The sequence below is a fragment of the Ranitomeya variabilis genome, chromosome 1 (genome assembly GCF_051348905.1).
Source record: "Ranitomeya variabilis isolate aRanVar5 chromosome 1, aRanVar5.hap1, whole genome shotgun sequence".
NCBI lineage: Eukaryota > Metazoa > Chordata > Amphibia > Anura > Dendrobatidae > Ranitomeya > Ranitomeya variabilis.
Genome location: NC_135232.1, coordinates 958,679,811 through 958,823,989, shown reverse-complemented (window position 1 = coordinate 958,823,989; position 144,179 = coordinate 958,679,811).

Sequence of the window (144,179 nt, the reverse complement as noted above, 5' to 3'; positions counted from 1 at the left end):
TCTGGAGCTACGGTGTCCCGTGGGTCACAGATGATAGAATCAGGTGTCGCAATTGTCAAGAGAAACTGCAACATTAACAAACTTAACAGTTAACACAGCATCACCTGCTGTCTGCTCAACACAGCACTTTTCAGCATAAATCTACAGCTTTTACTCCAACATTACAGTCATAACTGCTAATATTACTTACACATAGTCTAACCTCTTGTTTATATCAATATCTGTATCATGTAACTTTGTCTTATCAGTGGACATATTAAATTTTTACTATATGAAAACATTTACTAATTCAAAGACAAAAAATCAGCATCCACTCTAACTGATTTTATGGCACTAAATCTCGCAATTCTGCTCATAGACCTAAATCTCCTTAAGTATTCTGGAATGATATTTTAACATTTTTATAAACAACATTCAAGACTCACAATAATGAAACGTAATCTTCATAAATCAGCAATGATGTTACATTAATAAGCACAAGTAGCATATTAAGACAGGCTAGCTTTCTTGGGTAAAAAAAACTGAGATACTTTGAATTAAGCTTCAGGGCTTCTTTGGGTATTTTATCCCTCACAGTGTATATATGCGGAGCCTAGAAGGTCAAGAGAAAGTAAGCATAAGTCACAGCAAGACTTAAAAAATAAACAGCAACATCTGCTAACCCACTTCCTTTCTGATTCATAGGGAAAGTGCATTTATATAATGTGGTGTGAAATGTTTCTCTTGGCATTTGGAACTTCCATTAAATAGAAATCTAGGGAGGAGAGAATCTACACTGATGAGCAAAAGGGTAACAATGTTTTGATTTTTGACTTTCAGGCTCCATGTTTCATCATTCACTACTGCTTCGAACATAACACTGTCATCATTTTATAGACAATCATCTTGGCTATTTCCTACAGAAATTTGGCTCTCAACTATTTAGCATACCTGAAAGGAGTCTTTAAAAGAGACTTTAAGGTTATTGGAATTCCAAGCGGCCATTAAACCTGGAGGCTGTGAACTCTGGTAACCTTAGTTCACAGCCTCCAGGTGTCCCAGCAGCTGGGAACTTCAGTAACCTTAACCCCTTTACCACAAGGGTGGTTTGCATTGCATGTTAATGACCAAGCCAATTTTTACAATTCTGACCACTGTCCCTTTATGAGGTAATAATTCTGGAACGCTTCAACGGAGCATGGCGATTTTGAAAATGTTTTTTCATGACATATAGTCCTTCACGATAGTGGTAAAATTTCTTTAATATAACTTCAGTTTATTTGTGTAAAAAACACGTTTGGTGAAAATTTAGAAAATTTAGCAATTTTCTAAATTTGAATTTTTATGCCCTTAAAACAGAGAAGTATGTCACATAAAATAGTTAATAAATAACATTACCCATATGTCCATGTTACATAAGCACAATTTTGGAACCAAAATTTTTCATTGTTAGGCTACGTTCACATTTGCGTTGTGCGCCGCAGCGTCGGCGACGAAACGCACAACGCAAACAAAAATGCAGCAAAACGCATGCACAACGCTGCGTTTTGCGCCGCATGCGTCCTTTTTTTGGTTGATTTTGGATGCAGCAAAAATGCAACTTGCTGCGTCCTCTGCGCCCGGACGCGTGCGCCGCAGTGACGCATGCGTCGCAAAACGCAAGTGCAACGCATGTCCATGCACCCCCTTGTTAAATATAGGGGCGCATGACGCATGCGGCGACGCTGCGGCGCCCGACGCTGCGGCGCAGACCGCAAATGTGAATGTAGACTTAGGAAGTTATAAGGGTTAAAAGTTAAACAGTGATTTCTCATTTTTACAACACCATTTTTTTTAGGTACCACCTCACATTTGAAGTGAATTTAGGAGGGGTCAATATAACAGAAAATACCCAAAAATGACATCATTCTAAAAACTGCACCCCTCAAGGTGCTGAAAACCACATTCAAGATGTTTTTAACCCTTCAGCTGCTTCACAGGAATTTTTTCAATGTTTAAATCTTCACAGAAGATTATAACATAGAAACGTAAAAATAAAAAATCATATTTTTTTCACAAAAATGATATTTTTACCCCAACTTTTTATTTTCACAAGGGTAACAGAAGAAATTGGACCCGAAATGTTGTTGTGAAATTTGTTCTGAGTACGCTGATACCCCATATGTAGGGATAAAACACTGTTTAGGCCCATGGCAGAGCTCAGAAGGGAAGAAACACCAGATTTTACTGTTATGGTTTGCAGGTGCCATGACCCACTGGAAGAGCCCATGAGGTGCCAAAACAGCAGAACCCCCCATATGTGACCCCATTTTTCGAACTACATCTCTCAATGAATTCATCTAGGGGTGCAGTGATCATATTGACACCATGGGTATGTCACGGAATTTTATACCATTGGGCAGTGAGGACAAATTAACTACAGTTTTACCACCAAAATTTTGCTTCAGCAAAAGATTTTACGATTTCACACAAGGGAAAAATGGCAACAAAATTTGTTCCACCATTTCTACTGAATGTGGCAATACCCATATGTGGCTGTACAGTGCTACTTAGCCATACGGAGAGACTCGGGAGGAACGGAGCGCTATTTACTTATTCAAGTGAATGGGTCTGTGCACATATCAGTGTATTTCAACGGACCATGTGTCCGTGGGCAAAACACACTGACATGTCCATTTGTAATGCCAGCACAGGCCTTAAAATGTCCCGCACACGTGCATACACATAACACACATGGATGTCATGCATGTCACACGCATCGGCGCCGGGGAAGAAGCATTATAGTAAGTGCTGTTCTCCGGCGCCGGGTGCTGAACACAGCTCTCCTCATTATTCCCTGCTCTGTTGGCGATCGGCAAGACCAGGGGACAATGATGAGAGTTACATTTAAGTAATAAAAGAGACAGCAGGCGACAGTTGATGGGGCTATTACTCCCATGAGCCTACCCCTGCTGCTGCTAATAACAGAGACAGCAGGAGCGGTGGATGAGAGTATTCATCTGCAGCTCCTGCGCTGTAAATTAATATGGTAATTTAAAAAAAAGAAGCGTGGATTCCCCCTATTTTTAATAACCAGCCAGACAAAACTCACAGCTGGGGGCTGAAACCCTCAGCTGTCAGCTTCAGCAAGGTTGGATATCAAGAATAGAGCGGTCCCCATGCTAAATTTTTTAATTATTTAAATAAATGTTTACAAAAAAATGTTGTGGGGTCCCCCCATTTTTGACAACCAGCCTTGCTAAAGCTCACAGCTGTGGGCTGGTATTCTCAGGCTGGTAAGGAGCCTTGGATATTGACCCCTCCAGCCTAACAATAGCAGCCCGCAGCTGTCCAGAAAAGGCACCTCTATCAAATGCGCCAATTCTGGCACTTTGCCCGAGTCTTCCCACTTGCCCTGTAGCAGTGGCAAGTGGGCTAATAGTTGTGGGGTTGATATCACCGGTAATCCTATAGTTGTATGGTAAATAAAGACACAGCAGGAATAAAGTCTTTTATTTTAAATAAAAACAAAACACAGTTTAACATTTTTATTTTTATTCCTAATCCAAACGAAGCCTTTGATCTAATATAAAAGTAAAATAATAAAGCAACAATATACCATACCTGTTCATCGTTGTGTCCCACGCAGTAACATTTCTTGGGGATATACCGTTTTCAACCTGGATGGTGCCAAGATGCGATCATCCCGGCTGAAAAGCACTGGTGAATGAGCTGCTTGGGAGCGGAGCTTCAGTGACTGAGGGTGACATCATAGAGGCTACTACTGGTCACTGGGGTTGAGCGAAACGGATTGTTCATTTTCATTATTCGCCGACTTTTGGCAAAGTCGGCGTCTCATGAAACCCGACCCGATCCCTGTGTGGGGTCGGCCATGCGGTACGCGATCTTGGCGCCAAAGTCGCGTTTCGTATGACGCGTTTAGCGCCATTTTTTCAGCCAATGAAGGAGTGTGGGCAGAGTGATGACATAGGGGTTAGGGGCGTGCACGGCTATCATCATTTTATCGCTTGTGCGCAGTAGGGATTTGCAATGTGTAACACGAGATTTTCTGTGCTGGGACGGAGGGGAATATGGGACGGAGGGGGAGAGAGAGAGAGAGAGAGAGAGAGAGAGAGAGAGAGAGAGAAAAAAAAAAAATATCCCCATTGACGTGCATAGGGTTTCGTGTTCCGGCCGATCCTCGACTTTTCGCAGTAATCGTCCGATTTCGCCCGACTCGACTTTTCAAAATGTCGGGTTTCGCAAAACATGAGTCGACCCTAAAAAGGTCAAGGTCGCTCAACCCTACTGGTCACTGAGCTCCGTTCCCAGCCAGGCTGAGCTGCCATGACTTCTGTGAGATCCCCGCTAGCACCGTGAGCCCTGAATGCTCACAGTGCTAGCAGGGATCTGATCGCAGTTCAGCCTGGCTGGGAACTGAACTCAGTGACTGGATGTAACCTCTATGACATCACCCCTGGTAACCGAAGCTCCACTCCCAAGCACACACAGCCTGGAGGTGTGTTTGGGGTCATTGTCTTGTTGAAAAATAAATGATGGTCCAACTAAATGCAAACCGGATGGAATAGCATGCCGCTGCAAGATGCTGTGGTAGCCATGCTGGTTCAGTATGCCTTCAATTTTGAATAAATCCCCATCAGTGTCACTAGCAAAGCACCCCCACACCATCACACCTCCTCCTCCATGCTTCACGGTGGGAACCAGGCATGTAGAGTCCATCCGTTCACCTTTTCTGCATCGCACAAAGACACGGTGGTTGGAACCAAAGATCTCAAATTTGGACTCATCAGACCAACGCACCGATTTCCATTGGTCTAATGTCCATTCCTTGTGTTCTGTAGCCCAAACAAGTCTCTTCTGCTTGCTGCCTGTCCTTAGCAGTGGTTTCCTAGCAGCTATTTTACCATGAAGGCCTGCTGCACAAAGTCTCCTTTTAACCTTAACAGTTGTTGTAGAGATGTGTCTGCTGCTAGAACTCTGTGGCATTGACCTGGTTTCTAATCTGAGCTGCTGTTAACCTGCGATTTCTGAGGTTGGTGACTCGGAAAAACTTATCCTCAGAAGCAGAGGTGATTCTTGGTCTTCCTTTCCTGGGGCTGTCCTCATGTGAGCTAGTTTCTTTGTAGCGCTTGATGGTTTTTGCCACTGCACTTGGGGACACTTTTAAAGTTTTCCAAACTTTTCGGACTGACTGACCTTCATTTCTTAAAGTAATGATGGCCACTCGTTTTTCTTTATTTAGCTGTTTTTTTTCTTGCCATAATACAATACAATAATACAAATTCTAGCAGTCTTTTCAGTAGGACTATCAGCTGTGTATCCACCAGACTTCTGCACAACACAACTGATGGTCCCAACCCCATTTATAAGGCAAGAAATCCCACTTATTAAACCTGACAGGGCACACCTATGAAGTGAAAACCATTCCCGGTGACTACCTCTTGAAGCTCATCAAGAGAATGCCAAGAGTGTGCAAAGCAGTCATCAAAGCAAAAGCTGGCTACTTTGAAGAACCTAGAATATAAGACATAATTTCAGTTGTTTCACTCTTTTGTGTTAAGTATATAATTCCACATGTGTTAGGCTGGTTTCACATTTTCGTTTTTTGCCGCGGCGTTTTACCGCAAAAAAACGCATGCGTTTTTTTTCCTATATTTAACATTAAAAACGCATGCGGTTTTTTTGCATGCGTTTTGCTGCATTTGACAACGAATGCATCGTTTCTATACTTGCGTTTTTTTTGCGGAAATGCAACATGTAGTAATTTCTAGAGGCGTTTTTTTGCCGCAAAAAAAGTATTGCTCTCTATGTAAACGCATGCGTTTTTAAGCACATGCGTTTGTTTGCGTTAAAAACGCATGCGTTTTTATAGAAAAAAACAAGAATACACACTGATAAGCCACCCCCCACCATCAAGGTGATAAAGGGATCCAAACCCTAACTCTACCCCTAACCCTACCCCTAACACTACCTCTAACCCTAGGGATCCTTACCCCTAACCCTAACCCTACCCCTAACCCTACCCCTAACCCTAACCCTACCCATAACCCTACCCCTAACACTACCCCTAACCCTAGGGATTCTTACCCCTAACCCTAACCCTAACCCTAAACCTACCCCTAACCCTACCCCTAACTGTTGTGAGATTGGATTTTGGGCTCCCCCGGTGGCCACTGGTGGAATTGAACTGGTGTGCATCATCCCCTCTGTTCACCTGTTTCCATCAGGATGTGGGAGTCGCTATTTAACCTTGCTCCTCTGTCACTTCCATGCCGGTCAACATTGTAATCAGAAGCCTTTCTGTGCATGTTCCTGCTGCTAGACAACTCCCAGCTAAGTTGGACTTTAGTCCTCGTTTGTTTTTGCATTTTGTTCCAGTTCACTGCTGTAGTTTCGTTTCTGTGTCTGGAAAGCTCTTGTGATCTGAAATTGCCACTCTGATGTTATGAGTTAATACTAGAGTCTTAAAGTAATTTCAGGATGGTATTTTGATAGGGTTTTCAGCTGACCATGAAAGTGCCCTTTCTGTCTTCCTGCTATCTAGTAAGCGGACCTCAATTTTGCTAAACCTATTTTCATACTACGTTTGTCATTTCATCTAAAATCACCGCCAATATATGTGGGGGCCTCTGTCTGCCTATCGGGGAAACTTCTCTAGAGGTGAGCCAGGACTATATTTTCCTCTGCCAGGATTAGTTAGTCCTCCGGCCGGCGCTGGGCGTCTAGGGATAAAAAATGTAGGCAACGCTACCCGGCTACTGTTAGTTGTGCGGCAGGTTTAGTTCATGGTCAGTTTAGTTTCCATCCTTCCGAGAGCTAGTACTTATGTTTGCTGGGCTATGTTCTCTTGCCATTGAGAACCATAACAGTTTGACCGGCCCGAAAGGGTTAAATTAATTGACAGAGAAAGGAGAGAAAAGAGAAGTCTGCTGAAGATTTTTTTTTTTTTTTTTTTTCCCCTTCCCTTCAGTTCTGAGTGTGCTTGTAATTGAATCTCTTGCAAGTCTGCCTATATTGCAGCCTTTCTCTCTCTCTGTCTCCTTCTAATCCTGGAATGGCTCTGTGTTCACCTGTTTAAAATGGATATTCAGAGTTTAGCTGCAGGTTTTAATAATCTCACCACGAAAGTTCAAAATTTACAAGATTTTGTTGTTCATGTTCCTATATCTGAACCTAGAATTCCTTTGCCTGAATTTTTCTCGGGGAATAGATCTTGCTTTCAAAATTTCAAAAATAATTGCAAGTTGTTTTTGTCCCTGAAATCTCGCTCTGCTGGAGATCCTGCTCAGCAGGTCAGGATTGTGATTTCCTTGCTCCGGGGCGACCCTCAGGATTGGGCTTTTGCATTGGCTCCAGGGGATCCTGCGTTGCTCAATGTGGATGCGTTTTTTCTGGCCTTGGGGTTGCTTTATGAGGAACCTCAGTTAGAGCTTCAGGCGGAAAAGGCCTTGATGTCCCTATCTCAGGGGCAAGACGAAGCTGAAATATACTGCCAGAAATTCCGTAAATGGGCTGTGCTTTCTCAGTGGAATGAGTGCGCCCTGGCGGCGAATTTCAGAGAGGGTCTCTCTGATGCCATTAAGGATGTTATGGTGGGGTTCCCTGTGCCTGCGGGTCTGAATGAGTCCATGACAATGGCTATCCAGATCGATAGGCGTCTGCGGGAGCGCAAACCTGTGCACCATTTGGCGGTGTCTACTGAGAAGACGCCAGAGAATATGCAATGTGATAGAATTCTGTCCAGAAGTGAACGGCAGAATTTAAGACGAAAAAATGGGTTGTGCTTCTATTGCGGTGATTCAACTCATGTTATATCAGCATGCTCTAAGCGTACTAAGAAGCTTGATAAGTCTGTTTCAATTGGCACTTTACAGTCTAAGTTTATTCTATCTGTGACCCTGATTTGTTCTTTATCATCTATTACCGCGGATGCCTATGTCGACTCTGGCGCCGCTTTGAGTCTTATGGATTGGTCCTTTGCCAAACGCTGTGGGTATGATTTGGAGCCTCTTGAAACTCCTATACCCCTGAAGGGGATTGACTCCACCCCATTGGCTAGTAATAAACCACAATACTGGACACAAGTAACTATGCGGATTAATCCGGATCATCAGGAGATTATTCGCTTTCTTGTGCTGTATAACCTACATGATGTGTTGGTGCTTGGATTGCCATGGCTGCAATCTCATAACCCAGTCCTTGACTGGAAAGCTATGTCTGTGTTAAGCTGGGGATGTAAGGGGAAGCATGGGGACGTACCTGTGGTTTCCATTTCATCATCTATTCCCTCTGAGATTCCTGAATTCTTGACTGAATATCGTGACGTTTTTGAAGAACCTAAGCTTGGTTCATTACCTCCGCACCGGGAGTGCGATTGTGCCATAGATTTGATTCCGGGTAGTAAATACCCTAAGGGTCGTTTATTTAATTTGTCTGTGCCTGAACATGCTGCTATGCGAGAATATATAAAGGAGTCCTTGGAAAAGGGACATATTCGTCCTTCGTCATCTCCCTTAGGAGCCGGTTTTTTCTTTGTGGCTAAGAAAGATGGCTCTTTGAGACCGTGTATTGATTATCGGCTTTTGAATAAAATCACGGTTAAATATCAATATCCGTTGCCACTGCTGACTGATTTGTTTGCTCGCATAAAGGGGGCCAAGTGGTTCTCTAAGATAGATCTCCGTGGGGCGTATAATTTGGTGCGAATTAAGCAGGGGGATGAGTGGAAGACCGCATTTAATACGCCCGAGGGCCACTTTGAGTATTTGGTGATGCCTTTTGGTCTTTCAAATGCCCCTTCAGTCTTTCAGTCCTTTATGCATGACATTTTCCGTGATTATTTGGATAAATTTATGATTGTGTATCTGGATGATATTTTGATTTTTTCGGATGACTGGGACTCTCATGTCCAGCAGGTCAGGAGGGTTTTTCAGGTTTTGCGGTCTAATTCCTTGTGTGTGAAGGGTTCTAAGTGCGTTTTTGGGGTTCAAAAGATTTCCTTTTTGGGATATACTTTTTTCCCCCTCTTCCATCGAGATGGATCCTGTCAAGGTTCAGGCTATTTGTGATTGGACGCAACCCTCTTCTCTTAAGAGTCTTCAGAAATTTTTGGGCTTTGCTAACTTTTATCGTCGATTTATTGCTGGTTTTTCTGATGTTGTTAAACCATTGACTGATTTGACTAAGAAGGGTGCTGATGTTGCTGATTGGTCCCCTGCTGCTGTGGAGGCCTTTCGGGAGCTTAAGCGCCGCTTTTCTTCCGCCCCTGTGTTGCGTCAGCCTGATGTTGCTCTTCCTTTTCAGGTTGAGGTCGACGCTTCTGAAATCGGAGCTGGGGCAGTTTTGTCGCAGAGAAGTTCCGATTGTTCCGTGATGAGACCTTGTGCCTTTTTCTCGCGTAAATTTTCGCCCGCCGAGCGGAATTATGATGTTGGGAATCGGGAGCTTTTGGCCATGAAGTGGGCTTTTGAGGAGTGGCGTCATTGGCTTGAGGGGGCTAGACATCAGGTGGTGGTATTGACTGACCACAAAAATCTAATTTATCTTGAGTCCGCCAGACGCCTGAATCCTAGACAGGCGCGCTGGTCGTTGTTTTTCTCTCGGTTTAATTTTGTGGTGTCCTACCTGCCGGGTTCTAAGAATGTTAAGGCGGATGCCCTTTCTAGGAGTTTTGAGCCTGACTCCCCTGGTAACTCTGAACCTACAGGTATCCTTAAGGATGGAGTGATATTGTCTGCCGTTTCTCCAGACCTGCGGCGGGCCTTGCAGGAGTTTCAGGCGGATAGACCTGATCGTTGCCCACCTGGTAGACTGTTTGTTCCTGATGATTGGACCAGTAAAGTCATTTCTGAGGTTCATTCTTCTGCGTTGACAGGTCATCCTGGAATCTTTGGTACCAGGGATTTGGTGGCAAGGTCCTTCTGGTGGCCTTCCCTGTCTCGAGATGTGCGAGGCTTTGTGCAGTCTTGTGACGTTTGTGCTCGGGCCAAGCCTTGTTGTTCTCGGGCTAGTGGATTGTTGTTGCCCTTGCCTATCCCGAAGAGGCCCTGGACGCACATCTCGATGGATTTTATTTTGGATCTTCCTGTTTCTCAGAAGATGTCTGTCATCTGGGTGGTGTGTGACCGTTTCTCTAAGATGGTCCATTTGGTTCCCCTGCCTAAGTTGCCTTCTTCTTCCGAGTTGGTTCCTCTGTTTTTTCAAAATGTGGTCCGTTTGCATGGTATTCCGGAGAATATCGTTTCTGACAGAGGAACCCAATTCGTGTCTAGATTTTGGCGAGCATTCTGTGCTAGGATGGGCATAGATTTGTCTTTCTCGTCTGCTTTCCATCCTCAGACTAATGGCCAGACCGAACGGACGAATCAGACCTTGGAGACATATTTGAGGTGTTTTGTGTCTGCAGATCAGGATGATTGGGTTGCTTTTTTGCCTTTAGCGGAGTTTGCCCTCAATAATCGGGCCAGCTCTGCCACCTTGGTGTCTCCTTTTTTCTGTAATTCGGGGTTTCATCCTCGATTTTCTTCTGGTCAGGTGGAATCTTCGGATTGTCCTGGAGTGGATGCTGTGGTGGAGAGGTTGCATCAGATTTGGGGGCAGGTAGTGGACAATTTGAAGTTGTCCCAGGAGAAGACTCAGCTTTTTGCCAACCGCCGGCGTCGGGTTGGTCCTCGGCTTTGTGTTGGGGACTTGGTGTGGTTGTCTTCTCGTTTTGTCCCTATGAGGGTTTCTTCTCCTAAGTTTAAGCCTCGGTTAATCGGCCCGTACAAGATATTGGAGATTCTTAACCCTGTGTCCTTCCGTTTGGACCTCCCTGCATCTTTTTCTATTCATAATGTTTTTCATCGGTCATTGTTGCGCAGGTATGAGGTACCGGTTGTGCCTTCTGTTGAGCCTCCTGCTCCGGTGTTGGTTGAGGGCGAGTTGGAGTACGTTGTGGAAAAAATCTTGGACTCCCGTGTTTCCAGACGGAAACTCCAGTATCTGGTCAAATGGAAGGGATACGGTCAGGAGGATAATTCTTGGGTGACTGCCTCTGATGTTCATGCCTCCGATCTGGTCCATGCCTTTCATAGGGCTCATCCTGATCGCCCTGGTGGTTCTGGTGAGGGTTCGGTGCCCCCTCCTTGAGGGGGGGGGTACTGTTGTGAGATTGGATTTTGGGCTCCCCCGGTGGCCACTGGTGGAATTGAACTGGTGTGCATCATCCCCTCTGTTCACCTGTTTCCATCAGGATGTGGGAGTCGCTATTTAACCTTGCTCCTCTGTCACTTCCATGCCGGTCAACATTGTAATCAGAAGCCTTTCTGTGCATGTTCCTGCTGCTAGACAACTCCCAGCTAAGTTGGACTTTAGTCCTCGTTTGTTTTTGCATTTTGTTCCAGTTCACTGCTGTAGTTTCGTTTCTGTGTCTGGAAAGCTCTTGTGATCTGAAATTGCCACTCTGATGTTATGAGTTAATACTAGAGTCTTAAAGTAATTTCAGGATGGTATTTTGATAGGGTTTTCAGCTGACCATGAAAGTGCCCTTTCTGTCTTCCTGCTATCTAGTAAGCGGACCTCAATTTTGCTAAACCTATTTTCATACTACGTTTGTCATTTCATCTAAAATCACCGCCAATATATGTGGGGGCCTCTGTCTGCCTATCGGGGAAACTTCTCTAGAGGTGAGCCAGGACTATATTTTCCTCTGCCAGGATTAGTTAGTCCTCCGGCCGGCGCTGGGCGTCTAGGGATAAAAAATGTAGGCAACGCTACCCGGCTACTGTTAGTTGTGCGGCAGGTTTAGTTCATGGTCAGTTTAGTTTCCATCCTTCCGAGAGCTAGTACTTATGTTTGCTGGGCTATGTTCTCTTGCCATTGAGAACCATAACACCTAACACTACCCCTAACCCTAGGGATCCTAACCCTAACTCTACCCCTAACCCTAACTCTAGCTATTTCTATTTATAGTGTGTTTTCTTGTTGATTTTGATGATTGGCAGCTGTCACACACTTCTCAGCATGCGTTTCAAAAACGCAAACGCAGGAAGAAACGCATGTAAATGCGGCAAAACGCCACATTTTTTTACCGCATGCAAAAACGCATGCGTCTAAAAAACGCAGCGTTTGCACGCGTTTACATGCATTTTTTCACCACCTGCGTTTGGGCATCCGCTGCCCCCGTTGTGCGGCGCTTGCACAGTATATGTTGGTGCGCTGCAACCTCGCATTGCGACGTGCAGTGCACGACGCTAGTGTTAAAGTAGCCTAAGGACATCCATGAAGAAGGAATGACTTGTAAATTTGGCCATCATGAGCATCGAGTCAGATATACTGCGTGAATTGGACTTTAGTGACATCATTAGTGATTTTGCAGCACAAAAATCAAGGAAAGTGCCTGGATTGTAAAAAATGAATTATGTTCCCTGAATTACTCTGCGTAAATGATTTTTGTAAATAAACTTGCATTTGTTTCATTTTGTGTTTTTGCATCACATTTTGCAACACCTTGAAAAATGGGCCTCCCTCCAAAATGTGCCCCGGGCCACCCACCTCTTAAATCCGGCCCTGACAAGGAAAAAGAAAAGTTCAAAAACAAAAATTGGCTGCAGAGGGAAGGGGTTGAACGCACAATGGGATGAGTAAGCAGATTTCTTGCACAAGAAAATACAGCTGAAGAGACGCAGTGTAACTTGTTTATGCTACATGGGAACATGGCCTTCAAGTTAAAAGCTGCTTGTGTTGTAAGTAATAAACCTGTTAATGGGATTTCTTAAGCTTATCGTGCAGAACATCTGAAAAAGATGAATTTGTCTTTGATCTTCTGACATAAAAAGGAAAATATTAAAAGGAAATTATGTTGGATAAAATATCCAAACAATATAGCGTGCCAAAAAGCTCACCCTGATGTGATTCTCATGGAAATGTTTCAAAGAGAAATTTACAAGTGACGAACAGCATAGTGTGATACTGTATGAATACAAAATTATAACATTATATGAGCACATATTGGCAACATATTCTGTAGCATGCAAAAAAAAAATATATTACCTTTTCCTTGGCCTGTCAAGGATGCTAATATACAATGCCTTGAAAAAGTATTCATACCCTGTGAACTTTTCCACATTTTTTCACATTGCACTCACAAACGTAAATGTATTTTACTGAAATTGTATGTGATATGCAAGCACAAAATAGCAACTATTCGTGACGTGTAAAGGACGTACGATAACAGCCATGTATGTTAGTCTCTGAAACGTTGTGGTGTTTCAGGGAAAAACATACTTTTAATAAGTGGAACCTAACCGCCCTATTTATTAGTTACCCAGACGGGCCCCTGGCAGCTTCTCCCTGTCCACTGACGATGTTTGGCAAGCTGTGGAGAAATTTAAGACTCATATGACAACAGTATATGGTTCTTAACCAGCTGAAAATAGACATCTGGATTAAGATTAAATGCTGTGTCGTATAGGCAGAGGCTTGCCAATCAGTGTCAGCTTGCAGAGAGAAGCCCCCAGGGAACCGCCTGTATGACTAGTCAATAGCGTTGCTCAGTCCCCCGTGGCTATTAAAAGTATGTTTTTCTCTGAAACACCACAACGTTCAAAGACTAACATACATGGCTGTGACCGTACAGCCAGTGGCTGATACATGCAGCTCATGGTTTGGGCAGCATGAATCAGCTGACAGGTTCCTTTAAATGTGTTTTATTGGGATTATATTTGATATATTAACACAAGGTAGCAACTATTGTGAAGTGTAAAGGAAATGATACAAGGTTTTCTAATGTTTTTAAAATGCATAAATCTGAAAACTGTGATGTGCATTTGTATTCAGACCCCCTTAGTCAAATCTTTGTAGGACCACCTTTTCCTGCAATTATTGCTGCAAGTCTTTTGGGTTATGACTCTATCAGCTTTGCAAATCTAGAGGTTGATATTTTTGCCAGTTCTTCTTAGAAACCTAGATCTCAGTTAGATTAGATGGAGAGCATTTGTGAACAGCAATTTTAAAATCTTCTTACTGATCCTCAATGGGATTTAGGTGTGGACTGTGACTAGGCCATTCAAACACATGAATATGCTTTTATCTAAATTATTCCATTGTAACTCTCACAGTATGTTTAGGGCCGTTGTGCTGCTGGAAGGTGAACCTACACTCCAGTCTCAAGTCTTTTGCAGCCTCTAACAGGTTTTCCTCCTGGATTGGCCTATATTTAGCTCCATCATCTCATCAACTCCGACCAGTTTTTTTTCCTGCTGATGAAAAGCACCCCCACAGCATGATGCCACCAACATGTTTGACGGTGGGGATGGTGTTTTTAAGGTTTATGTGCCATGTTAGTTTCCTGTCACACATAGCATTTTGCATTTAGTAAAAATTGTTCTACTTTGTTCTCATCTGACTACAGCAGCTTCTTCAAAATGCTAGATGTGTCCCCTACATGGCTTTTTACAAACTGCAAATGAGACTTGCTATGGCTTGCTTTCACGAATGTCTTTCTTCTTGCCACTCTTCTATAAAGGCCATATTTCTGGATTATACAACTAATAGTTGTCCTGTGGACAGATTTTCCCACCTGAACTGAGGATCTCTGCAGCTCTATCAGAGTCACCATAGGCCTCTTGACCACTTATTCAATTAGTTCTATCATTGCTTGTGTGATAGCAGGATTTATTTGTCTATCTTGACTTCATTTTAGTTGTGTATACGTGTATCTCCTTCCTTGTGAAATGGAGGAGCTAGTGTGTGTTTTTAGATTAGAACTCACATGGATAAAAAAATACAAAACATTGAGAGAACATATAGGAATGTGAAACTTAAGAAGTAGGAATCACACATAGACCCTTAAAGGGTCTATTAACTTTAGCCAATGATATGTATATATGCTAATGCCAGCACGTATGCAAAGATAAGCTGAGCCAATTATGTTGCTACCATGTAAGTCCAGGCAATGCCTATATAATAGAGTGACAATTATGAAAAAAATTGAAGGTCTGCTTTGATACTTAGTGTGTCAGCATGATTCTTTCCAATGCATGTACTTGGTCTCTGTGATTTAATTTGGTGCAGACACAACATCTCAGAACGTCCCACACTACATGGCGACAACATTGGGATGTCAGCTAAGGTGAATGGCCATGTCTTGGTAGGTTTGCAGTTGTGCCAATCTTCTTCCATTTTTAGCTCATGGATTGAACAGTCCTCCACGAGGTGTTCAGAGCTTGGGCTATTTTTTTTATAACCTAGTTTTTTTTATAACCTAACCCTGATTTAATGTTCTCCACAGCTACAATTGTGTGAAAAAGTGTTTGCCAGTCCTACTTAAGTGATTACTTGAATGAGAACAGCTTTGGCAGTTATCAGGCCTGGGAGTGGCTAGGGACTTTGAACTCAGCTTTCCAAAGATATGATCAGCCACAGTTAATTTATGCTTTAAGAATGGGCATTCACTTTTCCCACAGGGTCCTGTTGACCTTAATTATTTTCCCTTAATAATAAAGACCTACATTTTAAAACTGCATTTTGTGTCTACTTGTGTTATCTTTGTCTAATATTTAAACGTGTTTGGTGCTATGGAACATTTAAGTGTGACAAACATGCAAAAGAATGGAAATAAGAATGGGGCAAACACTTTTTTTTAATAAAACTGTATATCCCTAACCTGTTCAGCTTGATCCTTAGGTTTCATGATGCTGTTTGATCCCTAATGGTTTCAAGCAAACCTCTGAAGCCTCCACAGAACAGTTATACTCAGAATAAATTACACACAGGTAGACTCAATTTACTAATTATCTGACTTCTGGAGGCAATTACTCACTCAAGATTTATATAGGGGTATCGGACTACAGGGGCTGAAGACAAATGCACATCACAATTTTCAGATTTATATTTTTAAAAACATCAGAAAACCATGTATCATTTCCTTTACACTTCACAAATAGTTGCTACTTTGTGTTGTTATATGAAATAAAATCCCAATAAAACACATTTAAAGGAACCTGTCAGCTGATTCATGCTGCCCAAACCATGAGCTGCATGTATCAGCCACTGGCTGTACGGTCACAGCCATGTATGTTAGTCTTTGAACGTTGTGGTGTTTCAGAGAAAAACATACTTTTAATAGCCACGGGGGACTGAGCAACGCTATTGACTAGTCATACAGGCGGTTCCCTGGTGGCTTCTGCCTGCAAGCTGACACTGATTGGCAAGCCTCTGCCTATACGACACAGCATTTAATCTTAATCCAGACGTCTATTTTCAGCTGGTTAAGAACCATGTACTGTTGTCATATGAGTCTTAAACTTCTCCATAGCTTGTCAATCATTGTCAGTGGACAGGGAGAAGCTGACAGGTTCCCTTTAAGCTTGTGGGTGTAACGTGAAAAAATGTAGAAGAGTTCATGGGGTATGGGTATGCACGGCTCCATAGACTAACATTGGTCCGAGCACAATCCGATCTTTTGATCTTTTGAGTGAGAGCTCTCATACCCCAATTGATGCAGTGCACACATCTGCAGACATGGCATAGTGGGCCTTGGCAGTTTCTTGGGTTATCTAGGTCTTGTATCCTTCATTGGATAAACTCTTATGCAGCAATAGCACTAATAAGTACTTTTGCTAATGCCCCTGCCAGTCAGTGCTGAACAGTTAGAATTATTCAATAACTTTTAATCTTTAATCGGATCACAAAAAATATTTGCATACATTATTAATAATGTACTATTAGCTCCCTTCACTATAGTTAATGTCATGATTCTGACTTAGGCCATCGGGATCATTTTACATATATCATCATAATGCTATTTTAAATGTCAGTCATATATTGCAGAACTGACTAATGTATTAAATCTGATAATATTCTACATTATACCCATCTAGAATACTTCCTCATCATACTCTGACCAGCAAATTTCCATTCCTTTTGCAGGACACAGATTCCAGATTATTGTCAAGGGAGACATTCAGATCAGGTAGAAGAAGCCTTTTACAATAAATGAATTAAATATGGGAACACTATTCTTGAGCCTACTACTTACCTGGACTCATGAGACATAACCACTTTGAGACCAATGTGTGTTGTCCCTATGCAACCTGTTCTGATTTTCACTGTAATGAAAACCATCATATTTTTAATTTCCAAGGACAGATTTGTCCAGCCTAGAAGAGACTAGAGCTAGTACATAGACCACTAACTCCAAGTGTCATTGCTGATCCTTTTAATATTAAGTTAATCACAGTTGTGGTGCAAAATTATTTCAGGTTAGGGGGATTGATGCCCTCCACATGAGCATCCGAGGAGGTGATAACAAGAAACTCTTGGCACAAACCGAAACAAGGTGGATCGTGTTGCTGGATACTATGACACCGAAGGGCTTGAGTTTTGCCCCTTTCTTATAGCATCCACTTTTTAGCTGCTTAATGCTTGGTTTCTTCCTGTCTCCCATCAATCTACCCCCCCCCCCCCTCGTTCTCTGCCGGTTTTGTTGTTGCTCTGTTTTTAATTTAGTCTTTTAATCTACTGTTCCTAATGCTTGTTTACTTTGTATTACTAGTAACTTTTGACCTTCTGGGTTCTACTACGACCTCCATCCGCCCTTTTTCTGAACCTGCAAATCATAGCATGTCACCACTTTATCTATTATGGACTTCAGCCACACACTATGGATAAAAACATGATATTATCCTTGTTATTATGGATCACAGCTGCATATTCATATGCCCTTGAGAAAGCGGCACTGTGCTGCCGCGAAACGCGAGTCAGGGTCTATCATCCGGCCTCCCCCTGATCATGCCCTCTCACCGGTAAGCTCTGATCATTCACAGTGTATATTTTTGTATTTATTATGGCATTGAGTGATACTCAGCTTCTTTAGGGAGCCTGTGGCCATGTTACTCTTTTGCTTGAGCTTACCTGGTGTAGATCATCAGTTATTTTGACACATATTAGATCATGAGGGGTTTCTCCCTGGGGTGATTTGGGTGGATTTTCTGCATTTAATTGGCGTTGGCTTGTTACTTTGTGATATATTATGGTATTTTTATATTATATATATATTATTATATATTATAATAAAATTATCTTTCTCATTTAATTTTCATCGGTGCTCCTTATTGTTCTCCTTATTCACATGTATTTTTTGGAGCGGATTGAGCTAGTCTGGGGGTGGGTGGTATTTTCCGCCACATTCCCGGCTTTATAACATGTATTTGGGACCTCAGTTATCAATCCTTTTAATATTAGATGAATTGCAGAACAATTAGCTAAACCGTTAGCATCTAATCAGTATTTCAATGTAAATCCACATTAGAATGGGAAAATTGAGCGACTTTGAACAAGGCATGACCATTGATGCTAAACTAGTCAGACAAGTTTTATAAAAACAGCCTTGTGGGTTTTCTTCTGCAGTAGTGTCAAGAGTGAAGAGTGTACTGAGAGTTGCGTGATCGAAAAAATGCATCTAGGAAAACGGTATCCTGTGAACGCGGGAAACTTGTTGGCAACAGGTGTCCAATGAAGGTATAAAGAATGGATCTTATGAAAAAAAGGATTCATAAAATTGCTATACTGCAACTAACATGTCTGAACACACAACTTGTAATTCCTTAGTGCCGCTAGGCACAAAATAGCCAATGCTGTTTAGGCAAAACAGAAAGTCAAGAGACTACAAAGGGGAAATAATGCAAAAATTGGATGACTGAGAAGTGGAAACACTGCCTTGCCAGGTGATTTTAGATTATGGTTGAAAAATAATGTCAGAATTTAGAGCAGGCAGTTTAAGTCAATGAGCGCTCAATGCCAAGTGTTAACAGGAAGATGGGTGGATAAGGGTGCTGAGCCCTGGAGAGGCCTTCCATATGTACTACAAAAAAGGAAAAAATATTCATCCATCTTTCCCTTAGAAGATTTTAATAGTGATCTATGCCTGGTTTCCTTTTCACTTCCAATGCAGATGAGGCCCTGTTTGGCACATTGAGAGGTAGGAATTACAGTGGTTAGGGACCATCCATATACAAAGGTACACCATGACGTGGTTGGATGCCTTTTGAGCTCTTTAAAAAAATGCTAAGTACCTTACGTTTTTATCCTTTATAGCAATATTGGAGTTTATGTATTCATTAGTCACCATGTGCTGACGCTTCGAGTATGTATATGAATACAAATGAGAGTCACAATTTTCAAATTTATATTTTTAAAATATTTAGAAACCCATGTATAATTTCCTTTACATGTCACAAAAACTTGCTACTTTGTGTTGGTATATCACATAAAATCCAAATAAAGTACATTTAAATTTGTGGGTGTAACGTGAAAATACATCAAAAAGTTCATGAAGCATTTCAAAGCACTGTATGTATTATATCGTGAGCCCATGCTACAATGCCCTAGGTGAGGGGGGACCCATGTTGGCCTTTTCCCTTATTTTATTGTTTGATAAGCATATGTACATGGAGATTTTCCCTATAGGACCTAAACCATTAGCAAACAAAACCAGATTAACCCCATAAGTCAAGGGTATTTATTCCTCAGCGCTGCTTTTTAACGGTGCTGAGAAATAAGTGTTTAGTGCCCCCCAGCATCAGAAAATAATCTCCAGGGTCTCGGCTACTGAGGGTGGCCGAGACCCCAGAGAACATGATTCAGGTCAGTTTTTTACCATCCCCTGTCATGTGATTGCCGTTATTCACTGAACGGTGGTCACAACAACAAAAAAGTCCAGTTTTTCATTCATTTCTCTCTCCTCTGACATGATCTAGCATACCAGAGGAGAGTAAAATGGGGTCCCCCGAGCACCCTCCGGTATCTCCGCCATCCCCGGATCCTCCTGCTCCATCCCCTGGCCCTCCATGTCATCTTTCTGGAAAAAAATGGTGGGTGCACCGAGATCTGTCAACTGGTACCCGGCAACAATAGGAGATTTTTCATATTGGTACATTTTGATCAATGTGATAGACCCTTTCACAGTGATGAAAATAAAAAAATAGTAAATAAAACCCAACTTTGTCATCCCCTTAGTTAGATAAAAATAATATTTTTTTTCCATTCTATGCAGTTAGGGTTTGGGTTGGGGTTGGCGGTTAGAGCTGGAGTTAGGGTTGCGTTAGGGTTTAGGTTGTGTTGGGGTTAAAGTTGGGTTGGAGTTAGGGTTGTGGTTAGGGTTCTGGTTACGATTGTGTTGGGGTTAAGATTGGGTTGGGGTTAGGGTTGTGATGGGGTTAGGGTCATGTTGGGGTTAGGGTTGTGTTGGGTTTGGGGTTGTGTTGGGCTTAGGGTTGCATTGGGGTTAGGGTTGTGTTGGGTTAGGGTTGTAATTAGGGTTATGGGTGTGTTGGGGTTAGGGTTGAGTTTACGGCTGTCTTAGGGTTGGAGTTAGAATTGTGGGTTTTCCACTGTTTAGGTACATCAGGGGGTCTCCTAGCGCGACATGGTGCCCGCCATCGATTCCAGGCAATTTTGTGTTAAAAAAGACAAACTGCGCACCCTCCCTTCTTAGCCTTGCCATGCGCCCAAGCAGTGGATTAACCCCACATATGGGGTATTGGTGTATTCAGGAGGAATTGCAAAACAAATTGTGGGGTCTATTTTCTTCTGATACCCTTGAGAAACTAAAAAAGTTTGGGTCTAAAGTACATCTTTAGTGAAAAAAGTTAAATGTTAATTTTTTTCTTCTGCATTGCTTTAGTTCTCGTGAAGCACCTGAAGGGTTAATAAACTTATTGAATGTGTTTTTTAGCACCTTGAGGGGTGCAGTTTTCAGAATACTGTTACTTTTGGGTATTTTCTGTCATATAGACCCATCAAAGTCACTTCAAATGTGATGTGGTCCCTAAAATAAATGGTTTTGTAAATTTTGTTGGAAAAATGTGAAATCGCTGGTCAACTTTTAACCCTTATAACTTCGTAACAAAAAAATTATGTTGTTTCCAAACTTGTGCTGATGTAAGTAGACATGTGGGAAATGCTATTTACTGACTATTTTATGTGACATAACTTTCTAATTTAATGGCACAAAAAACAAAAGTTTGAAAATTACAAAATTTTCAAAATTTTTGACAAATTTCTATTTTTTCATAAATAAACGTACGTCTTATTCAAGAAATTTTACCACTATCATGATGTACAATATGTTATGAAAAAACTGTCTCATAATCAGTGGGAAATGTTGAAGTGTTCCAGAGCAATAACCTTACAATATGACAGTGGTCAGAATTGTAAAAATTGATTAAGCTCAAAATTGTCTCGGTCAGTAAGGGGTTAAGTAGTACCTGATAGAGGGTCCATTACATTTTTGCTGTGGCGGTTCCCTTACTTTTATGTAAACTCGTACAAAACATTACAATCAGCAGAACTTTCCCAGTGCATGCTACATATGTTTTGCATTGCCTTTTACTGGGGATATTTTTCTTTTTGCTGCTGGACAGGTTTTGATTGCCTTTTTAGTTCTTTTACTACCGAATTAAACTAACACCAGAGAGCTTTTGAAGGAGAAAACAGCTGTTGTGCAACAATTGTGATTTTTAAGTACTCTGCTTTAATGTTCCTCTGCATATGTCAAGTACATCAGAACACTGTACCTCCACTGGTTAATATGGTGTAATTTCCCGGCACTTGAATATATCTATGAGTAATCTATTACATGATTATTTATAGCTCTTTGTGTTTGGAGAACACCAAAGATTATCAAAGATCCAAAAAGTGTACCCTAACTGCACCAAAGATGATATGGGGGAAAAAATGATCAGGCAGGTTTAATTTTAATAATTTTAATATTCTCTATCCTCAATTAAAACATAAAAGCTCTGTCGAGCCAAGAGTGCATCTGAATGGCAGGCAGTGTCAAGAGAGATGATTCTCAGGCAAAGGCCGGTATCACACTTGCAACTGCAATGCGAGAAAATCACGTGAGTTTCTCGCCTCAATACCCGGCACTGCCGCCAGTGGTTCGGACCGGAGCGTTCAGCTACATAGAGATACATGCAGCCACACACTCTGGTCCCGAGTGCCGGCGGCAGTGCCAGGTATTGAGGCTAGAGACTCGCATGAGTTTCCCAAATTGCAGTTGCAAGTGTGACACCAGCCAAATGCTAAGTATTCGTGCCCCTGAAGTACTGTTCATATGCATACAATGCTCCAGAAAATGCTTGTACTCGCATCCAAATATAAAGCAAATGGCATAAACTAAATTTTCTCCTAATACAGCTGCTTTAAAAACAATTATATTAAAGGGAACCTGACAGCTGAAATATGCTGCCCAACAAGGAAGGAGACCCACGGGAAACTAGTCAGACACATTTATGGCTTCTCCATGCCTATTGCCAGTTACAGGACTCTCCCTACGTGCATGTATAGGGAGAGACTTGTTACACCAGGGTAGAGGGTGGAAAAAAGCTGCAGGGGACCTGCCAGTCTCCCATGGTGCTCTGTCCCCAGTGACCAATAAACTATGTTTTTCTCTGAAATGCCGGAGCATTTCAAAGTTAAATATATACGGCTGAACTCAAGAAGCCAAAATCTGATATACTTGTATCTCTTTAGTAATCCTAATTTAAATAGCATCTGCATATTTCACAGAATTTTACATTTAAAGAAATTACGCAGAATTAAAATGGTAAACTAAATAAACAACTCCCTGATCATAAAAGCTTAAAAGCTTTCCGTCTAAATGGAAAGGGTGACGAGACGGACTGGGATTAAAATTCAGCCCTGGCATTTGAAAGCAAACAGGCCCATGTCAGCTTTGTGCCCTTCCCTAGGTTGGGGTCTCTATTATTTATATTACCCTACCTCAAGGAAATTGTGATTTACTACAAGACCTATATTTCCAATAATACCATTTTATAAGAATAAATAATGATAATAAATAATACCGCAATAATAATAATGCAATATGGCAACTACTACCGGTCCTTAATCAAATATTACCAATATGTATAGTAGCAATAATGCTAGTGCAGCGCCCCAGAGTCCTGGTCGTTGCAGTAACATCGCTCTGCCGCTAAGGGGAGTGATGTTACGTCTGATTGCACTAAAGGAGTTCACCTGATCAGGTAACACTCACATTACACTTCACACTCCGGCCACCAGGGGGAGTGGTTCTATCTAATAGGCCACTCCTCACACTCTGGTAAAACTGGGGGTTGGACAGGAAGACAGGGAGAAGTAACTGGGAAGAGCTAGAGAGAGGACCTGTCAGGGATGGGATCCTGGCAGACTCCTAAGAATAGCACAAACCAGTGAGCAACGGGGACACAGCAAAGAAGTGATAGAACCAGAAGGAGTCGTGCTGTAAGATCTAGGCAACATCCTTCTGAGGGACAACAGTCGGTGGCCGGATGTTGTGAATTTGCTTTTTGCTCCCTCTAGTGGTTACTGGTTTTTTGACTCTGGTTTTTCTGTCATTCCTTTTATCCGCACCTGGGTCGTTAGTTAGGGGTGTTGCTATATAAGCACCCTGGACCTTCAGTTCAATGCCTGGCAACGTAGTTATCAGAGCTAGTCTGCTGTGCTCTTGTCTACTGATCCTGGTTCCAGTTATATCAGCTAAGTCTGCCTTTTGCTTTTTGCTATTTGTTTTGGTTTTGTATTTTTGTCCAGCTTGTTCCAAATCTGTGTCCTGACCTTTGCTGGAAGCTCTAGGGGGCTGGTGTTCTCCCCCCGGACCGTTAGACGGTTCGGGGGTTCTTGAATTTCCAGTGTGGATTTTGATAGGGTTTTGGTTGACCATATAAGTTACCTTTCTTAATTCTGCTATCAGTAAGCGGGCCTCTCTGTGCTAAACCTGGTTCATTTCTGTGTTTGTCATTTCCTCTTACCTCACCGTCATTATTTGTGGGGGGCTTCTATCCAGCTTTGGGGTCCCCTTCTCTGGAGGCAAGAAAGGTCTTTGTTTTCCTCTACTAGGGGTAGCTAGATTCTCCGGCTGGCGCGTGTCATCTAGAATCAACGTAGGAATGATCCCCGGCTACTTCTAGTGTTGGCGTTAGGAGTAGATATATGGTCAACCCAGTTACCACTGCCCTATGAGCTGGATTTTTGTATTCTGCAGACTTCCACGTTCCTCTGAGACCCTCGCCATTGGGGTCATAACAGTTTGCCAGGCCAGTATTAAATGTTTAATGCATTGCAGAAGAGGGATTATAAGAAAGAAGATTCTGAGTTTTTTTTTTCTCCTTCCCCTTTACCTCAGAGTGGCTATGCTTGCTGCAGACATGAATGTCCAGACCTTGATTACAAGTGTGGACCAGCTGGCTACTCGTGTGCAGGGCATACAAGACTATGTTATCAGAAATCCTAGGTCAGAACCTAAAATACCGATTCCTGAACTGTTTTCCGGAGACAGGTTTAAGTTTAGGAATTTCGTGAATAATTGTAAATTGTTTTTGTCCCTGAGACCCTGTTCATCTGGAGATTCTACTCAGCAAGTAAAAATTGTGATTTCGTTCTTACGGGGCGACCCTCAGGATTGGGCTTTTTCGCTGGCGCCAGGAGATCCGGCATTGGCTGATCTTGATGCGTTTTTTCTGGCGCTCGGTTTACTTTATGAGGAACCCAATCTTGAGATTCAGGCAGAAAAGTCCTTGCTGGCTATGTCTCAGGGGCAGGACGAGGCTGAAGTGTATTGCCAAAAATTTCGGAAATGGTCCGTGCTGACACATTGGAACGAGTGTGCACTGGCCGCTAATTTTAGAAATGGCCTTTCTGAAGCCATTAAGAATGTTATGGTGGGTTTTCCCATTCCCACAGGTCTGAATGATACTATGGCACTGGCTATTCAAATTGACCGGCGGTTGCGGGAGCGCAAAACCGCAAATTCCCTCATGGTGTTGTCTGAACAGACACCTAATTCGGTGCAATGTGATAGAAAAACCGCAAATTCCCTCATGGTGTTGTCTGAACAGACACCTGATTTAATGCAATGTGATAGAATCCTGACTAGAAATGAGCGGAAAATTCATAGACGCCGGAATGGCTTGTGCTACTACTGTGGTGATTCTACACATGTTATCTCAGCATGCTCTAAACGTATAGCTAAGGTTGTTAGTCCTGTCACCGTTGGTAATTTGCAACCTAAATTTATTCTGTCTGTAACTTTGATTTGCTCACTGTCATCTTATCCTGTCATGGCGTTTGTAGATTCAGGTGCTGCCCTGAGTCTCATGGATCTCTCATTTGCTAAGCGCTGTGGATTTACTCTTGAACCATTAGAAAATCCTATTCCTCTTAGGGGTATTGATGCTACACCATTGGCAGCAAATAAACCGCAGTATTGGACTCAGGTTACCATGTGCATGACTCCTGAACACCGCGAGGTGATACGTTTCCTGGTTTTACATAAAATGCATGATTTGGTTGTTTTAGGGCTGCCATGGTTACAGACCCATAATCCAGTCCTGGACTGGAAGGCTATGTCAGTCTCAAGTTGGGGCTGTCGTGGTATTCATGAGGATTCCCTGCCTGTGTCTATTGCTTCTTCTACGCCTTCGGAAGTTCCGGAGTATTTGTCTGATTATCAGGATGTCTTCAGTGAGTCTGAGTCCAGTGCACTGCCTCCTCATAGGGACTGTGACTGTGCTATAGATTTGATCCCAGGCAGTAAATTTCCTAAGGGAAGACTGTTTAATCTGTCGGTACCTGAACATACCGCTATGCGTTCATATATCAAGGAGTCTCTGGAAAAAGGACATATTCGTCCGTCTTCTTCCCCTCTTGGTGCGGGATTCTTTTTTGTGGCAAAAAAGGACGGATCTTTGAGACCTTGTATTGATTATCGGCTTTTGAATAAGATCACTGTCAAATTTCAGTATCCTTTACCGCTGTTGTCTGACTTGTTTGCCCGGATTAAGGGTGCCAAGTGGTTCACCAAGATAGACCTTCGTGGTGCGTACAACCTTGTGCGCATTAAGCAAGGTGATGAATGGAAAACCGCATTCAATACGCCCGAAGGTCATTTTGAGTACTTGGTGATGCCTTTTGGGCTCTCCAATGCGCCTTCAGTTTTTCAGTCCTTTATGCATGACATTTTCCGGAAGTATCTGGATAAATTTTTGATTGTTTATCTGGATGATATTTTGTTTTTTTCTGATAATTGGGATTCGCATGTGGAGCAGGTCAGGTTGGTCTTTAAAATTTTGCGTGAAAATTCTTTGTTTGTCAAGGGCTCAAAGTGTCTCTTTGGTGTACAGAAGGTTCCCTTTTTGGGGTTCATTTTTTCCCCTTCTGCTGTGGAGATGGACCCAGTCAAGGTCCGAGCTATTCTTGATTGGACTCAGCCCTCGTCAGTTAAGAGTCTTCAGAAGTTCTTGGGCTTCGCTAACTTCTACCGTCGTTTTATCGCTAATTTTTCTAGCATTGTGAAACCTTTGACGGATATGACCAAGAAGGGCTCCGATGTAGCTAACTGGGCTCCTGCTGCCGTGGAGGCTTTCCAGGAGTTGAAACGCCGGTTTACTTCGGCGCCTGTTTTGTGCCAGCCTGACGTCTCACTTCCCTTTCAGGTTGAGGTGGATGCTTCGGAGATTGGGGCAGGGGCCGTTTTGTCGCAGAGAGGCCCTGGTTGCTCTGTTATGAAACCTTGTGCCTTTTTCTCTAGGAAGTTTTCGCCTGCCGAGCGAAATTATGATGTGGGCAATCGGGAGTTGTTGGCCATGAAGTGGGCATTTGAGGAGTGGCGTCATTGGCTCGAGGGTGCTAAGCATCGTGTGGTGGTCTTGACTGATCACAAAAATCTGATGTATCTCGAGTCTGCTAAACGCCTTAATCCGAGACAGGCCCGCTGGTCATTGTTTTTCTCCCGCTTTGATTTTGTTGTCTCGTATTTACCAGGTTCAAAGAATGTGAAGGCCGATGCTCTTTCTAGGAGCTTTGTGCCTGATGCTCCTGGAGTCGCTGATCCTGTTGGTATTCTTAAAGATGGAGTTATCTTGTCAGCTATTTCTCCGGATCTGCGACGTGTGTTGCAGAGATTTCAGGCTGATAGGCCTGAGTCTTGTCCACCTGACAGACTGTTTGTCCCGGATAAGTGGACCAGCAGAGTCATTTCCGAGGTTCATTCCTCGGTGTTGGCAGGTCACCCGGGAATTTTTGGCACCAGAGATCTGGTGGCCAGGTCCTTTTGGTGGCCTTCCTTGTCAAGGGATGTGCGGTCATTTGTGCAGTCCTGTGGGACTTGTGCTCGAGCTAAGCCTTGCTGTTCTCGTGCCAGCGGTTTGCTCTTGCCCTTGCCTGTCCCGAAGAGACCTTGGACACATATCTCCATGGATTTCATTTCTGATCTTCCGCTATCTCAGGGCATGTCCGTTATCTGGGTGATATGTGATCGCTTCTCCAAGATGGTCCATTTGGTTCCTTTGCCTAAGCTGCCTTCCTCTTCCGATCTGGTTCCTGTGTTTTTCCAGAACGTGGTTCGTTTGCACGGCATCCCTGAGAATATTGTGTCAGACAGAGGATCCCAGTTCGTTTCCAGGTTCTGGCGATCCTTTTGTAGTAGGATGGGCATTGATTTGTCGTTTTCGTCTGCTTTCCATCCTCAGACTAATGGACAGACGGAGCGAACCAATCAGACTTTGGAGGCTTATTTGAGGTGTTTTGTCTCTGCTGATCAGGACGATTGGGTGACATTCTTGCCGTTGGCTGAGTTTGCCCTTAATAATCGGGCTAGTTCCGCCACCTTGGTTTCGCCTTTTTTCTGCAACTCTGGTTTCCATCCTCGCTTTTCTTCGGGTCATTTGGAGCCTTCTGACTGTCCTGGGGTGGATTCTGTGGTGGATAGGTTGCAGCAGATCTGGAATCATGTGGTGGACAACTTGAAGTTGTCACAGGAGAAGGCTCAGCGCTTTGCCAACCGCCGCCGCGGTGTGGGTCCCCGACTACGCGTTGGGGATTTGGTGTGGCTTTCTTCCCGCTTTGTTCCTATGAAGGTCTCCTCTCCCAAATTTAAACCTCGTTTTATTGGGCCTTACAAGATATTGGAAATCCTTAATCCTGTATCTTTTCGTCTGGATCTTCCTGTGTCGTTTGCTATTCACAATGTATTTCATAGGTCCTTGTTGCGGCGGTACATTGTGCCTGTAGTTCCTTCTGCTGAGCCTCCTGCTCCGGTGTTGGTTGAGGGCGAGTTGGAGTACGTGGTGGAGAAGATCTTGGATTCTCGCCTCTCCAGGCGGAGGCTTCAGTACCTGGTCAAGTGGAAGGGCTATGGTCAGGAGGATAATTCCTGGGTGGTCGCCTCTGATGTTCATGCGGCCGATTTAGTTCGTGCCTTTCATGCCGCTCATCCTGATCGCCCTGGTGGTCGTGGTGAGGGTTCGGTGACCCCTCACTAAGGGGGGGGTACTGTTGTGAATTTGCTTTTTGCTCCCTCTAGTGGTTACTGGTTTTTTGACTCTGGTTTTTCTGTCATTCCTTTTATCCGCACCTGGGTCGTTAGTTAGGGGTGTTGCTATATAAGCACCCTGGACCTTCAGTTCAATGCCTGGCAACGTAGTTATCAGAGCTAGTCTGCTGTGCTCTTGTCTACTGATCCTGGTTCCAGTTATATCAGCTAAGTCTGCCTTTTGCTTTTTGCTATTTGTTTTGGTTTTGTATTTTTGTCCAGCTTGTTCCAAATCTGTGTCCTGACCTTTGCTGGAAGCTCTAGGGGGCTGGTGTTCTCCCCCCGGACCGTTAGACGGTTCGGGGGTTCTTGAATTTCCAGTGTGGATTTTGATAGGGTTTTGGTTGACCATATAAGTTACCTTTCTTAATTCTGCTATCAGTAAGCGGGCCTCTCTGTGCTAAACCTGGTTCATTTCTGTGTTTGTCATTTCCTCTTACCTCACCGTCATTATTTGTGGGGGGCTTCTATCCAGCTTTGGGGTCCCCTTCTCTGGAGGCAAGAAAGGTCTTTGTTTTCCTCTACTAGGGGTAGCTAGATTCTCCGGCTGGCGCGTGTCATCTAGAATCAACGTAGGAATGATCCCCGGCTACTTCTAGTGTTGGCGTTAGGAGTAGATATATGGTCAACCCAGTTACCACTGCCCTATGAGCTGGATTTTTGTATTCTGCAGACTTCCACGTTCCTCTGAGACCCTCGCCATTGGGGTCATAACACCGGAACGCCGAGCAAGTAAGAGACTACAAGCATTACTTCAAACCACGGCCGGACAGCCAATCATAGGTTGGCTGTCTCACTAAAACACCTAAGCAGACAACGGAGGCAGCTGTGGGAGAGGGGCGACTCTAGAGTCCCGGAAGTACTCCAGGCCTACCCCGTCATACGGGTGCGTCCTAGCCATATCATCTGGGGGACGGAGAGAACGAGCATCAGAGACAGACAGAAGCAGTTGTGAGGACTATCACGGGGTGCTCAGCAGGGAAGGACTACAACACACAGGCGCTAGAAGGTAGACTCTGATTCCCACCTGTGAAGGGGACTCCTGATGTGCCTTCGGACCGGCCGGTCTCAGACAGCCCGGTTAACAGTGCCCTGGATTGGACACCTGAAGCCTTCAGTAAAGAGGTAAAGAGACTGCAACCTGGTGTCCTCGTTATTTACTGCACCGCACCACCACCATCATCCACACCCTATTATTTGGGCACCCCTCAGCAGGGTCACGGACCGGGCCTAGCCACCGTGACAACCCCAGAGCAGAGACTCAGAGGCCCGGTACCGGGTACCCCTTGGCCCTGCGGCAGTGGGGGCGCTACAACTTGGCGTCATGAACAGGATCTACTTAAGCCTGAAGAATCGGGTCATGTGTGCCTTGAAACTGTGATTTATTATACTCGGACTGTGATTTATTGCAAAGACTGTGCTGTGTCATTTGCCGCCAAAATTCGCCATTGCCGCGCACGGAAGGAGGAGCCTTAGCTTCGTGGGCGGAACCGGCCAAAAGAAGCGCGGAACGGAAAAGCGCAGTAAGGCGCCAATCCCGGAAGAGGAACTCCGACCTCCAGCAGGTTAGTGGGAGGAAGGGACAGCCATGTCCGAGTCGGGAGGAGAGGAGGTGGCGGCCGCAGCCGTGGACGCAGGGGCACCTCCGGTCCCCGCAGCGGGCGAAGCCGCGGCCCTAATACCACCACTGGCAGCCCCGGAGCCCATTGCCCCCATCAGCCAGTCGGACACCGCCGCTACCGCAAAGGCTATAATGCCCTTCTCTATGCCATACCTGCCCGGGGCGGCCTGGCTCCCACGATACTCCGGGGATTCACATACATTCACTGACTTTAAAGAAGGGATCTGCAGCCTGCTCGAGTTCTATCCCCTGACAGAGCCTCAGAAGGTTCATCTGATAACAAACCAACTCTTTGGGGCGGCTCTGAGAGAAATGAAATCCTGGCCCGCCGCGGATAAGGGAACTGCACAGCAGGTTTTTGCAAAGCTTAAAGCCACCTTTGATACCCGCACTGCTACCGAAATTAAACTGACTTTCTATGGGTGCAAGCAGAGGCCGCAGGATAGCTTATGGGATTATGCCCTTAATCTCCATGAGGTGCTGCGGGCCATTAAGCAGAGTGACCCTGACAGCATGCAGGATGAGGATAAACTCCTGAAGGAGCGGTTCATTGAGGGGCTCCTGTGCAGCCACCAAAGGGGTCAACTGCACTTCCTGGCCATGCAAAATCCAGACTTGACTTTTGCGCAATTCAAGGATAAAGCTATCCAGGCATGGCAGGAGCGACAGCCTAGCCGTGCAGCACCTTCTGGGCGTCCCGCTCTCACATACCACCAGGAGGTGGCGTCGGATGTTCCAGTCGCCGCCGAGGCCAATGCCCAGAGCCTAGAAGACGACTCCCCTGCCGGACTCCGCCTTCAGATGCAGGGGCTGACTAAGAGCGTTGCTGCCCTGGCCCGGACGGTGCGGTCCCTACAGGAGGCCCCCAAGGAGAAGATCCAGCTGGCCACCAGACCGGAGGATGTTCCTTGGATGCGACCGAGGAGGACCCCGCCGACCAGAGGCCGGTCCAACGATCGCTTCCATGAGGATGGATGACCCATCTGCCGCCGCTGTCATCAGGTGGGCCACCTTGCAAGGTACTGTCCTTTAAACGAGCAACCCCTGGGGCAAAGGGCCAACCCCCAGGAATAGGACGGTAAGGCCCACAGCATTGGAGAGCCAAATACATTGGAGGGCGACCAGTTTTTCCTGTAGTGGTTGACGGCATCCCCCTGAATGCTTTGCTGGACACCGGTTCTCAGGTGACGACTATGCCTTATGTACTCTATAAGCGGTATTGGGAGGACACCGATATTACTCGTGGCCCCGATGACGATTTCACCATAATAGCCAGTAATGGTCAGCCATTGCCACAAGTGGGGTATAAAGAGGCCACTATCAAAGTGGGGCGGGTGGAATTGAAAGCTCAGGGGATTGTGATTGTTGATATTGACTGCCGAGAATGTAATCCCATGATGACTATCGGTACCAATGTTATAGAAAATTGTCTTGCAGAAGTTATTGTTTTGTTGCAACAGGTAGCCGAAACCGCTGGCCACAGCGAACAACGTGCCCTGCATAAAGAAATCAGAGCTCTGATGCAGAGACAGCAGGTAGAGCTGACTGCTGGTGAGATTGGCCGTGTCACTGTGAGTGATTCAAACCCCATTGCGATACCCCCCAGGAGTGAAATGTTAATATGGTGTCGGGCTGCCATAGGCCTCAGGGGAAAGGACTACCAGGCCTTGGTAGAACCCGTGTATTCAGACAATAGGCCTACTATTCTGACAGCCCGGGGGGTGGTCGACGTGCGCCAGGGGAGGGTGCCCGTACGTGTCCTCAATTGTGGGGAGGAAGAGGTTCATCTCACCAAGTATGCCACGCTCGCCAAACTGTTCACTGTCAACAATAGTGTGATAAGGACACCTGAACCCTTGGTCCCGTCAGGCGTGACGGAGGACAATGGTTCTGCAGGGCACACGAAAGATTGGTGTCAGGAATTGCATGTGGGCACTGACTCCACCCCATCCCATCAGAAACAGGGGGCCTACAGGGTGGTTCACGAGTACGAGCGGGCATTTAGCAAACACCCCTTAGATTTTGGACAGGTGAAAGGGATCCAACACCATATCCCCACGGGAGATCACCGGCCCATAAAAGAGAGATACCGCCCTGTACCCCCAGCTCATTACCAGTGTGCCAAGGACATGTTGCGAGAAATGAAGGAGACTGGGGTGGTGAGAGACAGTTGTAGCCCCTGGGCAGCTCCATTAGTCCTGGTTAAAAAGAAGGATGGTACAATGAGGATGTGTGTTGATTATAGACAGTTGAATCGCATTACACATAAGGACGCATACCCATTGCCCAGGATAGAGGAGTCTCTGGCTGCCTTAAAATCTGCTAACTACTTCTTTACCTTAGATCTCACCAGTGGGTACTGGCAGGTTCCCGTGGCGGAGGCGGACAAAGAGAAGACGGCCTTCACGACACCGATGGGTCTCTGCGAATTCAACTACATGCCCTTTGGATTGTGCAATGCCCCGGGGACGTTCCAGAGGATGATGGAGTGCTGTCTGGGACACAAGAACTTTGAAACCATGCTGCTGTATTTGGATGATGTCATTGTCTTCTCTAAGTCCTACGAAGACCATTTGAAACACCTGGCTGAGGTGTTTGAAGCCCTGTCCAACTTTGGCTTAAAGGTGAAACCGTCCAAATGTCATCTGCTGAAACCTAAAGTGCAGTACCTGGGCCATTGTCATGATCTCTGCAGGCAGAGATCATAGCAAGCCTATAGAGGGACAAGCTCTCGGAAGATGGAACTATACTGACCATGAACTAAGCCTGCCGCGCAACTAGAAATAGCCAGGTAGCATTTCCTATTTATCGCTAGATGCCCAGCTCTGGCCTAAGACCTAAATAGCTAGCAGAGGGAAATATAAGACCTGGCTCACCTCTAGAGAAATATTCCAAAGAAGACAGTAGCCCCCCACATATAATGACGGTGAGTTCAGATGAAACAACAAACGCAGCAGGAAAATAGTCTTAGCAAATTTGAGGTCCGCTTACTAGATAGCAGAAGACAGATAGTATACTTTCATGGTCAGCAGAAAAACACTAACAAAACACCATCCAGAGATTACCTTAAACTCTGGCATTAACTCATAACGCCAGAGTAGCAATCCCTGATCAACGAGAGCTTTCCAGACACAGTAACAAAACTTCAGCTGTGAACTGGAACAAATAGGCAAAACAAAACATGGACAAAAGTCCAACTTATCTAGTAGTTGTCTAGAAGCAGGAACAAGCACTGAGAGGCATCAGATAACATTGTTGACCGGCAAGAAACCACCAGAGAAATGAGCTTAAATAGCGACACCCACTACTGATGGAATCAGGTGAAACAGGAAAGAGGATGACAAGTCCAATTCCACAAGCGGCCACCGGGGGAGCCCAGAATCCAAATTCACAACAGTACCCCCCCCTCAAGGAGGGGGCACCGAACCCTCACCAGATCCACCAGGGCGACCAGGATGAGCCCTATGGAAGGCACGAACAAGATCAGAAGCATGAACATCAGATGCATTGACCCAAGAATTATCCTCCTGGCCGTAACCCTTCCAGTTGACCAGATACTGGAGTTTCCGTCTGGAAACACGAGAGTCCAAAATTTTCTCCACAACGTACTCCAACTCACCCTCAACCAACACCGGAGCAGGAGGCTCAACTGAAGGTACAACAGGTACCTCATACCTGCGCAATAACGACCGATGAAAAACGTTATGAATGGAAAAGGACGCAGGGAGGTCCAAACGGAAAGAAACAGGATTAAGAATCTCCAATATTCTATAAGGGCCGATGAACCGAGGTTTAAACTTAGGAGAAGAGACCCTCATAGGGACAAAACGAGAAGACAACCACACTAAATCTCCAACACAAAGCCGAGAACCAACACGACGATGACGGTTGGCAAAACGCTGAGTCTTCTCCTGGGACAACTTCAAATTGTCCATAACCTGCCCCCAGATGTGATGCAATCTCTCCACCACCGCATCCACTCCAGGACAATCCGAGGATTCCACCTGACCGGAGGAAAATCGAGGGTGAAACCCCGAATTACAGAAAAACGGGGACACCAAGGTGGAAGAACTGGCCCGATTATTGAGGGCGAACTCTGCCAATGGCAAAAAAGCAACCCAATCATCCTGGTCAGCAGAGACAAAACACCTCAGATATGTCTCAAGGGTCTGATTAGTCCGCTCGGTCTGGCCATTAGTCTGAGGGTGAAAAGCAGATGAAAAAGACAAATCTATGCCCATCCTAGCACAGAATGCCCGCCAAAATCTAGACACAAATTGGGTACCTCTGTCAGAAACAATATTCTCAGGAATACCGTGCAATCGGACAACATTCTGAAAAAACAGAGGAACCAACTCAGAAGAAGAAGGCAACTTGGGCAGAGGAACCAAATGGACCATTTTAGAGAAACGGTCACAGACCACCCAGATGACAGACATCTTCTGGGAAACAGGCAGATCTGAAATAAAATCCATCGAGATGTGTGTCCAAGGCCTCTTAGGAATAGGCAAGGGCAACAGCAGTCCGCTAGCCCGAGAACTACAAGACTTGGCCCGAGCACAAACGTCACATGACTGCACAAAGACTCGCACATCTCGTGACAGAGAAGGCCACCAGAAGGATCTTGCCACCAAATCCCTGGTACCAAAAATTCCGGGATGACCTGCCAATGCAGAAGAATGTACCTCAGAGATGACTCTGCTGGTCCAATCATCCGGAACAAACAGTCTATCAGGCGGACAACGATCCGGTCTATCCGCCTGAAACTCTTGCAAGGACCGCCGCAGATCAGGAGAAACGGCCGACAAAATTACTCCCTCCCTAAGGATACCTGTGGGTTCAGAATTACCAGGAGAGTCCGGGTCAAAACTCCTAGAAAGGGCATCTGCCTTAACATTCTTAGAACCCGGTAGGTATGACACCACAAAATTAAAGCGAGAAAAAAATAAAGACCAGCGCGCCTGTCTAGGATTCAGGCGTCTGGCAGTCTCAAGATAAATCAAATTTTTGTGGTCAGTCAATACCACCACCTGATGCCTAGCCCCCTCGAGCCAATGGCGCCACTCCTCAAACGCCCACTTCATGGCCAAAAGCTCCCGATTCCCAACATCATAATTCCGCTCTGCGGGCGAAAATTTGCGAGAAAAGAAGGCACAAGGCCTAATGACGGAGCAGTCGGAACCTTTCTGCGACAACACTGCCCCAGCTCCGATCTCCGAAGCGTCAACCTCAACCTGAAAAGGCAGATTCACATCAGGCTGACGCAACACAGGGGCAGAGGCAAAACGGCGCTTAAGCTCCTGAAAGGCCTCTACAGCATGAGGGGACCAATTAGCAACATCAGCGCCTTGTCTGGTCAAATCAGTCAGTGGTTTAACGACATCCGAAAAACCAGCAATAAATCGGCGGTAAAAGTTGGCAAAGCCCAAAAATCTCTGAAGACCCTTAAGAGAGGAGGGCTGAGTCCAGTCACAAATAGCTTGCACCTTGACGGGATCCATCTCAATGGAAGAGGGAGAAAAAATATACCCCAAAAAGGAAATTTTCTGGACCCCAAAAACGCACTTAGACCCCTTCACACATAAAGAATTAGACCGCAGAACCTGAAAAACTCTCCTGACCTGCTGGACATGAGAGTCCCAGTCATCAGAAAAAATCAGAATATCATCCAGATATATTATCATAAATCTATCCAGAAAATCGCGGAAAATATCATGCATAAAAGACTGGAAAACTGAAGGGGCATTAGAAAGACCAAAAGGCATGACCAAATACTCAAAGTGGCCCTCGGGCGTATTAAATGCGGTCTTCCACTCATCCCCCTGCCTGATCCGCACCAAATTATACGCCCCACGAAGATCAATTTTAGAGAACCACTTAGCACCCTCTATACGAGCAAACAAATCAGTAAGCAATGGCAATGGGTATTGATACTTAACAGTGATCTTATTCAGAAGCCGATAATCAATACATGGTCTCAAAGAGCCGTCTTTTTTTGAGACAAAGAAAAACCCAGCTCCCAAGGGAGAAGAAGATGGACGAATATGTCCCTTTTCCAAAGACTCCTTTATATATTCCCGCATAGCAGCATGTTCCGGCACAGACAAATTAAACAAACGACCCTTTGGATATTTACAACCCGGTATCAAATCTATGGCACAATCGCACTCACGGTGCGGAGGTAACGACCCAAGCTTGGGTTCGTCAAAGACGTCTTGATAATCAGAGAGGAACTCAGGGACTTCAGAGGGAATGGACGACGAAATAGAAACCAAAGGTACGTCCCCATGAATACCCTTACATCCCCAGCTCAACACAGACATTGCTCTCCAGTCCAAGACTGGGTTGTGAGACTGCAACCATGGCAATCCCAGTACCAAATCGTCATGTAAATTATACAGCACCAGGAAACGAATAATCTCCTGGTGATCCGGATTGATACGCATGGTTACTTGTGTCCAGTATTGTGGTTTATTATTAGCCAATGGGGTGGAGTCAATCCCCTTCAGAGGAATAAGAGTCTCCAAAGGCTCTAAATCAAAACCACAACGATTGGCAAAGGACCAATCCATAAGACTCAGAGCGGCGCCAGAGTCAACATAGGCGTCCGTGGCAATGGATGACCAAGAGCAAATCAGGGTTACAGACAAAATAAACTTAGACTGAATGGTGCCAATGGAAACAGACTTATCAAGCTTCTTTGTACGCCTAGAGCATGCCGATATAACATGAGTAGAATCCCCACAATAGAAACACAATCCATTCTTCCGTCTAAAATTCTGTCGCTCGCTCCTGGACAGAATTCTATCACACTGCATACTTTCTGGCGTCTTTTCCATAGACACCGCCAGATGGTGCACCGGTTTGCGCTCCCGCAGACGCCTATCAATCTGAATAGCCATTGTCATGGACTCATTCAGACCTGCAGGCAAAGGGATTCTCGGCTCAGATACCGGAGCATGTACCACAAAATCTTGCAAATTTTGTACTTTCGTGATGAGACTATTCAAACCCGCAGTTACACTCTGGAGATCCATTATTGTCAGGTGCACACAGAGCATACAGAGATTAGGAGGAGAGAGAGAAAAAAGACTGCAGCAAGGCAGACTGGAGGAAAAAAAAAAAAAAAAAAATTCCAGCAGACTACTTATAACTCTCCTTTCTCAACCTGGGTCTTTAACACTTTATTGGCCGGTCAAACTGTCATGATCTCTGCAGGCAGAGATCATAGCAAGCCTATAGAGGGACAAGCTCTCGGAAGATGGAACTATACTGACCATGAACTAAGCCTGCCGCGCAACTAGAAATAGCCAGGTAGCATTTCCTATTTATCGCTAGATGCCCAGCTCTGGCCTAAGACCTAAATAGCTAGCAGAGGGAAATATAAGACCTGGCTCACCTCTAGAGAAATATTCCAAAGAAGACAGTAGCCCCCCACATATAATGACGGTGAGTTCAGATGAAACAACAAACGCAGCAGGAAAATAGTCTTAGCAAATTTGAGGTCCGCTTACTAGATAGCAGAAGACAGATAGTATACTTTCATGGTCAGCAGAAAAACACTAACAAAACACCATCCAGAGATTACCTTAAACTCTGGCATTAACTCATAACGCCAGAGTAGCAATCCCTGATCAACGAGAGCTTTCCAGACACAGTAACAAAACTTCAGCTGTGAACTGGAACAAATAGGCAAAACAAAACATGGACAAAAGTCCAACTTATCTAGTAGTTGTCTAGAAGCAGGAACAAGCACTGAGAGGCATCAGATAACATTGTTGACCGGCAAGAAACCACCAGAGAAATGAGCTTAAATAGCGACACCCACTACTGATGGAATCAGGTGAAACAGGAAAGAGGATGACAAGTCCAATTCCACAAGCGGCCACCGGGGGAGCCCAGAATCCAAATTCACAACAGGCCATGTGGTGAGCGCTGAAGGAGTGGCCCCAGACCCCGACAAGGTCACGGTGATCCAGGATTGGCCGAAGCCCAGCAACCTCCATGAAGTCCGGCAATTCCTCGGGCTGGTAGGCTATTACCGGAGGTTCATTAAGGACTTCACCAAGAAGGCCGCGCCCTTGCAAGACCTGTTGGTGGGGCAATCAAAGAAGACCAAAGGGAAGAACACCCCATTTGATTGGAACGAGGGGCTGGAAGGGTCCTTCACTTGCTTGAAGTCGGCACTGACGGGAGAAGAGGTACTGGCCTACCCCGAATATGACCAACCGTTTGTGCTGTACACGGATGCCAGCAATGTAGGATTGGGAGCCGTGCTGTCCCAGGTCCAGAAGGGCAAGGAGAGGGTAATCGCTTACGCCAGCAGGAAACTTCGTCCCACGGAAAGGAACCCTGACAACTACAGTTCCTTTAAGCTGGAATTCCTTGCCATCGTCTGGGCCGTGACAGAGAGGTTCAAACACTACCTGGCCTCAGCGAAATTCACTGTCTTCACGGATAACAATCCATTAACACATCTGGACACCGCCAAGCTTGGGGCCTTGGAACAGCGGTGGATGGCCCGGCTTTCCAACTAAAACTTCACCATCAAGTACCGGGCAGGACACAAGAATGCAAATGCTGATGCCCTGTCTCGAATGCCCAATTTGCCGGAAGCAGAGGAAGACCCGGAGGCACTTGAAGAGGTGGAGCTGCCTGCATTCCATCGCCCCAAAGCCACTCAGAACTCCCATCATGTGAGGAACAGGCACAAGAACCAACCGGATGGCACGCTGAATCCCCTGCCCCATCACGGATGGGCGGAAACTCAGGATGGTGACCCCGCGGTCCGTCGGGTGAAAGAGCTCTTGACGCAGGCAGGGCTGCATCCTGTCCCAGATGATCTACAGGAGACCCAACAGCTGTGGAAGGGGAGAAGCAAACTGTTTATCCATGATGGCAAGCTGTGCCGGAGAAGCATCGACCCACGTACTCACAAATTGGTATGGCAGATAGTGGTGCCAAGGCGAGATGCGCCCATGGTTCTAGGAGCCTACCACGATGGAGCCGGACACTTCGGGTGGAGGAAGCTGGAGAGGCTACTCCGAGGGAGGTTCTATTGGATTGGCATGAAGAGAACCATTGAGAAGTGGTGTCGAGAGTGCGGTCCATGTAGCCTACGCAGGAGGGACCGTGGCAGCCAGCGGGCTCCCTTGCAGCCTATCATCACCAAACGGCCGCTCGAACTGGTCGCGCTGGATCATGTGAAGCTGATACCTAGCCGGTCAGGCTATATCTACGCTCTTACCATCGTAGATCACTACTCCAGATTTTTGGTGGTTGTGCCTGTCAAGGATCTAACGGCCAGGACTGCCGCCAAGGCCTTCCAGCAGTACTTTTGTAGGCCCCATGGCTACCCGGAGAAGGTACTGACCGATCAGGGACCAGCATTCGAAGCAGAAGTGTTCCAAGAGTTCTGCCAACTGTACGGGTGTAAGAAGATCAGAACCACACCGTACCATCCTCAAACCAATGGAATGTGCGAAAAGATGAACCAAGTGGTGATCGACTTATTGAAGACCTTGCCCGTAGAGGAACGGAACCTGTGGCCGACAAAGTTGCCTGACTTGGTGGATATATACAATCACATCCCAGTAAATTCTACCAACTGCACTCCAGCGTACCTGATGTGAGGAAGGTCTAGCCAGTTACCCGTTGATCTGGACATGGGGGTCCTAGTCCCCGAAAATACCTCGCCGGATGCAGATTGGGATGCAGAAAGGCAGCGAAGGTACCGCAAAGTACAGGAGTGCGTGGAAAGAAGTCTCGCCCAGGCTAGGCAGAAACAAGAAAGGGACTACAACCAGCACGCTCCTGCGATTCCCCTGTCACCTGGTGAGCAAGTACTCAAACAAAAGAGGAGACTGCACAAGCTCGATGACCAATGGGAAGCGGAACCATATACCATCCTGCCATCTGATTTCGACAACACGAAGGTCTGTCTCATCAGCAAGGACAGAGGGGAGACCTCGACGGTGATATCCAGGGACCACCTTAAAGCCTGTTCTGATAAGCTGAGAGCGAAGGAAATGGATCCAGGAATCTCCCCACCTGAAGAAAAGGAGAAGATGATCCACACTGTCCTTGGTGACTTTCCCCAGTCCTGGACTCAGATAAATCAGGCCATCGTGGTACCCGTCCTAACGTTCCAACAGCCGGACCCACCAGAAACAATGGTGGTACCAGATCATCCGGCCCGCAGCCTCAGCAGGCTCAGCAGATCCGATCTGAAGATGCCATGCCGACCGTTGAACCGGCAAGTCCTCCCACTGCTATCGGCGAATCTGTCGTACCCACTGCTGGTAGCAGCAGCCCTGAGAGCTCTAGCCTGCCAGTGCTACCCAGACTCACTAGAAGTGTAGCCAGAAGACAGTGCACTACACCAGCGGTAGCAAGCATAGCGGGCCCTGTTAGGTCAATAGCAACCACTGCGCTGCGAAGGTCCACACGCAGCACTCAGAATCAAACTCCACTCCGCTACAAAGCTTGGAGGTATTAATGAGGGCTGCTATTTAGTTGAAAATGTTTGTGTGCATATCTTCTGTTACAGGTTTTAAAAATGGACAACGGGGTAATGGACAGTGAATTGCTCCAAAAACTTCTAAAAGGGGACCCCTTTGTTTACCCGGGGTCCCCGCTGTTTCAACCACTGAACTGAGAGTCATAAACTGTGCATGACCTAACTTTCGCAACGTTCAAGAGTCCTCACCTCCCATAGAGGGAAGCAATGTTATGTTTAATTGTGTATAATCTTTCAAAATGTTGTGTGTTTTCCTGTTAACATGTATTGTTGTTCTTATTTTCCCAGTCCGGGAGTACTGGATTTAACCGGGGGGGAGTGCAGCACCCCAGAGTCCTGGTCATTGCAGTAACGTCGCTCTGCCGCTAAGGGGAGTGATGTTACGTCTGATTGCACTAAAGGAGTTCACCTGATCAGGTAACACTCACATTACACTTCACACTCCGGCCACCAGGGGGAGTGGTTCTATCTAATAGGCCACTCCTCACACTCTGGTAAAACTGGGGGTTGGACAGGAAGACAGGGAGAAGTAACTGGGAAGAGCTAGAGAGAGGACCTGTCAGGGATGGGATCCTGGCAGACTCCTAAGAATAGCACAAACCAGTGAGCAACGGGGACACAGCAAAGAAGTGATAGAACCAGAAGGAGTCGTGCTGTAAGATCTAGGCAACATCCTTCTGAGGGACAACAGTTGGTGGCCGGAACGCCGAGCAAGTAAGAGACTACAAGCATTACTTCAAACCACGGCCGGACAGCCAATCATAGGTTGGCTGTCTCACTAAAACACCTAAGCAGACAACGGAGGCAGCTGTGGGAGAGGGGCAACTCTAGAGTCCTGGAAGAACTCCAGGCCTACCCTGTCATACGGGTGCGTCCTAGCCATATCATCTGGGGGACGGAGAGAACGAGCATCAGAGACAGACAGAAGCAGTTGTGAGGACTATCCCGGGGTGCTCAGCAGGGAAGGACTACAACACACAGGCACTAGAAGGTAGACGCTGATTCCCACCTGTGAAGGGGACTCCTGATGTGCCTTCGGACCGGCCGGTCTCAGACAGCCCGGTTAACAGTGCCCTGGATTGGACACCTGAAGCCTTCAGTAAAGAGGTAAAGAGACTGCAACCTGGTGTCCTCGTTATTTACTGCACCGCACCACCACCATCATCCACACCCTATTATTTGGGCGCCCCTCAGCAGGGTCACGGACCGGGCCTAGCCACCGTGACAACCCCAGAGCAGAGACTCAGAGGCCCGGTACCGGGTACCCCTCGGCCCTGCGGCAGTGGGGGTGCTACACTAGCATACCGATCATTAACCAAAATCAATTTACTAGGACTGATATTATCACCATAAAGTGACAATATAAGGGTAATAGCTACTGTATGGGCATGGCCCCAAACACCGACTTCACTAGTCCATGTTATTGTTAGGGTTCAGCACCTCGAACACTGGATGTTTCTCGTATTGTCATCTGCGTGACAGCACAAGAATCACCGCAAGCTCTGATCGGCGATCATTAAAAGTAAAAAGTTTACCTTTGGTCACAGGACTGCTACTCCTATCAGCCTACGCCTGCTGTTGCAGATAACAGCGAGAGCAGGTGCTGCTGATGGGTGCATTCATTAGCTGGTGCTTGCTCTATAAATAAATACATTTTAAAAATGGCATGGGTTACCCTGTATTTTTGATAACCAGCCAGGCAAAATTGACAGCTGCTGACTGCAACCCTCAGCTGTCAACCTTAACAAGGTTGGTTATCAAGAATAGAGGGATCCCATACCGCTTTTTAAAATTATTTAAATAAATAATTTAAAAAATATGGCATGTGGTCCCACCCACTTTTGACAAACAGCCAAGCTAAAACAGACAGCTGGGGCTGGTATTCTCAGGCTGGTAAGGGGTCATGGATATTGGCCCCCCACAGTCTAAAACTAGCAGCTCGCAGCCGTCACATTACTAATCCTATAGTTATATTGTAAATAAACACACAACCAGTATAAAGTCCTTTATTTGGAATAAAAAAGTTTTACTTTTTTATTTAAAAATAACAGACACAATTATACTCACATAATGCCCATTCTATTGAAGCCATTGTCTCCTGTAAAAAAAAAAAAAAAAGCTATGGAATAAATGGCGCTATAATAATAATAATAATAATAATAATAATAATAATAATAATATTAACAGTTTATGGAGTTGTGGTGTGTCACCCTATAAATTGTTTGCATCCTATACTGATCATTGAGGTTGATGAACCCCACTGACTATACATTGATGATGACCTATTTTGAGGATAGATCATTGATATAAAAGTACCGAAAACCCATTTAATTATGTAATTTCTAGTCATGAGCGAGTATACTCGTTGCTCGGGTTTTCCCGAGCATGCTCGGGTGGTCTCCTGAGCATGCTCGGGTGGTCTCCAAGTATTTGTGCGTGCTCGGAGATTTAGTTTTTGTTGACGCAGCTGCATGATTTGTGGTTGCTAGACAGCTTGAATACATGTGGGGATTCCCTAGCAATCAGGCAACCCCCACATGTACTCAGGCTGTCTAGCAGCTGTAAATCATGCAGCTGCGTAGACAAAAACTAAATCTCCGAGCACTCACAAATACTCGGAGACCATCCGAGCATGCTCGGGAAAACCCGAGCAATGAGTATTATCGCTCATCACTAGTAATTTCCATTACATTAGAACTAATGTACATTTATTTAGCACATAATGTTTAGTAAAATAAACATCAGGTTCACGTTTGTAAGTTAAAGGGGTTGTCCGATACCTATAATGTCCTTTATAAAATCTATGCATTAGCCCTAACCTTTTTTTGCGGTTATTTCCCAATCATGGCTACTGAAACAGGATGTCATCAGGGGACGGGGTTGGCAGAAGCTGTGGTAAATGACTGCAGCACTACCCCTGATGATGTTCTGTGTCAGGGAAGGTGATTGAAGTGGTGGAGTAGCAGCTGCAGGGCCATCCTCTTGAGATGTTCTGTTTCAACTCCCAGCACATGAATTATCACTGGAAGTAAAGAAAAAAATAAACGCTTCTATGGATTAGCAGGGTAGGGAGAATGGTAGGGAATTTTATAATAAAGCAAATTGCAAAAGTGGTTAGGGCTTATAGATAGATATTTATAAAGGGCATTATAGGTATTGGACAGCTCCTTTATTATCTCAATATGATTGTATGTGTTCTCCTTTCTCTTATGTCTTCCATGTGTAGCTAACTAGCTACATTTCTAAAAATATTGAAATACATTTTATGCCTTTTAATAACTAAGTCTTGATTTAATAAATTAAATTAGATTAAGTTTGTGTGCCCTTTAGGAAATTTCCACCTAAAACTGAATTTAAAGAAAAGCTTTAAGCAAATTTTCAATGTTGAACAAGACACACGATATAACAATGGCTGCAGATCGAAATACAACTTTTATTTTACTTTTTTTTTTATTTTGTCTCTCCGTTGCGAATCAAAGTATTTGCCACCCAATGAGTTAACTTTTATTAAAGTGAACCAGTCAGCAGGATTGTGCTGACAGACAGGATAGTGTCAGGTCGGTGCCACTAATTAAAATGATACCTTGGTTGATGAAATCCATCTTGTGGTTGTTCTTTATTCTTTATTTGCAGTTTTCAGTTAATGAGATTCTCATGCTTCGGGTGGCCTGTGGGGGGTCTTTATCTGGTGCTCTGCTTATTTATTAATCTGTATGGCTTATGACAGGTCACTGATCTTTCAGTGACCTGCCTACTATTTTATTTTATTATACTGCATAGAATATTGTGTGGGAAAAAAATTAACATAAATCATGCCCCCCATAATACTATATGACTAAATAATAAATGAATATATGCATATTATAAACTGTATCATGCTACAGCCCAGGCGCCGCTGCCAGCGCCTACATGGTGATTGTTAATTTATTTTTATTTTTCCACACAATATTCAATGCAGTATGTAAAATAGGGGGCAGGTCACTGAACAATTAGTGACCTGTTATAACCCAATACAGATCAATATGTAAGTAGAGCACAACATGAAGACCCACTCACAGATCCGCCCGAAGCATGAGAATCTCATTAACTGAAAACTGCAAATAAAGATTAAGCAACAACCACAAGATGGATTTCATCAACCTAGGTATCAATTTAATCATTATAACAGCGCCAGCCTGACAGTTTCTGTAGTTTACTGAGCAAAATCCTGCTGACAGGTTCGCTTTAAGTTCAAGTTGGTGTTATCAAATGGTACATGTCCCCATAAAACTACAGTACTTCCCTCTGTATGATGCTGACCAGGTTTCTCAATTTTTTATTTTTAATCACACAGGTCAGCTGTGCTCAAGCAACTTGTATTCGTTCACACAGAAGCAGTCTGTTCTGTACTTATCCTGGGTAAGATGCATAATGACAGCCTGCTCTGGTCTCACTGCAGAGAGACTACAAGTTGCTTGAGCACAGCAAGCACATTTCTGGACAGTATGGAGTAGAGGCAGGACAGCAGAGCTGAAAGTGATGTGAGAGGAGGAGAGCTGATAGAAGATTTTGAAATGTGACACATCTGTACTGCCCCTCCTCCCATGCTGACTCATGCAGGAGGTTAGATTAGGAGATCAGAGCTATATAATTATATGTCACTCACTGAGAAACCTGGTCTAAGCTATTGTGGGGTGAGTTATTGTTCTGCTGTGTTGTTGTCTGTTTATAATTGGTCAATATTATACAATGAAAAGTATATGCCCCAAGTCAAAGTTGTGTGATGACCATACCTCCCAACTTTCGAGGGAGGGAAAGAGGGACAAAATCAGTGGCGCGCATAGCGCGCCACGGCAAATTTTAGGCCACACCTCTGACCACACCCATTTCACAACTAGCCACGCCCCAACCACACCCATTTAGCACTTCTGATCACAATGTTTCGTAAACAATAATTATAAACAAAAAAAATATGACCACACACGACGCTCCATACTGTATAATGGCCACACACGACGCTCCATACTGTACAAAGGCCACACACGACACTCCATAGTGTACAATGGCCACACACGACGCTCCATACTGTACAATGGCCACACACGACACTCCATAGTGTACAATGGCCACACACGACGCTCCATACTGTATAATGGCCACACACAACGCTTCATACTGTACAATGGCCACACATGACGCTCCATACTGTACAATGGCCACACACGACGCTCCATACTGTACAATGGCCACCCACGACGCTCCATACTGTACAATGGCCACACACGACGCTCCATACTGTACAATGGCCACACACGACGCTCCATAGTGTACAATGGCCACACACGACGCTCCATAGTGTACAATGGCCACACACGATGCTCCATAGTGTACAATGGCCACACACGACGCTCCATACTGTACAATGGCCACACACGACGCTCCATACTGTACAATGGCCACACACGACGCTCCATACTGTATAATGGCCACACACGACGCTCCATACTGTACAATGGCCACACACGATACTCCATAGTGTACAATGGCCACACACGATGCTCCATACTGTACAATGGCCACACACGATACTCCATAGTGTACAATGGCCACACACGACGCTCCATAGTGTACAATGACCACACACGACGCTCCATATTGTATAATGGCCACACATGATGCTCCATACTGTAAAATGGCCACACATGACGCTCCATACTGTATAATGGCCACACATGACTCTCCATACTGTACAATGGCCATTGGCCACATGATGCTCCATACTGTATAATGGCCCCACATGATGCTGCGTACAGTATACTTGCCCCACGTGATGGTCCATACAGTATTATGGCACCACATGATGCTTTGTACAGTATAATGACCCCACACGATGCTGGGTATAGTATAATGGCCACACATAATGCTGAGTACAGTATAATGGCCCCTCACGATGCTCCATACAGTATAATGGCCCCACACAATGCTGGGTGCAGTATAATGGCCACACATGGTTACCCCACCCCCATCATTGCCTTCTCTATCACTACACACGGACACCTTTCACTGCGCTCCCTCGCAGCAGCCGGCAGCTTCCAGTCCCCCGGCGCTGAATGGTGTCATCCAGCTGCGCCGCTGACTGCTCATGTCGCTGCAGCTGTGATACGCCACTGATAAAGACCTCCGTGTCTCCTGTGCCAGTCAGTGTCAGAGCGAGGAGCAATATCTGCTCCGATCCAACACAGCCAGCGTCCGCTCCGTACACTTCGTACACATGCGACTCCGCTCCATACACCTCGTACACACACGACTCCGCTCCATACACCTTGCACATGCGGCTCCGCTCCGTACACACACGGCTCTGCTCCGTACACCTCATACAGACACGGCTCCTCCCCATACACCTTGTACACACATGGTTCCACTCCATACACTTCGTACACACATGGCTCCGCTCCATACACCTTATACACACACGGCTCCGCTCCGTACACCTCATACACACACGGCTCCTCTCCATACATCTCGTACACACACGGCTCCACTCCGTACACCTCGAACACACATGACTGCGCTCCATACACCTTGCACATGCTGCTCCGCTCCGTACACCTCGTACACACACAGCTCCGCTCCGTACACCTCATACACACACAACTGCGCTCCATACACCTTGCACATGCGGCTCCGCTCCATACACCTCGTACACACATGACTGCGCTCCATACACCTAGCACATGCGGCTCCGCTCCGTACACCTCATACACACACGGCTCCACTCCGTACACCTCATACACACACGGCTCCACTCCGTACACCTCGTACACACACGGCTCCACTCCGTACATATTGCACACGCTGCTCCGCTCCGTATACCTTGCACACACGGCTCCCCTCCGTACACCTCATACACATACGGCTCCTCTCCATACATCTCGTACACACACGGCACCACTCCGTACAACTCGTACACACACAACTCCGCTCCATACACTTGCACATGCGGCTCTGCTCCGTACACCTCATACACACACGGTTCCACTCCTGTTATGATCCTTAGTGGCTGAGGATCACAGAATGAACTAGCTAAGTTACTGAACATAGAACGAGCTCTAGGGAGGTGGTAACTGGACTGACCGCAAAACCTGATCCTGACCAAACACACTGAAGGTAGCCGGTGAACGTGCCTAAGTTCCTGGACGTCTCGACGCAGCCTGAGAAACTTGCTACCCCTATAGAGAAAGTAAGACCTCACTTGCCTCAGAGAAATGACCCCAAAGATATAGGAAGCCCCCAACAAATATTAACGGTGAGGTAAGGGGAAAATACAAAACGTAGAAATGAAAACAGATTCAGCAAATGAGGCCCACTAATACTAGATAGCAGAAGACAGGCAGGGAACTGTGCGGTCAGTAAAAAACCCTATACAAAATATCCACGCTGAGAATACAAGAACCCCCACACCAACTAACGGTGTGAGGGGAGAAACTCAGCCCCCTAGAGCTACTAGCAAGCAAGGAAATCACATATTAGCAAGCTGGACAAGGACAAGTAAATAACCAAGAAACATATTGAACACTGATGATGAGCAAAAAATAACCAAACAGAAAACTTAGCTTCTCTTGGAGAGACTGATAGCGAAGGAATTCAGGAGGATCAAGATAGCACTGAATACATCGACAGCAGGCAAACACTGAAAGTCCAGGTGAGCTAAATAGGAAACCAGCTAACAGTTAACGAGACAGCTGATCCGCCTCAGACCTGCAGAAAGACACAAAGAGCCACCAGAGGGAGCCCAAAGACAGCACTCACACAGTACCACTTGTGACCACAAGAGGGAGGCCAAAAACAGAGTTCACAACACACTCCGTACACCTCATACACACACGGCTCCACTCCGTACACCTCATACACACACGGCTCCACTCCGTACACCTCATACACACACGACTCCACTCCGTACACCTTATACACACACGGCTCCACTCCGTACACCTCATACACACACGGCTCCACCCCGTACACCTCACACACACACGACTCCACTCCGTACACCTCTTACACACACGGCTCCGCTCCGTACACATTGCACACGCTGCTCCGCTCCGTATACCTTGCACACACAAGGGTCCCCTCCGTACACCTCATACACATACGGCTCCTCTCCATACATCTCGTACACACACGGCACCACTCCGTACACCTCGTACACACACGACTCCGCTCCATACACCTTTCACATGCGGCTCCGCTCCGTACACCTCATACACACACGGCTCCACTCCATACACCTCATACACACACGGCTCCACTCCGTACACCTCATACACACACGGCTCCACTCCGTACACCTCATACACACACGGCTCCACTCCGTACACCTCATACACACACGGCTCCACTCCGTACACCTCATACACACACGGCTCCACTCCGTACACCTCGCACACACACGACTCCACTCCGTACACCTCGTATATACACGGCTCTGCTCCGTACACATTGCACACGCTGCTCCTCTCCGTACACCTTGCACACACATGGCTCAGCTCCATACACCTTATACACACACGGCTCCGCTCCGTACACCTCGTACACACACGGCTCCGCTCCGTACACCTCATACACAGACGTCTCCGCTCCATACACATTGCACACGCTGCTCCACTCCATATACCTTGTACACACATGGCTCTGCTCCGCACACCTCGTACACATGCTGCTCCGCTCCGTACACCTCGTACACACGGCTCCGTACACGTCTTACACACACGACTCTGCTCCATACACCTTTCACACGCTGCTCCAATCCATACACCTTGTACACACACAGCTCTGCTACATCCACACTGTAAACACCTCCTGACCTCACACATATGCTTACCTTCCTGCAGCGTCTTGACAACCAGCAAGCAAGGTCCTGTACACGGAGGTCCTCCCGATCATGTGACCCCCTGACTCCTCCCATCCTGTGACTTCATCACAGGTCCTGAGCCTGTGCGCACAGAGCAGCCAATATGCTGCAGTTCTCTGCGGGCGGATGCAAGGGCTCAGGGACTGACCGGGTGATATACACACCTCACAACCAGTGCGGGACAACTAATGTCCCGCCCCGAGATCACGGGGCTGACTGTCAAAATCGGGACAGTCCCGCTGGATCCGGGATGGTTGGGAGGTATGGTGATGGCACATACTTGCCAGCCACTCTGAGACTGATAGGTTCTAGGCTGCCTTCAGGTGTTCCCTGTCCCAGGTGATTTCCTAGCTACTTACCTGGCAGTCAGTCCCAGATCACTGTCAGACATACATTCAGCTCTGTGTCGTTTTTGTCTTTCTGTGCCTTGTGCTCTGCTTGTGGATCTTTTTGCTGCCTGACCTTGGACCTCATTTTTACCAAAAGTTTGCCTGCTCCATTTGCTCTGATTTGCTTTCCTAATAGCATTCTGACCTCTGGCCATTACCTGACTACACCTTTGTTTCTTCCCTCTGCTTAACCCCTTTACCCCCAAGGGTGGTTTGCATGTTAATGACCGGGCCAATTTTTACAATTCTGACCACTGTCCATTTATGAGGTTATAACTCTGGAAAGCTTCAACGGATCCCAGTGATTTTGACACTGTTTTCTCGAGACATATTGTACTTCATGATAGTGGTAATTTATTTGATATTACCTGCATTTATTTGTGAAAACAATGGAAATTTGGTGAAAAATTTGAAAATTTCTCAATTTTCCAACTTTGAATTTTTATGCCCTTAAATCACAGAGATATGTCACACAAAATACTTAATAAGTAACATTTGCCACATGTCTACTTTACATCAGCACAATTTTGGAACCAAAATTTTTTTGGGTTACGGAGTTATAAGGGTTAAAATTTGACCAGCAATTTCTCATTTTTACAACACCATTTTTTAGGGACTACATCACATTTGAAGTCACTTTGAGAAGTCTATATGACATAAAATACCCAAATGTGACACCATTATAAAAACTGCACCCCTCAAGGTGCTCAAAACCACATTCAAGAAGTTTATTAACCCTTCAGGTGTTTCACAGAAATTTTTAAAATGTTTAAAAAAAAAATGAACATTTAACTTTTTTCCACAAAAAATTTACTTTAACTCCAATTTGTTTTATTTTACCAAAAGGAACAGGAAAAATTGGACCCCAAAAGTTGTTGTACAATTTGTTCTGACTATGCTGATACTCCATATGTGGGGGTAAACCACTGTTTAGGCGCATGGCAGAGCTCAGAAGGGAAGGAGCGCCATTTGACTTTTCAATGCAAAATTGACTGGAATTGAGATAGGACGTCATGTCGCGTTTGGAGAGCCCCTGATGTGCCTAAACATTATAACCCCCCACAAGTGACACCATTTTGGAAAGTAGACCCCCTAAGGAACTTATGTAGATGTGAGGAGAGCACTTTGACCCACCAAGTGCTTCACAGAAGTTGATAATGTACAGCTGTAAAAATAAAAAATCATTTTTTCACAAAAATAATATTTTCGCCCACAAGTTTTTATTTTTCCAAGGGTAACAGAAGAAATTGGACCCAAAACATTGTTGTGCAATTTGTCCTGAGTACCATGATACCCCATATGTGAGGGTAAACCACTGTTTGGGTGCATGGCAGAGCTCAGAAGGGAAGGAGCGTCGTTTGACTTTCCAATGCATAATTGACAGGAATTGAGATGGGACGCCATGTCGCATTTGAAGAGCCCCTGATGTGCCTAAACATTGAAACCCCCCACAGGTGACACCATTTTGGAAAGTAGACCCCCTAAGGAACTTATCTAGATGTGTGGTGAGCACTTTGACCCACCAAGTGCTTCACAGTAGTTAATAATGTAGAGCTGTAAAAATAAAAAATCATATTTTTTCACAAAAGCAATATTTTCGCCCCCAATTTTTTATTTTCCCAAGGGTAACAGAAGAAATTGGACCCCGAAAGTTGTTGTCCAATTCGTCCCGAGTACGGTGATACCCCATATGTGGAGGTAAACCACTGTTTGGGTGCATGGCAGAGCTCGGAAGGGAAGGAGCGCCGTTTGACTTTCCAATGCAAAATTGACTGGAATTGAGATGGGACGCCATGTTGCGTTTGGAGAGCCCCTGATGTGCCTAAACAATAGAAACCCCCCACAAGTGACCCCATATTGGAAACTAGACCCCCCAAGGAACTTATCTAGATGTGTTGTAAGATCTTTGAACCCCCAAATGTTTCACTGCAGTTTATAACGCAGAGCCGTGAAAATAAAAATTCCTTTTTTTTTCCACAAAAATTATTTATTAGCCCCCAGTTTTGTATTTTCCCAAGGGTAATAGGAGAAATTGGACCCCAAAAGTTGTTGTCCAATTTGTCCTGAGTATGCTGATGCCCCATATGTGGGAGTAAACTATTGTTTGGGTGCATGGCAGAGCTTGGAAGGGAAGGAGCGCCGTTTGGAATGCAGACTTAGATGGAATGGTCTGCAGGCGTCACATTGCGTTTGCAGAGCCCTTGATGTACCTAAACAGTAGAAACACCCCATAAGTCACCCCATTTTGGAAACTAGAACCCCAAGGAACTTATCTAGATGTGTTGTAAGAACTTTGACCCCCCAAATGTTTCACTACAGTTTATAATGCAGAGCCGGGAAAATAAAAAAATCATTTTTTCCCCCAAAAAATGATTTTTTAACCCCACAAATTTTTATTTTCCCAAGGATCACCAGAGAAATTGGACCCCAAAAGTTGTTGCCCAATTTGTCCTGAGTACACTGATTACCCCATCTGTTGGGGTAAACCCCTGTTTTGGTGCACGGGAGGGCTCGGAAGGGAAGGGGCACTGTTTTACTTTTTCAACGTAGAATTGGCTGGAATTGAGATCGGGTGCCATGTCACATTTGGAGAGCCCCTGATGGGCCTATACAGTGGAAATCCCCTAATTCTAACTGAAACCCTAACCAAAACACACCCCTAACCCTAATCCCAACCAAAACCATAAACCTAACCACACCCCTAACCAGAACATGCCCCTACCCTAATCCCAACCACATCCCTAACCCCAACACACCCCTAACCCTAATCCCAACCCTAACCACACCCCTAACTCCAACACACCCCTAACCCTAATCCCAACCATAACCCTAACCACACCCCTAACCCTGACACACCCCTAACCCTAATCCCAACCCTAATCCCAACCGTAAATGTAATCCAAAAATGTAAATGTAATCCTAACTTTTGCCCCAACCCTAACTTTAGCCCCAACCCTAACTTTAACTGTAGCCCCAACCCTAACTGTAGCCCTAACCCTAACTTTAGCCCCAACCCTAACTTTAGCCCCAACCCTAACCCTTACTTTAGCCCCAACCCTAATCCTAACTGTTGCCCCAACCCTAACCCTAACTGTTGCCCCAACCCTAACCCTAACAGTAGCCCCAACCCTAACTGTAGCTCTAACCCTAACTTTAGCCCCAACCCTAACCCTAACTTTAGCCCCAACTCTAACCCTAACTTTAGCCCCAACCCTAACCCTATCCCTAGCCCTAACCCTAACCCTAATGGGAAAATGGAAATAAATAAATTTTTTAAATTGTATTATTTTTCTCTAACTAAGGGGGTGATGAAGGGGGGTTTGATTTACTTTTATAGCTGGGTTTTTAGCGGATTTTTATGATTGGCAGCTGTCACACACTAAAAGATGCTTCTTATTGCAAAAAATAGTTTTTGCGTCTCCTCATTTTGAGAGCTATAATTTTCCATATTTTGGTCCACAGAGTCATTTGAGGTCTTGTTTTTTGTGGGACGAGTTGTCGTTTTTATTGGTACCATTTTCGGTAACGTGACATTTTTTGATCGCTTTTTATTCCGATTTTTGTGAGGCAGAATGAACAAAAACCAGCAATTCGGAAATTCTTTTGGGGGGGGCGTTTATACCGTTGCACGTTTGATAAAATTGATAAAGCAGTTTTATTCTTCGGGTCAGTACGATTACAGCGATACCTCATTTATATCTTTTTTTATGTTTTGGCGCTTTTATACGATAAAATCTATTTTATATAAAAAATAATTATTTTTGCATCGCTTTATTCTGAGGACTATAACTTTTTTATTTTTTCATTGATGATGCTGTATGGTGGCTCGTTTTTTGTGGGACAAGATGACGTTTTCAGCGGTACCATGGTTATTTATATCCGTCATTTTGATCGCGTGTTATTTCAGTTTTTGTTTGGCGGTATAATAATAAAGGGTTGTTTTTTGACTCATTTTTTTTTTCTTTACGGTGATCACTTAAGGGGTTAACTAGTGGGACCGTTTTATAGGTTGGGTCGCTACGGACGCGGCGATACTAAATATGTGTACTTTTATTGTTTTGTTTTTTTATTTAGACAAAGAAATGTATTTATTGGAACAATATATTTTCTTTTCTTTATTTAGGATTTTTTTTTTCACACAAGTAAATTTTTTTTTTTTTTACTTTGTAACATTGCCCCGGGGGGGACATCATGTTACAGTGACAGATCGCTGATCTGACACTTTTCAGTGCACTGTGTCAGATCAGCGATCACACAGGCACTGAAGGAGGCTTGCCGGCGCCTGTTCTGAGCAGGTGCTTGCAAGCCACCTCCCTGCAGGACCTGGAAGGCCCCCCGTGGCCATTTTGGATCCGGGGCTTGCAGGGAGGAGGAGGTAGGAGACCCTGGGAGCAATGCGATCATATCGTGTTGCTCCGAGATTCTCAGGGAAGCACGCAGGAAGCCCCCTCCCTGAGCGATGCTTCCCTGTGCCGCGGGAACGCTGCGATCATCTTTGATCGAAGTGTGCCGGGGGTTAATGTGCCAGGAGTGGTCCATGACCACTCCTGGCACATAGTGCCGGATGTCAGCTGTAATAATCAGCTGACACCCGGCGGTGATCGGCCGTGCTCCCCCCGTGAGCGTGGCCGATCGCCTATGACGTACTATTCTGTCCATGGGAAGTAAGGCCCACCCCACATGGACGGAATAGCACGTATAATGACAGAAAGGGGTTAATGTACCCTCATGGCTTTTGACCTTGGACTCCTTGACTACCCTGACTCTTGGTTTATGCTTGAAAAGTGACTCAGCATCACACCTAGTCTAAGTTTGCAAAAAGTTAGACAGCTTTAATACATTTCTCCATCTGAACTTTCCTTCCACTTTCAAAGTTTTACATTAACTTCCTGAAAAAACTGGTAAAAAACCCTATATTGAGTCTACAGTTTGGTAGATGTTTCAGAAACAATTTACAAATCTATAAGAAAGTTGTATATTTTAGTCTTCAATTTCTATTTTTTAGGAAACTAACATTTTAATGAATGCCCTAAATATGATCTCATTAGGTTTGATCGTCTTCAGTTGGTATATACTGTATTTTTCCATTTCCATTTAGTGTTTCAGAAAAAAATCTTCAACACAGTAGTATCATCAATATTTGTATTTTTAGCAATATTGATAGAATCATAATAAGGGACATTGGTTTGTAAGCCAACTCTGCTTTTAACCAATAATCATAAGAGTTAACAAGTGCAGCATTTCCATAAAAGGTCAACATTTTCTCACTGCTATTTGGAAACTTACTTTTATAAAGTTAACCACAGTGAATGTGCATTGTTGTCTGCACTGTTTTCAGTCTGAAATAATACATCTTACTCTCATTAACTGCTGCAGATCTTTTCAATTTGGCAACTGCTGTGAACCTAACTAGCATCTTGACAAACACTGTGCTATACTACTGATCACTGGTAACTCTATGGGGTGTCTGTCCTCATAGGGTGCATTGATATGGTTCTGGGCAGCCCACCTGGTCTAATAATGTGGATGTCATTAATAAGCTGTGGGCTACAATGTGCATTGCAAGTATCTGGTGCCCGATGCAAGCTTGTACTACATTGGTTTTGTGACTTGGTGTTGGTAAGCAAGGCTGCCTTTTTATGTAAGTCTAAGGCCTCTTTCACACTAGCGTCGTGCACTGCACGTCGCTATGCGTCGTTTTGCAGAAAAAACGCATCCTGCAAAATTGCTTGCAGGATGCGTTTTTTCTCCATAGACTTTTATTAGTGACGCAGTGCGACGCATTGCCACACGTCGCAGCCGTCGGACCGTCGCCACCAAAAAACGTTGCATGTAACGTTTGTTGGTGCGTTGTCTGCAGCATTTCCGACCGCGCATGCGCGGCCGGAACTCCACCCCCGCCTCCCCGAACCTCACAATGGGGCAGCGGATGTGTTGAAAAACTGCATCCGCTGCCCCCGTTGTGCGGCGCTTGCACAGTATGTGTCGGTGCGCTGCAACGTCGCATTGCGACGTGCAGTGCACGACGCTAATGTGAAAGTAGCCTAAAGTATAAGCAAACTGCCTGCATCCAAAAAAAAGAATGTATCCAGCATGGTTGTCCAAGGTATGTGAATTGGCTTCCAAGTAATTGGTAACTTTGAGTAGCTTACCAGATAATAACTTCTAACATACAGTAGATATCCTTTTAACCCCTTACCAACATCAGCCATATATGTACGGCTCAAGTCGGGAGCAGGTGTATGGACTGGACACATAGGGTAAGCCAAAATCTGGTTTTAGCGGCTGTTGGTAGAGCGGAGCGACTGTTATTCTAAAATCTGAAAGGATTATTGAGGAGCGTGGAGCTCTGTCTCTAGCTCCCCCCTCCTGTCTGCAAAGAGTATTATCAGCAGCAACTATCTGTCTTCACTGACTACATATTTTACTCTGGAATTGATAATTTTGAAAATGAATAATCAGTCCTGATGGAGAAAGAAGATTTATCTGATAAGATTCATAACAACCTCACCCGTTCCTGGATCACTTTTCCACCTAGATTCCACACTTTCTATCTTGTGTAAGAAAGCATGAGGTAGGGTGCTGGATGTCATGTATGTGTCACCGAGGCTGCTGGACTTGGTAATGTAAGTCCCAGGAAGTCTGTATGATTAAAACTAGGTTACTGAGAGGATTTTTAAATGACTGAATTCTGGGTCTTGAATTTTGGAACAACCAAAAGAGTCTGGGTGGGAAAGGTCACTCTGATACTCCAGTCTGGGTCTTACAGGCCTGATAACAGCCAGTTGGGTTAGCTTAACAGAGTGTGTTGTGTTGGAGAACATCTGTTTTCATTTGGGAGAATAAAGGACAATAAACTTTATTCTATTTTCATATAAAAACCTTGTGCCTGTGCATATCCATGCATCTATCAGTAAGCTGGAGCTTCTACACCTGTGATATTTTAACTCTCATCACAGGGGACTTTAAGATCCCTATTGAAAATCTGCTGCCCTCATTTGCCACTCATCTTTTATCACTAACTTCCTCTCTCAGCCTTTCATAGCTAACTAACTCTTCAACACATGAAGACAGGAATACACTGGAGCTGATCTTCTCCTGGCTCTGCTCAGAAAATGATCTTACAAACTCCCCTCTCTTGCTTTCTAACCACAACCTTCTTTCTTTTTCTGTCAAGAACTGTCAGCCCACTCAGAATACCCCTTTTTACCAAATTTATAGAAATGCAACTTGTGAAGAATTTGCAGGCATCATTGGCTCCAATCTCCTCCCTCTCATATCCCGACTTAGGTGTGAAATGCTATAATAAAACACTGGACTGTGCCTTTGATGAAAGTACACCCACTACACATAGAACACTCCAGCACAGATGGTAGAAACTCTGGCACATGTTGCAAATATGTTTTCTACAGTTTTCTACAGAAAATATGTTTTCTACAGTGCTCTAGGTGTGCCAAATGTCTGTGGAGAAAATCCCTTTTGGCTGAAAATTTCACCCATTTCATCATCAGTTTATGCTTAAAATACATAACCCACCTCTTCACCTGTCCAAATTAGCTTATTTCACTGCCCTCATCACCTCACCATCCAACAATCCTAAATGCCATTTTAAACACTTTTTACTCCCTCATCAAGTGCATACTCCTATCAACACCATCAGTGCTGACAACCTGGCCAATAATTTCAAAGAAATATTTGATGATATCCAATAGAGCATTTTCTCCTAATCCCCTGATATCATACATTCTCTTCCCTTCTGCATTTCATCAATCTACCATTCTGTCTTTGAACTGGTCAAAGAAGAGGACGTTATCAGGCTCCTCACTTCTACTTGCCTTACTACCTGCACCACTGACCCTATTCCTTCATACCTCCTCTAGTCCCTCTCCACAACTCTCACTATCCATCTAACTAAAATATTAACATAGCAACATAGTTAGCAAGGCCGAAAAAAGACATTTGTCCATCCAGTTCAGCCTATATTCCGTCAGAATAAATCCCCAGATCTACATCCTTCTAAAGAACCTAATAACTGTAAGATACAATATTGTTACGCTCCAGGAAGACATCCAGGCCTCTCTTGAACCCCTTGACTGAGTTCGCCATCACCACCTCCTCAGGCAAGGAATTCCTGATTCTCACTGCCCTAACAGTAAAGAATCCTCTTCTATGTTGGTGGAAAAACCTTCTTTCCTCCAGATGCAGAGAATGCCCCCTTGTGACCATCACATTCCTTGGTATAAACAGATCCCCGGAGAGATATTTGTATTGTTCCCTTAGATGCTTATACATGGTTATTAGATTACCCTTCAGTCATCTTTTTTCTAGACTAAATAATCCTTATTTTGCTAATCTCTCTGGGTATTGTAGTTTCCCCATCCCCTTTATTAATTTTGTTGCCCTCCTTTCTACTCGCTCTAGTTCCATTATATCCTTCCTGAGCACTAGTGCCCAAAACTGTACACAGTACTCCATGTGCAGTCTTAACCAGGGATTTGTACAGAGGCAGTATAATGCTCTCATCATGTGTATCCAGACCTCTTTTAATGCACCCTATGATCCTGTTTGCCTTGGCAGCTGCTCCTCCTTCAAACACACTATCATACACCTATTACGTAAAAAACATCCCTCCACCACAATTGCGTTGGTAACCACAGACTTGTCTCTTATCTGCCCTTCATCTGTAAACTCCTGGAACACTTGATCTACTACCATCTAATCAGCTATCTTTCAGAAAACTCCCATCTTTAACCTTAAAACCCTGCTGTTCTGTTGGTCAAAAATGACCGTTTTTGAAATTCTATAATGTTATAAAAATTCAGCGTGTGATTCTGAGACTTGAGGGTCCCTGACTTTTCGTCATTAGGGGGGTACTCTCTGTGGGAATTTTTTTTTTTTTTAATTTTTGTTTACTTTATTTGGTACAATTTTTTTATGTGAAATCTAAACAGAACAGCAGGGTTTTAAGGGTATGTGCACACGTCCGGATTTCTTGCAGAAATTTCCTGAAGAAAACCGGAAATTTTCTGCAAGAAATCCGCATTTTTTTTTTGCGTTTTTTTTCCGTTTTTTTTGCGGTTTTTTTAGCATTCTGCAAGCGTAATTAGCTTGCAGAATGCTAAAGTTTTCCAAGCGATCTGTAGCATCGCTTGGAAAACTGACTGACAGGTTGGTCACACTTGTCAAACATACTGTTTGACAAGTGTGACCAACTTTTTACTATAGATGCAGCTTATGCAGCATCTATAGTAAAAGATAGAATGTTTAAAAATAATTTAAAAAAATAAAAAAAATGGTTATACTCACCCAGACATCTCCTCAGCGGCGTCCGTTCCTCTTCCTATAGCTGGTGTGTGCGCGCAGGACCTTCCATGACGTCGCGATCACGTGAGCGGTCACATGACCGCTCACGACCAATCACAAGACAGTGACGTCATCACAGGTCCTTCACCGCACAGCAGCTATAGGAACCGAAGCGGCAGCATGCAGCGGTGAGGCGGGAAGACATCGAGGGTGAGTATAGGACTATTTTTTATTTTAATTCTTTTATTTTTGACCAATTATATGGTGCCCAGTCTGTGGAGGAGAGTCTCCTCTCCTCCACCCTGGGTACCAACCGCACATAATCTGCTTACTTCCCGCATTGTGTGCACAGCCCCGTGCGGGAAGTAAGCAGATCAATGGACTCCTAGGTGTGCGGAATCCCTGCAATTCCGCATTCTTAATGAACATGTTGCTTTTTTTTCCACGATGCGATTTTTTCGCGGAAAAAATCGCAACATTTGCACAAAAAATGCGGAATACACTGTAAATAATAGGAGGCATATGTTAGCGCTTTTTTCGCGTTTTTATCACGTTTTTATAGCGAAAAAACGCGAAAAAAAACGCTAAAAATCCTGAACGTGTGCACATGGCCTTACAGTCCAGTTTCCGCTTTTTACATTCTACAGAAACTGCCCTTCCAGTCGTGGTTCCTTAGGGTTCAGCTCTAGGCCACATCCCTTTTCCTCTTTACACTGCCTCTATTCAACAAACCATCAGCAGATTTGGCTTTCAGAACCATTTAAATGCTGATGACACCCAATTATGCAAATCTTCTTCTGTCATCTTACCTTAACACAAAATACTAGTAATTGTCTGTCCACTGTCTCGAACATCCTCGCTAAAACAGAATCTGTCAAACACTGACTTCCTTGTGTTTCCCCCTCTACTAACCTACTTAAACCTAAAATTGCCATTTCTGTGGGCAGTTCTACAATAACTGCCAAGCAGAATGCTTCTGTCATGGGGTTATATTTAACTGAGATCTTTCCTTCACTATCTATATCTGATCGCACACTTGCTCATGCCACCTGCTCTTCAAAAAAGTCTGTAGAATTCAACGTTTTCTTATCTTTGATTTCACAAAAAAGCTCTTACTGCTGCTCTTTTTGATTCTCATCTGGACTATTGCAACTCTCTAATAAATCGGTCTCCCTTTTATTAAATTCTCCACTCTCCAATCCATCTTGAATGCAGCAGCTGCTATCACATTCCTATTTAACAGCTACACTGATGCCTCTCCTGTGTGCCAGTCATTGCACTGGTTGCCCATCCACTAAAGAGTACTGTACAATCTAAACTTATCACCCTCACCCACAATGTTTTCCACCGTTCTGCACCGCCCTACATCTTTTCTCTCATCTCTGTGTACCAACCTACCTGTGCTTTCCATTCTGCTAATGTCCTAAGACTGATATCTACAATAATCCAAACTCTCACTCTCATCTCCAAGATTTTTCTTGTGCTGTGCCTGTTCTCTGGAATGTACTATGTTGGACAATTTGATTAATTCCTAGTATCCACAGTTTTAAGCGTGCCCTAAAATGAATTTCTTTAGACCTGCCTATCATCTCACATCATTAATCTATTACCTTTCCTACAGTAATTTTTCCTCAAGATCTTGTCCCTTGTATCATCTGTTTACATACTGTATATACACTTAATAACACTCTGTATGCGTACTGTATAGATATTTTCTGGTCACCAGTTCATGCAGAATTATTTGGATACCCTATTTATTATATTGATGACTGGACCATGCAATACAAGCATTTTTTTACTCTTTACCTTTTGTGTCTCCCCCATTTCCTCATAGATTGTAAGCTTGCGTGCTGGGCCCTCACTCATCTGGTATATTTTGAATTTTGTGTTAATCTGTAATTGGGGATGGGCAGACCTGTCGATGTGGTCAAACTTTATAAAAAAGTTCTGTCCGGGTACCAGACGCTACCTGAATTTGATCCCAAACCCGAACCCCATACAAGTAAGCAGCATTTCCCACACTAGTTATTAAAAATAGATGAGACCCCACACTGTTTTTTTTATTTATTCATTTATTTATTGCTAATACATACATAAATAAATAAATAAAAAATACTAATAAATGAATACATTTTTAATAACTAGCCAAGGAAAAGCAAATAGCTATGAGCTGGTCTTTTTATTCTGGGAAGGAGCCAATATCCGTGGACCTTCCCAACCTATTAATATCAGCCCCGGCTGTCTGCTTAGCCTTTACTGGTTATTAAAAATGGGGGACCCTAAAAAAAGGGCATGTGATCCCCGTATTTTTAATCAAGAGCGTAGGTAAAGCAGACAGTTGGGTGCTGATATTAATAGGCTGTGAAGGACCATGGAAATAGTCCCCACCTAATAAGACCAGTCCTCAGTCACTCCAGAAAAGGCACATCCTTTAGATGCAAAAAAAGCTGGTGTTTAGCTTCAGCTCTTCCTGATTGCCCTGGTGTGTTGACAATCAGAGTAATGGGATTGTGGGGTTGATGTCAGCTGTGTAATGCTTGCTGACATCAAGCCCATGGGTTAGTAATGTAAAGGCATCTATCATACACCCCCATTACTAACCTGGTAAGTGAACAGCAAGTGGGAAAAGCTGGGCAAAGCATTAGAACCAACACATCTAATGGTTACGCCTTTTCTGGGGTAGCTGTGAACTGCTATTTTTAGGCTGGGGAGGGCCAAATACCCATTGTTTTTCTCAGATTAAGAATACCAGTCCCCAGCTGTCTGCTTTACCTTCGCTGGTTATCAAAACTAGGGGGGAGCCCACACCATTTTTAATTATTTATTTAAATGGTTTAATAAAAAATGGCATGGGCCCCCCTATTTTTGAAAACCAAGATAAAGGAAACAGCTGAGGGCTGCAGCCTACAGCTGTCTGTTTTACCTGCATGTGTTATCAAAAATAGAGGGAACCACACATCTTTTATATTATTATTGCTATTTTTTTTATATGCTGCTCTGGCCAATCACTGCCATGCCGTACTAGGCTGCAGCACAGCCATTCAACAAGCTTTGCTCAGTCTGCCAAACTCAAACAGTAACATGGACTTCCGTGAGAAGTCCATGTTTGCAGTCTGTGCATGGACACTAGATGTCTGGTACAGGCCGTGAACTTTACCGTTCGGGTTCGCCAATCACTATCTGTAATGTCTGATATTGTCAGCACAAGCCTCCTCTAAATTGTAAAGTGCTGCGGAGTATGTTGGCACTATAGAAATTAAAACATATTTATCATTAAAAATTATTATTGTTATTTCCACATGTACAATTGATTCATACAATAAAATGTTAAACCATGGTTACTTTTTAAACCAAAATGAAAGGACTGGCACAACTGATATTGTCATGAGTTTACTGTTACCAACACCCTGTAAAAATGAACAGCTACAAAATGACAGTATTTAAAAAATGAACACCAAAATATCATAAACAAGAAAGAATATTGCAGATTTTTATGACACAATTTACATTTATACAACAATACGGACAAAGATTAAAAGCACTCAAACATCCCCATATGAGGGGAGATATATAGATTTGTTATATGGGTGATAATAAACCCACCACAAACACAAAGCATTGTATTAACATCATCTTCATTTCATCAAGAAAGCGAGGATGATTTTCATCCGTAAACCGTACATACGCATTGTGTCAATACACTGTCATTAATGAATACATGAACTTTAATATTGCTGTAAACTTTAAATACTAATACGTAAGGTACTTAGATTTTTTTATCAAAAAGGGCAAAACCCATCCAACCATGCCAAAGTGTACCTAAATACGCATGGTCCTCAAAGATTAATGTCCTACCCCTCCTTGTGCCACATTAGCCCTCATCTGCACAGGGACTGAAAAGGAAACCAGGTTTAGCTTGCATTTAAAACCTTGTATGGGAAAGATAGGTACTGTATATAAGGTTGATGGTTTGATATCTTTTGCAGTCTTTGTTCACCTGTACATTAATTTAATACTAAAGGTATGCAGGTCCTATATTTTCTTTTTGTTTTTCATTCATATTGTCATCTGGGTGCCATCTGTGTGTCCATTTTTCACGTTTCTATGATCTCTGTGTGGAATTTTTACATATCCACATTTTAAAATGTATATGATCAAATACAGCTTCCTAATGGCAGTATATTGGTAAAAATTATCAGATGATTCGTTTGAAATACAGAGGAGAATAGTGCATGCTGCTATGTGAAAAAAATTGTCATCTGAACAAACCTATTGAATCACATTGGTTAATGCGCTGTCCAATTTTTATTAGGACAGTAAACGTCCATATACCGTATATACTTGAGTATAAGCCGAGATTTTCAGCCCACTTTTTTGGGCTGAAAGTCCCCCTCTCGGCTTATACTCGAGTCATACCCAGGGGTCGGCAGGGGAGGGGCAGGGGGGCTGTTTAATTATACTCACCTGCTCCCGGCGCGGTCCCTGCAGGTCCCTGGCGCCCCAGCTTCTTCCTGTACTGAGCGGTCACATGGTACCGCTCATTACAGTAATGAATATGCGGCTCCACCTCCCATAGAGGTGGAGCCGCATATTCATTACTGTAATGAGCGATAACAGTGACCGCTCAGTGCAGGAAGAAGCTGCCGGCGCCGGGGAAGCAGGGACTGCACAGCGCCAGGAGCAGGTGAGTATAACGGGGAGGGGGAGCGCAGCGCTGCGTGATATTCACCTGCTCCTCGTTCCAGGCGCCGCTCCGTCTTTTGCGTCTTCTGCAGTGATGCTGAGGTCAGAGGGAGCGGTGACGTGGTTAGTGCGCGCCCTCTGCCTGAACGTCAGTACAGAAGACACTGAAGATGGAGCGGCGCCAGAACGAAGTCAGGTGAATATTAAAAGTGCCAGGGGCCTGAGCGACGGAGAGGTGAGTATGTGATTCTTTTTTTATCGCAGCTACAGCAAATGGGGCAAGTGTCTGTATGGAGCATCTATGGGGCCATAACGTTTGTGCAGCACTATATGGGGCAAGTGTCTGTATGGGGCCATAACGTTTGTGCAGCACTATATGGGACAAGTGTCTGTATGGGGCCATAACGTTTGTGCAGCACTACATGGGGCAAGTGTCTGTATGGGGCCATAATGTTTGTGCAGCACTATATGGGACAAGTGTCTGTATGGGGCCATAACGTTTGTGCAGCACTATATGGGGCAAGTGTCTGTATGGGGCCATAACGTTTGTGCAGCACTATATGGGGCAAGTGTCTGTATGGGGCCATAATGTTTGTGCAGCACTATATGGGGCAAGTGTCTGTATGGGGCCATAACGTTTGTGCAGCACTATATGGGGCAAGTGTCTGTATGGGGCCATAATCAACGTTTGTGCAGCACTATATGGGGCAAGTGTCTGTATGGGGCCATAATCAACGTTTGTGCAGCACTATATGGGACAAATATCTTTATGGAGCATCTTATGGGGCCATAATCAACATTTGTGCAGCATTATATTGGGCAAATATATCTATGGAGCATCTAAAGGGGGCATTATTAACCTTTATGTAGGATTATATGGGGCATATTTTAATATAGAGCATCTTATGGGGCCATCATAAACTTTATGGAGCACTATATGGGGCTCCTGATTCAATGTGGATATTGAAAAACACTTAACCTACTGATGTCTCAATTAATTTTACTTTTATTGGTATCTATTTTTACTTTTGACATTTACCGGTAGCTGCTGCATTTTCCACCCTAGGCTTATACTCGAGTCATTACGTTTTCCCGTTTTTTTTTGTGGCAAAATTAGGGGGGTCGGCTTATTCTCGGGTCAGCTTATACTCGAGTATATACGGTAATACGCTTGTCTGCACGAACCCTAATACAAATTGCAATAACCAAATATAGACCAGTATTATTGGTAGCATGATAGTATAAACCAAATAATTAGTGACACACACATAAAAGTTACTAAAAAAAAGTAACCAAAAAAGTAATGAAGTAATATAGACTTCATAATAATAATATAGAAGTAATATAGTGCCACCCTAGATAGATAAGAGAATATGAAGTACAATATACAGTGGGTACGGAAAGTATTCAGACCCCTTTACATTTTTCACTCTGTTTCATTGCAGCCATTTGGTAAATTCAAAAAAGTTCATTTTTTTCACATTAATGTACACTCTGCACCCCATCTTGACTGAAAAAAACAGAAATGTAGTAATTTTTGCAAATTTAATAAAAAAGAAAAACTGAAATATCACTTGGTCATAAGTATTCAGACTCTTTGCTCAGACACTCATATTTGAGTCACATGCTGTACATTTCCTTGTGATCCTCCTTGAGATGATTCTACTTCTTCATTGGAGTCCAGCTGTGTTTAATTAATCTGATAGGACTTGATTTGGAAAGGCAAACACCTGTCTATATAAGACCTCACAGCTCACAGTGCATGTCAGACCAAATGAGAATCATGAGGTCAAAGAAACTGGCCAAGGAGCTCAGAGACAGAATTGTGGCAAGGCACAGATCTGGCCAAGGTTACAAAAGAGTTTCTGCAGTACTTAAGGTTCCAAAGAGCACAGTGACCTGCATAATCCTTAATTGGAAGAAGTTTGGGACCTCCAGAAGTCTTCCTAGACCTGGCCGTCCAGCCAATCTGAGCAATCGTGGGAGAAGAACCTTGGTGAGAGTGGTAAAGAAGAACCCCAAGATCTCTGTGGCTGAGCTCCAGAGATGCAGTAGGGAGATGGGAGAAAGTTCCACAAAGTCAACTATCACTGCACACTCTCGCTTTATACATACTGTCCTTTTGTAATAGTTTACAAAATCCTTATTTTGCAATCCTTATTACAACAAAAGCAAATTCTCAAACTCAGTTGTGGTGAACCCACATGTCTCTAACAGCTTCACAGACTGATTTACAATGGTATTAAAGGGAACCTGTCACCAGAATGTGGCGGGACTGGTTTTCGGTCATATGGGCGGGGTTTTCGGGTGTTTGATTCACCCTTTCCTTACCCGCTGGCTGCATGCTGGCCACAATATTGGATTGAAGTTCATTCTCTGTCCTCCGTAGTACACGCCTGCGCAAGGCAATCTTGCCTTGCGCACGCGCAGTATGCTTTGCCCAACTGCGGGCAAAGCCGAAAAGCATTAGTGCGCATGCGCCAACGCACTATGTCCCGGAACACAGCGAAATACTTCCGGGACATAGTGCGCCGTCGCATGCGCACTAATGCTTTTCGGCTTTGCCTGCAGTTGGGCAAAGCATACTGCGCGTGTGCAAGGCAAGATTGCCTTGCGCAGGCGTGTACTACGGAGGACAGAGAATGAACTTCAATCCAATATTGCGGCCAGTATGCAGCCAGCGGGTAAGGAAAGGGTGAATCAAAGACCCCAAAACCCCGCCCATATGACCGAAAACCGGTCCCGCCAAATTCTGGTGACAGGTTCCCTTTAAGTGTGCCCTGTTCATACACCATCATTATTCAACTATAGGGTGGGGACACAAGAAAAAGTCCATGGGAGCAGAAATCACCTTCTGATTTTGAAGATTTGTATTTTGATTTTGAATTTCTTTTTTTCAGGTCTGAGGTTTAGCATTGATTTGTTTCTGGGGGTCTGTTGTCAGATATTTTTGAGGTCTGATAAATTGTAATGTACGCTACTGGAACATTGACTGGGAGGTGTTTCAGTATCAGTGGCGTAACTACAAAGTTATGGGCCCCGGTGCAAACTTTCAAATGGGGCCCCCCACCATGCCAAAATATATAGGTGAATTAGAAATGGAGACACGCACGAACGAACATGATCTGCGTTAGTATACATGCACCATTACAGAATTAGTTGTAGGCTGTGTTCACAAGACTGAAGTTCACTGTCTGTATACAGACCACAACCTTCAGCCTCGTGGAGGGTATCCCGATCCAAACTCACACCCTCATCCTGGACTTCCTCTTCACGTTCAGTTTGTCCGAAGATGGAGACAGCGACACCAGCGTTGATTGGTGCCGGGCATCTCCACAGCACATCACAGCCCTGAGGCAGTCATCACAGCCACTGTGGGAACGGCACAGGCACAGGAGGCGAGTATAGGCTTTATTATTTTATTGGGGTGAACATTTAGTTTAACACGAGGTTGTCCTAGTGGGAGACAATCCCTTTAAACATCCAGGCAAAGAAAAAACAGAAGTGCACTCACTAGTCTCTTGTGCGAAAGTCCTTTATTTAGAACATATGCGGGCACACTTGGGGAGAACATGGACAAAAGACAAAGGGGCACAGAGATTATATTGGTGCATATAGCGGGGCACAGAGATCATATTGGGGAACACAGCGGGGGGCACAGAGATCATATTGGTGCATACAGCGGGCACAGATCATATTGGTGCACACAGCGGGGGCACTGAGATCATATTGGTGCACACAGCAGGGGGCACAGATCATATAGGGACACACAGCGGGGGGCACAGAGATCAAATTAGGGCACACAGTGGGGCACAGAGATCATATTGGTGCACACAGCGGGGAGGCACAGAGATCATATTTGGGCACACAGTGGGGGGCACAGAGATCATATTGGTGCATACAGTGGGGGGGCACAGAGATCATATTGGTGCATACAGCGGGCACAGAGGTCATATTGGTTCACACAGCGGGGGGCACAGAGAACATATTGGTGCACACAGCGGGGGCACAGATCATATAGGGGCACACAGAGATCTTATTGGAGCACACAGCGGGGGGGAACAGAGATCATATTGGGGCATACAGCGGGGGGCACAGATCATATTGGGGCACACAGCGGGGGGCACAGAGATCATATTGGGGCACACAGCGGGGGCACAGATCATATAGGGGCACTCAGCGTGGGGCACAGAGATCATATTGGGGCACACAGCAGGGGGCACAGATCATATTGGGGCAAACAGTGGGGGGTGGCACAGAGCTGAGGGGCACAGATCACCTGCAGAGAGGCACAGAGCTGGCAGCACAGAGATCGCTCTGGAGTCTGGACTCTGTTGGGCAGCAGCTCCTATTTCTGGAGTCGGGACAGGACAGGAGAGCATTGGGCGGTAACTCAGCCCACCCGGTAACCCCGCCCACCCTGATGACATCACATCATTCCTGTGCTGCTATGCAGGAGAGGCAACGTTCTGTAATGAACGCTGCTTACCCTGCACTCGGGGGTTAAAGGGTCGGCAGCCGGCACGATACGGCAGGCTGCCCCCGGAGAATTGCGGACCTGCTGGCCGGCCGCATTTAGAGCCACCCACTGATTTAAAGGGCCGGCGGACAATTTTGTAGCTCAGAGCTTAGGGGCCCACCCAGTCTTTGCTGGACTGGGTGGGCCCTAAGCACTCCGGGCTCAGTCGCAGCTGCAACCCCTGCGACCGCGGTAGTTCCGCCCCTGTTCAGTATGTTTAGGACACAGCAGCAAGAAATTGTTTTTTAGCTCAATATAAATGCTTCATCAAATTGTTGACACACTAACACAACCACTATTGTAGTGTGGAGAACTGGTTAAAGGATTTGTCCTATAAACAACATACAGTTGGTGAAACAAATATTGAACACATCATTAATTTTCTAAGTAAGTGGATTTCTAAATGTGCCCCTTACATGCAATTCTCGCAAAGAAATCAAACCATAGATATCCATAAATTAAGTTATGTGGAATAAAAAATTACACAGGGAAAAAGTATTTAACACATGAAGAAAGAGAGATGCAAAAGCCATGGAAAGCCATGACACGAGATGAAATCTATCAGTAATTAGAAAGCAATCCTGCCACTTAGTAAAAAATAATATCAGCTTGTTCAACTGATAAAAAGGTGTCTCACTACCAAGGTGTCATGTCGGACGCTGTTCAGACCAGGTCGTTCGACAGACAGTGGTAATTCCGCTTTTGACCACTATGTGCTCATTGGCGTCGGCTAGATTTTATCTAGCTGGTCTGGGGTTAATTTACCTGATGCTCGGATTGGAAGCTGGGCCATGCCCATTGCCTTTAAATAGTTCTCCTGAACATTGGGCGTCGCCGATTATAGCTTCTGTCTTGTGCGTTGTTATCTCGGTCTGGAGTGGTGAGCCAGAAGTTGGAGTATCGTTGCTGGTGGTGTATTTCCCTTTGTCTTATTTACTCCTTCCTATATTTGTATTTATTTTGCCCTGTGCATTTATAGTGTATTCCTGAGTGACTGCGGCGTGGTGTATATTTTCCGTTATCCTTGTCTGTTCTAACTGTGGGTATTGGTGTATGATCTTATCACTGGGTGGTGGGCGCTGGTTTCAGCCTAGGGTTGAAACAGGAGACAGGGTGAGGGTCGAGGCCTAGACATGCACACCATTAGTGTAAACTCTAGGTAGAGGGTCAGTCAGGATTTCCCTAGTCTGAGGGAAATTGCAGGGGCCCGGGTTATTAGCTCTTGCCCACCTAGTCTCCCCGTGACACAAGGTGTCACACAAGAAATGTTTCATGATGGGTAAAACCAATGAGTTGTTTCAATACCTTTGCATCCTTATTGTTGCAAAATCTACTGATGGCAATGCTTACAGAAGAATTTCCAAACTGCAAAAGATTCCAGTGAGCACTGTTGGAGCCATAATTTTAAAGTGGAAAGAACATTATTTCAACATAAACCGGCCACAAGCAGGTGCTTTCTGCAAATTTCAGACCGAGGAGTGAATTGAATTATCAGAATAGTTGTCCAAGAGCCAAGGACCACATGTGGAGAGCAACAGAAAGACATGGAATTAGCAGGTACAATTGTTTCAAAGAAAACAACAAGTAATGCACTCAATCTCCATGGCCTGTATGCACACTCACAACACAAGATTGCTGAATAAAAATCAAGTTCAAGAGCATTTAAAGTTTGCTCAACAACATTTAGGCTAAGTGCACACGTTGCAGAATTGCAGCAGTAATTTCCGCGGCAATTCTGCAACTCCTGCCATCGGTATATCGCATGCGGAATTGGAATGCATATTCCTAGCATTTTGCAAGCATAATTAGCTTGCAGAATGCTAGCGTTTTCCAAGCGATCTGTAGCATCGCTTGGAAAACTGATTGACAGGTTGGTCACACTTGTCAAACATAGTGTTTGACAAGTGTGACCAACTTTTTACTATTGATGCTGCCTATGCAACATCAATAGTAAAAAGATATAATGTTAAAAATAATAAAAAAATAAAAAAATGGTTATACTCACCATCTGATGACCCCCGATCTCCTCAGTGGTGCACGCGGCGGCTTCCGTTCCTATAGATGCTTTGTGTGAAGGACCTGCGATGACGTCGCGGTCACATGACCGCGACGTCATGGCAGGTCCTTCACACAAAGCATCTATGGGAATGGAAGCAGCCGCGTGCATCGCTGAGAGGCGGGAAGACTCCGGGGGCCCTCAGAAGGTGAGTATATCACTATTTTTTATTTTAATTCTTTTTTTTTTACCAATTATATGGTGCCCAGTCTGTGGAGGAAAGTCTCCTCTCCTCCACCCTGGGTACCAACCGCACATGATCTGCTTACTTCCCGCATGATGGGCATAGCCCCATGCAGGAAGTAAGGGGGTCAATGCATTCCTAGGTGTGCGGAATCCCTGCGATTCCGCAAATTTAATGAACATGCTGCGTTTTTTTCTTGAAAGCGTTTCCGCTCAGGAAAACAACACAGCATGTGCATAAAAATGCGGATTACATTCCATTAAATAGGATGCTTAATGTAAGCGTTTTTTTCGTGGTTTTATAGCGTTTTTATAGCGAAAAAAACGCGAGAAAAAAAAGCGACGTGTGCACACAGCTAAGACAAGCCTGGGAAATACTGCAAGAATATAATGTGACCAAATGAGACGAAAATTGAACCCTTTGGATGCCATAATACATACCATGTTTGGAGGCACTGCTTATTGCCCCAAAAATACTATACCAACAGTGAAGTTTGGAGGTGGAAACAAAAAGGTTTAAGGCTGTTTTATAGCACACGGAACTGGCAAACTTCATGTAATTGAAGGAAGGATGAATGAACAAATGTACTGAGACATGCTTAATAAGAATCTGCTGCCATATATCAGGATGATGAAGATGAAATGAGGGTGGACACAGACAAGGAAAATCTCAATTAGTTTCAGACAAAGAATTTAAAGCTGCTAGAATGCCCCAGCCAATCACCTGACCTGAATCCAATAGAACATTTTTGGAAGGAGGTAAATAAAAATCAGAGTTCATAGAAGGAGCCCACGGGACAGTCAGGACTCAGGATGTAAAGAGTGTTTATGTGGAAGAATGAGCCAAAATCATACTTGAGCAATGCATGTGACTAGGTTTTCCATTCAGGAAGTGTCTTGAAGCTGTCATCACTAGGGTTGAGCGAAACGGGTCGTTCATTTTCAAAAGTCGCCGACTTTTGGCTAAGTCGGCGTCTCATGAAACCCGATCCGACCCCTGTGCTTGTCGGCCATGCGGTACGCGACTTTCGCGCCAAAGTCGCGTTTCAATGACGCGAAAAGCGCCATTTCTCAGCCAATGAAGGTGAACGCAGAGTGTGGGCAGCGTGATGACATAGGTCCTGGTCCCCACCATCTTAGAGAAGGGCATTGCAGTGATTGGCTTGCTGTCTGCGGCGTCACAGAGGCTATAAAGGGGCGTTCCCGCCGACCGCCATCTTACTGCTGCTGATCTGAGCTTAGGGAGAGGTTGCTGCCGCTTCGTCAGAAGCAGGGATAGCGTTAGGCAGGGTCCACTAACCACCAAACCGCTTGTGCTGTAGCGATTTCCACTGTCCAACACCACCTTCGGTGTGCAGGGACAGTGGAAGCTATTTTTTTTTTTTTTCCCTCAGCGCTGTAGCTCATTGGGCTGCCCTAGAAGGCTCCGTGATAGCTGTATTGCTGTGTGTACGCCACTGTGGAAACCAACTGCTTTTTTCAAAGCACATATCCTCTTGTTCCTTCCTTTCTGCACAGCTATCTTTTTTGTTTGTCCACACTTTTTATTTAATTTGTGCATCAGTCCACTCCTATTGCTGCCTGCCATACCTGGCTTACATTACTGCAGGGAGAAAGTAATTGTAGGACAGTCCCTGTTTTTTTTTTTTTTTTTTGTGGAAGATTAAGATTGGCATTTCTGCTACAGTGCCATCCCTGTGTGTGCCATCTCTCACTGAGTGGGCCATAGAAAGCCTATTTATTTTTTTCCTTGATTTGTGTTCTAAAATCTACCTCAACACAAAAACACTACATCAATCAGTGGGAGAAAAATATTGGCCTCAGTCAGGGCTTGTGTGCCACTCCTGTGTGTGTCATCTCTCATTCAGTGGGCCATACAAAGCCTATTTATTTTTTTGTTTTTTTTAATATTATTGGGTTTCTAAAGTCTCCGTGAAAAAAAAAAATACATAAAAAAACAGTGGGAGAGTAATATTGCCCTTTCAGCTTGTGTGCCAGTCTTGACTCCTGGGTGTGCCACCTCTCTCTCTCTAATTGTGGGCCATAGAAAGCCTATTTATTTTTTTGCTTTTTTTAATATTATTTGGTTTCTAAAGTCTCCCTGAAAAAAAAAAAATACATAAAAAAACAGTGGGAGAGTAATATTGCCCTTTCAGCTTGTGTGCCAGTCTTGACTCCTGGGTGTGCCACCTCTCTCTCTCTAATTGTGGGCCATAGAAAGCCTATTTATTTTTTTCCTAGATTTGTGTTCTAAAATCTACCTCAACACAAAAACACTACATCAATCAGTGGGAGAAAAATATTGGCCTCAGTCAGGGCTTGTGTGCCACTCCTGTGTGTGCCATCTCTCATTCAGTGGCCCATACAAAGCCTCTTTATTTTTTTGTTTTTTTTAATATTATTGGGTTTCTAAAGTCTCCCTGAAAAAAAAAAATACATAAAAAAACAGTGGGAGAGTAATATTGCCCTTTCAGCTTGTGTGCCAGTCTTGACTCCTGGGTGTGCCACCTCTCTCTCTCTAATTGTGGGCCATAGAAAGCCTATTTATTTTTTTGCTTTTTTTAATATTATTTGGTTTCTAAAGTCTCCCTGAAAAAAAAAATACATAAAAAAACAGTGGGAGAGTAATATTACCCTTTCAGCTTGTGTGCCAGTCTTGACTCCTGGGTGTGCCACCTCTCTTTCTCTAATTGTGGGCCATAGAAAGCCTATTTATTTTTTTCCTAGATTTGTGTTCTAAAATCTACCTCAACACAAAAACACTACATCAATCAGTGGGAGAAAAATATTGGCCTCAGTCAGGGCTTGTGTGCCACTCCTGTGTGTGCCATCTCTCATTCAGTGGCCCATACAAAGCCTATTTATTTTTTTGTTTTTTTTAAGATTATTGGGTTTCTAAAGTCTCCCTGAAAAAAAAAATACATAAAAAAACAGTGGGAGAGTAATATTGCCCTTTCAGCTTGTGTGCCAGTCTTGACTCCTGGGTGTGCCACCTCTCTCTCTCTAATTATGGGCCATAGAAAGCCTATTTATTTTTTTGCTTTTTTTAATATTATTGGGTTTCTAAAGTCTCCCTGAAAAAAAAAAATACATAAAAAAACAGTGGGAGAGTAATATTGCCCTTTCAGCTTGTGTGCCAGTCTTGACTCCTGGGTGTGCCACCTCTCTCTCTCTAACTGTGGGCCATAGAAAGCCTATTTATTTTTTTGTTTTTTTTAATATTATTGGGTTTCTAAAGTCTCCGTGAAAAAAAAAAATACATAAAAAAACAGTGGGAGAGTAATATTGCCCTTTCAGCTTGTGTGCCAGTCTTGACTCCTGGGTGTGCCACCTCTCTCTCTCTAATTGTGGGCCATAGAAAGCCTATTTATTTTTTTGCTTTTTTTAATATTATTTGGTTTCTAAAGTCTCCCTGAAAAAAAAAATACATAAAAAAACAGTGGGAGAGTAATATTGCCCTTTCAGCTTGTGTGCCAGTCTTGACTCCTGGGTGTGCCACCTCTCTCTCTCTAATTGTGGGCCATAGAAAGCCTATTTATTTTTTTTCCTAGATTTGTGTTCTAAAATCTACCTCAACACAAAAACACTACATCAATCAGTGGGAGAAAAATATTGGCCTCAGTCAGGGCTTGTGTGCCACTCCTGTGTGTGCCATCTCTCATTCAGTGGCCCATACAAAGCCTATTTATTTTTTTCTTTTTTTTAATATTATTGGGTTTCTAAAGTCTCCCTGAAAAAAAAAAAAACATAAAAAAACAGTGGGAGAGTAATATTGCCCTTTCAGCTTGTGTGCCAGTCTTGACTCCTGGGTGTGCCACCTCTCTCTCTCTAATTGTGGGCCATAGAAAGCCTATTTATTTTTTTGCTTTTTTTAATATTATTGGGTTTCTAAAGTCTCCCTGAAAAAAAAAAAACATAAAAAAACAGTGGGAGAGTAATATTGCCCTTTCAGCTTGTGTGCCAGTCTTGACTCCGGGGTGTGCCACCTCTCTCTCTCTAATTGTGGGCCATAGAAAGCCTATTTATTTTTTTCCTAGATTTGTGTTCTAAAATCTACCTCAACACAAAAACACTACATCAATCAGTGGGAGAAAAATATTGGCCTCAGTCAGGGCTTGTGTGCCACTCCTGTGTGTGCCATCTCTCATTCAGTGGCCCATACAAAGCCTATTTATTTTTTTGTTTTTTTTAATATTATTGGGTTTCTAAAGTCTCCCTGAAAAAAAAAAAAAACTTAAAAAAACAGTGGGAGAGTAATATTGCCCTTTCAGCTTGTGTGCCAGTCTTGATTCCTGGGTGTGCCACCTCTCTCTCTCTCTAATTGTGGGCCATAGAAAGCCTATTTATTTTTTTGCTTTTTTTAATATTATTGGGTTTCTAAAGTCTCCCTGAAAAAAAAAAAAAAACATAAAAAAACAGTGGGAGAGTAATATTGCCCTTTCAGCTTGTGTGCCAGTCTTGACTCCTGGGTGTGCCACCTCTCTCTCTCTAATTGTGGGCCATAGAAAGCCTATTTATTTTTTTGTTTTTTTTAATATTATTGGGTTTCTAAAGTCTCCGTGAAAAAAAAAAATACATAAAAAACAGTGGGAGAGTAATATTGCCCTTTCAGCTTGTGTGCCAGTCTTGACTCATGGGTGTGCCACCTCTCTCTCTCTAATTGTGGGCCATAGAAAGCCTATTTATTTTTTTCCTAGATTTGTGTTCTAAAATCTACCTCAACACAAAAACACTACATCAATCAGTGGGAGAAAAATATTGGCCTCAGTCAGGGCTTGTGTGCCACTCCTGTGTGTGCCATCTCTCATTCAGTGGGCCATACAAAGCCTATTTATTTTTTTGTTTTTTTTAATATTATTTGGTTTCTAAAGTCTCCCTGAAAAAAAAAAAAAAACATAAAAAAACAGTGGGAGAGTAATATTGCCCTTTCAGCTTGTGTGCCAGTCTTGACTCCGGGGTGTGCCACCTCTCTCTCTCTAATTGTGGGCCATAGAAAGCCTATTTATTTTTTCCCTAGATTTGTGTTCTAAAATCTACCTCAACACAAAAACACTACATCAATCAGTGGGAGAAAAATATTGGCCTCAGTCAGGGCTTGTGTGCCACTCCTGTGTGTGCCATCTCTCATTCAGTGGCCCATACAAAGCCTATTTATTTTTTTTGGTTTTTTTAATATTATTGGGTTTCTAAAGTCTCCCTGAAAAAAAAAAAAAACATAAAAAAACAGTGGGAGAGTAATATTGCCCTTTCAGCTTGTGTGCCAGTCTTGACTCCTGGGTGTGCCACCTCTCTCTCTCTCTAATTGTGGGCCATAGAAAGCCTATTTATTTTTTTGCTTTTTTTAATATTATTGGGTTTCTAAAGTCTCCCTGAAAAAAAAAAAAAAAACATAAAAAAACAGTGGGAGAGTAATATTGCCCTTTCAGCTTGTGTGCCAGTCTTGACTCCTGGGTGTGCCACCTCTCTCTCTCTAATTGTGGGCCATAGAAAGCCTATTTATTTTTTTGTTTTTTTTTAATATTATTGAGTTTCTAAAGTCTCCGTGAAAAAAAAAAAAAAAAAAAAAACAGTGGGAGAGTAATATTGCCCTTTCAGCTTGTGTGCCAGTCTTGACTCATGGGTGTGCCACCTCTCTCTCTCTAATTGTGGGCCATAGAAAGCCTATTTATTTTTTTCCTAGATTTGTGTTCTAAAATCTACCTCAACACAAAAACACTACATCAATCAGTGGGAGAAAAATATTGGCCTCAGTCAGGGCTTGTGTGCCACTCCTGTGTGTGCCATCTCTCATTCAGTGGGCCATACAAAGCCTATTTATTTTTTGTTTTTTTTAATATTATTGGGTTTCTAAAGTCTCCGTGAAAAAAAAAAAAAAACATAAAAAAACAGTGGGAGAGTAATATTGCCCTTTCAGCTTGTGTGCCAGTCTTGACTCCTGGGTGTGCCACCTCTCTCTCTCTAATTGTGGGCCACAGAAAGCCTATTTATTTTTTTGTTTTTTTTAATATTATTGGGTTTCTAAAGTCTCCGTGAAAAAAAAAAATACATAAAAAAACAGTGGGAGAGTAATATTGCCCTTTCAGCTTGTGTGCCAGTCTTGACTCCTGGGTGTGCCACCTCTCTCTCTCTAATTGTGGGCCATAGAAAGCCTATTTATTTTTTTCCTAGATTTGTGTTCTAAAATCTACCTCAACACAAAAACACTACATCAATCAGTGGGAGAAAAATATTGGCCTCAGTCAGGGCTTGTGTGCCACTCCTGTGTGTGCCATCTCTCATTCAGTGGCCCATACAAAGCCTATTTATTTTTTTGTTTTTTTTAATATTATTGGGTTTCTAAAGTCTCCCTGAAAAAAAAAAAAAAACATGAAAAAACAGTGGGAGAGTAATATTGCCCTTTCAGCTTGTGTGCCAGTCTTGACTCCTGGGTGTGCCACCTCTCTCTCTCTAATTGTGGGCCATAGAAAGCCTATTTATTTTTTTGCTTTTTTTAATATTATTTGGTTTCTAAAGTCTCCCTGAAAAAAAAAATACATAAAAAACAGTGGGAGAGTAATATTGCCCTTTCAGCTTGTGTGCCAGTCTTGACTCCTGGGTGTGCCACCTCTCTCTCTCTAATTGTGGGCCATAGAAAGCCTATTTATTTTTTTCCTAGATTTGTGTTCTAAAATCTACCTCAACACAAAAACACTACATCAATCAGTGGGAGAAAAATATTGGCCTCAGTCAGGGCTTGTGTGCCACTCCTGTGTGTGCCATCTCTCATTCAGTGGCCCATACAAAGCCTATTTATTTTTTTGTTTTTTTTAATATTATTGGGTTTCTAAAGTCTCCCTGAAAAAAAAAAAAAAAACATAAAAAAACAGTGGGAGAGTAATATTGCCCTTTCAGCTTGTGTGCCAGTCTTGACTCCTGGGTGTGCCACCTCTCTCTCTCTAATTGTGGGCCATAGAAAGCCTATTTATTTTTTTCCTAGATTTGTGTTCTAAAATCTACCTCAACACAAAAACACTACATCAATCAGTGGGAGAAAAATATTGGCCTCAGTCAGGGCTTGTGTGCCACTCCTGTGTGTGCCATCTCTCATTCAGTGGCCCATACAAAGCCTATTTATTTTTTTGGTTTTTTTAATATTATTGGGTTTCTAAAGTCTCCCTGAAAAAAAAAAAACATAAAAAAACAGTGGGAGAGTAATATTGCCCTTTCAGCTTGTGTGCCAGTCTTGACTCCGGGGTGTGCCACCTCTCTCTCTCTCTAATTGTGGGCCATAGAAAGCCTATTTATTTTTTTCCTAGATTTGTGTTCTAAAATCTACCTCAACACAAAAACACTACATCAATCAGTGGGAGAAAAATATTGGCCTCAGTCAGGGCTTGTGTGCCACTCCTGTGTGTGCCATCTCTCATTCAGTGGCCCATACAAAGCCTATTTATTTTTTTGTTTTTTTTAATATTATTGGGTTTCTAAAGTCTCCCTGAAAAAAAAAAAAAAACTTAAAAAAACAGTGGGAGAGTAATATTGCCCTTTCAGCTTGTGTGCCAGTCTTGACTCCTGGGTGTGCCACCTCTCTCTCTCTCTAATTGTGGGCCATAGAAAGCCTATTTATTTTTTTGCTTTTTTTAATATTATTGGGTTTCTAAAGTCTCCCTGAAAAAAAAAAAAAACATAAAAAAACAGTGGGAGAGTAATATTGCCCTTTCAGCTTGTGTGCCAGTCTTGACTCCTGGGTGTGCCACCTCTCTCTCTCTAATTGTGGGCCATAGAAAGCCTATTTATTTTTTTGCTTTTTTAAATATTATTTGGTTTCTAAAGTCTCTCTGAAAAAAAAAAAACATAAAAAAACAGTGGGAGAGTAATATTGCCCTTTCAGCTTGTGTGCCAGTCTTGACTCCGGGGTGTGCCACCTCTCTCTCTCTAATTGTGGGCCATAGAAAGCCTATTTATTTTTTTCCTAGATTTGTGTTCTAAAATCTACCTCAACACAAAAACACTACATCAATCAGTGGGAGAAAAATATTGGCCTCAGTCAGGGCTTGTTTGCCACTCCTGTGTGTGCCATCTCTCATTCAGTGGCCCATACAAAGCCTATTTATTTTTTTGGTTTTTTTAATATTATTGGGTTTCTAAAGTCTCCCTGAAAAAAAAAAAAACTTAAAAAAACAGTGGGAGAGTAATATTGCCCTTTCAGCTTGTGTGCCAGTCTTGACTCCTGGGTGTGCCACCTCTCTCTCTCTCTAATTGTGGGCCATAGAAAGCCTATTTATTTTTTTGCTTTTTTTAATATCATTGGGTTTCTAAAGTCTCCCTGAAAAAAAAAAAAAACATAAAAAAACAGTGGGAGAGTAATATTGCCCTTTCAGCTTGTGTGCCAGTCTTGACTCCTGGGTGTGCCACCTCTCTCTCTCTAATTGTGGGCCATAGAAAGCCTATTTATTTTTTTGTTTTTTTTAATATTATTGGGTTTCTAAAGTCTCCGTGAAAAAAAAAATACATAAAAAACAGTGGGAGAGTAATATTGCCCTTTCAGCTTGTGTGCCAGTCTTGACTCATGGGTGTGCCACCTCTCTCTCTCTAATTGTGGGCCATAGAAAGCCTATTTATTTTTTTCCTAGATTTGTGTTCTAAAATCTACCTCAACACAAAAACACTACATCAATCAGTGAGAGAAAAATATTGGCCTCAGTCAGGGCTTGTGTGCCACTCCTGTGTGTGCCATCTCTCATTCAGTGGCCCATACAAAGCCTATTTATTTTTTGTTTTTTTTAATATTATTGGGTTTCTAAAGTCTCCGTGAAAAAAAAAAAACATAAAAAAACAGTGGGAGAGTAATATTGCCCTTTCAGCTTGTGTGCCAGTCTTGACTCCTGGGTGTGCCACCTCTCTCTCTCTAATTGTGGGCCACAGAAAGCCTATTTATTTTTTTGTTTTTTTTAATATTATTGGGTTTCTAAAGTCTCCGTGAAAAAAAAAAAATACATAAAAAAACAGTGGGAGAGTAATATTGCCCTTTCAGCTTGTGTGCCAGTCTTGACTCCTGGGTGTGCCACCTCTCTCTCTCTAATTGTGGGCCATAGAAAGCCTATTTATTTTTTTGCTTTTTTTTAATATTATTGGGTTTCTAAAGTCTCCCTGAAAAAAAAAAATACATAAAAAACAGTGGGAAAGTAATATTGCCCTTTCAGCTTGTGTGCCAGTCTTGACTCCTGGGTGTGCCACCTCTCTCTCTCTAATTGTGGGCCATAGAAAGCCTATTTATTTTTTTGTTTTTTTAATATTATTGGGTTTCTAAAGTCTCCGTGAAAAAAAAACAAAAACATAAAAAAACAGTGGGAGAGTAATATTGCCCTTTCAGCTTGTGTGCCAGTCTTGACTCCTGGGTGTGCCACCTCTCTCTCTCTAATTGTGGGCCATAGAAAGCCTATTTATTTTTTTCCTAGATTTGTGTTCTAAAATCTACCTCAACACAAAAACACTACATCAATCAGTGGGAGAAAAATATTGGCCTCAGTCAGGGCTTGTGTGCCACTCCTGTGTGTGCCATCTCTCATTCAGTGGCCCATACAAAGCCTATTTATTTTTTTGTTTTTTTTAATATTATTGGGTTTCTAAAGTCTCCCTGAAAAAAAAAAAAAACATGAAAAAACAGTGGGAGAGTAATATTGCCCTTTCAGCTTGTGTGCCAGTCTTGACTCCTGGGTGTGCCACCTCTCTCTCTCTAATTGTGGGCCATAGAAAGCCTATTTTTTTTTTTGCTTTTTTTAATATTATTTGGTTTCTAAAGTCTCCCTGAAAAAAAAAATACATAAAAAACAGTGGGAGAGTAATATTGCCCTTTCAGCTTGTGTGCCAGTCTTGACTCCGGGGTGTGCCACCTCTCTCTCTCTAATTGTGGGCCATAGAAAGCCTATTTATTTTTTTCCTAGATTTGTGTTCTAAAATCTACCTCAACACAAAAACACTACATCAATCAGTGGGAGAAAAATATTGGCCTCAGTCAGGGCTTGTGTGCCACTCCTGTGTGTGCCATCTCTCATTCAGTGGCCCATACAAAGCCTCTTTATTTTTTTGTTTTTTTTAATATTATTGGGTTTCTAAAGTCTCCCTGAAAAAGAAAAATACATAAAAAAACAGTGGGAGAGTAATATTGCCCTTTCAGCTTGTGTGCCAGTCTTGACTCCTGGGTGTGCCACCTCTCTCTCTCTAATTGTGGGCCATAGAAAGCCTATTTATTTTTTTGCTTTTTTTAATATTATTGGGTTTCTAAAGTCTCCCTGAAAAAAAAAATACATAAAAAAACAGTGGGAGAGTAATATTGCCCTTTCAGCTTGTGTGCCAGTCTTGACTCCTGGGTGTGCCACCTCTCTCTCTCTAATTGTGGGCCATAGAAAGCCTATTTATTTTTTTGTTTTTTTTAATATTATTGGGTTTCTAAAGTCTCCGTGAAAAAAAAAAAAAAAAACATAAAAAAACAGTGGGAGAGTAATATTGCCCTTTCAGCTTGTGTGCCAGTCTTGACTCCTGGGTGTGCCACCTCTCTCTCTCTAATTGTGGGCCATAGAAAGCCTATTTATTTTTTTCCTAGATTTGTGTTCTAAAATCTACCTCAACACAAAAACACTACATCAATCAGTGGGAGAAAAATATTGGCCTCAGTCAGGGCTTGTGTGCCACTCCTGTGTGTGCCATCTCTCATTCAGTGGGCCATACAAAGCCTATTTATTTTTTTGTTTTTTTTAATATTATTGGGTTTCTAAAGTCTCCTTGAAAAAAAAAAATACATAAAAAAACAGTGGGAGAGTAATATTGCCCTTTCAGCTTGTGTGCCAGTCTTGACTCCTGGGTGTGCCACCTCTCTCTCTCTAATTGTGGGCCATAGAAAGCCTATTTATTTTTTTGTTTTTTTTAATATTATTGGGTTTCTAAAGTCTCCGTGAAAAAAAAAAAATACATAAAAAAACAGTGGGAGAGTAATATTGCCCTTTCAGCTTGTGTGCCAGTCTTGACTCCTGGGTGTGCCACCTCTCTCTCTCTCTAATTGTGGGCCATAGAAAGCCTATTTATTTTTTTGCTTTTTTTAATATTATTGGGTTTCTAAAGTCTCCCTGAAAAAAAAAAAAATACATAAAAAAACAGTGGGAGAGTAATATTGCCCTTTCAGCTTGTGTGCCAGTCTTGACTCCTGGGTGTGCCACCTCTCTCTCTCTAATTGTGGGCCATAGAAAGCCTATTTATTTTTTTGTTTTTTTTAATATTATTGGGTTTCTAAAGTCTCCGTGAAAAAAAAAAAAATACATAAAAAAACAGTGGGAGAGTAATATTGCCCTTTCAGCTTGTGTGCCAGTCTTGACTCCTGGGTGTGCCACCTCTCTCTCTCTAATTGTGGGCCATAGAAAGCCTATTTATTTTTTATTATTAGTATTTGGTTTCTAAATTGTCCCTGAAAAAAACATTTTATCTTATTTGGTTTCTAAAGTCTCCCTGAGAAATTAAAAAAAAAAAAAATTAGGTGGGAGAATAATATTGACATTAGTGCTTGAGTGACAGTCCTGCGTGTGTGTCATCTCTGTGATTTTGTGCCACAGAAAACAGAGTGTGTAACATTGTGCCTGATTTTCCTTGTGGTCTCACCAACCTGTTAAGGGATATAGAAATCATACTGAAGTTATAGCTCACCGTGTAAGTTGTTTGACAGCAACAAATAAAGTTACTTTGGTTAATTTTTTAAAACAATGAGGAAGTCTGGTGCAAGAGGTCGTGGCCGTGGGCGTTCATTGTCAGCTGGTAATGATGGTAGTGGTAGTGGAGCATCAGGTGGTCGTGGGGATAAAAATATTCCACCTAAGTCTGGAGCTGTGGAGCCAGTTTCGTCGTCTGGCTACACAAGGCCTCGAACGCTCTCTTTTCTGGGAGTAGGAAAAACGCTTTTAAAGCCGGAGCAGCAACAGCAAGTTTTGGCTTACATTGCAGACTCAGCCTCTAGCTCTTTTGCCTCCTCTTCTGAAACTGGTAAATGTAAAAGCAGCGCGTCGCTTGTGGATGTTCACGGTCAGGGACAAGTCGCTTCCTTGTCCTCCTCAGCAAAAACTACAACAAGAGAGAAGGATGCAGCAGGCGACACAACGGGTCACTCCATGGAGCTCTTTACACATACCGTCCCTGGCTTAGAAAGTGAAACACTTAACAGGCCATGCCCATTACAAGTAGATTCTGACATGGAGTGCACTGATGCACAGCCACAGCCAGAGTACTATGCTGCTCCTTTGACTCAGACCACCACATTGCCCTCTCAGTGTACAGATCCACAATCAGACCCTGATGAGACTATGTTGCCCCGCCACGAACGCTATACCACAGACCGACACAGTGACGCAGACGAAGTTGCACACAAGCTCGAAGAGGAGGTAATAGATGACCCGGTTGTTGACCCCGATTGGCAGCCATTGGGGGAACAGGGTGCAGGCAGCAGTAGTTCAGAAGCGGAGGTGGAGGAGGGGCCGCAGCAGGCATCAACATCGCAACAGGTTCCATCGGCCGGGCCCCTATCTGGCCCAAAACGCGTGTCAAAGCCAAAACCTGTTGGAGCACAGCGTTGCCGGTTAAAGCTCAGTCTGCAATCCCTGAAAAGGGATCCGATGCTAGGAAGAGTGCAGTCTGGCATTTTTTTAAACAACATCCAATTGATCAGCGCAAAGTCATCTGTCAAAAATGTTCTACTAGCTTAAGCAGAGGTCAGAATCTGAAAAGTCTCAATACTAGTTGCATGCATAGACACTTAACCACCATGCATTTTCAAGCCTGGACTAACTACCAAACGTCCCTTAAGGTTGTAGCACCCTCGGCCAATGAAGCTAGTCATCAACACAACATCCCTTCCGTCACTGTAAGGCCACCATTTTCCGCACCACCGGCAGTATCTGTGCAGGTTTCTTTGCCAGCCAAAAGCAGTCAGGGTCAGGGAATCACCAGTTTTGTAGGCGGAAATATTGCATCTAGGGCACCGGTGGAAACAATACCGTCTCCAACCGTCTCTCAGTCTGCCATGTCCACTGGCACACCCGCAAGTTCCACGATCTCCATCTCTCCAGTTCAGCTCACACTACATGAGACTCTGGTTAGAAAAAGGAAGTACTTATCCTCGCATCCGCGTACACAGGGTTTTAACGCCCACATAGCTAGACTAATCTCGTTAGAGATGATGCCCTACCGGTTAGTTGAAAGCGAAGCTTTCAAAGCCCTGATGGAGTACGCTGAACCACGATACGAGCTACCCAGTCGACACTTTTTTTCCAGAAAAGCCATCCCAGCCCTGCACCAGCATGTTAAACAGCGCATCATCCATGCACTCAGGCAATCCGTGAGTACAAAGGTGCACCTGACTACAGATGCATGGACCAGTAGGCATGGCCAGGGACGTTATGTGTCCATCACGGCACACTGGGTGAATGTGGTGGATGCAGGGTCCACAGGGGACATCAATTTAGGGACAGTTGTGCCTAGCCCACGGTCTAGGAAACAGTTGGCTGTAGGCGTTCGCACCCCCTCCTCCTCCTCCTCCTCGTCCTCCTGCAAAAGCTACAGCTCTTCCACAGACCGCAGTCGGCCAACCACTCCATCGGCAGATGACACTGTTGCACACCAGTTGTCCCATTATGGGCCAGCTACTGGCAAGCGTCAGCAGACTGTATTGGCTATGAAGTGTTTGGGTGACAACAGACACACCGCGGAAGTTCTGTCCGAGTTCTTGCAACAAGAAACGCAGTCGTGGCTGGGCACAGTAGATCTTGAGGCAGGCAAGGTAGTTAGTGATAACGGAAGGAATTTCATGGCTGCCATCTCCCTTTCCCAACTGAAACACATTCCTTGCCTGGCTCACACCTTAAACCTGGTGGTGCAGTGCTTATTGAAAACTTATCCTGGGTTCTCCGACCTGCTCCTCAAAGTGCGTGGACTTTGCTCACATATCCGACGTTCGCCTGTACACGCCAGCCGTATGCAGACCTAACAGCGGTCTTTGAACCTTCCCCAGCATCGCCTAATCATAGACGTTGCAACAAGGTGGAACTCAACACTGCACATGCTTCAGAGACTGTGCCAACAGAGGCGGGCTGTTATGTTTTTGTGGGAGGATACACATACACGGGCAGGCAGTAGGATGGCAGACATGGAGTTGTCAGGTGTGCAGTGGTCGAAGATACAAGACATGTGTGAAGTCCTTCAGTGTTTTGAGGAATGCACACGGCTGGTTAGTGCAGACAACGCCGTAATAAGCATGAGCATCCCCCTAATGCGTCTGCTGATGCAAAGTTTGACGCACATAAAGGAGCAGGCGTCTGCACCAGAGGAAGAGGAAAGCCTTGATGACAGTCAGCCATTGTCTGGTCAGGGCAGTGTACAGGACGAGGTAGCGGGCGAAGAGGAGGTGGAGGACGAGGAGGATGATGGGGATGAGTATATTTTTAATGCGGAACCTTTCCCGGGGGCACTGGAAATTGGTTGCGTGTCAAGGCCGGGTTCTGGTTTTTTGAGGGACACAAGTGACGTAGATTTGCCTGCAACTGCCCCTCACCCAATCACAACCGGAGATTTGACAACTGGAACTTTGGCCCACATGGCGGATTATGCCTTACGTATCCTAAAAAGGGACACACGCATTACGAAAATGATGAACGATGACGATTACTGGTTGGCCTGCCCCTTGATCCACGCTATAAAGGCAAATTGCAAAATATTATGCCACATGAGAACTTGGAACTAATATTAGCAACCAAACAATCAACTCTTGTTGACCGTTTGCTTCAGGCATTCCCAGCACACAGCGCACGTGATCGTTCTCACACGAGCTCAAGGGGGCAACAGACTAGGAGTGTTAGGGGTGCACACATCAGAAGTGGCGTTGGACAGAGGGGTTTTCTGACCAGGTTGTGGAGTGATTTTGCTATGACCGCAGACAGGACAGGTACTGCTGCATCAATTGAAAGTGACAGGAGACAACATTTGTCCAGTATGGTTACTAACTATTTTTCATCCCTTATCGATGTTCTCCCTCAACCGTCATTCCCATTTGATTACTGGGCATCAAAATTAGACACCTGGCCAGAATTGGCAGAATATGCATTGCAGGAGCTTGCTTGCCCGGCAGCAAGTGTCCTATCAGAAAGAGTACTCAGTGCTGCAGGTTCAATATTAACCGAAAAAAGGACTCGTCTGGCTACCCAAAATGTTGACGATCTAACATTCATTAAAATGAACCACAACTGGATTTCGAAATCTTTTGCCCCACCTTGCCCGGCCGACACCTAGCTTTCCTATGAAAAGCTCTTGCCTGTGGACTACTGTGAATTACTTTTCTAATGTCTAATTTGCTGCAGCTGATTGTCCAGCATACGACATGTTTACACCTCCCTAAATGGCCAAACTCCCCACACGGGGCCGTGGTATCGCGACTTGGCGCAAGCACCCGTGAGACTGCTGTTTGTCTGAAGAGGTGGGTGTACTCGCTTTTGGTCGACGGCATTGCTACTGGGTTCCTCATAGTACAATAAAGTGTCTCTGGCGGTGGTGGTGCGCACCCAACGTCAGACACACTGTTGTAACATGAGGGGCCTTGGGCCTGTAACGCCGGCCACAAGAGAGTTCACCCACCCCCAGGTCAAACATTGCTCTTCCACTTCCACAGTTATCTCTCACACTTCCACCAATGTTAAGTCTATGCGCTGACATCCTTCCATACCTGCCACTGACAATACCATTGTGTTGACATGTATTATGGTACTTAACATAGTCAGGGGCAGTGTCCTCTATTTACCACAGTAAATACTTTGCGCAAAATTAGTAGGTCTGAAACAACGCAGAGGATCCCACCCCTGAACCTAATGATTGCATCCTTTAGTGTTTTTGTTTTGTTTTAATGCGAGACATTCACATTTAGTTGTTGTTTTGGACTACTAACTGGCAGACACTCATTACAATCGGCCTCCGTTGACCAGACCACTGCTGCCCGTGTACCCCTGTAACTAATAATAAAGTGCCTACAGCCAGCCCAATTTAATTATGTTAGGCCTTCGAAGCCTGTCTGCGGTCCCTCCTTCCACTAGGCCTCCACTGACCAGACCACTGCTGCCCGTGTACCCCTGTAACTAATAATAAAGTGCCTACAGCCAGCCCAATTTAATTATATTAGGCCTTCGAAGCCTGTCTGCGGTCCCTCCTTCCACTAGGCCTCCACTGACCAGACCACTGCTGCCCGTGTACCCCTGTAACTAATAATAAAGTGCCTACAGCCAGCCCAATTTAATTATATTAGGCCTTCGAAGCCTGTCTGCGGTCCCTCCTTCCACTAGGCCTCCACTGACCAGACCACTGCTGCCCGTGTACCCCTGTAACTAATAATAAAGTGCCTACAGCCAGCCCAATTTAATTATGTTAGGCCTTTGAAGCCTGTCTGCGGTCCCTCCTTCCACTAGGCCTCCACTGACCAGACCACTGCTGCCCGTGTACCCCTGTAACTAATAATAAAGTGCCTACAGCCAGCCCAATTTAATTATGTTAGGCCTTCGAAGCCTTTCTGCGCTCCCTCCTTCCACTAGGCCTCCACTGACCAGACCACTGCTGCCCGTGTACCCCTGTAACTAATAATAAAGTGCCTACAGCCAGCCCAATTTAATTATGTTAGGCCTTTGAAGCCTTTCTGCGCTCCCTCCTTCCACTAGGCCTCCACTGACCAGACCACTGCTGCCCGTGTACCCCTGTAACTAATAATAAAGTGCCTACAGCCAGCCCAATTTAATTATATTAGGCCTTCGAAGCCTGTCTGCGGTCCCTCCTTCCACTAGGCCTCCACTGACCAGACCACTGCTGCCCGTGTACCCCTGTAACTAATAATAAAGTGCCTACAGCCAGCCCAATTTAATTATATTAGGCCTTCGAAGCCTGTCTGCGGTCCCTCCTTCCACTAGGCCTCCACTGACCAGACCACTGCTGCCCGTGTACCCCTGTAACTAATAATAAAGTGCCTACAGCCAGCCCAATTTAATTATGTTAGGCCTTTGAAGCCTGTCTGCGGTCCCTCCTTCCACTAGGCCTCCACTGACCAGACCACTGCTGCCCGTGTACCCCTGTAACTAATAATAAAGTGCCTACAGCCAGCCCAATTTAATTATGTTAGGCCTTCGAAGCCTTTCTGCGCTCCCTCCTTCCACTAGGCCTCCACTGACCAGACCACTGCTGCCCGTGTACCCCTGTAACTAATAATAAAGTGCCTACAGCCAGCCCAATTTAATTATGTTAGGCCTTCGAAGCCTTTCTGCGCTCCCTCCTTCCACTAGGCCTCCACTGACCAGACCACTGCTGCCCGTGTACCCCTGTAACTAATAATAAAGTGCCTACAGCCAGCCCAATTTAATTATGTTAGGCCTTCGAAGCCTGTCTGCGGTCCCTCCTTCCACTAGGCCTCCACTGACCAGACCACTGCTGCCCGTGTACCCCTGTAACTAATAATAAAGTGCCTACAGCCAGCCCAATTTAATTATGTTAGGCCTTCGAAGCCTTTCTGCGGTCCCTCCTTCCACTAGGCCTCCACTGACCAGACCACTGCTGCCCGTGTACCCCTGTAACTAATAATAAAGTGCCTACAGCCAGCCCAATTTAATTATGTTAGGCCTTCAAAGCCTTTCTGTGCTCCCTCCTTCCACTAGGCCTCCACTGACCAGACCACTGCTGCCCGTGTACCCCTGTAACTAATAATAAAGTGCCTACAGCCAGCCCAATTTAATTATGTTAGGCCTTCGAAGCCTGTCTGCGGTCCCTCCTTCCACTAGGCCTCCACTGACCAGACCACTGCTGCCCGTGTACCCCTGTAACTAATAATAAAGTGCCTACAGCCAGCCCAATTTAATTATATTAGGCCTTCGAAGCCTGTCTGTGGTCCCTCCTTCCACTAGGCCTCCACTGACCAGACCACTGCTGCCCGTGTACCCCTGTAACTAATAATAAAGTGCCTACAGCCAGCCCAATTTAATTATGTTAGGCCTTTGAAGCCTGTCTGCGGTCCCTCCTTCCACTAGGCCTCCACTGACCAGACCACTGCTGCCCGTGTACCCCTGTAACTAATAATAAAGTGCCTACAGCCAGCCCAATTTAATTATGTTAGGCCTTCGAAGCCTTTCTGCGCTCCCTCCTTCCACTAGGCCTCCACTGACCAGACCACTGCTGCCCGTGTACCCCTGGAACCAATTATAAAGTGCATAGAGCCTATTTTTTAATTTAATTTAATATTAATAAAGCCAGGATGAACTACGATATACCACGCTATGAGCTACCCAGTTGACAATTCTTTTGCGAGAAAAGCCATCCCACCCCTCCACCTGCATGTTAAAGACCGCATTGTCCTTGCATTCTGTCAATTTGTCAGTCCAAAGGTATACCTGACAACAGACACATGGACCTGTAGGCCTGGCCACGGAAGGTTACGTGTCCTTTGTGGCTCAATGGGTTAATGTATTGGATGCATGGTCCACACAGGGGACAGCCTGCAAAGTCTGTCTGCAGTCCCTAATTCAAGTTGGCCTCAACTGAATAAAGCTGAGCTTCTACCTTCTGACTCTGATTAACTGCTGTTTTTAAAAAAATTGGCTTTTCCGTCCTTCTAAAGGTGTCTGCCCCTGCCTGGTGTTGTCCTCAACTGAATAAAGCTGAGCTTCAACCTTCAGTTCCAAACATACAACAAAAAACTGGTACAATACCAAAAGTGGCCTCCAGCTACAAAAACTTTCTCCTACAAGTAGTTAACTGACAGTTTTTTTTCCAGTGAAAACACAGATATGGCATCCAACGAGTGTTGTCCTGTCTCGTCTTCTTTATATTATTGCCAAGAAGCTGCAACTGAATAAAGCTGTGCTTCAACCTTCTGTTCCAAATTACCATTTTTAAAAATGCAATTGGCTGTTCCGGCCTAATAAAGATGTCTGTCTGCCCCTGCCTGGTGTTGTCCTCAACTGAATAAAGCTGAGCTTCAACCTTCAGTTCCAAACATACAACAAAAAACTGGTACAATACAAAAAGTGGCCTCCAGCTACAAAAACTTTCTCCTACAAGTAGTTAACTGACAGTTTTTTTTCCAGTGAAAACACAGATATGGCATCCAACGAGTGTTGTCCTGTCTCGTCTTCTTTATATTATTGCCAAGAAGCTGCAACTGAATAAAGCTGTGCTTCAACCTTTTGTTCCAAATTACCATTTTTAAAAATGCAATTGGCTGTTCCGGCCTACTAAAGGTGTCTGTCTGCCCCTGCCTGGTGTTGTCCTCAACTGAATAAAGCTGTGCTTCAACCTTCAGTTCCAAACATACAACAAAAAACTGGTACAATACAAAAAGTGGCCTCCAGCTACAAAAACTTTCTCCTACAAGTAGTTAACTGACAGTTTTTTTTCCAGTGAAAACACAGATATGGCATCCAACGAGTGTTGTCCTGTCTCGTCTTCTTTATATTATTGCCAAGAAGCTGCAACTGAATAAAGCTGTGCTTCAACCTTCTGTTCCAAATTACCATTTTTAAAAATGCAATTGGCTGTTTCGGCCTACTAAAGGTGTCTGTCTGCCCCTGCCTGGTGTTGTCCTCAACTGAATAAAGCTGAGCTTCAACCTTCAGTTCCAAATTACCATTTTTAAAAATGCAATTGGCTGTTCCAGCCCACTAAAGGTGTCTGTCTGCCCCTGCCTGGTGTTGTCCTCAACTGAATAAAGCTGTGCTTCAACCTTCAGTTCCAAACATACAACAAAAAACTGGTACAATACAAAAAGTGGCCTCCAGCTACAAAAACTTTCTCCTACAAGTAGTTAACTGACAGTTTTTTTTCCAGTGAAAACACAGATATGGCATCCAACGAGTGTTGTCCTGTCTCGTCTTCTTTATATTATTGCCAAGAAGCTGCAACTGAATAAAGCTGTGCTTCAACCTTCTGTTCCAAATTACCATTTTTAAAAATGCAATTGGCTGTTTCGGCCTACTAAAGGGGTCTGTCTGCCCCTGCCTGGTGTTGTCCTCAACTGAATAAAGCTGAGCTTCAACCTTCTGTTCCAAATTACCATTTTTAAAAATGCAATTGGCTGTTCCGGCCTACTAAAGGTGTCTGTCTGCCCCTGCCTGGTGTTGTCCTCAACTGAATAAAGCTGAGCTTCAACCTTCAGTTCCAAATTACCATTTTTAAAAATGCAATTGGCTGTTCCGGCCTACTAAAGGGGTCTGTCTGCCCCTGCCTGGTGTTGTCCTCAACTGAATAAAGCTGAGCTTCAACCTTCAGTTCCAAATTACCATTTTTAAAAATGCAATTGGCTGTTCCGGCCTACTAAAGGGGTCTGCCCCTGCCTGGTGTTGTCCTCAACTGAATAAAGCTGAGCTTCAACCTTCAGTTCCAAACATACAACAAAAAACTGGTACAATACAAAAAGTGGCCTCCAGCTACAAAAACTTTCTCCTACAAGTAGTTAACTGACAGTTTTTTTTCCAGTGAAAACACAGGTATGGCATCCAACGAGTGTTGTCCTGTCTCGTCTTCTTTATATTATTGCCAAGAAGCTGCAACTGAATAAAGCTGTGCTTCAACCTTCTGTTCCAAATTACCATTTTTAAAAATGCAATTGGCTGTTCCGGCCTACTAAAGGGGTCTGCCCCTGCCTGGTGTTGTCCTCAACTGAATAAAGCTGAGCTTCTACCTTCTGCCTCTTATTAACTGCTGTTTTTTAAAAAAATTGGCTGTTCCGGCCTACTAAAGGTGTCTGTCTGCCCCTGCCTGGTGTTGTCCTCAACTGAACAAAGCTGAGCTTCCACATTCTGGCTTTCGCCCTATACTATCAGATATTAAACTGCATTTGGCCTACTAGTGTGGTTAGGCCCTTGAAACAGTGTCTGCTGCTCTTGGGTTTGCTACTCCACTGAACAAAGCAATGCCGCCTGTTTAGTCCTGTTACCAATTTTGAACTGCATTTAGCCTACTTTATTCTTTGGCCCTATATCTGTTTCCTCCTCATCCTGCCCATTGCCCAGCCACTGCTAGATGAGTCTGCTGGTACATTGACCTAGACCACTACATTCCCCTTATACTCTACACAGCCAGAATCTGACCCTGCTGAAAGTAAGGTTCCCCTTCCCGCATGTTATACCACCTTACACAGGGACAGAGAGGAAGGTGCAGATGAAAGTGCAGGTTCCTTCATCAGGTGGGGGGGCATACTCGTTGGCGACGTCACTGGCACAGGGCCCCTCAGAGTACGCAAAAGTGTCGCTGCTGGTGGGAGGCGCCCCCGCCATGCAAACACACCGCCGTACTTTGAGGGGCCCTGTGCCAGTGCCAATGCGAACGAGTGGGCCCCCCCTGCTTGCTCAGGATCACAGCACTTGCAACGTTGAAATACTTACCTTTCCCTGCAACACCGCCGTGACGTAGTCCGCATTTCCTGGGCCCACGAAAAACTTGAGCCAGCCCTACTCCCCCCACAACTTTTGCCAAATGACCCCCAATTCCCTATGCCCAACTATTATTATAAAGTTAATTAAGATTGACAAGCTTCAGAAACAAGAATGGATGTTTTTGGCATTAAAATGGGCACTGTAGGTGTTTTCCTGGCCTCCACTCACTGCCGACTATGCTTCCCCATTGACTTGCATTGGGTTTCGTGTTTCGGTCGATCCCCGACTTTTAGCGATAATCGGCCGACTGCACTCGACTCGACTCTGGACAAAATCGGGTTTCACAAAACCCGACTCGATCTTAAAAAAATGAAAGTCGCTCAACTCTAGTCATCACCAACAAAGGCTTTTGTACGAATTAGATAAATTTAAGCAAGAGTATTCAATACGTTTTCCCAGTGTCATTTATCATTATTACACATAATTTCTGGACATCTATGTTTTCATTTCTTTGCCTGCATGGATTGGATGGATTATTGCTGACGTCGGGTGAGAATTTCATGTCAGTAGCACCTTTAGAAATATTTTTACTTAGAAAATTGGTGACGCGTTCAATATTTATTTCACCCGCTATATATTACCTATCCTGTGAATTGTTGATAAATGTATGATCACTGGTGATCTAAACACATTATTCTTATAAAGCTGTAGTCTGAATTTATGACCACTGATCTTGTCACTGTCTATAATAATTTTACTTGCACATGCACACTATCATTCCATTAACATATGGAGACTTTAGGCTCTCTGGTCTCAAGATTGGTGTGATCCTACATTTATCAGCTCTCTGGTTGATATGTAATAAATTTTGTATATTCTCACCGTGCTTGCATAGGTTTTCTTCGGTTTCCACCCACACTACAAAAACAAAATTATAGGGAATTTAGATGTATACTTATTTATATTTACTATGGTTACTTAAATAGTGGCATTAATTTCACAGTGCTTTATAGATATCATCATTAATATCCCCATTGGAGCCTGCTATTGGAATTCCCTATCAGTATGTCTTTGGAGAGTGGGAGGAAACTGGAGAACCCGGAGGAAACCCACGAAAACATAAAAGGAACATATAAACTGCTTGCAGATATTTGCCTTGGTGGGATTTGAACCCCAGTGCTGCAGAGTAATAGTGCTAAACACTGTGCACTCTAGCTGGCTATAAACTCCTTCAATGGTTTGCCTCAAGAAGTTTGCCAAGAACTTTTTTAATACCGACATCTATGTAGCCCATGCAGCCTTCGGGATGCTAGTGCTTTATGGCAGCCTGTAGTTAATTGACTATTGTATTACTGACAACTGTAAATAAAAAATTTAAACAAATAATTGTTGGTGTCGAAATTGGAAAATCATGCATTTCTATTGTCGCTTCAATTAATATAGCAGTGGTTCTTTATCTTATATTGTCTAATATAACGTTTAAACAGAAAAAAATATTACACTTCAGGGAATACAGAAAGAGTTCTTGATCCTACATTGATTCTTAGCACAGTTCTGTGGTCGGCACATTAAAAGGCTAGGATTTCTAACTAAATATTAGTACAATAACATTTCCTATCACAGGTTTAGGTTTAGGTTCCTTTCACATCCCAGAATTGTAGTGAAGCCCTAGGCAAACAACCTCTCATGACAGCCTGACATGTTTAAGGAACAGCTTTCTTTGTTTCTTTGCTCATTTTGTTCCCTAAGGCACCTATACATCCAGAGATTTCACTTGGAGCCGTGCTGGAGAAATGTCTGTCTTTGTTGCATTCATTTCAGTTCCGATGTAATAGAGTTAAAATAATGTTTTCCCAGTTTTGCTTTAAAAAAGAAATAAAAAAGAAACCAGTTCTTTAGTCTTCCTTTGCTTTATTTTATCTAAAATGACCTAAATATGCTATCTCTTCACTTTAATCAATGGTGGAAGGCAAAATATTAAATATATAGTCATGGCCAAAAGTGTTGGCACCCTTGCAATTGTTCCAGAAAATGAAATATTTCTCCCAGAAAATTATTGCAGTTGCACATGTTTTGTTCTACACATGTTTATTTCCTTTGTGTGCATTGGAACAGCACAAAAAAACAGAGAAAAAAGGCAAAGTGAACATAATTCCACGCTAAATCCTCAAAATGGGACGAAAAAGATTGCTAGCACCTTTCCAAAAAATTGTGGGATGTTCATTCAAATTCACCTGTGGCGATTAACAGGTGTGGGCAATATGAAAATCACACCTGGAATTAGATAAAAAGGGGAAAAATTTACTCAACCTTTGCATTGTGTGAGTGTGTGTGCCACACTAAGCATGGAAAACAGAAAGAGGAGAAGCGAACTGTCTGAGAACGTGAGAAGCAAAATTGTTAAACAGTACCAGCAATCTCAAAGTTACAAGTCCTTGAGACTGTTGATATTGTTCGACAATTTGGGTTCTTAAGTCTGTCTCCAGAGATATTGATGTTCCTTTATCCATTGTGTGCAACATAATCAAGAATTTTACAATCCATGGCACTGTAGCTAATCTCCCTGAACATGGACGGCAGAGAAAAATTGATGAAAAGTTGCAACGCAGGATAGTATGGATGGTGGATAAGCAGCCCCAATCCAGTTCCAAAGAAATTGAAGCTGTCTTGCAGGCTCAGGATGCATCAATGTCAGTGCAAACTATCTGTGGACATTTGCATGAAATTAAATGCTATGGTAGGAGAATCCCACTGCTGACACAGAGACATTCAAAAGCTAGATGGCAGTTTGCTAAAATGTAAGTGAGTAAGCCAAAATCCTTCTGGGAAAGTGTCTTATGACAGATGAGCCCAAGATAGAACTTTTTGGTAAAGCAAATCATTTACTGTTTACTGAAAATGGAATGAGGCCTACAAATAAAAGAACAATGTTTTGGGGCTATTTTGCTGCCTCTGGCACTGGGTAAAAATTGAAGATCATGAAATTTAATAATGAACATCATGAAATTTGAAGATTACCAATGGATTGGGTGTACATAATGTCCTGCTCTATACTAATCTTATACTTTACTTTTCCTATATTTGTGATGCATGCTATCCCTAATCATTAAAACGACTCATCAAAGAACCCTCCTGCTTTGCCAGTTGCACCTCTTTATCTACCTCTGGACTACCTGCATCCATTTTTCCATGATTTATAGGAATATCTATATTTTCTGCATCTTTCCATACAAGTATAACATATTATAACATATTAATATAATATTTTAACACACATCAGCAGGAATTTACCTTGACATTCAAGGTAGTAACAATTTTTTATTAAGACACTAAGAATTGCATCAACAATTGTCTTCTAGAGAGTTGGTAGTTTCAAAAAAGATTTAAGCATTTGGAGTGCCCCCACATGTAGGGCAGTGGGGTACTCGGTACCGGGTCTATCTCTCTCGGTTCTAGGGATGTCACGGTGGCCCGACCAGGTTCGTGGCTCTTCTGAGGGGCGCCCAATTAAAGGAGTAGTTGTTTGTACGGAATTCGTGACGCCACCTGTGGTATTCGGTCAGGGTGACCGACACTGCTAGGGGTCCGCTGGGGTGATGGAATGGCAGCTAGATGGTGCATCTTCCCACAGGTGAAGTATGTCCCCAGGGCTTCTGTTATGATCCTTAGTGGTTGAGGATCACGAATTACTCCAGCTAAGTAACAAACATAGGACAAGCTCTAGGGAGGTGGCAAACTGGACTAACCGCAAATCTGAACCTATCCAAACACACTAGAAGTAGCCGGTGAACGTGCCTAAAAAATCCTAGACGTCTCGAGCCAGCCTGAGGAACTAACTACCCCTAGAGAGAAAGAAAGACCTCTCTTGCCTCCAGAGAAATAATTCCCAAAGATATAAAAGCCCCCAACAAATAATAACGGTGAGGTAAGAGGAAGGCACATACACAGGGGTGAAAACAGATTCAGCAAATGAGGCCCACTAATACTAGATAGCAGAAAATAGTAAGGGGTCTGTGCGGTCAGTAAAAAACCCTAACAAAATATCCACACTGAGATTTCAAGAACCCCCGCACCAACTAACGGTGTGGGGGGAGAAACTCAGTGACCTAGAGCAACCAGCAAGCGAGATCACATCTTAGCAAGCTGGACAAGAAACATGATGAATGCTGATAATCAAAAAATGAACGGACAAAAACTTAGCTTGTCTTGGAGAGGCTGGGAGCAAGGTAATCACAAGGAATCTGAAGAGCACTGAATACATTGATAGCAGGCAAGGAACTGAGTATCCAGGTGAGTTAAATAGGAAACGAACCAAGGATAACGAACCAGCTGATGCAGCCAACCTGCAGAAGACAACATTACACAGTACCGCTTGTGACCACTAGAGGGAGCCTAAAAATAGAGTTCACAACAGGCTTCCCAGTTGTATAGGTGGTGATGGTGGACATCGTAAGGCGCAATGAATAACAAGGACACAAAGGTTGCAGTCTCTTTTCCTTTTACTGAAGACTTCAGAGTCCACAATCCAGAGTACTGTTCACAGGGCTGGCTGAGTCCGGCCGGTCTGAAGGCAAATCCAGAGTTCTCTTATCCAGGTGGAAATCAGTAGCCTTCCTACTAGCGCCTGTGTGTTGTAGTACCTCCCTGCTGAGCACCACGGGATAGTCCTCACAACTTTCGTGGATGTTTCTGATGTTCTCTCTCTCTCTCTCTGTCCCCCAGATGATATGGATAGGACAACCCGTATGACGGGGTAGGCCTGGAGCTTATAGGGACCCTAGAGATGCCCCTCTCCCACAATTTGCCTCCGTGTCTTCTTAGGTATTAAGGTCCAAGCCAACTTGGAATTGACTGTCCTGCCAGTCTCTGAAGTAATGCGTAGAGCCTAATACTCCCTCAGTGTTCCGGCCACAGGCTACGTGCCTCAGAAGGAGGCTGCCGATCTTGGGGCAGAACTCCTCCCGGTATTATCTCCTTGTGATGTGACTTCGTTTCTCACTCTCCACAATATACTTTGCTTCATGTCCTTTCTTAGGATGCTGCCGGTCTCTGTCAGGATCCCACCCCTGACAGGGACCCTCTGTCTGCAGCTCAGATGTTCCTCCTTCTCCCCCTGTCTGCCTGACAGGTCCTCTCTGGGTCAAACCCAGGTAGCTTATCCCTAACTTCCTATCCAACCCACCAGTTTTACCCGTGTGTGTGAGGAGTGGCCTAGTAGATAGAACCTTTGCTCCCCCTGGTGGACTGGAGTGTGAAGTGTAGTGTGTGACTGTGATACCTGGTCAGGTGAACTCCTTTAGTACCATCAGACGTAATATCACTCCCCCTGGTGTAAGAGCGACATTACTGCAACGTCCAGGACTCTGGGGCGCTGCACATTTAACTCAGAATATTGGCAGTTTCAAAAGTAAGGAAACATTTTTACAATTCGTGGATGGCAAAAATTTGGTGAATTTTGGCATTTTAACTCCAGTGTTATAAGATTCAGAGGAGAGTAAAAGAAGCGGCACTCACCTCTGGCAGTTTTGGTACAATGCATTTTACTTTGGTCCAAGTCTCTAGTGCTCAATACTTGTAACTCACCTTTGGAATTGCATTGTTTAAAAAGGTCTCTATGTCTGCTTGACCTATAACTAGGGTTGAGCGAAACGGGTCGTTCATTTTCATAAGTCGCCGACTTTTGGCAAAGTCGGCGTCTCATGAAACCCGACCCGATCCCTGTGTGGGGTCGGCCATGCGGTACGCGATCTAGGCGCGAAAGTCGCGTTTCGTATGACGCGTTTAGCGCCATTTTTGCAGCCAATGAAGGAGCGGTAGAGTGCTCACGTAGGTGTTATGGGGCGTACACAACAACAGGCATTTTTTTTTCGCGTGCATTACAGCGATGTGCAAAGTGTAAAATGAGCGTTCTGGGAGCGATGTGGAAAATCAGCGTTTAGGGGGGCAGAGAGAGAGAGAGAGAGAGATTTAAAAAATAATATTAAAAAAATTTCTTCATTGGGTTTCGTGTTTCGGCCGAAACCCGACTTTTCACGGTGGTCGGCCGATTACACTCGACTCGACTTTTAAGACAGTCGGGTTTCACAAAACCCGACTCGACCCTAAAAAACTAAAGGTCGCTCAACCCTACCTATAACTAGTGCCTCTGAATTTGTTTCTTTTTTGCTGCATGAACAGTTCTTTGCTGATTGCTTTTGGAGAAAGTACATGCTCCTGTGAAAGGCCAGTGTTATGCGGACCTAACTAGGTACTTTATAAGGTCCCTCATGCACAAAGGGGGTCCCATGGGTATGCAGCCCCGCCATGAAGTGAATGAAGGATGCACAGCTTACAGTTTTTGCTATATATCCTCCATAGTCCTGGAAGGTCACTCTCCTGCTTCTCTTCCCACTTGCTCTCAGTACACATACTTGCATGCCAATCACACCACTGTGGGCATGATACTAGCATTTCACCAAGCTACAGCAACACATAGTGATAATACATGCTGATAAACCACTCCTGATTCCTTCTAGGTGAAAAATTTGTTGTCAGGTTCCCTTTAAGTATACATCCATATAAGTGAGATACAAAGTAGAATTTCTGTCTGGAAAGTTCACAATATACATTATATATATAGTATATGGATGATATTTTTAAGAAATCTTGTTGTCCTAGAAAAAAAATGCAGCGGAAATTGGCCAACGCTGCTGATTTGACCTTCTGCGTCTTATCAATTTATTAGATGGATGTTTTATAACAGTTTTAACGCAAAGGGTGATATCTACTTCAAGTTTTCCTTCACTCAATAGCTCAACAAAATCTGCATATATTGGTGCAGATTTTGTCGCTTTGCAGTTAAGTCATGTGTAAGGAGTTTTCTGAGAATGTAATGATATACAGCATAGAAATGTTAAATCCTGCTCTGCTACAGCACTGATGCTTGGATAGTCTCTGGCACTCTTGGCACTTAGATGCGGTGTTCATGTGCATGTACCTTATGGTTATAGCTGCAAAGTAAACAGTGACGGGCAGGGAAGAAATGCGGATCGGCACTGGAGCCATAGGGGATTATAGCAATGCAGTTTAGTGAACATAACATAACATTTTTCACTTTCTTTTCAGCTGTTGGTAAAGCAGAATGAACAAAAAGTTAACAATTCTGCCAATGCTTTTTATTCCTTTTTTTAATGGTGATTATTGTGTGGGATAATCACATGCCACGGCCGTGACGCCTCACAGTCTGAAGAAGGCGGAAGGAGATGAGTGAGAGGCGAAGATATGCACTGTGCATGCCCATGAATCCCAGCTCTGCAGTGTTTTCTGATTTATTCACACTGCGGGGCTGGGATTCATGGCCTTGCGCAGTGCATATCTTTGCCTCTCTAACTCATCTCCTTCCGCCTTCCTCAGACTGTGAGGCGTCAGCTGATCCCTAATCACATGCCACGGCCGTGACGCCGCACAGTCTGATGAAGGCGGAAGGAGATGAGTGAGAGGCGAAGATATGCACTGTGAATAAATAAGACACTGCGGGTTATGATCTCGGGCAGGGCGGCCGCACAGGCGCAGCCAACCTGACACCAAATGATGTCAGAAGACGGGCAACGCTAACTGCTCATGGCCAAGGGATAACATAACAAGCGCAGGCTCCGGGACAGATTCATACAACGCTGAGGAGGCGGCGAACGGCGCCAAGGGGGCAGGAATGATGGCTGTGCTGCGTCTCATTAAGAAGGAAAGTCCCACCTCCGGGATGGTTTCATGGTATGAGAGGACACATTTTATAAGTGTCAAGTTCAGCGTGTGCAAGGAGAATAACTAAAAGAGCCACCTTGTCCAAATGCAGCATTACTGCTGCACAAGGTGGCTCTTCCAGTTACAAACGCCTGGGGGGACAGGTTCTCTTTAATTTCTGTTGTGTCAGCGTGGAGTTCGCAGGACACATTGCCGGATACACAGCTGGGGATCAGCAGACGTTACTGAAACCCAATAACACGGCAGCAAGTGTTGACTGTGCAAATGGCACTCCCGGGCAGCAACTGGCGGTGTTGGAGCCCAGGGACAGCAGGAGGAGCAGACTTGAGTGATTGCCACACACATAGCAGGGGAGCAGCTGGCGTTACTGAACCCCACTAACACAGGAGCTAGTGTTTTTCTCTGTGCAGACAGCACTTCCGAGCAGCAACTTGCGGTGTTGAAGCCCAGGGATTACAGAAAAAAAGAGTGTAGGCCGAAGCCTAATTGGAGCAAATTTAATTTCAGAAGTTTTGTGAGTTTGGAGGGAGCAGGAGCAATTGCCACACACACCGCAGGGGAGCAGCTGGTGTTACTGAACCCCACTAACACAGGAGCTAGTGTTTTTCTCTGTGCAGACAGCACTTCCGAGCAGCAACTGGCGGTGTTGAAGCCCAGGGATTACAGAAGAAAAGAGTGTAGGCCGAAGCCTAATTGGAGCAAGTTTAATTTCAGAAGTTGTGTGAGTTTGGAGGGAGCAGGAGCAATTGCCGCACACACAGCAGGGGAGCAGCTGGCATTACTGAACCTCACTAACACAGGAGCTAGTGTTTTTCTCTGTGCAGACAGCACTTCTGAGCAGCAACTGGCGGTGTTGAAGCCCAGGGATTACAGAAAAAAAGATTGTAGGCCGAAGCCTAATTGGAGCAAGTTTAATTTCAGAAGTTGTGTGAGTTTGGAGGGAGCAGGAGCAATTGCCGCACACACAGCAGGGGAGCAGCTGGCATTACTGAACCCCACTAACACAGGAGCTAGTGTTTTTCTCTGTGCAGACAACACTTCTGAGCAGCAACTGGCGATGTTGAAGCCCAGGTACAGCAGGAGGAGCAGAGAGTAGGCCGAGGCCTGCACTCAAGGCAGTTTAATATCAGTTGTAGTGTCAGCGTGGGGGTCGCAGGACACATTGCCGGATACACAGCTGGGGATCAGCTGACGTTACTAAAACCCAATAACAGAGAAGCAACTGTTGACTGTGCAGACAGCACTTCCGGGCAGCAACTGGTGGTATTGGAGCCCAGGGACAGCAGGAGGAGCAGAGTGTAGGCTGAGGTCTGCACTCGAGGCAGTTTAATATCTGTTGTAGTGTCAGCGTGGCGGTCGCAGGACACATTGCCGGATACACAGCTGGAGATCAGCTGATGTTACTGAAACCCAATAACAGAGGAGCAACTGTTGACTGTGCAGACAGCACTTCCGGGCAGCAACAGGCGGTATTGGAGCCCAGGGACAGCAGGAGGAGCTGATCGTAGGCCAAGGACTGCACTCGAGGCAGTTTAATATCTGTTGTAGTGTCAGCGTAGCGGTCGCAGGACACATTGACGGATACATAGCTGGGGATCAGCTGACATTACTGAAACCCAATAACACGGCAAGTGTTGACTGTACAGACGGCACTTCCGAGCAGCAACTGGCGGTGTTGGAGCCCAGGGAATGCAGGAGGAGCAGAGTGTAGGCCGAGGCCTACTTGGAGCAAGTTGAAAGGGAACCTTTAACCCCCCCGTCTTTTGTAACTGAAAGAGCCACTTGTGCAGCACTAATGCTGCACAAAGATAAGGTGGCTCTTTTAATTATGCTCCTTGCAAACGCTGAACTAAGCACTTATAAAACGTGTCCCCTGATACCGTGAAACCGTCCCGGAGGTGGGACTTTCCTTTGTAATGAGATGCAACGCAGCCATCATTCCTACCCCCTTGGCACCATGAGCCGCCTCCTCAGCGTTGTTTGAATCTGTCTCGGAGCCTGTGCTGTTATATTAAACCTTGGCCAGGCGCAGTTAGCGATGCCCGTCTTCTGGCATCATTTGGTGTCAGGCTGACTGCGCCTGTGTGGCCGCGCTGCCCAAAATCCCACCTCGCAGTGTCTTCTGATTTATTCACACTGCAGGGCTGGGATTCATGGGCTTGCGCAGTGCATATCTTCGCCTCTCACTCATCTCCATCCGGCTTCTTCAGACTCTGCGTCGTCACGGCTGTAGCATTCGATTAGGGATCAGCTGACAGCACACAGTTTGAAGAAGGCGGAGGGAGATGAGTGAGAGCCTGAGGTGAAGATATGCACTGCGCATGCTCATGAATCCCAGCCCCGCAGTGTGAATAAATCAGAAGACACTGCGAGGCGGGATCTCGGTCAGCGCGGCCGCACAGGCGCAGTCAGCCTGACAACAAATGATATCAGAAAACGGGCATCGCTAACTGCTCATGGCCAAGGTTTAACATAACAGCACAGGCTCCGAGACAGATTCAAGCAACGCTGAGGAGGCGGCGAATGGCACCAAGAGGGTAGGAATGACGGCTGTGTTGCGTCTCATTACGAAGGAAAGTCCCACCTCCGGGACGGTTTAACGGTATGAGGGGACACATTTTATAAGTGTTAAGTTCAGCGGGTGCAAGGAGCATAACTAAAAGAGCCACCTTTTCCTTGTGCAGCATTACTGCTGCACAAGGTGGCTCTTTCAGTAACAAACGCCTGGGGGGACAGGTTCCCTTAAATTTCTGCTGTAGTGTCAGCGTGGAGGTAGCAGGACACATTGCTGGATACACAGATGGGGATCAGCTGATGTTACTGAAACCCAAGAACACTGGGTCATGTGTTGACTGTGCAGACGGCACTTCTGAGCAGCAACTGGCGGTGTTGGAGCCCAGGGATTGCAGTTCAGGTGGTAGAAACATGAACACAACAGGAGACCTGGATACTGTAGCCAAACAATTATTTAATCTGGAAGAGGACTGGCAAATTCCTGTGAGATCCAGGCCTTGTTCATTTTCAGAAAAGTAAGCCGGTCAACGTTATCGGAGGATAGTCGCATGCGATGGTCTGTTAGTACACCACCTGTGGCACTAAAGACGCGTTCCGATAATACACTAGCAGCAGGGCAAGCCAGCACCTCCAATGCATACTGGCTTAGCTCTGGCCATGTATCCAGCTTAGAGACCCAAAACTTGAAGGGGGAAGAGCCGTCTGGGAGTACACTGAGAGGGCAAGACATGTAGTCTGTCACCATCTGACGGAAATGTTGCCTCCTGCTGACTGGAGCTCTCTGTGATGGTGTAGACATTTGTAGCGGGCACACAAAACTGTGCCACAGTTGGGCCATACTGGTCTTACCTTGTGCTGAGGCACTGCTTCTGCTCCCTCTTTGTGCAGAGCTTCCTCCACTGCCTCAACACACTGAGCTGCTTTGTAAAGCACTAGCAGCACTGCTCTCAGTTGGACTGGAGAAGATGATGGCATTCACCAGTATGTCTTGGTACTCCTGCATTTTATGCTCCCGTTTCAACGGTGTTATGAGGCTTTGTAAGTTGTCCCAGTAGCGAGGATCTAGGAGGGTGTACACCCAATAATCAGCCGTGTTGAGAATGTGGGCGATGCGGCGGACGTTTCTCAGGCACTGCAGCATGAAATCAACCATATGCTGCAGACTGCCAACTGGCCAAGAAACGCTGTCCCCTGCTTGAGGCGTGATCTCTGCCTGCTCTGCATCACCCCACCCTCGCTCTACACACTGACTACTGGAGAATTGTGTAACTCCCTCCTCTGGACAGATGTCTTCCTCCTCCATTGACTCCTCCTCATCCTCCTCACAAAGTGTCCCCTGCCTAGGCCTCCTAGGCCACGTTGCGCTGACTGTCCAGAAGCAGATGGAATTGGTGACTCCTCATCCTCCACCTCTTCCACAACATCATCCCTTAGCGCTTGCAGTGTTCTTTCAAGCAGGCAGATAAGGGGGACAGTTATGCTGACTAGTGCATCATCTGCACTCGCCATCCGCATGGAAACATCGAAGGCACGCAAAACCTGGCAGACGTCCTTCATAGTGGCCCACTCAGTGGTTGTGAATTCTGAAAGGCGCGGAGTGCGACTTCTTTTCGCCTGATGCAGCTGGTCCTCCGTTACTGCTGGCTGCTTCTCACACAACTGCTCCAACATATGTAACGTGGAATTCCACCTGGTGGGTAGGTCACTAGGGTTGACCGAAACGGATCGTTCATTTTCATAAGTCGCCGACTTTTGGCAAAGTCGGCGTCTCATGAAACCGAGCCGATCCCTGTGTGGGGTCTGCCATGCGGTACGCGACTTTCGCGCCAAAGTCGCGTTTCAATGACGCTAAAAGCGCCATTTCTCAGCCAATGAAGGTGGACGCAGAGTGTGGGCAGCGTGATGACATAGATCTCAGTCCCCACCATCTTAGAGAAGGGCATTGCAGTGATTGGCTTGCTTTCTGCGGTGTCACAGGGGCTATAAAGGGGCGTTCCCGCCGACCGCCATCTTACTGCTGCTGATCTGAGCGTAGGGAGAGGTTGCTGCAGCTTCTTCGGAAGCAGGGATAGTGATAGGCAGGGTACATAAAGCCACAAACCGCTTGTGCTGTAGCGATTTCCACCGTCCAATACCACCTTTTGTTTGCAGGACAGTGGAAGCTAAATTTTTTTTTTCTCAGCGCTGTAGCTCATTGGGCTGCCCTAGAAAGCTCCCTGATAGCTGCGTTGCTTTGTGTGTACGCCGCTGTGTAAACCAAATGCTTTTTTCAAAGCACAAATCCTGTTTTTCCTTCCTTTCTGCACAGCTATCTTGTGTGTTTGTCCACACTTTTGTGTGCAGCAGTCCTTTTACAGCTGCCTGCCATACTTTTCTGGGATAACTGCAGGGAGATAAATATTGGCAAGTCTGCCTCCGTGCCATTGCTGTGTGTGACATCTCTCTCTCATTGTGTGGCACCGAAAACACTGTGTAATACTTGGCCTTTTTTTTTTTTTTCTAAATTCTCCCTTTTCCCAAAAAAAAAATTAGTGGGAGATAAATATTGTCAAGTCTGCCTCCGTGCCATTGCTGTGTGTGGCATCTCTCTCTCATTGTGTGCCACTGAAAACACTGTGTAATACTTGGCCATTTTTTTTTGGGGGGGGTACATTCTCCCTTTAAAAAAAAAAAAAAATTATTGGGAGATAAATATTGGCAAGTCTGCCTCCGTGCCATTGCTGTGTGTGGCATCTCTCTCTCATTGTGTGCCACTGAAAACACTGTGTAATAGTTGGCCATTTTTTTTTGGGGGGGGTACATTCTCCCTTTTCAAAGAAAAAAAAATATTGGGAGATAAATATTGTCAAGTCTGCCTCCGTTCCATTGCTGTGTGTGGCATCTCTCTCTCATTGTGTGCCACTGAAAACACTGTGTAATACTTGGCCATTTTTTGGGGGGGTACATTCTCCCTTTTAAAAAAAAAAAAAATTATTGGGAGATAAATATTGGCAAGTCTGCCTCCGTGCCATTGCTGTGTGTGGCATCTCTCTCTCATTGTGTGCCACTGAAAACACTGTGTAATACTTGTCCTTTTTTTTTTTTTTTCTAAATTCTCCCTGTTCCAAAAAAAAAATTAGTGGGAGATAAATATTGTCAAGTCTGCCTCCGTGCCATTGCTGTGTGTGGCATCTCTCTCTCATTGTGTGCCACTGAAAACACTGTGTAATAGTTGGCCTTTTTTTGGGGGGGGGGGTACATTCTCCCTTTTCAAAAAAAAAAAAATATTGGGAGATAAATATTGTCAAGACTGCCTCTGTGCCATTGCTGTGTGTGGCATCTCTCTCATTGTGTGCCACTGAAAACACTGTGTAATACTTGTCCTTTTTTTTTTTTTTTCTAAATTCTCCCTTTTCCAAAAAAAAATTAGTGGGAGATAAATATTGTCAAGTCTGACTCCGTGCCATTGCTGTGTGTGGCATCTCTCTCTCATTGTGTGCCACTGAAAACACTGTGTAATACTTGTCCTTTTTTTTTTTTCTAAATTCTCCCTTTTCCCAAAAAAAAATAGTGGGAGATAAATATTGGCAAGTCTGACTCCGTGCCATTGCTGTGTGTGGCATCTCTCTCTCATTGTGTGCCACTGAAAACACTGTGTAATACTTGTCCTTTTTTTTTTTTCTAAATTCTCCCTTTTCCAAAAAAGAAATTAGTGGGAGATAAATATTGGCAAGTCTGCCTCCGCGCCATTGCTGTGTGTGGCATCTCTCTCTCATTGTGTGCCACTGAAAACACTGTGTAATAGTTGGCCTTTTTTTGGGGGGGGGGGGTACATTCTCCCTTTTCAAAAAAAAAAAATATTGGGAGATAAATATTGTCAAGACTGCCTCTGTGCCATTGCTGTGTGTGGCATCTCTCTCATTGTGTGCCACTGAAAACACTGTGTAATACTTGTCCTTTTTTTTTTTTTTTCTAAATTCTCCCTTTTCCAAAAAAAAATTAGTGGGAGATAAATATTGTCAAGTCTGACTCCGTGCCATTGCTGTGTGTGGCATCTCTCTCTCATTGTGTGGCACCGAAAACACTGTGTAATACTTGTCCTTTTTTTTTTTTTTCTAAATTCTCCCTTTTTCAAAAAAAAAAATAGTGGGAGATAAATATTGTCAAGTCTGACTCCGTGCCATTGCTGTGTGTGGCATCTCTCTCTCATTGTGTGCCTCTGAAAACACTGTGTAATACTTGTCCTTTTTTTTTTTTCTAAATTCTCCCTTTTCCAAAAAAAAAATTAGTGGGAGATAAATATTGTCAAGTCTGACTCCATGCCATTGCTGTGTGTGGCATCTCTCTCTCATTGTGTGGCACCGAAAACACTGTGCAATACTTGTCCTTTTTTTTTTTTTTTTTCTAAATTCTCCCTTTTCCCCAAAAAAAATTAGTGGGAGATAAACATTGTCAAGTCTGACTCCGTGCCATTGCTGTGTGTGGCATCTCTCTCTCATTGTGTGGCACCGAAAACACTGTGTAATACTGGGCCTTTTTTTTTTTTTTTTTTTTGGGTAAATTCTCCCAGAAAAAAAAAAAAATAGTGGGGGATTAAGATTGGCATTTCTGCTTGAGTGCTGGGCCTGTGTGTGCCATCTGTCTCAAATTATTGGGCCACAGAAAACCTAGTGTGTAACATTGGGCCTGATTTTCCTTTCAGTGTCAGGCACCTATAAAGGTATATATAAATCCTACAGAAGTTTGAGTTCACCTTATAAGTTGTTTTACAGTAACAAATAGTGTTACTTTGGTTACGTTTTGCAAGCAATGAGGAAGTCTAGTGGAAGAGGTCGTGGCCGTGGGCGGTCATTGTCAGCTGGTAATGATGGTAGTGGTGGTGGAGCATCAGGTGGTCGTGGTAAAAGCAGTACAGCACCTAAGTCTCGAGTTGTTGAGCCAGGTTCCTTGTCTGGCTACACAAGGCCTCGAACGCTCTCTTTTCTGGGAGTAGGAAAAAAACTTTTGAAGCCGGAGCAGCAGGAACAAGTATTGGCTTTCATTGCTGACTCTGCCTCTAGCTCTTTCGCCTCCTCCTCGGAAAGTGCCAAATGTCAGAGCAGTGCATCGTCAGTGGATGCTCCCGGTCAGGGACAAGTCGCTTCCTTGTCTTCTTCACCCAGAACAAGAGAGAAGGATGCGTCAGGAGACACAACGGGTTACTCCATGGAGCTCTTTACACATACCGTTCCTGGGTTAGACAGTGAAACAGTTAACAGGCCATGTCCATTAGAAGTTGAATCGGACATGGAGTGCACAGATGCACAGCCACAGCCAGATTACTATGCTGTTCCTTTGACTCAGACCAGAACATTGCCCTCGCAGTGTACTGAGGCAGAATCAAACCCAGCGGAGACTATGGTGCCCCGTCACGGACGCTATACCACCGGCTTACACGGTGACACAGACGAAATCGCACACAACATAGAAGAGGAGGTCATAGATGACCCAGTTGTGGACCCCGATTGGCAGCCATTGGGGGAACAGGGTGCAGGCGGCAGTAGTTCTGAAGCGGAGGAGCCGCAGCAGGCATCAACATCACAACAGGTTCCATCTACCGGGCCCGTATCTGGCCAAAAACGCGTGGCAAAACCAAAACCAGTTGGAGGACAGCGTGGCCATCCGGTTAAAGAAGCTCAGTCTGCAATGCCTGAAAAGGTATCCGATAGTAGAAAGAGTGCAGTCTGGCATTTTTTTAAACAACATCCAAATGATCAGCGCAAAGTCATCTGTCAAAAATGTTCAACAACCTTAAGCAGAGGTCAGAATCTTAAAAGTCTAAATACAAGTTGCATGCATAGACATTTATCCACCATGCATTTGCAAGCCTGGACTAACTACCAAACGTCCCTAAAGGTTGCAGCACCCTCGGCCAATGAAGCTAGTCAGCAACGCTACATCCCTTCCCTCCCTGTAAGCCGACCATTTCCCACACCACCTGCAGTATCTGTGCAGCTTTCGTTGCCAGGCCAAAGCAGTCAGGGAATCACCAGGTTAGTAGTAGGAAACACTGCATGTAGGGCACCGGCAAGAATACCATCTCCAACCCTCTCTCAGTCACCCATGTCCACCGGCACCACCGCTAGTTCCACGATCTCCAGCTCTCCAGTCCAGCTCACCCTACATGAGACTCTTGTTAGGAAAAGGAAGTACTCATCCTCGCATCCGCGTACACAGGGTTTGAACGCCCACATTGCTAGACTAATCTCATTAGAGATGATGCCCTACCGGTTAGTTGAAAGCGAAGCTTTACCACGCTACGAGCTACCCAGTCGGCACTTCTTTTCTAGAAAAGCCATCCCAGCCCTCCAACAGCATGTTAAAGACCGCATCGTCCATGCACTCAGGCAGTCTGTGACTACAAAGGTGCACCTGACAACAGATGCATGGACCAGTAGGCATGGCCAGGGACGTTACGTGTCCATCACGGCACACTGGGTGAATGTGGTGGATGCAGGGTCCACAGGGGACAGCAATATTGGGACAGTTTTGCCTAGTCCACGGTCAAGGAAAGAGTTGGCTGTAGACGTTCGCCCCCCCTCCTCCTCTTCCTCCTCCTCATGCAGAAGCGAGAGCTCGTCCACACACCCCAGTCGCACATTCACTCCATCCGCAGCTGCCACTGTTGCACACCAGGTGTGCCATTATGGGACAGCTAGTGGCAAGCGTCAGCAGGCTGTATTGGCAATGAAGTGTTTGGGCGACAACAGACACACCGTGGAAGTTCTGTCCGAGTTCTTGCAGAATGAAACTCAGTCATGGCTGGGCACTGTACATCTTGAGGCAGGCAAGGTTGTGAGTGATAACGGAAGGAATTTCATGGCTGCCATAGCCCTTTCCCAACTGAAACACATTCCTTGCCTGGCTCACACCTTAAACCTGGTGGTGCAGTGCTTCCTGAAAAGTTATCCGGGGTTACCCGACCTGCTCCTCAAAGTGCTCGCATATCCGCCGTTCGCCCGTACACTCCAGCCGTATGCAGAACTATCAGCGGTCTTTGAACCTTCCCCAGCATCGCCTAATCATCGACATTTCAACAAGGTGGAACTCCACACTGCACATGCTTCAGAGACTGTGCGAACAGAGGCGTGCTGTTATGTTTTTGTGGGAGGATACACATACACGGGCAGGCAGTTGGATGGCAGACATGGAGTTGTCAGGTGTGCAGTGGTCGAAGCTACAAGACCTGTGTCAAGTCCTTCAGTGTTTTGAGGAATGCACACGGCTGGTTAGTGCAGACAACGCCATAATAAGCATGAGCATCCCCCTAATGCGTCTGCTGATGCAAAGTTTGACGCACATAAAGGAGCAGGCGTCTGCAGCCGAGGAAGAGGAAAGCCTTGATGACAGTCAGCCATTGTCTGGTCAGGGCCGTGTAGAGGACGCGGTAGCGGGCGAAGAGGAGGAGGAGGACGAGGAGGATGATGGAGATGAGTACTTTTTTAATGAGGAAGCTTCTCCTGGGCCAACAGAAATTAGTGGCGTTGCAAGGCCGGGTTCTGTTTTTTTAAGGGAGACAAGTGACGTAGATTTGCCTGTAACTGCCCCTCAAACCAGCACAACCGCAGATTTGCCAACAGGAACTTTGGCCCACATGGCGGATTATGCCTTACGTATCCTCAAAAAGGACCCACTCATTACTAAAATGATGAGCGATGACGATTACTGGTTGGCCTGCATCCTTGACCCTCGCTAGAAAGGCAAATTGCAAAATATTATGCCACATGAGAACCTCGAACAAATCTTAGCAACCAAACAAGCTACTCTTGTAGACCGTTTGATTCAGGCATTCCCAGCACACAGCACCGGTGATGATTCTCACACAAGCTGCAGGGGGCTACATGGCAGAGGTGTTAGGGGTGCACAGATCAGAAGTGGCGTTGGACAGAGGGGTTTTCTGACCAGGTTGTGGAGTGATTTCGCAATGACCGCAGACAGGACAGGTACTGCAGCATCTATTCAAAGTGACAGGAGACAACATTTGTCCAGTATGGTTACTAACTATTTTTCTTCCCTTATCGATGTTCTCCCTCAACCGTCATTCCCATTTGATTACTGGGCATCAAAATTAGACACCTGGCCTGAATTGGCAGAATATGCGTTGCAGGAGCTTGCTTGCCCAGCAGCTAGTGTGCTATCAGAAAGAGTATTCAGTGCTGCTGGTTCAATATTAACCGAAAAAAGGACTCGTCTGGCTACCCAAAATGTGGATGATCTCACCTTCATTAAAATGAACCACTCCTGGATTTCAAATTATTTTGCCCCACCTTTCCCGGCTGACACCTAGCTTTCCTATAAAAAGGTCTTGCTTGTGGACTGGTCTTACTGAGTGTTCCAATCTGTTAATTTGCAGCAGCTGTTTGTCCAGCATACGACATGTTTACACCTCCCCCAATGGGAAAAATCCCCCCACAGGGCCGTTGTCTCGCCACTTGGCGCAAGCACCCGTTACAGTGCTGATTGTCTGAAGAGGCGGGTGTGCCCGCTTTTGGTCGACGGCATTGCCACTGGGTCCCTCATAGTACAATGTAGTGTCTCTGGCGGTGGTGGTGCGCTCCCAACGTCAGACACACCGTTGTAACATGAGGGGCCCTGGGGCGGTACCGCCGGCCACAAGAGAGTTTCCCCCCCCCAGCTCAAACTGTGCTGTACCACGTGCAAAATTATCTCGCACAGCTCCACCAATGTTTAGTCTATGCACTGACATCATTCAATGCCTGGCACTGACAAACAATACCAATTTGTTTGCATCTATGATGCTAGTTAAAGTAGTCTGGGTCAGTGTCCTATATTGACACCAGTAAATACTAATTTACTGCCAAATTACTTTGTCATAAACTCTGCAGATGAGCCCACCCCTGTACCTAAGCATGCCACCCTTTTTTTACTTATAGTTGTTTTGCGAGACATTAACATCTATTTATTTTTTTGGAGTACTAACTGTGTCAGACACTCCTTGCAATACTCCTCCACTGACCACAATGCTGCCTGCCTGTGTATCCATGTAACCGATGTAAAACTGCCATGAGCCTATTGTTGGTTATTTTAGGCCTTTGATAGCCTGTCTGCCGTCCCTACTTGCATTACTCCTCCACTGACCACAATGCTGCCTGCCTGTGTATCCATGTAACCGATGTAAAACTGCCATGACTGCCTACTGTTTGTTATGTTAGGCCTTTGTGAGCCTGTCTGCGGCCCCTACTTGCAATACTCCTCCACTGACCACAATGCTGCCTGGAGTGCCTGCCTGTGTATCCATGTAACCGATGTAAAACTGCCATGACTGCCTACTGTTTGTTATGTTAGGCCTTTGTGAGCCTGTCTGCGGCCCCTACTTGCAATACTCCTCCACTGACCACAATGCTGCCTGGAGTGCCTGCCTGTGTATCCATGTAACCGATGTAAAACTGCCATGACTGCCTACTGTTTGTTATTTTAGGCCTTTGTGAGTCTGTCTGCGGCCCCTACTTGCAATACTCCTCCACTGACCACAATGCTGCCTGCCTGTGTATCCATGTAACCGATCTAAAACTGCCATGAGCCTACTGTTTGTTATTTTAGGCCTTTGTGAGCCTGTCTGCGGCCCCTACTTGCAATACTCCTCCACTGACCACACCAATGCTGCCCGTGTACCCCTGGAACCTATTTAAAAGTTCATAGAGCCTAGTTATATATTTTATTTACTATTAATAAGGCCATGATGGACTACGCTGTACCACACTACAAGCTAACCAGTCGACACTTCTTTTGCGAGAAAAGCCATCCCAACCCTCCACCAGCATGTAGAAGACCGCATTGTCCATGCACTCTGGCAATCTGTGAGTACAAAGGTGCACCTGACAACAGACGCATGGACCTGTAGGCATGGCCACGGAAGATTACGTGTCCATTACGGCGCAATGGGTTAATGTGTTGGATGCATGGTCCACAGGGGACAGCCTACTAAGTCTGTCTGCAGTCCCTAATTCAAATTGTCCTCCACTGTCTAAATCGGAGCTTCCACCTTCTGGCTTTCGGCCTATAGTATCAGAAATTAAACTGCATTTGGCCTTCAACTTTGGTTACGGCCTACTAACGGTGTCTGCCCCTGCCTGGTGTTTGTCCTCAACTGAATAAAGCGGAGCTTCATCCTTCTGGCTCTCATTAAGTGCTGTGTTTTTAAAAATTGGTGGTTAGGGCCTACTAACGGTGTCTGCCCCTGCCTGGTGTTTTTCCTCAACTGAATAAAGCTGAGCTTCAACCTTCTGGCTCTCATTAAGTGCTGTTATTTTAAAAATTGGTGGTTAGGGCCTACTAACGGTGTCTGCCCCTCCCTGGTGTTTTTCCTCAACTGAATAAAGCTGAGCTTCAACCTTCTGGCTCTCATTAAGTGCTGTTATTTTAAAAATTGGTGGTTAGGGCATACTAACGGTGTCTGCCCCTCCCTGGTGTTTTTCCTCAACTGAATAAAGCTGAGCTTCAACCTTCTGGCTTTCGGCCTATAGTATCAGATATTAAACTGCATTTGGCCTTCAACTTTGGTTACGGCCTACTAACGGTGTCTGCCCCTGCCTGGTGTTTGTCCTCAACTGAATAAAGCTGAGCTTCATCCTTCTGGCTCTCATTAAGTGCTGTGTTTTTAAAAATTGGTGGTTAGGGCCTACTAACGGTGTCTGCCCATCCCTGGTGTTTTTCCTCAACTGAATAAAGCTGAGCTTCAACCTTCTGGCTTTCGGCCTATAGTATCAGATATTAAACTGCATTTGGCCTTCAACTTTGGTGCTGGCCTACTTACGGTGTCTGCCCCTCCCTGGTGTTTTTCCTCAACTGAATAAAGCTGAGCTTCAACCTTCTGGCTCTCATTAAGTGCTGTTATTTTAAAAATTGGTGGTTAGGGCATACTAACGGTGTCTGCCCCTCCCTGGTGTTTCTACTCAACTGAATAAAGCTGAGCTTCAACCTTCTGGCTTTCAGCCTATAGTATCAGATATTATACTGCATTTGGCCTTCAACTTTGGTTACGGCCTACTAACGGTGTCTGCCCCTGCCTGGTGTTTGTCCTCAACTGAATAAAGCTGAGCTTCAACCTTCTGGCTCTCATTAAGTGCTATGTTTTCAAAAATTGGTGGTTAGGGCCTACTAACGGTGTCTGCCCCTCCCTGGTATTTTTCCTCAACTGAATAAAGCTGAGCTTCAACCTTCTGGCTCTCATTAAGTGTTGTTATTTTAAAAATTGGTGGTTACGGCCTACTAACGGTGTCTGCCCCTCCCTGGTGTTTTTCCTCAACTGAATAAAGCTGAGCTTCAACCTTCTGGCTCTCATTAAGTGCTGTTATTTTAAAAATTGGTGGTTAGGGCATACTAACGGTGTCTGCCCCTCCCTGGTGTTTTTCCTCCACTGAATAAAGCTGAGCTTCAACCTTCTGGCTCTCATTAAGTGCTGTTATTTTAAAAATTGGTGGTTAGGGCCAACTAACGGTGTCTGCCCCTCCCTGGTGTTTTTCCTCAACTGAATAAAGCTGAGCTTCAACCTTCTGGCTTTCGGCCTATAGTATCAGATATTAAACTGCATTTGGCCTTCAACTTTGGTTACGGCCTACTAACGGTGTCTGCCCCTCCCTGGTGTTTTTCCTCAACTGAATAAAGCTGAGCTTCAACGTTCTGGCTCTCATTAAGTGCTGTTATTTTAAAAATTGGTGGTTAGGGCATACTAACAGTGTCTGCCCTCCCTGGTGTTTGTTTTTCCTCAACTGAATAAAGCTGAGCTTCAACCTTCTGGCTTTCGGCCTATAGTATCAGATATTATACTGCATTTGGCCCTCAACTTTGGTTACGGCCTACTAACGGTGTCTGCCCCTGCCTGGTGTTTGTCCTCAACTGAATAAAGCTGAGCTTCAACCTTCTGGCTCTCATTAAGTGCTATGTTTTCAAAAATTGGTGGTTAGGGCCTACTAACGGTGTCTGCCCCTCCCTGGTGTTTTTCCTCAACTGAATAAAGCTGAGCTTCAACCTTCTGGCTCTCATTAAGTGCTGTTATTTTAAAAATTGGTGGTTAGGGCATACTAACGGTGTCTGCCCCTCCCTGGTGTTTTTCCTCAACTGAATAAAGCTGAGCTTCAACCTTCTGGCTTTCGGCCTATAGTATCAGATATTAAACTGCATTTGGCCTTCACTTTTGGTTACGGCCTACTAACGGTGTCTGCCCCTGCCTGGTGTTTGTCCTCAACTGAATAAAGCTGAGCTTCATCCTTCTGGCTCTCATTAAGTGCTGTTATTTTAAAAATTGGTGGTTAGGGCATACTAACGGTGTCTGCCCCTCCCTGGTGTTTTTCCTCAACTGAATAAAGCTGAGCTTCAACCTTCTGGCTTTCGGCCTATAGTATCAGATATTAAACTGCATTTGGCCTTCAACTTTGGTTACGGCCTACTAACGGTGTCTGCCCCTCCCTGGTGTTTGACCTCAACTGAATAAAGCTGAGCTTCAACCTTCTGGCTTTGGGCCTATAGTATCAGATATTAAACTGCATTTGGCCTACTAGTGTGGTTGGGCCCTTAAAACAGTGTCTGCTGCTCCTGGGTTTGCTACTCCACTGAACAAAGCAATGCCGCCTGTTTAGTCCTGTCCTGTTACCAATTTTGAACTGCATTTAGCCTACTTTATTCTTTGGCCCTATATCTTTTTCCTCCTCATCCTGCCCATTGCCCAGCCACTGCTAGATGAGTCTGCTGGTACATTGACCTAGACCACTACATTCCCCTTGCACTCTACAGAGCCAGAATCTGACCCTGCTGAAAGTAAGGTTCCCCTTCCCGCATGTTATACCACCTTACACAGGGACAAAGAGGAAGGTGCAGATGAAAGTGCAGGTTCCTTCTGGTGGGGGGGCATACTCGTTGGCGACGTCACTGGCACAGGGCCCCTCAGAGTACACAAAAGTGTCGCTGCTGGTGGGAGGCGCCCCCGCCGTGCAAACACACCGCTGTACTTTGAGGGGCCCTGTGCCAGTGCCAATGCGAACAAGTGTGCCCCCCTGCTTGCTCAGGATCACAGCACTTGCAACGTTGAAATACTTACCTCTCCCTGCTCCACCGCCGTGACGTAGTCCACGTTTCCTGGGCCCACTAAAGCCTTGAACCAGCCCTACCCCCCACAACTTTTGCCAAATGACCCCCAATTTCCTATGCCCAACTATTATTATAAAGTTAATTAAGATTGACAAGTTTCAGAAACAAGAATGGATGTTTTTGGCATTAAAATGGGCACTGTAGGTGTTTTCCTGGCCTCCACTCACTGCCGACTATGCTTCCCCATTGACTTGCATTGGGTTTCGTGTTTCGGTCGATCCCCGACTTTTAGCGATAATCGGCCGACTGCACTCGACTCGACTCTGGACAAAGTCGGGTTTCACAAAACCCGACTCGATCTTAAAAAAATGAAAGTCGCTCAACCCTATAGGTCACATATGATGCTATGTTCCGGAAGGCGGAATCGGTGCTGGAGAGCTGCAATGCGCGATCTTGCCATGCTGGAATGACGCAAGTGAGCACACTCTAGGTGGACCTTGTGCAGCAGTGCATCAAGATCCGGATAGTCCCTCAAAAAACTCTGAACGACCAAGTTGAGCACATGTGCCAGACATGGGATGTGAGTGAGTTTGCCTAGGGCCAGAGCTGCCACCAGATTTCGGCCATTGTCACACACTACCATGCCAGGCTGGAGATTAGCTGGCACAAGCCACACGTCGCTCTCCTGCTTGATGGCATTCCAGAGCTCCTGCACTGTGTGGCTTCGATTCCCCAAAGAAATTAATTTCAATATGGCCTGTTGACGTTTGGCCACAGCTGTGCTCATATCGGTAGTAACAGGTAAGCATTCATAGGTCCATGTGGAGGTGGACTGTGACAGCTCCTGCAGCGCTGATTCTGAGGAACTGGAGTATGAGGAGTCAATGTGTACAGACTGGATTCCTGCAATCCTTGGAGTTGGCAGAACATGTACAGCGCCACTCTCACGATCTGTACCCGGCTCCACAACATTTACCCAATGGGCAGTGAGGGAAAGGTATCGTCCCTGTCCATGGTGACTGGTCCACGCATCGGTGGTGAGGTGGACCTTGCTACTGATGGCATTTAGTAGCGCATGTTTAATGTTTCCCTCCACATGCTTTTACAGGGCAGGGATGGCTTGCCTGCTGAAATAAGAGCAGCTGAGCACGTTGTATTGTGGGGCTGCCAATGCCATCAAGTTACGGAAGCTGTCAGTCTCCTGACAGCAGCATTTCAAGGGACAGTAGTTTTGCAATGCCAGCATTCAAGGCCTGTGCTCGGGGTGGTTTGCCGAGAATGGCCGCCTTTTCTCCCATGCCTGTGCTACCGATGGCTGCAGACTGGGCTGGGAGTGTGAGGATGACTGGGAACGTGGTGCTGTGGGTGGAATTACAGTGGGTCTCTGGACAACAGTGCCAGAGGTTCTTCCATGGCGATCCTGTGAGGAAGCCGAACCAGCTGTGCGTGAGCTGGAGGAAGAGGCAACAACATGAGCTGAAGAGGTGGTAGGTGCCGCTGTAGGTTGGCCTAGGTCATCAGTGTGTTTTTGTAACTCCACCGCGTGCTTGGTCCGCACATGTTTCCACATATTTGTGGTATTGAGGTTGCTGACACTTTTCCCTCTTTTGACTTTCTGATGACAAACCTTGCATTTGACAAAGCAAATGTCATCTGCAACTGTGTCAAAAAAGAACCAGGCACTGCAAGTCTTGGGAGCGCCCGTTTTGGCTTTTGGAAGAGGCATGCTCCTAACGGGTGCCGAAGTGGAGGCTACAGGCACCGCAGTCTTCCCCCTCCCTCTCCCTCTTTGGGCTGTTCGGGGAATCTCTTCCTCAGAGCTGCTCCCACCACCTTCCTGTACCTCACGCCATGATGGGTCAAGGACCTCATCATCTACACTACCCTCTTCCACCAACTGCTTCTCCTGGGTAGTCTCGGCAGCACAGTACGCACCGGAAAGTGGCACCTGAGTCTCATCATCAGATGCGTACTGAGGTGTGCTGACCGGAGGCACTGGCCCACCCGTCTCTTCAGAGTCAGAGAGAAAAAGTTGTTGGGCATCACTGCATATTGCCTCTTCTTCCATTTCTCCAATGCTGCTTGGCTGGCCCCCTCTTTCCAAGCCAAGAGATTCAGAGAACAGAAGTAGAGATGGCTCCTGTCCTGGGCTCTCTGACTGCCTGGGCAATTTGGCAGGTGGTGAAGAGACAGATGGGTGCTCTTCAGTGCTCTGTGCCTGAGAGGATGTGGCACTAATTGAAGTCGATGTGTTAGCTGCCATCCATCCGACAACGGCTTCAATTTGTTCGTCCCGCAGCAGCGGGGCACGGCGTGCTCCGACAAAGTTGCGCATGAAGGACTGTTCCATGCTAAAACTGGGGGATGATGACGAGTCACCGGTGCCCGCAGCAGGCACAGAATCCCCACATCCTCTCCCTGCTCCACCTCCACGCCCACGCCCACGTGCCTTACTCCCTGCCTTCTTCATCTTGGTAGACTGATAAAGATAGGCAGAAAAGAACTAAGGGCTTAGTGTGCTTATTCCTGAACAGCTGCTAACAGGTATAAGGAACACTAATTTTTTTCAAGTATGGACTAGACTTTAATGTGAGCTAATGTGGCCTACACAACTCTAAAGTGTAGTGTTTGGTCAACTTTATTAACTGTTTGTTTTTTCCGCAGAACAGACTACAGAGTGAGCTGCACTCACACAGAGACCGTGCAGACAGCCGTAAACGGCGCTGCAAGGCCAAAAAACTCCTCTATGTAATCCTATATAGTGTTTTTCCACAATCTAGCGGGATACGGATGGAAAGCCACTAATAGGATAAATTTGAAAAAATGTGCAGCAGGCTGCACTATTTGAAAAATGGACAATGGAACGGTATGAGGCAGTGACGCACCCTGAGCTGACTACAACCAGCGGTGGCTGCAGACCGGACTACAGAGTGAGCTGCACTCACACAGACACCTTGCAGACAGCCATGAACAGCGCTGCAAGGCAAAAAAAAGGTTCTCACACAGCGGTTGGTATATTAGCTTGGGTAAAGCACAATGAAGCAAATCGCTATCTCTAAACTGGCCCTCAGTCAGAACACAGCGTCCTGTCCCTAACTGAATTCACAGCAGCGTGAACCCAAAATGGCGGCTGCGACTTTTATACTGCATCCAGACATCATTTCAGCAGCCAATCACAGCCATGCCAGTAGTTACATGCCTACCATGCAGAACAGGATGTGCCTACACTTCTAATTAGTCCTCATTGGCTGAATTCTGGCTCTGAATTATGGGAACTTCCGATTCCGTTATCCAATATACTGAAAGTTTCGGAAATCGGTATCGAAATTCCGATACCGCAAATATCGGCCGATACCCGATACTTGCGGTATCGGAATGCTCAACACTAGACAGAACACAGATGTGTTGCTGTCACCTGGATCCAAGTGATACATTTTATGTTTTATAATAAAGTAAGCCTGTGACATGCCTATCTCAGCCAGGTATTTTTGACTGTGAAACCAGTTTCAGAGAAAAACATTCTTTAAAAGCCGTTGTGATCGAGACCGTGCTAGAAATTAGTTGGTCAGGCGGGTCCCCAGCAGCTTCTCCCTGGCCTCTATCCAGAAATGACAGTTCTCTGCCTACATGTGCATATAAGGAGAGACATGTCAATCTAGGGCAGAGAGGAGAAGCCACTTGGGACCCATCTGTCCAACTGGTCTACAGCATGGACTGAATCACCAGCGACTTGTAAATGATGTTCTTCTCTGAAACGCCAGTGTTTCAGAGTCAAACATACCTGGTTGAGATAATACAGTCAGTGCCTGATATATGCTGCCCATAGATTAGCAGCTGACAATATCTCTTAAAACCATGTGCATAATCATAGCTCCCAACCGTCCCTCATTGTGCAAGACTGTCCTGCATTTGATGCTTTTCCCCGCTGTCCTGCATGGGACACTCTGCTCCCACAGACAACAGGAGAATTAGCCGTCACCCACTCCCTTGTGTTAGGCCATGCCCCTTCCCCATGTTCTTGAGTCTTACTCTTAGGGCTTCCTGTGACATGAAGGAGGCGCTGCCAGCACTGGGCACGAGGTCATCTGCAGGACATGGACGTGGCGAGGAAGAGGAGGACGAGGAGCTGGATGTTGTGCAGGATGAGCAGGCACACCGACCCTCATGCCCCCGGTGTGTGCGGTGCCAGGTAGGTGGCAGCAGGATAATGAGCTGGAGTGGGCGTGCTCGGTAGCCATGTGCTGCAGCAGGCTGCTTGTTGCTCTGCTTGTAACAAAGGAAACTAGTTCTCACCGTGCAGAGAAATGTCTCCAGATTTACTGATCTGCACCTAATGAGGCTTTGTGCTGTCGCTGCCCCTCCATCACTGCCAGGGAAGCAACACATGCCCTGGTGAGGGCACCCGCAGGTGAGCGCCATGCAGCACTGGCACAGGGCTCACACACCCCCTTCTCTGGAGAGAAGCACGTGCCCTGGTGATGCGCTGCCTGTTATGTGTGGGGTCAGGAGGTGTTTACAGTGTGGATGTAGCAGAGCCGTGTGTGTACGAGGTGTACGGAGCCGAGCCGTGTGTGTATGAGGTGTATGGAGTGGAGCTGAATGTGTACGAGGTGTATGGAGCGGAGCTGAATGTGTACGACGTGTATGGAGCGGAGCCATGTGTGTGTGTGAGGTGTATGGAGAGGAGCCGTGTGTGTATGAGGTGTACGAAGTGGAGCCGCGTGTATGAGGTGTACGCAGCGGAGCCGCGTGTGTATGAGGTGTATGGAGCGGAGCGCATGTGTACGGAGTGGAGCCGTGTGTGCAAAGTGTACGGAGCGCAGCCGCATGTGTAGGAGTAGCTATGTGTGGCCATTATACGGTACGAAGTATCATGTGTGGCCATTATACAGTATGGAGCGTCATGTGTGGTCATTTGTCATGAATCCCCAATGGCTAGGGATAGCACAGGATAAGCAAAGTATAATAAATATCGGACGAGCTCTAGGGTGATGGAACCTGGGCTGACCGCTGCCCTACGCCTGACAAATGCAACTAGAGATAGCCAGGGAGCGTGCCTACGTTGGTTCTAGACGCCACGCACCAGCCTAAGAGCTAACTAGTACTGCAGAGAAAACAAAGACCTCACTTGCCTCCAGAGGAATTAACCCCAAAGATATAGTTGCCCCCCACATGTATTGACGGTGAAATGAGAGGAAGGCACATACATAGAGATGATGTATATAGCTTTAGCAAATAGAGGCCCGCTGAAAACTAGAAAGCAGAATGACACAAAAGGGGACTGAGCGGTCAGCAAAAAACCCTAATCAAAAAAACCATCCTGAGATTACAAGAACCCATGTGCCAACTCATGGCACATGGGGAGAACCTCAGTCCACTAGAGCAACCAGCTAACAGAGAGACATTCTAAGCAAGCTGGACAAAAAACCAAACAACTGAAAATCAGCACTTAGCTTATCCTGAAAGATCTGGGAGCAGGTAGGCAGGAACCAAACAGAGCACATCTGAACACATTGATAGCCGGCAAGGGAAATGACAGAGAGGCCAGGTAAAATAGGAAACACCCAGCCTCTGATGGACAGATGGAAACCAAAGGCCGCAACCCACCAAAGTCACCCAGTACCAGCAGTAACCACCAGAGGGAGCCCGCAAACAGAATCCACAACAGTACCCCCCCCTTGAGGAGGGGTCACCGAACCCTCACGAGAACCCCCAGGGCGATCAGGGTGAGCTCTATGGAAGGCGCGGACCAAATCAGTCGCATGAACATCGGAGGCGACCACCCAGGAATTGTCCTCCTGACCATAACCCTTCCACTTAACCAAATACTGGAGTTTGCGTCTGGAAACACGAGGATCCAAGATCTTTTCAACAACATACTCCAATTCTCCCTCCACCAGCACCGGAGCAGGAGGCTCGACCGAAGGAACAACAGGCACCTCATACCTCCGCAACAACGACCGATGGAACACATTATGAATAGCGAACGATGCTGGGAGATCCAAACGGAAAGACACAGGGTTAAGAATCTCCGAGATCCTATAAGGACCGATGAACCGAGGCTTGAACTTAGGAGAAGAGACCTTCATAGGGACAAAACGAGAAGACAACCACACCAAGTCCCCAACAAGAAGTTGGGGACCCACGCGGCGACGGCGATTAGCAAACTGCTGAGTCTTCTCCTGAGATAACTTCAAATTATCCACCACCTGATTCCAAATGTGATGTAGCCTGTCCACCACCACGTCCACTCCCGGACAATCCGAAGACTCCATCTGACCAGAGGAAAAACGAGGATGGAACCCCGAATTACAAAAAAAAGGAGAGACCAACGTGGCCGAACTAGCCCGATTATTAAGAGCAAATTCGGCCAGTGGCAAAAAAGCAACCCAGTCATCCTGATCAGCAGAAACAAAACACCTCAAATAAGTTTCCAAGGTCTGATTAGTTCGCTCCGTCTGGCCAATCGTCTGAGGATGGAATGCAGACGAGAAAGACAAATCAATGCCCATCTTGGCACAAAACGTCCGCCAAAATCTAGACACAAACTGGGATCCCCTGTCAGAAACGATATTCTCCGGAATCCCATGCAAACGAACCACGTTCTGAAAAAACAAAGGAACCAACTCAGAGGAGGAGGGCAACTTAGGCAAGGGCACCAAATGAACCATCTTAGAAAAGCGGTCACACACAACCCAGATAACGGACATTTTCTGTGAAACCGGGAGATCAGAAATAAAATCCATGGAAATGTGCATCCAAGGCCTCTTCGGGATGGGCAAGGATAACAACAACCCACTAGCCCGTGAACAGCAAGGCTTAGCTCGAGCACACACTTCACAAGACTGCACAAAGGTACGCACATCCCTAGACAAGGAAGGCCACCAAAAAGACCTGGCCACCAAGTCTCTTGTACCAAATATTCCAGGATGACCAGCCAACACAGAAGAATGGACCTCGGAGATGACTCTACTGGTCCAATCATCCGGAACAAACAGTCTTTCTGGTGGACATCGATCCGGTTTATCCACCTGAAACTCCTGCAATGCGCGTCGCAAGTCTGGGGATACGGCGGACAATATTACCCCATCCCTAAGGATACCAGCAGGCCCAGTGTCTCCAGGAGAGTCAGGCACAAAACTCCTGGAAAGAGCATCTGCCTTCACATTCTTTGAACCTGGCAGGTATGAAACCACGAAATTAAAACGAGAAAAAAATAACGACCAACGAGCCTGTCTAGGATTCAAACGCCTGGCAGACTCAAGGTAAATGAGATTCTTGTGATCAGTCAAGACCACCACGCGATGTTTAGCACCCTCCAGCCAATGACGCCACTCCTCAAATGCCCACTTCATGGCCAAAAGCTCCCGATTACCCACATCATAATTGCGCTCGGCGGGCGAGAATTTTCTAGAGAAGAAAGCACATGGCTTCATCACCGAGCCATTAGAACTTCTCTGTGACAAAACCGCCCCCGCTCCAATCTCGGAAGCATCAACCTCCACCTGGAAAGGAAGTGAAACATCTGGTTGACACAACACAGGAGCAGAAGAAAACCGGCGCTTAAGTTCCCGAAAGGCCTCCACGGCCGCAGGAGACCAATCAGCAACATCAGCACCCTTTTTAGTCAAATCAGTCAAAGGTTTAACAATACTGGAAAAATTAGCAATGAACTGACGATAAAAATTAGCAAACCCCAAGAACTTCTGAAGGCTCTTAACAGATGTAGGTTGTGTCCAGTCACAAATAGCCTGAAACTTAACGGGATCCATCTCAATAGTAGAAGGAGAAAAAATGTACCCCAAAAAAGAAATCTTCTGGACTCCGAAGAGACACTTTGAGCCCTTCACAAACAGAGAATTGGCCCGCAAAACCTGAAACACCTTCCTGACCTGTAGAACATGAGACTCCCAGTCATCAGAAAACACCAAAATATCATCCAAATACACAATCATAAACTTATCCAGATATTCACGGAAAATATTGTGCATAAAGGACTGAAAGACTGACGGAGCATTGGAGAGTCCAAAAGGCATTACCAAATACTCAAAATGGTCCTCAGGCGTATTAAATGCGGTTTTCCACTCATCACCCTGTTTTATCCGCACCAGATTATACGCACCACGAAGATCTATTTTAGTGAACCACCTAGCCCCCTTGATGCGAGCAAACAAATCAGTAAATAATGGCAATGGATACTGGTATTTGACTGTAATCTTATTCAGAAGGCGATAATCTATACAAGGCCTCAGGGAACCATCTTTTTTTGCCACGAAAAAAAAACCTGCTCCCAGAGGGGACGAAGATGGACGAATATGTCCCTTTTCCAAGGACTCCTTAATATAATTCCGCATAGCAGTATGCTCTGGCAGTGACAGATTAAATAAACGACCCTTAGGGAACTTACTGCCAGGAATCAATTCTATAGCACAGTCACACTCTCTATGGGGAGGGAGCGAATTGAGCTTAGGCTCCTCAAAAACATCCCTATAATCCGACAAAAATGCAGGGATCTCCGAAGGAGTAGATGAAGCTATAGAAATCGGAGGTGCATCATCATGAACCCCGTGACATCCCCAGCTTAGCACAGACATTGTTTTCCAGTCCAGGACAGGATTATGAGTTTGTAACCATGGCAGACCAAGCACTAGTACATCATGTAAATTATACAGTACAAGGAAGCGAATCACCTCCTGATGAACGGGAGTCATGCGCATGGTCACTTGTGTCCAATACTGCGGTTTATTCATAGCCAATGGTGTAGAATCAATTCCTTTCAGAGGAATAGGAACTTCCAGAGGCTCTAGACTAAAACCGCAGCGTTTAGCAAATGACCAATCCATAAGACTCAGGGCAGCGCCTGAATCCACATAGGCATCGACGGAAATGGAAGACAGTGAAAAAATCAGAGTCACAGACAAAATGAACTTAGACTGCAGAGTATCAATGGCAAAAGATTTATCAACCCTTTTTGTGCGTTTAGAGCATGCTGATATAACATGAGCTGAATCACCACAATAAAAACACAAACCATTTTTCCGCCTATAATTTTGCCGTTCACTTCTGGACTGAATTCTATCACATTGCATAGTCTCAGGTGCCTGTTCAGAAGACACCACCAACTGGTGCACGGGTTTGCGCTCCCGTAAATGCCGATCAATCTGAATGGCCATAGCCATAGACTCATTCAGACCTGTAGGCGCAGGGAACCCCACCATAATATCCTTAATGGCCTCAGAAAGACCATTTCTGAAGTTTGCAGCCAGGGCGCACTCATTCCACTGAGTAAGCACCGACCATTTCCGAAATTTCTGACAATATATTTCCGTTTCATCATGCCCCTGAGAGAGGGCCAATAAAGCCTTTTCAGCCTGAATCTCTAGGTTAGGTTCCTCATAGAGCAATCCCAATGCCAGAAAAAACGCATCCACACTGAGCAATGCAGGATCCCCTGGTGCCAATGCAAATGCCCAATTCTGAGGGTCGCCCCATAGGAACGATATAACAATCTTGACCTGTTGAGCAGGGTCTCCAGAGGAGCGAGATTTCAAAGAGAGAAACAATTTACAATTGTTCCTGAAATTCAGGAAGGTAGATCTATCTCCAGAAAAAAAACTCTGGAATAGGAATTCTAGGTTCAGACATGGGAGTGTGAACAATGAAATCCTGTATGTTTTGAACCTTTGCCGCGAGATTACTCAGGCTGGAAGCCAAACTCTGGACATCCATGATAAACAGCTAAGATCAGAGCCATTCAAGGGTTAAGAGGAGGTAAGAAGCAGCTAGACAGCAATTAAGGGCTAGGAAGCAAAACTCTGAAGGAAAAAAAAAAAAAAAATTTCCTTGAACACTTCTTTTTCTCTTGCTTCAGCCCAAACAATTAACACTTTGTGGGCCGGCTATACTGTCATGAATCCCCAATGGCTAGGGATAGCACAGGATAAGCAAAGTATAATAAATATCGGACGAGCTCTAGGGTGATGGAACCTGGGCTGACCGCTGCCCTACGCCTGACAAACGCAACTAGAGATAGCCAGGGAGCGTGCCTACGTTGGTTCTAGACGCCACGCACCAGCCTAAGAGCTAACTAGTACTGCAGAGAAAACAAAGACCTCACTTGCCTCCAGAGGAATTAACCCCAAAGATATAGTTGCCCCCCACATGTATTGACGGTGAAATGAGAGGAAGGCACATACATAGAGATGATGTATATAGCTTTAGCAAATAGAGGCCCGCTGAAAACTAGAAAGCAGAATGACACAAAAGGGGACTGAGCGGTCAGCAAAAAACCCTAATCAAAAAAACCATCCTGAGATTACAAGAACCCATGTGCCAACTCATGGCACATGGGGAGAACCTCAGTCCACTAGAGCAACCAGCTAACAGAGAGACATTCTAAGCAAGCTGGACAAAAAACCAAACAACTGAAAATCAGCACTTAGCTTATCCTGAAAGATCTGGGAGCAGGTAGGCAGGAACCAAACAGAGCACATCTGAACACATTGATAGCCGGCAAGGGAAATGACAGAGAGGCCAGGTAAAATAGGAAACACCCAGCCTCTGATGGACAGATGGAAACCAAAGGCCGCAACCCACCAAGTCACCCAGTACCAGCAGTAACCACCAGAGGGAGCCCGCAAACAGAATCCACAACAGTCATTATACAGTATGGAGCATCATGTGCGGCCATTATACAGTATGGAGCATCATGTGCGGTCATTATACAGTATGGAGCATCATGTGCGGTCATTATACAGTATGGAGCATCATGTGTGGCCATTATACAGTATGGAGCATCATGTGCAGCCATTATACAGTATGGAGCGTCATGTGAGGCCATTATACAGTATGGAGCGTCATGTGTGGCCATTATACAGTATGGAGCGTCATGTGTGGCCATTATACAGTATGGAGCATCATGTGGAGCCATTATACAGTATGGAGCATCATGTGGGCCCATTATACTGTATGGAGCATCACGTGGGGCCAGTATACTGTACGCAGCATCATTTGGGGCCATCATACAGTACGGAGCATCATGTGGGGCCATTATACAGTAGGGAGCATCATGTGTGGCCATTACACAGTATGGAGCACTGTGTGGAAATATTTTTTGGTTTATAATTATTCTTTATGAAACAGTGTGATCAGCAGTGCTAAATGGGTGTGGTTGGAACGTGGATATGGGTGTGACTAGTTATGAATGGGTGTGGTCAGAGGCATGGCCTAAAATTTGCCGCGGCGCGCCGCAAACTTTGTCCCTCTTTCCCGTCTTCAAAAGTTGCGAGGTATGGCATATTTAACCTCATCATTTGCAGAACAAAATGAGAAAGTATCGGACCTTTTCTGCTTTATACATTGTGCTCTATGGAGTAATGATTGTAATATTGTATGGAATAACACAAGTTTCCGATTTCTTATGCAATGAATGTTGTAATACAAGGACAAAATTTTCATATAAGAGCATTGTATTCTTTACTCGGTAATGTGGAGCACATGTAAAGTTTGTATTTCATCTAATCATTGCTGTCTGTGATATGGACACAGCACCACAGAGCATAATGCAGCCAATATATTGAATTACACTGAGAAGATAAGAGCAGCAGACTGCTAGTGCTGGGAAAGGACACAAAAGAATGTGACTTAAAATAACACAAAACTATAAAACAGATCACTGACAGTGTCAATGGATTGCTGGGAAAACCTGGACCTGAAAGAAACAGTCACAGAAGTGTATCCCGCCATGTGTTGACCGTTGCTTAGGGACAAGGAATTTTGCAGATTATATTTTAGTGCTCCTATATTGTGCAGTATTGGATGTAACTACCAGGATAGCTGGCCTAGTAGCTGTTATGTGGCCCAACAACTCGGGGCCATTACCACTAAGACATAACATTTATTTACTAATGACTATGTACATTATTCCTTCTCTGGGAAATTACTTTTTGCATTATTCTTGCTGTATTACAACTTTTTGCAGGCATTGATTTTCTAATATGATATTACGTTACGTGTTATTCCTGTACCGTGACATCACTGTATGCATCATCCTCCCTGGGATTTATCATTACTTTGTGCATTATCCTTGTACTTTGATATGACTAGGTTTATTAGTTTTGTACTACAACACCATGGTGTTCTTTACATTTTTCATGTTCTGACCTCCATGCTGAAGGCGATTTTAGTGGAGTGGGACCCAATACCTAATTTTACACTGGGCCCCATTCTTGGAGCCAAAGAAACCAATTTTAAAGAGGATGAATACATTAGGTAGTGTGTTAGATGGGAGACCACACAGGAGAATATCGCAGTAGTCGAGGCGGGAGATGATGAGGACATCCACTAACATTTCAGTAGATTGAGGGATGAGGAAAAAATGGAATCTGGACATTTTTTTGAGCTGGAGGCTGCATGAGGTGGTGAGGGCTTGGATGTGTGGTTTGAAGTATAGGGTAGAGTCAATTATTACTCCGAGGCATCAGACTTCTGGTACGAGGAAAGCGTGATGACATTTATAGCCAGAGAGAAAGGAAGTTGAGTGGGATGGAGGAAAGTTGATGGGTTTGGTTTTGTCCACATTAAGCTTTAGGAAGCGAAAGGAGAACAAGGAGGACATGGCTGATAGACACTTTGGGACTTTGGACAGCAGAGTAGTGACATCTGGGCCAGAGAGGTAGATTTGAGTGTCACCAGCATAGAATACCATGGTTGAATAAAAACATCTTGATAGATAAACTAAGATATTTTTTGTAAAGTGTTGCTGCTTTCACAGGTCTCACCGTAACACTAATAAATCATGTTTCAGCCTAGATGAAGTGTGAGGAGTCCCACTCTCATGCTTCTACTGGGATACAGGAGTTTTGGTTCCTAGTAGAGTTAAGTGAATTTGTTTGGATTTGGGCCCGAATACGATTGGCAGCGAATATTGTTTTTGCAATATTCGTCGAACACATCCAGACATTATTAGAGTGAATGGGAGTAGAAATTACTGAATATGTTTGGAACCGATCATCAAACATAAATTCGGCAGGAATAGGGTACTAATATGGCACAAATATGGCAAATTCAGATTCGGCGACCGAATCCGAACAAATTCGCTCAACTCTAGTCCCTAGCATCTGGGGGGCTCAAAGGGTCCCTTTAGCTGATTTGAAAAAAAAATGGAAAAAGAATTGAGGTAGGCCGGGTTAAAGACTTCTCATTGGCGCCCATTAGCTTCAAGTTACTCCACTTTTAATGATGTACTATGCTATAAATTAGAGGGTTGCTACATCTTGAGTAAAATATATAGTTTGCTTCTAAGCTATAAATTCTCAAACCTGTGCAAGGAACAGTATGTATTTGCTCAGTTTACCAAAATTTACGATCAGTATTTACTACCTTTTCATTGAAGTATTGCTGACTAACTTGTCTTCATTCTTTATAGCTTCCCATCATCTGGGCTAAGCAGACTGCATTTTATACTCAATTGTCTCAATGTGGTTGACTATACTACAGCAAAACAAAGATCCAGACTGATCCCATTGCCTATTGAAAGAAAACCACAATATCTGATTCCACAGAACTGCAGAAATAATGCTGTAATGCATGACTGATACTTTCTGCAAATTGATCTGCAGCCATTTCCATCAGCGAAATCCAATCAATACAAATATATGTAACAAAAGAAATGAGTAAACAATAAACCGCCAAAAGATGAATTGTCTGTCATGTCATTTCACTATATGCATTAGCAATGATTATGACATTCTCCTGCATTGTGGGCAGGTAGTAACAATTAAAATTATATTATACATAAATTGTGTATTAGCTGATCTGTCTATATGTTCCTAATCTAATCTTCACATTACTCACTGCAATGCTAGAATATTTTTCTTATTAAAACGTTAAATAAATGACAAGTTTGTTCTACTGTATGTTTACTTTCCACAGAAATGTTAAAGGTTTGGTCAATTTCAAGGCAATTGCTATTAAAGTTTACATTTCCTATAACGGTGACCTGTTTTTGAGGTTTCATTCTCAGATGTGCTGTTTTGATGCAATTTCAGTGGCCAAATAAAAGTACATTAGATAATAAACGGAGGGAATTATATAGGAAAAATTCAAATCCAATACACAACACTGAAAATAAAATAGTCACGTGTGAATACTGCTATGTAAATGAGTCCTCGGGTTGATATCTATAGTACGCCATTTTAAAAAAACAAATAACAAAAGAAAACGATTATAAGGCAACGTTTCCACAATTGGCTTTTGGTGCGTTCTTAACACTACGTTTTTCTCCTGCGTATAGTTGCAGCAAAGTGGATGTGATTGATAGGAATCTCCTGCCAATGTGCTTTTATTTTACTTAATGTGAACTGCCTGCGGTACGTGTTTCACATCCACAACATGTCAATATCTCTTGCGGGTACGCTGAGTTTTCTGCGTGGATTTTCCTAATAGACTTGCATTAGATGCGGGAAATCCGCAGGTAAAAAATGCACATGCGCGTTTAATGCGGCTCCGCAATGGAAAGGCATCAATAACACATGTAATCTGCGCCAGAATAGGTCAATAAAGTTATGTGAAAGCCAAATACCAGGATGTAGCAAAAACAAAGCCGCTTTATTTCACGTATGACACACTAAAAAGAAACAAACGCTACAAAAACGCATGTTAAAAATACGCACACAAAAGCTGAATGACAAACCCCAAGAAACCTAATTTATGTAAGAGAAGCAGAAATGGTGTAGAAATTCAGCAACATCAAAAGGCACCAAAAGCTCATCTTTATCACCTGACGTTATATAACTACTTATTAGTCAGCGTTTAATGTCATGGGTCACTTTAATGTGATTTTTTGCCTTTATTTGATCTCAGTCAGTTGTCATCAGATTTTTCATCATTTATTTTTCAATCCAGTGGCGCTTTTGCTGCATATTCATATGTACGGTAGATTGTATACATTCGTAAAGTAATGCTAAGAAAATCATACTGCAGTGATGGCTTTGACAAAATGGTGGAATTTGGAAAACGCAACCATGGTCATAGACAATAGAAGCAAAAATAATGTGTGAATTAAAAATTAATAATTTTGTACTAAATTAATGCAAACAGAAGGCATCATGCACATAACCATATCACAGTTCTAGATAATCTCCATGGTGACATGTAACACAGCCCTCACCTAAGTATTTGGAGCCCTATTTACCTACATACATCTCGGATTTTATATGAGACATACAAAAATATAATTTTTTTTTATAACTTTAATATAAAACAAAACAAAAATGGAAAATATGCTATAGTAAGCCATATGGATGGTCAAAATAATGGCATACACTGTGAAGCACCTACACTTCACCAAGCCTCAATACAGCCTCAACTCTGTACCTAGTGCTCCCCAAAAAGGCATGTAGAACATATATTAGTAAATAAAATATATTTATTTAACTCGCTTATATAGCGCTAATGTCCACAACCCTTTACAGACATCCTCACTGTCCCCATTGGGGCTCACAATCTAAATGATCTAACCAGGAGTCTTTGGAGTGTGGGAGGAAACCCACACAAAGAGGGGGAGAAAATGCAAACCTTCTGCAGATGTTGGCCATGGTGGGACCTAAACCCAGGACTCCAGCATTTCTAGGCTTCAGTGCTAATCATGATGCTGTCCATATGTTAAAAAAAAAAGTTTGATATTTATTAATTGCGAACATTTTCTGAACTCCAGCAAAGTCCAAAATTATGTTATGCTTATTTGTTTATTAATATATATGTTAATATTTCTGATATTGAACTAATGAGTTTCTCCTACACGTGGCGGAAGGCAGAATTTTATTTATTTTTTATTCTATGACTGTGTGAATGGAAACATGAGATTTTCAGTTCTGTGTTAAAAACTCCAACTCTTTGGTGACAGTAGAATGAGGCATCATTGTTCAACCAAAGAAATAAAAAAGTGGTAGTTGATTTATTTCATATATCTGGAAAACTCCATTATGACTCCTTTATTTTTATAAGAACCAGCATAAAAGTGACACATATATCAGGCTCCATTACGTGCATAAGTTGAAGTTTAACATCTCCTGTGTTGCTTGGTTAACCGTACACACAATTCCCTTTAAAGCTTCATACTAGCATCACGTATAGCATTCTTCTTCTGTCTGTTCTCACAGGTTCAGTGATTCCCTGGACTTTCAGAGATTTATAGAATGAATATTATACCAATTCCTGGAAGCTAATGTGCCTGAATAATCCTGACATGAGTCCTACAAAATAAAACAGTGGTTGCATGTAACAAAATGTTATTTTCCATGATATAGTTCTGTAATATTTATCACAATGGCTGTCTCCAACGATTACTTTGTGAATAAATCGTTAGACCTCACACATGACACTGCCAGGTGCATGGAGCCTGTGCCGGGGCATACAGAATCTCTGGAGTTCGGGTATCATGGCCACATTCTATGTCCCACCATATTGCGTCACTGTCCAGCGATGTTTCTGGTGGAAAGATCCTCAATAATAATATTGCATACAATGGGACAATCTTCTTTTCTTCCTCTTTGTTTAATTAGGAAAAATGCTTGTGATGCGAACAGAATTATAGTATTGGCCTCAAGATGTTTTATGGACGCCATATAATGATTCTGTACAACACAGATCAGTAATAATGCAGTGTGCATGAGCCATTAAAGGGATTGTCCAACCCCTTCTTACTTTATGAAGAGGTAGTCCTAGTAGTGGACAACCCCTTTAAAATGGAAAGAGAACATTCTACAAGTGAGTATTTCTGTTACACTGACAGCACAGTAAATTCTGTTTGCTGCTTGTTGTCTGCTGCAGATCTACCAGTTCTCTGAAGTCCGAGCACTGCATAACTCCCCACCCCCAACACCACTGATTGGCAGCATTCTGTGTACTGTGCAGAGGCAGAAAGCTGCCAATCAGTAGTGGAAACAGTACATACTGATTTCATGAATATGGAGGAATATATCGCAGCAGATTTACTAGTCCTCTAGTGATAGTTTCCTGCTGATAAAATGGAGATCTTATCAAATCTATAGTGAGCAGTGCAGTAAATGACACATCACTGGAATCACAGTCTCTGATTCTAATTAAGCTGCATATAGATTAAGTGTCAAAAACCAGGTGACATTACTTTTAGTGCTAGCGAAGCGTATGACTCAGACTAAAAATATAAAGAAAAAAAATTTGTGTTGAAAGCAGAAGCCTGAAAAATGGATAATTATCTTGAGCAAACCTTATTCTATTATATTTAGTGATATCCTCCACTATTGTATATTCGTTCAATAAATACATTCCCATCATAACAATGTGACATTGACCTAAGTGAACCTACAAAATTACATCACGTTGTTTAAAGCATCATGACCAGATTTTATGACATTATCTTTTTTGTCAATTTGTTCCATGTGGAAATATTAACCCCTTTACCCCAAAGGTGATTTACACGTTAATGATCAGGCCAATTTTTACAATTCTGACCACTATCAATTTATGAGGTAATAACTCTAGAAAGTATCAATGGATCTCGGTGATTCTGAGATTCATTTTTTGTGACATATTGTACTTCATGATAGTGGTAAAATTTATTTGATATGACTTGTGTTTATATGTTAAAAAAAATGGAAATTTGGCGAAAATTTCACAATTTTCCAAATTTGAATTTCCATGCCCTTAAATCACGGAGATATGTCACACAAAATACTTAATAAGTAACATTTCCACATGTCTACTTTACATCAGCACAATTTTGGAACCTAATTTTTTTTTTGTTAGGAAGTTGTAAGGGTTAAAAGTTGACCAGTGATTTCTCATTTTTGCAACAAAATTTACAAAACCATTTTTTTAGGGACCACATCACATTTGAAGTCCCTATAATAGAAGATATTCAAAAGTGACACCATTATAAAAACTGGATCCTCAAGGTGCTCGAAACCACATTCAAGATGTTTGTTAACCCTTCCGGTGCTTCACAGGAATTTTTGGAATGGAATTTTCACAAAAATGTACTTCAGATCGAATGTTTTTTTTATTTTGACAAGGGTAACAGAAAAAAATGGACCCAAACATTTGTTGTGTAATTTCTCCTGTGCATGCTGATACCCCATATGTGGGGGAAATCTACTGTTTGGGTGCACAGCAGAGCTCGGAAGGGAAGGAGCACCATTTGAATGCAAAATTTGCTGAACCAATTTCATAAGGGTAACAGGACAAATTACACAGTACAATTTGTAGTGCAATTTCTCCTGAGTACGCTGATACCCCATGTGTGGAGGAATACTGCTGTTGAGGCACAATGCAAAGCTCAAAAAGGAAGAGGCACCATATTGGAGTTCAGATGTTGCTGGAATGGTTTGGCCTCTGAGGTGCCAGAACAACAGAAACCCCTATATGTGAATGTATTTTACAAACTATACTCCCCAATGATTTAATCTATTGGTGCAGTGATCATAGGGGCAGCACGGTGGCTCAGTGGATATCACTACAGCCTTGCAGCGCTGGGGTCCTGGATTTAAATCCCATCAAGGACAACATCTGCAAGGAGTTTGTATGTTCTCCCCGTGTTTGTATGGGTTTCCTCCGGGTACTCTGGTTTCCTCCCACATTCCAAAGACATACTGATAGGGAATTTAGATTGTGAGCCCCATCGGGGACAGCGATGATAATGTGTGCAAACTGTAAAGCGCTGCGGAATATGTTAGCACTATATAAAAATAAAGATTATTATTATTATTATCATATTGACACCACATGCACCTCACAGAATTTATACCACTGAGCGGTGAAGAAAGAATACATTTCATTTTTACCACCAAAATGTTGTTTTAGCCCCAAGTTTTTAATATTTCTAAGGGCTAATAGGAATTTTTTTTATGACAAACTGAGGTCCATTTTTTCCTGTGTGCGCCAATACCCTACATGTAATCGGGAAATATTTTCCAGGCACAGTTTAAAGCTCATAAGGCAAGGAGCGCCAGATTTTACTGTTATGGTTTGCAGGTGCCATGACCCACTGGGAGAGCCCATGAGGTGCCAGAACAACAGAACCCCCATAAGTGACCTCATTTTATAAACTACACCACTCAATGAATTCATCTAGGGGTGCAGTGATCACATTAACACCACAGGTATATCACAGAAATTTTTAACATTGAGCAGTGAAGAAAAAATAACCACATTTTTACCATCAAAATTTTGTTTTAGCCCCAGATTTTACATTTTCACACAAGTAGGTAAAACTGGCAAAAAAAATTTGTCCCACAATTTCTACTGAACGTGGCATTACCCCATATGTGGCTGTACAGTACTACTTAGCCATATGGAGAGACTCAAGAGGAGCAAAGCGCTATTTGCCTCCTGAAGCCCAGATTTTCCTAGAACAGTTTGCGGACTCCATATACAGAGCCGCTAATTGCTAGAAGAGCAGAATCCCTCCTCAAGTGGCTCCATTTTGGAAACTATACCCCTTGGGGAATTTATCTACAGGTGTAGTGATGATTTTGACTCCATGGTTATTTTCCAGAAACAAGCAGCAATGAATGTTGCCGATTGAAAATAGCAAACTGTCATTGTAGTGATCAGTATGTTGCAATCACCAGCCCATTGCAGTCTCTAGTACATTATGCCCAGCCCAGGCTTCTGGAGACATGCACCCGTAAGTTAGGCAGGCTCTCATTGCTTCAGAAATGCCAAATGTGGACGCAATATGAGGTTTAGGTATACTGTGGGGCTCAGAAGGGAGGGGGCATTTGGATTTGAGAGCGGAAAATTTGATGAATTTCTTTTTGCAGGTGAGGAGCCATTTCACTTTTCCAGAGCCTTTGTACTACCAGTAACGTGGAAGCCCCCTATATTTCCATTAACTGAGGATGTGAGTAGTGACTTGCTTTTCTTGTGGATTGAGTTGAAGCATCTATTGGGAACATTTTACATAACGTTTGGGATCACATTTATCACTTACTTTGAGGTTTCATCTAAATCTCTGAGTGATGTGATTCAGGTGAAATCCCCGAGGGATCCATTCACTATAATGAGGCAGCAGAGTTACTCTGGACTCTGTCTGGCCTTTTTTCCACGGTGTCCTTCTTTTTAGAAGTGCACAAAACTGAGGCCAATAGCACTTTTATGCAATCCTAAAAAGACGGACACCGCCGGACCATAGGCCAGACAGCGTCCACAGTGCCTCCAATTGCCTCATTATAGGGAATCTTCCACCAGAGGTTCCATTTGATCACATACTTCAGAGATTTACTCGGAAACCCCGGTACAAGCGCTCAGCGCAGAGTGCAGGATAAATGTGCGCCGAGCCTTACTGCGATCTTTGGGAGGCAGAATGAAAAAATCAACAGCAGGTGATTTATATCGGGTTTTTATGTTTGGCTGCTGTTACACCTTAAAAGATACTTTTTATTGTAAAAAATAGTTTTTGCATCACCACATTTTGAGAGCTATAAATTTTCCATATTTTGTCCCACAAAGTTATGTGAGGGCTTGTTTTATTCTTCGGGTCAGTATGATTATAACAATATCTCTTTTTTACTTTTCTGCTGAGGGAGGTGTATGGTGGCTTGTTTTTTGCAGGACAAGATGACATTTTCAGCTGTACCATATGTGTATGTGTGTATGTATGTGTGTATCGACGATGTCATAATGGTTGCCATAACGATGATGATGTCATAAAGGTTGCCATGGCGAAGATGATGTCACAATGGTTGCCATGGCGATGAATATGTCATAATCAGTTGCAATGGTGACGGTTATGTCATAATAGTTGCCATGGTGACGATGATGTCATAATAGGTTGCCATTTTGTCACCATGTTTACTACACTTGTCTTTTTTATATATCTTTTTTATCTTTTTTATATATCTATTTTATACTTATTTCGTGTATTGTACTAAGACCATGTGGTAGGTACCATGTACAGCACCATGGAATTAAAAGAAGCTTAGAAATAAACATTACATATAGATAATAATGATAAGAAAATGCTAATTTACTGAAATTATATAATATTGAAGTTTCACTTATGAATTGTCTTCACATTTTCTCAGTATCCTAAGTGGTTGGTACCTTTTAATGACTGTCTACTGGCTAACAGGGTACAAAGATATATTTTTCTTGCTTTCTATAAAAATGCTGAATGTATCTTAAGACACGGACAAGACACCTGATACAGAGATGCAACTAATCTCTTAAGTGATCTTTAGAAAACAAATGAAGTAGAACATTCAGTCAGTAAATGGTCATAAAAGAAAAGCACTTTGTAAACCTCTTGGCTTGACCTCTATGCTTTTCAGCCCATCAATCAACGCAATGTAGTAACTAATTGTGTGAAGAATAAACTTGTCATTTAGACCTAAGAACACACATAATGGCCTCTAAAGTTGTGAATGAAGATCAAGTTGATAAGTTAAGCTTTTCAATCCTGAGACTGAAACAAATACCTAAATTGATTCTCAAAATGCAATGCAGAAAAATTCAGGGGTCAGCAGCCTTTCCAAACTCCGAATTTTTCATTAAAGATAAGTTAGACATAAACAATTCATGGTTACTTAAAAAAACTTAAGAGAAAAAGTGAAGAAAACTTGGAGCAGAATAAATATTAGAACAAATTGCCCATTTTTTTAAGTAAAAATAAAGGAATATAATTAATACTGATTGTTAAATTTTACCTTCCGTGACAGCATATCGTAACTAATGGAAGAATTTCCAGATGTCCATCAATAAACCTTTAAATCCTGACTTTAAAATCTTTTATAGTTGACAGAGGATAAGACTCAAGGCTTGAATCTTTTGAATTAAAACCAGGTTTAGGCCTAGTTGATCCTTTGGATCAGTTGGAGATTTAAAAAATGAAGGTTTAATGTCAGCAGACACATGGTCTTTTTCAACTTAAATAACAATGTTATGACGTAACCTTAGAAATTGTATAAACCGTCCTCAGAAGAATTTAAATGCTGAAGCCATTTTTTCTTGGATCAAGCTGGAAACATAATAAACTAGTAATTGTTCATATTCACATATCGTGGCTCTAGAAATTTGGGCACTTGTGAGAAAAGCCAGGCTTGGTTTTTATCATTGATAAATCAAAAGCAATGCACTGCACGTAGCGTCACCCATACTGAAATGTAAATTCTCCTACATATGGTCTTAATCAGTGCGTTTATTCACCTTACTTACGCTCTAAGTACTCATATTTAAAAAAATGAGAGATCAGCTGTCTAGCGCTATTTGAAGTATTAATCTGATAATTGTATATATAAACTTTACCCTAACATCAAAGTGTGAACTACCTTCTGAATGCCTTTGATTTAGTTCCAAGGGTTTATGAAAGGAAATTAGCAGCTCATGATAAATATATACGGCAGAGTCAAATTTTAGAATTTTACATCTAGTTTATTGATAGTTACCCATATCTCATTTCGAGTAAATAGTTGAAATTTTTAACCTACCACATATAAAAAATAAGGGGAAAGAAAGTAAAATTTTAAGAGATCTGTGTTGGATAGTACGGAAAATTCTCAATTAGTTACAAAACGAGGATAGTATATAATGAAAAGTGAATATTATCAGAAAATTCTCTCATTGTACAGAGCTACTGAATACTGTATATACTGTATTGTGCATAAAAAACTTATCTCTCTTATCAATTTACAATAGGTCAGCAGGGTGGCTTAGTGGTTAGCACAGCAGCCTTGCAGTGCTAGGGTCCTGGGTTCAAATCACATCAAGAACAATATCTGCAAGGAGTTTGTACATTCTCCCCATGTGTGCATGGGTTTCCTCCGGGTTCTCCGGTTTCCTCCCATACTTCTAAGACATACTGATAGGGAATTTAGATTGTGAGCCCCAATGGGGACAGCAATGATAATGTATGTAAAATGCTGTGGAATAAGATAGTGCTATAAGCAATGCACAATAAATAATGATAAATACAGTACAACCCATACAGTTTTGAGAATATTAAGACACACAGCTACAGAATTCTACTGTAAAGACACTGAGCTTGAACTGCGTTGACCTCATCACTGGCATTTTCTTACTGTCCAGAGGTCACTGCAGGTCAACATGGCTGGGAGCGCAGCCTCAGTGGCATCACTTAAGCTGCGCTCCCAGCAGATCATTCACCAGTGGTTTTAAACCGGGACGGTCGCATCGGTGTATCCACCAGACTTCTGCACAACACAACCGATGGTCCCAACCCCATTTATAAGGCAAGAAATCCCACTTATTAAACCTGACAGGGCACACCTGTGAAGTGAAAAGCATTCCTGGTGACTACCTCTTGAAGCTCATCAAGAGAATGCCAAGAGTGTGCAAAGCAGTCATCAAAGCAAAAGGTGGCTACTTTGAAGAACCTAGAATATGAGACATATTTGCATTTGTTTCACACTTTTTTGTTAAGTATATAATTCCACATGTGTTAATTCATAGATTTGATGCCTTCAGTGTGAATATACAATTTTCATAGTCATGAAAATACAGAAAAATCATTAAATGAGAAGGTGTGTCCAAACTTTTGGTCTGTACTGTATATATATATCTATGTATATATATATATATATATATATATATATATATATATATATATATATATTGAGATAGCGTTCCCTGAGAGTGTTGGGGGACACTCGCTTGGAGACGGGATTAAGGCATACAGGAATGTTTTTTCACAAAAACAGTCAAGTTGGTTTATTAACTCCGCATAAACCCCATAACATAAAGTCCATTTCATTACATCCACGAAGATATCATGTTCTGAACCCATTCTGAACCCAGAGACCATGTTACCCAAACCCTGGTCACATTATGTAACCACCCCCAATAGATGGGAGGTGTGTGTGGTTAGTCAGTCCCACCAAGCTCTCCAACTAACCCAGTAAGCCTCCCTTTAAACTAAACATATATCTGTGGGTTTACAGTTCCCAGAGCAACAACATTTTGGGCTTGAAGCGCAGAGGGCAACCTCTGTCTCTGCGACACATGCCGGCCATTCACAATGATGCCAGTCACTGTACCACAATATACATGTGTGTTTTGACGAATATTTCCTTTGAAAACGATGTGTAAATGATAGAGAACTGCTGTATGTAAAAGCTCATGTTAAAATCGCATTGCACTCGGATAGCAATCGCCTTGCATACGGATGTCATATGGATACATAGGTGTGAAAAAATTGCATTATCACATTGCAAACGGATTACACACGGATGACCATACGGAGAACACTCCTGTGACTCTCGGCAGGGCGACTTGGCCCGATTTTCCATACGGTAAGTGTGACCCCGTCCTTACTCTGATGATGGCTTTACATGTTCTTTGGCCTTCTCTCATGCAGCCTCACCAGTTAGACTCCTGTAATGCCTTCCAAAAGACATGAAGGAGTTCCCTTCTAGGAGACGAGGGCATCAGGGATTTGGTATTAGGTGAGTATAATGTTTTTTTTAATTTTTATTTGAATATGTATGTAATTATTTAACTTTTTTTTTAACTGTGAGCCCAGGCGACGACAGATGAGACTACGTCTCCCATCAGCGGCACCTGCTGTCACTGTTATCAGTGACAGCTGACATAGTCCGATGGAAGCAATAGTCTCATCAGCCCACGCCAGCTGAACTGCTTTTTACCACAGGTCACCACTGCGGGTCACAATCACAGCTGTGGGGTCATGCTGACACCTGACAGCATTACACCGCAGCGCTATGACCGACGGCCTTATCGGCGGTAGCGTTGCCACCAATGAGAACTACCACGCCGGTGTTTCCCATGCTGTGAAACAAATGACAGCGTGGGAAAGACCATAGGAAGCCTGTAAAGACGCAAACAAAAAGTCAACAAAGCCACAGCAAATCCACAAGCATTTTATACCTGCATATTTGCTGCGGATTTTACTGACTCAATTGACGTCAATGGGTGAAAAATGCTGCAGAAAATAAAGCCCTACAAATACGGAAGGAAATTTACTGATCATGTGCACAACAGAGAAGAGCGACCAGAATGGTGACTGGTCTGCAAACCATGTCCTATGAGGAACGTTTACAGGATTTTGGAATGTTTAGCTTGCAAAAAAGAAGATTGAGAGGAGACTTAATAGCTTTCTACAAATATCTCAAGGGCTGTCACATTGTAGAAGGATCATCTTTATTCTCATTTGCACAAGGAAAGACTAGAAGCAGTGGGATGAAACTGAATGGGAGGAGACACAGATTAGATATTAGAAAAAACTTTTTGACAGTTAGGGTGATCAATGAGTGGAACAGGCTGCCACGAGAGGTGGTGAGTTCTCCTTCAATGGAAGTCTTCAGAGGCTGGACAGACACCTGTCTGGGATGATTTAGTGAATCCTGCTTTGAGCAGGGGGTTGGACCAGATGACCCAGGAGGTCCCTTCCAACTCTAACATTCTATGATTATTATTATTATTATTGATTATTATAGCACCATTTATTCCATGGTGCTTTACATGTGAAGAGGGGTATACATAATAAAAACAAGTACAATAATCTTAAACAATACAAGTCATGACTGGTACAGTAGGAGAGAGGACCCTGCCCACGAGGGCTCACAATCTACAAGGGATGGGTGAGGATACAATAGGTGAGGGTAGAGCTGGTCGCGCAGCGGTGTGGTCGATTGGTGGTTACTGTAGGTTGTAAGCTTGTCGGAAGAGGTGGGTCTTCAGGTTCTTTTTGAAGGTTTCGATGGCAGGCGAGAATCTGATATGTTGTGGTAGAGAGTTCCAGAGTAGGGGTGATGTGCGAGAGAAATCTTGTATGCAATTGTGGGAAGAGGAGATAGGAGGGGAGTAGAGAAGGAGATCTTGTGAGGATCGGAGGTTGCGTGCAGGTAAGTACCAGGAGACAAGGTCACGGATGTATGGAATAGACAGGTTGTGGATGGCTTTGTATGTCATGGTTAGGTTTTTGTACTGGAGTCTCTGGGCAATGGGGAGCCAGTGAAGGGATTAACAGAGGGGAGAGGCTGGGGAATAGCAGGGGGACAGGTGGATTAGTCGGGCAGCAGAGTTTAGAATAGATTAGAGGGGTGCGAGAGTGTTCGAGGGGAGTACGGATGTACTCAGTACGGGTGTACGGATCCGTGAAATATTTTTGAGTTGAAGGCGGCAGGAAGTGGAAAGGGCTTGGATATGTGGTGTGAAGGAGAGATCAGTGTAAGGATTACCCAGAGGCAGCGAGCTTGTGGGACTGGGGAGAGTTGGCAGCCGTTTACTGTAATGGATAGATTCGTTGTGGGGTCGCATGGGATGGGGAAAAGATGATGAACTCTGTTTTGTCCATGTTAAGTTTTAGAAATCTAGCGGAAAAGAAGGATGAAATAGTGGACAGACATTGAGGGATTCTGGTTAGTAGGGAGGTGATAACTGGTCCAGAGATGTAGATCTGTGGTCATCAGCATAGAGGTGATACGATACTGAAAGCCGTGAGATTCTATGAGCTGTCCCAGGCCAAAGGTGTAAATGGAGAAGAGCAGGGGCCCTAGGACTGAACCTTGCGGGACTCCAAAAGATAGGGGGCGAGGTGTGGAGGTGGTGTGTGAATGGGAGACGCTGAATGTTCAGTCAGTTAGGTATGACGAGATCCAGGATAGGGCCAGTCTCTGATGCCAAGGGATGAGATGGTCTGTAGTAATAGAGAATGATCCACTGTGTCAAAGGCAGAGGACAGGTCCAGGAGGAGGAGGACAGAGTAGTGTTGCTTGCTTTTGGCGGTTAATAGGTCATTGCTGACCTTAGTTAGGGCAGTTTCAGTGGAGTGGTGTGACCGGAAGCCAGATTGTAAGTGGTCGAAGAGGGAGCAGGATGAGAGATGGGAAGACAGTTGAGATGGACGTGTTGTTTCAGTAGTTTGGAGGCATAGGGGAGAAGTGATATAGGGCGATAGCTAGATACAGAGGATGGGTCAAGAGAGGGCTTTTTGAGGATAGATGTAATTGAGGCATGTTTAAAGCTTGAGGGGAAAACACCAGTTATTAGTGATAGGTTGAAGAGATGGGTTAGGGTTGGGATGAAGACTGTGGCGAGGTTTGGGATGAAGTGGGATGGGAACGGGTCAAGTGCACAGTTGGTGAGATGCGTTCTTGAGAGTAGAGTGGAGAGTCAATCTTCTATGAATCCTGCTGGCAGGTTCACTTTAATCATGGTCTGAGTTTAAGATTTCAGAGTGGATTTAAATAACTCCAGAAGGTTAAACACCTGATGGTTTAATTATGAGAGACATTTGGAGCTCATTAAAACAACAGCTGCACTGAACAGAAATCTATGTATACAAAAATCAAAATAGAGAAAGAATGTTATACAAAACTAGGAACAAATGCAATTTTGCAAAATAAGGTCTTGCCTTTGCTTGAGACCATACAGTATTCTTGTCTCTAGTGTAAGTATTCAATATGATTTTTTATGTAATAATTTGCATCTGTGATCACCACCTCTGCAAGGTCTACAGTATATACTTTTTTCTATTCCACCAAATTTTAAACTGCTGACATCTCTTTTGTGTGAACTCACAAAATGTCTAGAGACTGCAGACAACGATATGGCCTGGGGATTAGCTGCATCAGAAACATGTTGTCTGATCCATACCTATATAGGGGGCTTTTTGTGCACCCTACATATTGCAATCTGCATATTGTGCATTCAATAAGGTAAATAGCATGTGTATCATTGCAATTGATAAAGTCATATGTACAGAAAAGCATGGCGTTACGTCTGGGTTTGCAGTGATTTGCTCCACATCTAAAAAAGCCTTTTATGTCCAGCCAGGTTTTCTTTCTCTGGTTATGTTTGGAATCATCACTATGGAAAAAGCTGCGTGATCATAAGGATCCCAATGTGGATGCTTTTTTCGCTACATAGCGGATTTTGCTGTTTAGTACATGTTTTAACTTATCATCCTGATTAAGTAAAGGCATATATTTTTTAATTATAGAAACTATATCTTTGAATTGGGGGCTATATTCTGTTGAGAAAGTAATAGAGGTAGGTTGATCTTTTTCTATTGTTGTTTCATTATACAGTAACGTTTCCTGATTAATGTTAGAAACACAAATCTAGCTTTGGTAAGGGAACATTCTGGGTATCCCCTGTCACATATTTTTCCTGCTCCTGTTGGAAAGTTATGTCATATGAGCAATTATGTTTGATTCTAATAAGTTCTCCATAAGGATGTTCTCTTTTACGTGCGGCGGGTGATATGATTAAGCTGCCAACATGGCATTGCTCACTGTAGGTTTTCTAAATGAGTCAATATTCACCATATTATTTCTACTGTCTGCAATTAATTTTAGATCCAAATTATTGATATTACTTAGATAAAAAAATAGGTAAATTTTAAATTAAAATTATTATTACTGATATACTGAATGAATGCCTCTGCCTCCTCCTGCGTGACCCCCCCTGTTATGATCCTTAGTGGTTGAGGATCACAAATTACTCCAGCTAAGTAACATACATAGGACAAGCTCTAGGGAGGTGGCAAACTGGACTGACCACAAATCTGAACCTATCCAAACACACTAGAAGTAGCCGGTGAACGTGCCTAAAAATCCTAGACGTCTCGAGCCAGCCTGAGGAACTAACTACCCCTAGAGAGAAAGAAAGACCTCTCTTGCCTCCAGAGAAATAATCCCCAAAGAAATAGAAGCCCCCAACATATAATAATGGTGAGGTAAGAGGAAGGCACATACACAGAGGTGAAAACAGATTTAGCAAATGAGGCCCACTAATACTAGATAGCAGAAAATAGTAAAGGGGTCTGTGCGGTCAGTAAAAAACCCTTACAAAATATCCACACTGAGATTTCAAGAACCCCCGCACCAACTAACGGTGTGGGGGGAGAAACTCAGTCCCCTAGAGCAACCAGCAAGCGAGGAAATCACATTTTAGCGAGCTGGACTAAAAACATAATAAATGCTGATAATCAAAAAATGATCAAACA